General features: G+C 41.9%; 2 protein-coding genes across 11 annotated transcripts in view; both read right to left on the minus strand.

The window, feature by feature from the left end:
- Positions 1–2,921: 2,921 nt before the first annotated feature.
- Positions 2,922–65,739, minus strand: SREBF2 (sterol regulatory element binding transcription factor 2). Its single transcript, XM_089687707.1, has 19 exons — positions 65,550–65,739; positions 50,246–50,608; positions 48,189–48,400; positions 47,410–47,556; positions 41,850–42,071; positions 40,924–41,038; positions 40,167–40,348; positions 39,388–39,580; positions 33,104–33,288; positions 32,315–32,576; positions 32,037–32,206; positions 30,130–30,301; positions 29,638–29,749; positions 29,175–29,287; positions 24,912–25,041; positions 23,562–23,727; positions 16,111–16,281; positions 13,646–13,757; positions 2,922–11,877 (listed from the first exon to the last, which is right to left on the minus strand). Exons 1-19 carry the CDS (start codon positions 65,629–65,631, stop codon positions 11,657–11,659), a joined length of 3,330 nt encoding a protein of 1,109 aa, XP_089543833.1. The 5' UTR covers positions 65,632–65,739; the 3' UTR covers positions 2,922–11,656.
- A 52,928-nt stretch (positions 65,740–118,667) lies between these two features.
- CCDC134 (coiled-coil domain containing 134) overlaps positions 118,668–144,179 on the minus strand; it is a 140,368-nt gene continuing 114,856 nt past the window's right edge. For 9 of the 10 annotated variants that reach the window (XM_089687717.1, XM_089687709.1, XM_089687714.1 and 6 more), the window contains one exon: positions 118,668–120,823. In XM_089687717.1, the coding sequence (XP_089543843.1) occupies positions 120,698–120,823 (126 nt within the window). In that variant the 3' untranslated portion in view covers positions 118,668–120,697. Of the gene's footprint in view, positions 120,824–144,161 lie in introns of all 10 variants that reach the window. The other variant, XR_016314359.1, reaches the window with a different exon arrangement.

Raw genomic sequence — 144,179 nt, forward strand, 5'->3', positions numbered from 1 at the left:
GAGCCGCGGCTTGCCGACCACTGGCCTTGCGGGAGCCTAGCTCCGCGGGCCGGATTAAAAGGTCCGCCGGGCCGTAGTTTGCCCATTGCTGGTATAGATACTGCAATTTACGCCACTTCTTTTCTATGTAGCGCTGCGCTAGTTTAACGGACAATTGTGCAGTCATGCAATACAGTACATAAATGAATTATACTAATAATGGCGGCAATCAGCGACTTATGGCGGGACTGCGGCAGACATTTTGACACTGGGGGGGAACTGACTTGGGGTCACTGACATCCCCAGTGACACCAATAGTGATCAGTGCAAAAAAAAAAAAAACCACTGACACTGTACTAATGGCACTGGGGAGGAAGGAGTTAACTTTTATTAGGTAATTAAAGGGTTAACTGTGTGAAGGGAGTGTTTTACTAGGGGGCGGGGGGGTGTACTTCACAGGAACATGCTGATCCTGAGAGATCAAGTCTTCTCTCAGGTTCAGCGTGCTGTGAACTGACAGATAGCAGAGCTGCAATGTAAACACTGCAGCACTGCTATCTGTCTGTGATTACTTGTAATCGCTGGCACCTGGCGGGAAATGACCCGCCGGAGCCGGTGATGGACACGATCGCTGCCAAGATCGGCGGGAAGGGTAGGGCGGGAGCACGCCCCCTACCTGTTTTGCACAGCAATGTTAAAAGATGGCACTGTGCGTACAGGTGCCGCCCTGCCGCAGTAAAAACACTGTGGCGGGTCGGCAAGCGGTTAATAAACTAACATATTGAGCTATAAATACGTTATTTAGGTAATTGGCTAGTGCTTTGGTTGACATACAATAAATAGGTGATATTATTTAGGGGATTTTTTTTTTTAATAAGTTAAGTCAGTGTTGAACTAGAAAAAGCCTAAGATCTAGAAATTTTAAATATCTGTGCTTGTTTATTGACCATACAGCACTGGACGAGGTCCAATATTGGAATAGTATTAATTTTACAAAATACATGCATTACACAAATTAGAACTGCATTTGTTTAGTGTTTTTGTTTATAAATATATATATATATATATATATTATTTTTTGTAATAAGCAAATAAATTGATTATACACTGTTCAAAAAAAAGTAAAAAAAAAGTAAAAAGATCTCAACGGGGAAAAATATCATGCTGGATATCTATACTGATATGGACTGGGTAATGTGTTAGGAACGTTCGGATGCCCCATTGTTTGATGGAAATGAAAATTATCAACCCACAGAGGACTGAATTCAAAGACACACCATAAATCAAAGTGAAAAAATGATGCAGCAGGCTAGTCCATTTTGTTGAAATTTCATTGCAGCAACTCAAAATGATACTCAGTAGTTTTTATGGCTCCCACAGACTTGTATGCATGCCTGACAAAGTTGTGGCATGCTCCTAATGAGATGACGGATAGTGTCCTGGGATATTTCCTCCCAGTTCTGGACCAGGGCATCACTGAGCTCCTGTACAGTCTGAGTTGCAACCTGGCGGCGTTGGATGCACCGAAACATGATATCCCAGAGTTCTATTGGATATAAATCAGGTAAGCAGGGGGGGGGCATTCAATGGTATCAATTATTTCATCCTCCAGGAACTGCCTGCATATTCTCGCCCAGGGGCAGACTGACAATTCAGGGGGCCCCCGTGTAATAGGGGATAATGGGGCCCCTGTGTCCTTGCCCAAACTCAAAAAAAGCCTTTGAAAAAAGGTACCAGGGGAAACTCATGGGGCCCCCTACTGACCCCGGGCCCTCGGGCAGTGCCCGAGTTTCTAAATGGTCAGTCCACCCCTGTTCTTGCCACTTGAGGCCGGGCATTGTTGTGCACCAGGAGGAACCCAGGACCCACTGCACCAGCGTAGGGTCCAATGATTTCATCCCGATACCTAATGGCAGTCAGGGTGCCATTGTCTAGCCAACAGTGGTCTGTGTCCCTCTCCATGAATACGTCTCCCCAGACCATCACTGACCCACCACTAAAACAGTCATGCTGAATGATGTTACAGGCAGCATAACGTTCTCCACAGCTTCTCCAGACCCTTTCACATTTGTCACGTGCTCAGGGTGAAGCTGCTCTCATCTGTGAAAAGCACAGGGAGCCAGTGGCAGACCTGCCAATTCTGGTGTTCAATGGCAAATGCCAATCAAGCTCTGTGTTGCCAGGCAGTGAGCACAGGGCCCACTAGAGGACATCGGACCCTCAGGCCACCCTCATGAAGTCTGTTTCTGATTGTTTGGTCATAGACATTCACACCAGTGTCCTGCTGGAGGTCATTTTGTAGGGCTCTGGCAATGCTCATCCTGTTCCTCCTTGCACAAAGGAGCAGATAGCGGTCCTGCTGATGGGTTAAGGACCTTCTAAGGCCCCATCCAGCTCTCCTAAAGTAACTGCCTGTTTCCTAGAATCTCCTCTATGTTCTTGAAACTGTGTTGGGAGACAGGTCCAGGTATCGCCTCATGTTACCAGTAGTGACACTGACCCTAGCCAAATGCAAAACTAGTGAAAAACAGTCAGCTAAGAAGAGTAGGGAAAAAAATGTCAGTGGCCTCCACCTGTAAAACCATTCCCATTTGGGTGTTGTCTCATTGTTGCCCATCTAGTGCACCTGTTAATTTCATTAACACCAAAGCAGCTGGAACTGATTAACAACCCCTTCTGCTACTTAACTGAGCAGATCAATATCCCAGAAGTTTAATTAGCTTCATGCATTATGCAAAGTGGTATGAAGAAACAGGTGCATACAGAATGTCAAAATTTATGTTTGCAAAGGTTTTGTTGTTCTCTGGCTATGCATGGGTTAAAGGACACAAGTAATACGTATTTCTGTTCTACAAAACATTTTAAAGTCCAACAGGCACAAAAGAAAAAAACAAAAAGAAAAAAACAAAAAGAAAAAAACAAAAAGAAAAAAACAAACCCAGTTTTTGATAAATGTGTATTTTTTGTACTACTTACAAAACATTGCATTTCACACTGAAAATATTTCATGGCCAGGTCTAACATTGTACTGCTCTTTTCTTGACATCCAGAGATATTTATATAGATACAGTTGTGTTCAAAATAATAGCAGTGTGTTGAAAAAAGTGAATAAAGCTCAAAATCCTTCTAATAGCTTTTATTTCCATACACACAAATGCATTGGGAACACTACACATTCTATTCCAAATCAAAACATGAAGAAAAATATCAAATTTGTGTTGTTCCTCTAAAAAAAAAAAAATGAAGAAAAGTGATTAGACTGTTCAAAAATAATTGCAGTGTTTGTATTCTTTACATACTCAAGCATTCACTATATAAACTGAAAAATGTTTAAAGATTTTGCTTTCCTTTGAATTACTTAATATTTAGTTGTATAAGCACTGTTTCTGAGAACTGCTGTACATCTGTGTTGCATGGAGTCAACCAACTTCTGGCACCTGTGAACAGGTATTCCAGCCCAGGATGATAGGACTACATTCCACAGCTCTTCTCTATTTCTTGGTTTTACCTCAGAAACTGCATTTTTTATGTCACCCCACAGGTTTTCTATTGGATTAAGATCTGGGGATTGGGCTGGCCACTCCATAACGTCAATCTTGTTGGTCTGGAACCAAGATGTTGCACGTTTACTGGTGTGTTTGGGGTCGTTGTCTTGTCGGAACACCCATTTCAAGGGCATTTCCTCTTCAGCACAAGGCAGCATGACCTCTTCAAGTATTCTGATGTATTCAAACTGATCCATGATCCCTGGTATGCAATAAATAGGCCCACACCGTAGTATGAGAAACATCCCCATATCATGATGCTTACACCACCATGCTTCACTGTCTTCACAGTGTACTGTAGTTTGAATTCAGTGTTTGGGGGTCGTCTGACAAACTGTCTCTGGCCACTAGACTCAAAAAGAACAATCTTACTTTCATCAGTCCACAAAATGTTGCACCATTTCTCTTTAGGCCAGTCAATGTGCTCTTTGGCAAATTGTAACCTCTTCAGTACGTCTTTTTTTCAACAGTGGGACTTTGCGGTGGCTTCTTGCAGATAGCTTGGCTTCACATAGGCGTCTTCTAATTGTCACAGTACTCACAGGTAACTTTACACCTTTGATCTTCCTGGAGCTGATTGTTGGCGGAGTCCTTGCCATTTTGGCTATTCTTTTATCCATTCGAATGGTAGTTTTTCGCTTTCTTCCACGTCTTTCAGGTTTTGGTTGCCATTTTAAAGCATTTGCGATCATTTTAGCTGAGCAGCCTATCATTTTCTGCACTTCTTTATATGTTTTCCCCTCTCCAATCAACGTTTTAATCAAGGTATGCTGTTCTTCTGAACAATGTCTGGAACGACCCATTTTCCTCAGAATTTCAGAGAGAAATGCACTGTAACCAGCATGTACAACATTTGCTGCCTTCCTTCCTTAAATAAGGGCAATAATTGCCACCTGTTTTTCAAAGAATGAATGACCTCACTAATAGAACTCCACATTGCTATTATTTTGAACATGCCCCTTTCAATTAGTGATTCAATTACACAGAATCAGCAGCATGCATGTCATGACTGTTGGGTCTGTTGGATTTCTATTACTCTACTACACCTGCTAGTAAATTATTTGCCATGTAGAAATATAATTTCTACCAAAAACAGTGATTGATCAGGTTAGTGATGTCTGACTGCTATTATTTTGAACACAACTGTATATTTACATAAGTAGAAAGTACGCACACGAATAAAGTAAAAACCAGGGGGAAAAAGAAAAAGTCCTTTTAAACAGAGCCTGTACATTTTTTTTGTACCCTTTTATTTACAGATAAAGCATGTAACGCACCAGGGATAAAGCACAGAAACAATATTTATTTGATCAAAATAAATGGAGCAATGTTGAAGTTTAGGTCCAATTTCTTTTTGCAAAAACTTTAGGTAGCTTGTTGTAGAACATACACACGTTTGCAGTTAAGATTTAATGGGTTGATTTACAATAGAAGATGCTCACTTACCAAAGGAATTTCAGTGCATAAGGTGAAGCCGTATTCGCTTTAAAAACCTAATCGCGCAATTGAAAAAAAAAAAAAAATCTATTTTCTTTTTTCCCCTGACACGACTGGGTGAGAACAACTTTTTTTTTTCCTCTAATATACATGTCTCTCTGCCTTCCCGTGGTATCCTGTAAAAGGTGAGGTTCTGAAATCTCATGAGAATAGGACATAATATGTATTTGTTTATTTTTAATTATTTTTTCCCCAGGGGAGAGGAGGAGCTCACTCCTACTAAAAAGTGAGTTGTTTTGTTTCACTTTTTTTTTTTTTTTAAAGGAGATTAAGGCAGCCCATAGATGAGACATTTTTTTCTTTCAACCAGCAGGTTGAATGCAAGAAAATATAACTTGACCAATACAATACACTGATCAGCGCAGCCGGCTATAGCCAGCAGCTCTGACTGAGTGGAGAAAATCCAACTTGATGGGTGTAAAGAAGTCGATTGGTAGGCTGACTTTTGTACAACCTCCCTGCCCATACATGGATTGAAATTCGGCCAGTACCTGCTGAATCGTCTGAATTTCAATCCATGTATGTCTGGCTTAAGAAACAATAACTGCCAACTCCTTTCAAAATGGATAGTTCACCAAGACTCCCCTAACTTGCCTTTAGGACCTGTTCACACCATGCCCGCATCTGAACCATACAGGAATGTGCTGTGTGTTCCTGTGGAATTCACATGCGGTTCTGTGTGGTGTAATTTCAGCCTATTCATTTTGAATGGGCTGAAGTTGCACTGCACAAAAAAGTAGTACATGCATTACTTTTTAAAACGCACTGCAATTGGATAGCATGATACAAATGCACAGCGTTTGGGGTGTTAACTTGTTATGGACACCTGCTGCAGACCATAAATGTGTGTTTTGAATGCGGTCTGAATCACACAGGAACGCACAGCTCTTTCCTGTGCATTTCAGGTGCGGGCATGGTGTGAACCGGCCCTTAATCCTTCCCTGGTTACTCTTCTTACATTTGGACTCCATTTGGTAATTCATAATGTATAACTCGGCAGGTGATCAAGACACCATAATTTGTCTTTGTAATGGTGGGGTAGAGCTGGGAACACTGTAGCAATATAAATATCACCAAATTCTCCCAAATAAAACCGGCATGCCAGCATGTAGTTCATTTTTCCTGCAGCCACACAAACTGAAATAGAAATTTCAAGCTGATATGGCTTTTAACAGACAGAAAGTTTTATTCTACTAAACTAAGAATTAGAAAAAATAAATACATCAAAATATACACATGCTTATACCTATGTGGGAAAATTACTAGAATTATACAGCATGTACGGTCATAATGGCCATACAAATTTAGCAATAAGCCATATTTACAATTAAGCAAATTATTCTTATAGTTCTCTTATTCCTAATAACAAAATGTTGAAGAGAAAAAAAAACAACAACAAAAGCAACAAACTATCAAAACATATTCTGGTGAATTATAGAGGAAGTGCGAAAGAACCAGACATTTTTGTTCAGGAGTATGTAAATTCAAAATAAAGGTGCATTGCATTTAATTATACCAGATAGCAACTATTTTTTGTTCTTTGACACATTTTTTTAAGACTAGAAACTCACACCCATGCCTCTCATAAATGTTTATTTTTTTTTTTAAGAATAAGACTGTCTACCCCAGGACTACTACACTGATCTGCATTGATGGTGAAACTGTATGAACCATGAAGGTAAGTGCAGTGGTAATCGGGGGAAGGAGGGATGGGTCATTCATTTTTTCTTAAAAGGAACTTCGACTTGGACAGTCCAGTTTACTAGTTTGAGGATTCAGTAGTGAAACTGCAAAATGATTCTTGGATCTGGAATTCCAATTCATTACAAACAGTTTAAGCAGTAGTGCAATAGCTGAGCAAGAGCTGCAAACTACAATACAGCAAATTTTTCTGTGTCTTGTTATGGCCATTTTTAAGTTAGTAGCAAATCTGTTACTGCCACTAATGTAATCCTTAAAGCGGAGCTCCACCCAAAAAGGGAAGTTCTGCTTTAAAGACTGGTCCCCCACTCCCTATTAAGGTGTGGCACCTTTTTGGGGAGCAGGAGGGTGAGGGTACCCGAAATTGACAGGTACCTGCTCCAACTTCTGCTGCGATTGCTTAGGCTATCGGACGTGGAAGTTGTCCTCCCCTGTCCCTCCCTATAGTCTTCTGGGACATGTGACAGGTCCCAGAAGACTACAGGACCATTGAGAAAGCGCAGCACTACTTGAGCATGTGCGGTGGGCACCCGGCTGTGAAGCTGCAAGCTGTCACAGCCGGGTGCCCACACTAAAGACACCGGGCACACTGGACGGTTGGTGAAATGGGCTGCGGGGAGGACACTGCGGGATCAAGGGACAGGTGAGTGGCTGGTTTTTAAAGTTCAGCAGCTACAGTTTTTGTAGCTGCTGACCCATTTTTTTTTTTCAGTGTAACTGGAACTCTGCTTTAATTAAACAAGGCTGATTATGTGCACACAAAGATATGCTCAGTGTGTAAATAAGAAAAAAAAAAAAAAGTCCACACAAACTTTAAAAAGCATAATTTTTTTTAACACAATCACTGTGCCAAAAGACAATAGGATTTGCTCTCTAAGGCCTGGTTCACACTAGTTTGGTTTCTTCTGCATCTGCTGTTGTGCTGTGATGCACAACAATGGAAATCACATTATTCTCAATCTCATCAATGCAACCTGGTGCAGTGCAATTATTTGAGAAGGTGCAGGTAATGTACATTTGGTTCACCATAGTGTGTTTCTGGCCCTACAGACTTCAATTGTAGCGTATGAAAAGCACATGAAAAAACACATGTATTTTGGCAGAGTTTTGTGTTTGACAACCAATCTCATCTTACAAAAGAAATGCATCACAAATGTGCAACAAAAACCCACGAAAAATGCTTATGTAACACTAGTGTGAATTTAGCTTGAAGTACACACGCTCATCCCCTCTCTAATGACTTAAGAAAATATTTAGGAGGCAAAACGTTTTATGATGAAACAGTAAACTGAACTATCTAGTCCTACATCGGATACCAAATATATTGCTAATAAATCCCAGACTCCAGCCATTAAGGGCTTATTCTCACCAGGCACACTTGAAATCATATGGATTCAGGCACATTTTCATGCAATTTCAGTGTGCCGTGACACATTTTAGGGCTTCCAATTAATTGGCATAAATGTGACACTAGTTTTAATGAACCCAAGATGAAGCAATACGATCTGTGAGAATGGCTTCTACATGAAATATTGCATTTTCTCATGTGTATTTAGTGGCTAAATGGTTAGCACTCTGCCTGGCAGTACTAGGGTCGTTGGTTCAAATCCCAACCATGGCACCACCTGCCTGGAATTTACATGTTTTCCCTGTGCCCGAATGGGTTTCCTCCCCCACTCCAAAGACATACTGGTAGGTTAATTAGATCCTGTCTAAATTGGCCCTAGTGTGTGTATTCTTAATTAAAAGGTATGCGCTAATAACAAACTTATACAAAGGTGTATATCATCATCAAACCGGTTTCGTCACACCGACGTCATCAAGGGGCGGTACCGGTTGGGCGTGGCCTACTCGATGTGGACATTAGAGAGCCTTGCTGTTCTGTGCTGTATGGCAGAGATCCACGGTGAGCGTTAACTGTATCTCAACCCTTTTTTGCGATTGAAGCTGGTGTCTGTTGGACATCTTGTTTGTGAGTTTCCTTATACCTTTTTTATTAAAGAGATAAATGAAAAAACCGTATTGCACCATTATGTTCTCTTTTTTGTCCCTGAGTGTACTGCATGCTCTCATGGAGGTATGAGAAAGAGTGGAGAAGTTCATCATAAGAGCTTGGGCTGCAAAGTTGTTTGTCTGTGATTATTATTATTATCCAGAAGTGTCTGAAACGTCACCATATCTATTTGGACATTGGGTTCATTGCTCCCAGAGCACAAGCGCTGTTGCTGGTTTATAATCTGACCAGCCATTAGCTCTGGTGAGTTCATTTAATCTCCTTTGGTGGTGGATTTTTCACAATTGGTTCAAGTCACTGAAGATATATATATATTTTTTGGACACTAATTTATGTTTGGACACTATAATTATTTATTTAAAACACTAATGTTTTTTGGATGATGATATACACTTTTGTATAAATTTGTTATTAGCGCATACCTTTTAAATTAGGATTATTGTTGCCAAAATTTATTTTGGGTGGGATATGCTGCTGACAATTTGGTGTTTTTTGTAAGTGGCGCTTTTTTCTTTTTTAATTTGGTATTCCTAGTATGTGTATGTATGAATGTAAGTTAGGGACCTTAGATTGTACGCCCCACCCCTTGAGGGTTAGGGAATGATATGAATGTAATTATACATATATATTTTTTTTTTTTTTGCGTTACGTAAATTGATGGCACTATATAAGTACCTGTAATAAATAAAAAATAAAATAATACATTTGACCTATATTTGAAAACAGAGCAAAATTCATGCCAATGCATCAAGTGAGAACAAGTAGTTGGTGGGGGACAGAGGGGAGGCTGTGTGAGCTCATGAATGGATATCTCCAGAAACAACAGTCCAAAACTGAAATATAATCACAATGTCAGGAAGTTGAAGCCAGTTGAAAATAAATGCTAAACTGTAAGAATCAATGTATAAATTACATAATACCACTAAATCAATAAAGGTATGTTATATTATATATATTAAAACCATTAAATAAAACTGTAAATCTGAAAATAGAAATTAATGCCTGACCCTCTCCAAAAAATGACAAATAAAATCACTGATAAGTTATGGATAAGTTAGGTACAAATAGGCAAAATATATTAGGAAACGTCATGCCAAAAATAAACATTTCTGTATATATTTGTACAAAATGTCAAAACCATTTCTGACTTCTTCAGTTCTAACAGATGCATTTCTTAGACCTAGTAAAAGGCACAAGTCACCATGGTGCAGTGATAATTCTAACCACTAGAAGGGAAATTTACAATAGAAGTTACAAGCTTCAGCTTGCGTGTGCAATGCTCCTGTTCTACTTATAACCTTCATGTAAATGTTCCCAAAAGAGTACAAATGGATAGCTATCTAGGGATGAGTGCATTCATTTTTCATATACTTATTTGGTCACCGATAGGTAAATACTAGGTGTGATATTGTTATCAACCTTTTCTGGGCTATCCGTGTTCTTATTTGCCTAGTAAGTGAGAGTACAGTAGCTATTGGTTGATCTCGCAGCTTTTGCCTATATCTCATACCAAAAGTTCAGAGCATGACAAGGTTCTTAAGCAAGCCATAGAGGTCACAATTTTCTTTCCTTCCACCAAGGGTGGAAGGAAAAAAAAATTGCTGCATTCAGCCATCAACACATCCAGTGTTGATGGGGGAATCACTCCCACAGCGCTATTGTGTTCTGCTGGCATGGAAGGCTCCACAATACAATGATCACTGATAGCAGCTATAGCCACCAGCAGTGATCACATGCAAAAAATCAGACTGTCTGGTTGTACTGAAGTCGATCGATGGATGGACTTCAGTATAACTAGCCTGCCCTGATGAACTGCCCAAAATTCAATCCATCTATGGCTAGCTTTACCACTCTCTTTTGTTACCGGACAATTCATGCCAGAACAATGACCTTACTAAAAAAAATATATTGCTGTGCTAAACTGCCATTAATTCTGCTAATAAGTTGTGTCCCAATCACATTGCTACATCTCAAAGTATATAATAATAATAATAATAATAATGACATATGGGAAGTGGCTGAACTTCCATTTTCTATGAAAGAAAATTGTGTGTACATAAACTTCTGTACAGCATCTTTGTGATTATTCAATAAGGCAAAAATAATGATGTGCAAAGAACAGCCATTCATAACAGCCAATCAGAATTCCTCTTTCACCTGATATGAGCGAATGACCTTGATACATCATGATTGCGCTTTGCACTGCTCTAATAAATAAGCCCACTGGTTTCCTGAGCTATGAAAGTGCCATGCACTCTGCAATGGTATTTTCTCCAAGTGATGATAAAATCCTGGCATAAATGTATGTAATGATAAAACGTACTGGACTGAATGATGAAGTTTTGGTCCAACATGATGCAAAACTCATGTTTTAGACATAAAAAGGTACAGAATGTATGGTAAAAGCATCTATCAGCAAACTTTGGGATACCACATCACTGTCAATGAGTAAAAACAGATTTCTACAAGGAGAAAACTTTTTACAAGGAACAGCTTTGCATTCTCTAGATTTGACAAGAGAGTTTTCTAGGTCATTACAACTACTGTGTCTCTGTTTTGAATGAGACTTTAAAAATTCCCACTGAAATCAATTAAAACAAATAGTCCATGATGCCTTTGAATGTTTAAATACAAAAAAAAATATTAATGTACAGTATATAATCTGGAAGGTATATTCACTGCACAATTATGTCATTCTCGGTACAAAGACCTGCATGACTGAAGTATCTAAAAATACTAAACATCCCTTTTAATTCCAGTCCAGATGATAGGCCCATACTTCAATATCACTGAATTTATTCTCAGCTTCAATTTTGTTTTTAAATCCCCACACATCTGATAAATATCAATAAAAGACTGAGTATATTCCTGAAAGAAGATGAGAAATATGAGGCCAGACTGAGGGTAAACAGTGCGTCTCTCAAGACGCTGCCATAGCGGTGCCCCCACTAAGCTTGACCATCATTTGCTGACAGTCATGATATGAGCGCCTGTCGCCCACTTTTTCCAAAGTCCGTGCTGCTTCAGCCAACATCACTGCTCTCTGTCCTGGGGAGGATAAAAACGATAGGGGCAGGTGCCGACAGGCCAACAAGATGGCAGTTGCTCGTTCTCTCTGTCCTGGTAAAGAGTACATATCCCCTGGTTAAAACAAAAACAGGAAAACATTAGCAAACCTTTAATTTAAAAGAATGTTCATCTTTACTGACACACCCTTTTAAGAAATAACGTGAAATGTCTAGGAAATATATCTCAAGGTGATTGCATCTGTGCCCATAACTAAAAGCAGTGACTCATAGGCTGCTAACAAATAACTTAGTTGACTACCATCAGGATTGACTACCCTCTACTTTTATGTCCTGTGATACATTAAAGGGGAAGTACAGCCAAAGCTCATTTGGCTGTACGTCTCCTGTGGATCACAGGAGTACAGTCCCTTCTGCACTCCTGTGACCTGTTTCCACTCCGTTCTGCACTCCTGTGACCCGTTTTCAGCAAACACTGGGCTAAAGCCTGCTGTCCGCTGACATTACCCAGCTGGTCCAGGCTGGGGAAAGGTCCACCCCAGAGTCTGCAGCGGCACCTGGCTCAGCCTCTCAGCAATCCACTGAGCGCCTGAGCCAGCCACTCTCTCCCCCTCCACAGCCCAGAGCTCCAGTGAGCATAGGGTGAAGGGGGGCAGAGCAAACTGACTGTCATTGTTTTCTGCTTGCAGCGGCTGTGAGAACTAAATCCTACCTACTAAATCTCCTAGATTGTAAGCTCCAAGGAGCAGGGCCCTCCTATCTCTCTTCTATTGAACTGTATTGTTGCTGTATTGTCTTCCTTTATATTGTAAAGCGCTGAGCAAACTGTTGGCGCTATATAAATCCTGAATAATAATAATAATCATCAGTTCATTGAGGGACAGAGTTAAAAGACAACTGGGTTATACTGCTACCTATAGTAGGACCTAGACAAAAAAAACACAACAGTGACCAACCAGTATAACCCCTTCCACTCCAAAATGTAAACATTAGTAATGTCAAAGCTATAGTAAGACATATGGAGGCTGCCACTGCAAAGCTCCTCTGGAAATATTAGGTCTCTGGACATCATGGTGACAAACAGCAGAATTGACAGAAAAATGTTAACAGAGCATGAGCATCGCAGAACAAACTTGTGACTCAAGTCCTGCAAATAAATTCTGCTTGCACTTTGTAAAAATCCAGACGACATGAGGAAGGTGGGACGATAAAATATCATAAGTTATTCCTTATCTATGAACTTTAGGAAAACAATCTCAGTTTCTGCACGGCTGATGAAGTAGCATCAATACAAATGACCCTTCTTGTCAGCACAATCAACAAACAAAAACTGTCAATTCCCTAATGCAGGTAAAAACATGAATAGAGAGCCAGACTGGCTGTTACAAAGAACCAGATCCTTTTCCTTTTGCCTTTATTCACCCGCCTTTTGTATATGCATACTTTCAGCATAGAACGCAAGTTTTGCCGGCAGATCTAGCAGAAGATCCTGCGCATAATACATGCCTAAAGTACTTGCGTCAAGAGAGTACAGTTCTTCTAACGACTTTACACATTTACACGTATTTAGACACGGCCATACATGTTAACATGTGTACACGAGTAAAATCTTCAGATGTGTAAAGCCCCGGATAAACAGCCATGTCCTATGTTTTTGTACAGCAGTGCACAATTTTCTTTTGTAGAGATATTTGTGTGTACAGCCCTATGATTTCTGTAGTGCTACATTTAGATGCGTGGGCAGTACGTCTAAATGCAGCATTTTAGATGCCTGTGATTGAGCCTTTTATACAAAAGGTTTATCTGCATCTTTTATGAACAATATCAGCTGTATTAGCACTCCTGTAAAGCTGCCACTAAAAAATAGTACTGTTCAAACTTACCGGGCTTGCTGATGTTTGGAGGACGTTTCTGCAAGCTGTGTTGCAAAAGCTGATGTGTGCGGGTTGGACTTGCACCAGCCATCAGTCTAACTGTAGCTTCATGTAGGAACAACTAGGATTAAAAAATGTGTAATTGAGTTATTTCATTCTTTAGGCAGAAATCCAACATTTTTTGTAAACCTTTGAAATGCAAAATGAACAAAGCATATCCTCATATAGTGTGTACCTATCTCAATCCAAAGGACCTAGTGGGGCTCCTGGCTGCTCTCTCCTTTCTCTTCAATCTGCATGTGTCACTTCTGGCAGTTTTCCTCAACAGCAGGAAATCCATTGTGACAAATTGCACCCCCCCAATGCAACCTCAATGAGATGATCATGTGCACGTTTTCCAGTGAGGCTGTGTAGAGGGTGGTGTGTCCATTTCCTACACTCAGGTCTCAGACTACACTCAGCTCACTGCTATGAAGTGTGTGATGTCAGAGGGCTAGTCATTTCAGTGGGCTTATGCTGCTGATTGAACAAACGGATCCATCTATGGGCTGCTTTAGTATCAGACAGCCACATCCTACTGAAACAGTGTTGTTTTGACTCCCCTTCTATAGTCATTGAGACTACAGAGATTGTGTCAAAACAACCCTACGGTTACAGTGTTACTAAACCCATGACCTTGCATTCACTATAGCTGGTCTCCCACAATACACAGAATATGGAAATGCAATTATTTTAGTAAATATAAACTGCTAAATACCTTTTCTCATCAGCAGTTAGAGCAGTCTCATGATTTCTATCAGTGTACAGCTAAGCACTGGTTACAGCTTGTAGGAGTTTTTCCATTGTCCTGTAAAAGGATGCAGGACATCTGACCTCTGTCTGGAGAGTGCTGATTGGCCCTGTGCTGATCACATGCACTCTCCCAAGAACAAAAAACCTCTCTAGCAATACACATCAAACTGAGCATGTGCTACTTGCCCCAAGCCTATTAGGAGATATTTAAGAGACAATGGAAGAAGGGGAGGGTCAGAGAAGTCAGGATCAAACATCCTTTTTACACAATGTGGAGGATTAACCCCTTAGGTTCCACAGTGAGCAGAACAAGCATGCTTTACCGCATATACAGACTTATTTTACGGTTGTGGGTTTAGTAACACTTTAATGTTGGGCGAGACTGGGTAGCAATTAGCATTCAATCCCACTTGGTCAAGTCTATAATGTGTAGTTATGCCTGCCTCCCAAGCCCTGCTTTGATGTGGATTTTTAATACAGAAAATGCCTTCCTCCCTCAGCCCTGACTGTTATTCCACCATGCAAGAAGCGCCGGTATATTTTTCTGCATGCTGCAAGACTGGTAAAGGTGAAACAAACATTCTTACAGTGTGATTATTTTTTACCATTTTAACAAAAAATAAAATACCAATAATGCAATTTAGAGTGATTGGGATCCTTTGTGGTATCTTGCATTCAGTCAGGGTGCTTGCATAGGGAATTCAAAGATAGCTCTAGAGCAGCATGGTGATACAATTACGCACCGACGGCAGCCATCTTTGGATTCCCTATGCAAGCACCCTGACTGTGGGTTATACAGTTCATGCCTGGTGGGTCTATGACCCAATTTTAATGTGTGAGTAAGTCTTTGGCATTTGTGTATGGTATAATAAACTTTACTCTATTACACTATGGCTTTTTCTCGGATTCCCGGTTTACGAGCCATTGGGAAAGTGGAGGAATTTTGTAAAGGTGCTTTACCACTGTAATGGTCGATTAACCGTGAGCTGTGTGGAAGCTGATCCTGTGTCCATCCAGAGAGTGAGATTCATCCCACCTGGGACTAACTGGTGATTTGTTATACCTTATGACTCCTTGAAGGTCAAAGATTGGAGGCAAGTGTGCACGCTAGACGGTGACAGATGGTCTGATGTACTTGAGCACGTATTAATTTTCACGGTTGAAGATTGATTCATCACAGTTATACGTTTGGGACTTTGTGCTATATGATTTATGTATATTGTTGATTTATGATCACATGTATTTATATTTGGTTTATATTTGTTTCACTTAAATCACCTATCACTTTTATTTAGTCACATTCTTAATGGCATGTTTTTGGGATACACCTTGGGTGCACCACTGTACACCTATATATTTATTCATATAATTTGTGTATTCACCCATTTAATATCAAGTCCTTTATTAATTTTTTATGTCAATCACATGGAATTAACGCTACACCACCAAATCTACTTATGTTTCATCCACTCTAGTCTTCATTTTTATATCTTTGGCAGCGCACGAGTCCACCCCCCTTTATTTCGTGAAGCAGAAATGTTTGTAGACATGGGCCACAGGAAAGGATGATTTTATATTTATATATATATATATATATATTATACATACACACACACACACACACACAGGGCTGCCCCAGACCTGTACAGTTTATTCATATTCTCCTAAATAATACAACTTACCTTGCATTGAGCAGGTTTAAAGGTAAGAGCAAGCCTACGAAGGCTGCTGAGATCCCTCTGGAATCCTGTGAGCACTGATTTGGAGGCATGAATTGCTTCCCCAGATGCCTGTTTCTGCCATAAAGAGGTTCGCATGGACAGTAAGAGATCACAAACCAGAAGCTGTATTACCTACAAAAAAAAAAAAAAAGAGACAAGACTTCAAGCACACTTCTTTAGATTCACCTCCTTTCAAAGCACAATAAGCATCCGCATGGCTGCTTATAATTTCCACTGCTAGAACATGTGACAACACTGAAGAGTAAGAGACAGAGGCATTGTCATCCCATAATAATAAATGCCTAAACAAGAACTTTATGGCAGTAATACCAGGTATTTTTTAATAAAAGCTGTAGCTTTAAAAATATAAAATATTTTGCAATGACATTAAACACATCAAAGATTATACAAGATTTAAGCGAAGGGGTTCATAGAGTTCCCTCCACCATACTTCACCATTGGGATATAATGTTTTGATGTTCGCAAGCGTCTTCTTTTTGGAGTTACATCACATATTGCGGAGTTTCCTTCACCAACAATTTAACTTTTATTTCATCAGTCCACAAAACATTTTCCCAGTAGCACTGCGGTTTGCCAAGGTGCCCAGGCAAACTATTGACTCCAATTGGCTTTTGCTGAAGTATTTAGTCTGTAGGTTAACTTACTTTTTTCCTCTAGCACCATTAGTGTTTAACCCCTTCACGCCTAAGGGTAAAACAAATCTAAATGCCCAAGCACAATTTTGCGCCATTGACATGTGTTAGTAAAACTGTACATATCACCACAACTACTTTGTTCATCCAGGTAAATTATACTTTGTTTTTTTCAGGATAAATTGGGCTTTCATTTGGTGGTGAATGGTAATGGATATCTCCTGATTTTTCTTTTTTTTATTATTATTATCAAAGGAAAACTGGCACAAAATAACAAAAAAAAAAAAAAAAAAGTTTTTTTTTATTTAGCTGTGTGTTTCTTGTTACTACCATAATCTACCACCAAAGAACAACCCAAAATAAAATCCTCCAGCACTCGACGATCGCAGCGATACCATATATGTGTATGTTATTTGTTGTTTGTACCCATAGTACAGCCCAGAAACAATAGTGCACATTTTGTTTTTGTCTTTTTTTTTACCTAAAACACTGACATTGACACTAACTGATACCAATTTTATTTATTTTATTTTTTTAAAATCCTGACCTTTGACCCTGGCCCGAATCCTAACCCTGGCACTGAACTAGATCAAACCTTGATCTAGGTATTTTTTAATATTTATCTTTTTTTTTTTTCCAAACATTTTTTCCCCCTCTATGCCAGGGGTTAGAGAGATACGATGTATCTATCTCCGAGAGAGAGAGAGAGAGAGAGAGAGAGAGAGAGAGAGAGAGAGAGAGAGAGAGAGAGAGAGAGAGAGAACACAAAGGGGCCGGGCTGTACAGTGACTGATTACTGTGATAGCCAATCAGAGGCTATCACAGGAATCATGTGACCCGGAATCAGGAGTCACGGGTCCTGATCGTTAGAACAGGACCCGGTGCTCTCAGTGACACCACGGTCTTTGTGCTGGGAGTGCGCCGTGCGCAAATATGCGGCCCTACGGAAAAAAAAGCCAAGTTCTGTGAGGCCGCATATTTGTGTAACGTCGGCGTCAAAGGGTTAATGTAGGGGTTCAATAAAGACACGAGAAATAATTGTGTGTTATTAGTTCAAGCACACTGAGTTGGTCAATTATTGTGATGAGGACCAGGATCACATTTTATGGCTAATTACTGCAGAAAGCCAGTTAAAACCAAGGGGCTCATTTTTTTTCTTGCATATACAGTACTGTGCAAAAGTTATAGGCAGGTGTGAAGAAATGCTGTAAGATAAGAATGCATTTTGTAAATTTATAAAAATAAACAAGTAAAATAAATATTTTTGAAAGCGAAGAGAAGAAAAATCTAAATAAAATCAATATTTGGTGCAACTACCCTTTGACCAGCATAAATTCAATTATTCAAACTCTTTTGAAGAAGCATAAAGAAATGGGCAAAACTGAGCACTGTAGATGCAAAGTTTGGTCAAGGAAACTTAATGCAGATGAAAGACATCATGCGTACTTCCCTTTGACATCAGAATATATCCAACAGCACCATCAGCACTGAACTGGCAGAAACCAGTGCTATCCAGGTACACCCATCTACTGTCTGGAGAACTCTGGCCAGAAATGGTCTTCATGGAAGAATTGTGGCCAAAATGCCAAACCTCCAATATGAAAACAAGGCTAAGTGACTCTACGCATGAAAATAGGAACTGGGGTGAAAAAAAAATGGCAACAGGTGCTCTGGACTGGTAAGCCAAAATTTTAAATATTTGGCTGTAGTAAAAGGCAGTTTGTTTGCCGAAGGGATGGCGAGTGGTGCAATAATGAGTGTCTGCAGGCAACAGTGAAGCATGGTGGAGGTTCCTTGCAAGTTTGGGGCTGCATTTTTTTTTTAAATGGAGGTGGAGATTCAGTCAGGAACAATGGTGTCCTCAATGCTGAGATACCTGTATATATCCATCATGTCACGTCCATGCCATCACACTGCCTCTGCCATGTTGTGTGCTGTTACAAGCCTTCTACGCACTTTTTTCTTCCCTTCATTCTGGTACAGATTAATCTTAGTTTCAACCGTCCAAAGAATGCTTTTCTAGAACTGGTCTGGCTTTTTAAGATGTTTTTGGCAAAGTATAATCTGGCTTTTCCATTCTTCCAGCTTATGAAAGGTTTGCACCTTGTGGTGAACCCTCTGTATTTGCTCTCGTGAAGTCTTCTCTTGATTGTAGACTTTGACAATGATACACATACCTCCTGGAGAGTGTCCTTCACCTGTCTGGATGTTGTGAATGGGTTTTTCTTTACCATAGAGAGGATCCTGCAAACATCCACCACTGTTGTCTTCTGTAGATGTCCATGCCTTTTTATGTTGCTGTGCACTAGTGCATTCTTCTTTCCTCAGAATGTACAAAACTGTTGATTTGGCCACTCCGAATGATTTGTTTTGTGTTTGAAGCCTCACAATAGCCCGTTTCACTAGCATGGACAGCTCCTTTGAATTCATGATGTAGGTTCACAGCAATAGATTCCAAATGCAAATACCACACTTAGAATCAACTCCAGACCTTTAACCAGCTTAATTGATGAAGAAATAACGAAGGAGTAGCCCACACCTGGCCATGAAACAGCTTTTGATTCAACTGGCCAGCTACTTTTGGTCCCTTGAAAAAAGGGGGGATTGCTATTCTTAAGAGCTGTAATTCCTAAACCCTCCCTCCAATTTGGATGTACATAACCTCAAATGAAACCCAAGAGTGAGCACTTTCAGCCCATATCGATTATATGACTATAGCTTGAGTATGTTTTGCTGAATACCTGAAAAAAATCTAAAATTGTGCTTGTGTTCAAATATATATGGGCCTAACTGTATACACACACACACTTGAAAAAGTATTCATACCCCTTGAGATTTTCCACATTTTGTCATGTTACAAACAAAACCGTAAATGTATTTTATTGGAATTTTATGTGTTAGAGCAACACAAAGTGGCACATAATTGTGAAGTGGAAGGAAAATGGTTTTCACATTTTTTTACAAATACAGTAAATGTGAAAAGTGTGGTGTGCATTTGTATTCGGCCCCCCTTAGTCAATACTTTGTAGAACCACCTTTTGCTGCAATTACAGCTGGAAATCTTTTTGGGGATGTCTCTACCAGCTTTGCACATCTAGAGAGTGACATTTTTGCCCATTCTTCTTTGCAAAATAGCTCAAGCTCTGTCAGATTGGATGGAGAGCGTCTGAACAGCCATTTTCAAGTCTTGCCACAGATTCTAAATTGGATTTAGGCCTGGACTTTGACTGGGCCATTCTAACACATGAATATGCTTTGATCTGAACCATTCCATTGTAGCTCTGGCTGTATGTTTAGGATCGCTGTCCTGCCAGAAGGTGAACTTCCACCCCAGTCTCACGTCTTTTGCAGACAGGTTTTCTTCTAAGATTGCCCTGTATTTGGCTCCATCATTCTTCCCATCAATGTTGACTAGCATCCCTGTCCTTGCTGAAGAAAAGCATCCCCACATTCCAAGTTTGCTCTGTCTCCCACATGGCTTCTCACAAACTGCAAACAGGACTTCTTATGGCTTTCTTCCAACAATGGCTTTCTTCTTGCCATTCTTTCATAAAGGCCAGATTTGTGGAGTGCACGACTAATTGTTGTCCTGTAGACAGATTCTCCCCCTGAGCAGTGGATCTCTGCAGCTCCTCCAGAGTTACCATGGGCCTATTGGCTGCTTCTCTTGGCCAGCCTGTCAGTTTAGGTGAACAGCTATGTCTTGGTTGCTTTGCAGTTGTCATATTCTTTCCATTTTCACGTGATGGATTGAACAGTGCTACGTGAGACGTTCAAAGTTTGGGATTTTTTTTATAACATAACCTTGCTTTAAATTTCTCCTTAACTGTATCCATGTGGTGTATTCCATCAGGTGTGTACTTGGCCTTCTTCACTAATGTTCTGTAACAAACCTCTGAGGGCTTCACAGAACAGATTTATACTGAGATTAAATTACACACAGGTGGACTAATTAGTTGACTTCTGAAGGCAATTGGCTCCACTAGATTTTAGTTAGGGGTATCAGAGTAAAGGGGGGTGAATACAAATACACGCCACACTTTTTAGATATTTACTTGTAAAAAATTTTAAAACCATTTATCATTTTCCTTTCACTTCCCAATTATGTGCCACTTTGTGTTGGTCTATCACATAAAATCCCCCAAAAATACATTTACTTTTTTGGTTGTAATATGACAAAATGTAGAAAATTTCAAGCTGTATGAATAATTTTTCAAGGCACTGTATATATTTATAAAAATAAACAGGGCTTGATTTTCAGCCAGAACATATCGGAACACCTCCAGCTCTGGTCTTCTTTTCACCGCAGTCACTCCTAAACACAGAAGCCCAGCTTGTGTTCAGAACTGACAGATTACTTCTCCCAATTTTGTGCACAGATCACTCCCTGCCCTACACTCAGCACAGGGACAAGGGAGATGCAGGAGCACATAGTGCAGTGCAGTTATGGGAAAAAAGGCATTGTAGGCGGCACATTCTAAATGACCCTGATCCGTTTCCTGATGCCGATGATCTTACAGCAATCGAGAAACTGGGTGGTTCAAAAAGTAGAAAAAAAAAGTAGAAACAAAAGTAAGACACCTGCTGAACTCTGCACTTTGTGCGTCGCACAGCCCCTAACTCTGCACTCTGTGCGTCGCGCAGCCTCACACTCTGACCATGACCATGCAGGTTGAGGGGGGGGGGGGGGGGGGAGGTTTGAGATTCACACACACACACACACACACACACATATATATATATAAAGCCATATACGTGTATAAATACACACACACACTCAAAGATGTTGGTAACATACATACAAACTTTAACTGAGCAATCAGAATAATGATACTAATTGTTCTGCCTTTCCAGTAGTAAGTGTGAATTTTTAATTTATGACCATATAAACTTCCACAAGATGCAGTTTTGGTTTAAAATCAGAAAACCCACTCAGAAAGGCTAAATTGTTCTTCACAATTATATGTTTCACAGTACAGACTGCATTTTTGCAATAACACAGGCCTTGTACAGAAGACTAGAAGGCGCACACACCTACAATATTGCCTGACAAAGTTCTCACTCAGATTTTAAGAATCAAAACCTCAGAACAAAAATGTATATATTGCAGCTTATTGATTCTTCAGTATGGTGGATACTGCATTACATGTTCTGTTTTTCAGATTTTTTTTTTTTTTGGCCTTTTATTACATCTTGTGATCTTGCCAGTAACACACTGTCTTAGGATAACACTCACTGTACTTTAAAAGCAGCATAGTCATCATAGAACAGAACTACAATAACCTCCCTCTCTCCTCCATAACAGTGGGGAGGAGTTATGTAGTCCTCAGAGACAGTTCAGAACAATAACATGATAAGAGTGCAGCACAGAAAGTGGTCTTGCAGACAAGATTTCTGGAAGAATCAACAGATTGAAAAACTATCATATTTAACAGACCAAGAGGGACCAAAACAAGAGAAGTTAATTGTTAGGCTTTACATATCCTTTAGGTACGTTGATAAAGCTGGGGCCTCCATACTGCACTGAAGAAACATTGCACATAGACAACAGTGAAATGCAATGCAACAACAATGCACTACGGTGACACCAAGGTCAGAAAGAAAAGTCAAAACTGTACCAAACTTCACAAATATGAATTACTCCATATAGGAATATAAAAAAATGAATAAAATATTAGGAAAACTTAAATAATGAACTTAAAGCAGAACTAAACCTTTCTGTCTTTTATAGCCAAGAAAGCTGCCCTCTTGGTCTCTGATCTGCAATTGCCATAGTGCTGCATGTCATCAGTTATGACACCAGCCATTTGATGGTTTGACACTTTGGTTAAAGGATAAGTTCACCTTTTTAAAATAAAATAATTAATGCACATCTTTTTGCAGGTAAAAAGAAATTGTTTTTTTTATTGGAGCCTTTAAAGTGTTACTAAACCCAGGACCCTGTATTCACTATATCTGTTCACCAACAGTACACAGAAATGCAATTATTTTAGTAAATATAAACTGCCAAGTACTTTTTCTCATCAACAGTCTTGTGACCTCTATCAGTGTCCAGCTGGGCACTAGTTAAAGCTTGCAGGAGGAGTTTTCATTCTCCCTTATGAGGCTGCAGGTCCCCTGATGCTTTGTCTGTACAGTGCTGATTGGCCCTGCGCAGATCCCATGCACTCTCCCTAGAAAAAGAAAAAACACTCTAGTAGTACACGCCAAACCGAGCATGTGCAGAGTGTCCCTGAGGCTCTGTTCTATCAGCAGATGAAATGGGAACAGTGAAAGAAGGGGAGGATCAGAGAAGACAGGATCAAACATTCTTTTTACACAATGCAGAGCATTAACCCCTTAAGCTCCACAGTGAGTATAACAAGCATGCTTTACTGCATATAAAGACTGATTTTACTGTTGTGGGTTTAGTAACACTTTAAAGCATTGCACCCGTGATCAGCAGATTGAGAGTGCCATGCAGGATTCCTGCAGACTTGTCAGTGTATCGGTCTGCTCGTACCTCGTACGGGCAGGCAGATATACACTGACAGGAAGAGAGGATGAAGTAACACAGAGCTCAACAGTACCATGGTAGTTCATTGACAAGTACAAGCTAACAGCCACAAAGGCTGTCTTTAGATTGTGGCAGTGGGAGGGGGGGGGGGGGGGCGGATCAGAAGAATCCTGCCACTGCAATTTGCACTGGCCTAATTTGCGTGTGAATGTAGCCTTAATGTTTATTAGTTAATGCAGACAAATACAAGAACAATAATTTACCTTATTCAAATCATTATTGCATGTACCACTCATATTCAGACTATTCCATAAGAACGTACTGGCTTTCTCACATTGAGTGAAAGCATTTTGTGAACTCTCAGTCTTTCCCAATACAGACATTTGCATGGCTCTGCACATGTATACTACAGCTTTTACCAAGGGGTTCCTGAAAAACAAAAGCATGTCACAGAAAAGGGACAGTTTACTCTTTTCAATAGTTTTAAAAATGTTGTACATATATAAAGAGGATCAACTTAGAGTAAATGTTTTTATTAAAGTTCATTCATAATAATGAAAAAAAAAAAAAAAAAAACACGGCACAGGATGATGGAAAACAAAGGGGAGAGAAGCAGACATGAAAAGAACGTAAACATTGTTAAGGAGAGTGTGTGGTGGGAGTGCAACAATGAGGAGGGCAACAGGGACAGAGAAGTGCTACAAGAGCCATGAACATGTAATACTGTGTGGGATGGAACAAGGACTGACACAGAACAGGAGATGATCTTCTGCAAAGGAGAGCAGAGAGGGGAGTGAACACAGGGAGACAGGAGTATACTTAGTGAGGGTGTAAAGACATTTCTGTGCAAGAAGCATCCAGTGCCCTTCTCTTTTGGCATTATACAGGGTATAGGAAGGATAGATCTGTGTATCGAAGAGACCATCTCACTGCTGGCATAAACACTGGGAAGTGAGGTATGTGTGCTAGGGGCAGGATGCAGGGGAAAGACAGCATGTCCTGGAGATGAGCACCCACCACATTGGAGGTAGAATTCTCCATTTGCAAAAATAATACTTCTTGGTGCCAAGCTTATTTGCACCCAAAAGTACCAACCATTACAAAAAAAATAACATCTAGATCAGATACAGAAAATGGGGAATTAAGGTAGAATCCCCAACACCTCTAGAGATACATGTGTTCATAGTCAGCTTCCCTTTGATACTATAAAAAATCCTCCTCTGTCCTAAACATAACCTTCTTGACCCTGAGCCTCTTTTGGCAAATGCACCCAACACAAGAATAAAACCGCAAGACTCTGGAAACAGAACAATGCTGTACTTTCAAAAGAAATGTCAACATTTGCAAATGATTCCTGTGTCTCTATCTCTGAATATACTCTTTTCTTCAAATTTGTAAAGCCAGTTAACCTGTGCTTAAGATTTTTTTCAGCAAATGCTTAGTTTGAATCCGCAGGTTTGACAGGTTTACCTTAATACCTCGGACACATTATTTGAAAGCCTAGATAACAAATACAATGAAGAGTAAAGGAGGTACATTTCTAGGGACAAGTAGCTATAAAGTAACCTTCTACCAGGTAACATATGTTTCTATACTTATAAATAAGGACATACTCAGCATCTAGGAGCTTGGGAAGTCTTTCAGCATCCATATACTGAGATTTCACAGAAGAATCATCACCCTGAAGCCAACCAATCGCCATTGAGGATACTGCATACCACCATCGACAAATAGGATCCGTACCTGTAAGACATTATAAAGGTTTATTTTCAAGATTATTAACCTTAAACCTCATCATGTGTAGTCACACACTAATGTAGCTTATTACAATTAGCACACTAAATTGTTTGTTATGGTTGGAATAAACTAGTGTCTCAGATATGAGATTACGCTAATGTGCTTGAGGACAAACCTGCCTTCTTTAAATTGGATTTTACTGATAGAGCACAAAAGGACTGTGACACAATTGAAACCTGGTCCTTGTGTAAAGCTTTGCAAAAAAAAAAAAACCAGAGTGTATGTATGTATGTATGTATGTATGTATGTATGTATGTATGTTAGATATATACAGTTATGTTCAAAATAATAGCAGTCAGACATCACTAACCTGATCAATCACTGTTTTTGGTAGAAATGATATTTCTACATGGCAAATAATTTACTAGCAGGTGTAGTAGAGTAATAGAAATCCAACAGACCCAACAGTCATGACATGCATGCTGCTGATTCTGTGTAATTGAATCACTAAATGAAAGGAGCATGTTCAAAATAATAGCAGTGTGGGCATGCTGGAGTCATTTCAAATCCACTTCTACATATCACAGAATAGTAAATGATCAATCTAGATCCACGGATTGAATTTCCTAACACAATGCTGTATCGAGGAATACCCGGTTCACCGAAGACGCTTTTATCACACGTAAAGATAGGCTGTAGTGCGATATCATGATATGTTTTACGGGGTTTCTGATCCATGTGTTACCCCACTGTCTGATCTTGCATGTAACATATACTAAGCTATATTACCTTTCCGGCTCGGCTAATACTTAGGGAGGTGATCCATTTTAACTTTCTATTGCCTATATACGCTACTGCCACTCGACCCATTCCCCCCCCATTATTTTTTTTTTTTTTTTTATCCCACCTATCATCTCATCCTACATCTCTTTTTCTTGCTGTTCTTCTTTCTGACCTCTCTCTTTTTTTTACACCTGTTATACCACCTTATCAGTCATTCTTCACCAACCAAATAATGCTTTCACCCTCACACAGATAGGACACACTTCATCTGTATTATACACTTAAACTATAAACATGTGAACCATGACTTTAGCAACATCTAATGCTTTCCAGGCTCTAATCCTCATATCACCTCATCATTAAGCATTGCTGATACTCAAGACGAGATGACATACACCTGCAGTGTTGTACCTACTCTCCTCTAAGTATTCAATGGTTTGAATTGTAAGCTTGATGTATTGTTCTACACTATGTTGTTTTGTATTCCGGTTTACACTAAATCCCGTCTGCGAAACGGAAAGCAATATTTCATGTCTGTGTTCTGACTGTGCTTTATAGCTGTATATGCTCTATATGCTATCTTGTCTATTCTTATATTAATAAAATATTTTTGGAAGAAAAAATAATAGCAGTGTGGAGTTCTATTAGTGAGGTCATTCATTCTTTGAAAAACAGGTGGCAATTATTGCCTTTATTTAAGGAAGGAAGGCAGCAAATGTTGTACATGCTGGTTACAGTGCATTTCTCTCTGAAATTCTGAGGAAAATGGGTCGTTCCAGACATTGTTCAGAAGAACAGCGTACCTTGATTAAAACGTTGATTGGAGAGGGGAAAACATATAAAGAAGTGCAGAAAATGATAGGCTGCTCAGCTAAAATGATCACAAATGCTTTAAAATGGCAACCAAAACCTGAAAGACGTGGAAGAAAGCAAAAAACTACCATTCGAATGGATAGAAGAATAGCCAAAATGGCAAGGACTCAGCCAACAATCAGCTCCAGGAAGATCAAAGAAGGTGTAAAGTTACCTGTGAGTACTGTTACAATTAGAAGACGCCTATGTGAAGCCAAGCTATCTGCAAGAAGCCCCTGCAAAGTCCCACTGTTGAAAAAAAGACATGTGCTGAAGAGGTTACAATTTGCCAAAGAGCACATTGACTGGCCTAAAGAGAAATGGCGCAACATTTTGTGGACTGATGAAAGTAAGATTGTTCTTTTTGGGTTTAGTGGCCGGAGACAGTTTGTCAGACGACCCCCAAACACTGAATTCAAGCCACAGTACACTGTGAAGACAGTGAAGCATGGTTGCGCAAGCATCATGATATGGGGATGTTTCTCATACTATGGTGTTGGGCCTATTTATCACATACCAGGGATCATGGATCAGTTTGAATACATCAGAATACTTGAAGAGGTCATGCTGCCTTATGCTGAAGAGGAAATGCCCTTGAAATGGATGTTCCAACAAGACAACGACCCCAAACACACCAGTAAACGTGCAACATCTTGGTTCCAGACCAACAAGATTGACGTTATGGAGTGGCCAGCCCAATCCCCGGATCTTAATCCAATAGAAAACTTGTGGGGTGACATCAAAAATGCAGTTTCTGAGGCAAAAACCAAGAAATAGAGAAGAACTGTGGAATGTAGTCCAATCATCCTGGGCTGGAATACCTGTTCACAGGTGCCAGAAGTTGGTTGACTCCATGCAACACAGATATACAGCAGTTCTCAGAAACAGTGCTTATACAACTAAATATTCATGAAGTGATTCAAAGGAAAGCAAAATCTTCAAACATTTTTCAGTTTATATAGTGAATGTTTGAGTTTGTAAAGAAGAATACAAACACTGCTATTTTTTTGAACAGTCTAATATTCACTTTCCTTCAAATTTTTTTTTTTAGAGGAACAGAAATTTGATATATTTTTCTTCATGTTTTGATTTGGAATAGAATGTGTAGTGTTCCCAATGCATTTGTGTGTATGGAAATAAAAGCGATTAGAAGGATTTTGAGCTTTATTCACTTTTTTCAACACACTGCTATTATTTTGAACACAACTGTATATATTTATTTTTATTTTTCTGCTAAAATCAGCATCAACAAACCAAGGCATATGGTAAAGAAATAAACATTTGACAGTCATTCGATCAGAGACCAGATGATTTAGGAAGATGGTGATCCCATAGGGTATACTTTATTTTTCAGTTAAACACCTGCATCAAGAGGAAGGGAAGCTTATGTATAAAACAATGCTTTAAACACATTTCTAGTGCTCAAATTGTCAACTGCAATGCTTTACAGTTCTGCAACAGTTTTTAAAAAGGATACAAAATTGTTTTGCATGTACTTAATTTATTAGGCCAAGGACTAAAAATTGCACATTTTTTTCTATTTTAAAATATTTTTCTTTCTAATAAATATGACGCATATTAAGAAACTGCCAGTAGAGGGAACTTTAGGCTTCTTTATACATATTGTCTTATATCTCAAATTTATTTAAGGTTTATTTAAAAAGCACAGTAGCTAAAGTTGAAATTTCCACACATGAATGAGTCAGAGCAGTGCCTACCCCTCCCTCTCAATGCCTCTGTCCTACAAATCTACTTTCACTGTTTGAACTGCTGCTGTAAGTTCTTTTAAGTGCAACTATGGTAATACGTTCTGTTATAGAGGAACATTGTAAACAAAACCATGCTGCACTAAATTACTAGCTTGGGAGGTTTACTGAAAGCCAACCTAATGTTATGGATCAATGTGTGCAACCAAAAACTTCCTGCCCCTGTACACACTTCTCCACTTTTTGGCCATTGCATCCAAACACATTTCTTCACTTATCACCCATGTGCAATTCTCCACTCACCACTACTGTACCTGCGAGCACTTATTGGCCAATGCATCCAGACTTCTTAACTTACCACCCATGTGCAATTCTCTGCTCACCACCACTGTACCTGCAAGCATTTACTGGCCAATACATCCAAAACTTCTTCACTTACCGCCCATATGCAATTCTCAGTTCACAAACACTGTATCTGCAAGCACTTACTGGCCAATGCATCCAGACTTCTTCACTTACTACCCATGTGCAATTCTCTGCTAACCACCACTGTACCTGCAAGCACTTACTGGCCAACTCATCCAAAACCTCTTCACTTACCACCCATGTGCAATTTAAGAATTCATCTTGATCAACAAATAGGCCCATTTTGCTAGTCCTAGTATAATTCTGTTGTTTGCAATCAAATTTCATTTTAACAGATATCATAAATGCCATTGCAATTGACTGTATGAACACTAGATTCTACATCTAAAATGCAACATAGCAGAGTTGGAAAACAACTTTGACATGACTTACTGTGATTAGACAATATACAGGGAGACCCTCCAAGTGGGAGGGAAGTGGTGCTGCTAACAGAATCTGCAAACACATTTAAAACCTTCAAGTACTCTTGAGCTTTAGAAAACTCACTGCAAAAGAAGAGTTTAAGGTATTAGTGATACATGTGGAAAACAAATACAGAAATACATTTTTACTGCAGGCTGCCTATCATAGGCCCTTTACTTTTATCATGTTGAAAAATACAAACATGATTTAGCACTGCACTAAAAGGTCCAAAAAACAAAACAAAAAACAGTGCGGCAACCATGGAAGCGTTTGATTTTATGTAAAAGAGATAGCAATTTATATGAAGTTTTCAATAAAGAGAATAAGAATGTGGGAGAAGTGGATAGCATATTTAAAACCTTGAAACACTTATGTACTTCTGGACTGGGTATGCATATAAACATGCATACCAAAATGACAGAATTGCTCATACCAGCTTTCTTCTTCCGGAGACACTTTGCTGCTCTCTGGCTTTGCCAGTGAATACAATGCTTTCTCCAGCAACGATTCACAAAATGTTCGATGAATTTGAGCAATGGGGTCAGCTGTATTTGAGAAAAGAAAAAAAACTGTTTAGCTCAATCCAACACACATCTTTTCCTACTAATGTTCAATATTAATAGAAAATATGAGGTATGTATAAAGCCAATCCAGGATGAAAACCAGGAAACCTTAATTTGGGTTTGAATATTATATATATAAAAACATTTTTTTTAACAAAGTCGCACAAAGTGCTCTTTACTAATAAGCCAGGTAAACCCAAGTTGCATATTTATATTTTTTTTGCAAACGTTATCAGTTTGTAAGGCAGGTTAAGGTTTCGAATTTTCTATGATCACAATGCTGCTACAAGTGAACCTGAAATGATGTCACGGTTTTATAGCAGGGTATAATACTGTGCTGTATGCGCTCCAGCTTCTCTCACCAGGATTTCTTGAGGAGCTGTAGAGAGACTCCTTTGCAGCACTCTTCACAGTCCAGTTAAAGTGGATAAAGAAGTGTTTCCCCATCGGATGTGTTAGCCATCGCAAAGACTCTGGTAAAGAATCACTCTCTCCAGTAGAGTTATTACTTTGTGCACAACCAAGAAAATATGCCTGAATGAGAAGAGCCATATTAAAGCATGTTAAAAATGAACAGTCATGTTATCTTGACACAAAGCTTCTTTTTTTAAATAGGAGAACACTAAACTGAAACATCAAAACATCTTGGAGTTAGGGTCTGTCCACCCTCACTATCTACAGAAAGCACAGAATGTTGAACACTGTACTGGACCCATACAGCAAATTCTGCAGAATAAAGTTACCCATTTAAATTTACCATTTTGTTGCACAGACTATGCCAATGCAGGGCTGCATTTTTGTAAAATTAAGTTCAATTTGTTTTAAAATCTACTATCAGAGGGTGTCCCCATTCACTGAAAAATGAACCGGTAGAGAAGCGACAAGAAGAAAAAAAAAAAAAAAAAGTGTCCTTGTGCCTCCCCACCCACCCCCAAATTAAAGTGGCACTCTGGTCCTTGTCTGAGCTGGGTTGTGTGAACAGTGCGCTTCTTTTCTTAGGTTCCAATATAGAAGCCATCTCCTTGCAGGATGACTACTTCTCCATTAGGCCCTAAGGAAAAAAAACCCAAGTCATGTGACTTAACACGTCCTGGGAGCCAGGTGATGTCAGTTTGCGGACAAACTGTAAAATTGAACAGAGAACAGGACACGGTACAGGAATGATACAGACCGATTTTATGCACAAGGAATGTCGTCCTTATAAATGTGTATTTTACGGTTTTAATTCTTTTAATAAATGCTTTTATATAGAACTACTATGAATATGTTGTTTGCTTTGCCCTGTGTGTTATCTCTTGAATAAGAGGTGGTGGTAGAGCTGAGGAGAGGACGAAATACCATTTAACCCCGCCGGGGAAAAGTAGTTTATGACATTTGTAATTTAAAAGGTCAATAACAAAGGTGCGAGCACATCCTGGGTGCAGTGTTATCAAGAGGTGAAGAGGAGTAAATTGAAGTGGATGAGCTGATGCTCATCTATGCTCAAAAAGACATGTTCTGAACAAGTTGTTCTTTGTGTGACAATATTAGTACATTTAATTTCCAGCACAGTGGAGTGTATCAGAGAACAAACACTGTATTTTCAGCATGATGGATTGTATCATAGAGAACAGGCATTTTATTTCCAGAAAGGTGGTTTATAGTAATTAAATGTGGCACATTTTAGAATACGTATTTAGGCTCCATGCACACTAGCTTAAAAAAAAACGCCAGTGCTCTTGGAAGGGGAAAAAAAAAAAAAGTTAATTTTGAGAATGTTTTGTACTAGCATTTAGCAGCATTTATTATTTTCTTCTGCCAGAAATACGCTCTCAAAAATGCAAAATAGAAGGGCTTTTTTTTTTCTGCCTCTACTTAAAAAATACCTCTAGAGTCTAGACTACCTAATGTGTATGGACACATAGGATAACAGTTACTTCTACAAGCAAAACGCTAATCTAGAAGAAGCGTATTTTTTAAACCAGTGTGCATGGAGCCTTAAGGTATCTCATTGTAATCAATGTAATTTAGTATTCTATTACTTTGTGTATTATATTAACACTATATTGTGATGAAAAACATAGCTGAACAAATTACAGTTTCTTTCTGTAGTTTGTAGTGTGGCCAGCTACTTTCATTTGAAAGAGGGGAGATTTAGCAGTACAGGGGGTTTAAGATATATTTTTTCTGATTAAATACTGACTGCAACAAAAAAAATGCGTGCTTAATACTGTAGCTAAATCGAACATTTTCAATTTACAATGCAATTTGGAGATTACTAGTCACTTACAGCCAAGAAAGAGAACCTCCCAGAGAAGCTGATCTTCATCTGCACAGCTGTAGTTAGGTGAATTTCTGCAAGTAAACTTGGTGATATTTTGTCACCTGCACACTCAGCTAGGTTCACAGCACACAGAGAAAGGTTGAGACCTGAGCAACGCCAACTTGAGGACAATTTTCCTAAAGGAAAAGTGTAAATAACACAAAAGGTAAAACAAAGAAGAGAGCTCAAGTACACGAGCATGATAAAAAGCCATGAAAAAAGCTATTCAAATGCTGCTGTTTTACCTGTCAAATGCAGCTGGTGCAATTTGTGATAAACAAGGGCAGCATCACGGGCACTGGTTGCAGCTTCATCCTGAAATTCTCCTTTATTACAATGGCCAGGCGTACGTTTCAGTAGCCAGCGTACCAGGCTTATTTTCTGTAGACTACAACGTATAATGTTCCAGGACAGGCTGCATGCAAGGTCAAAGCGGGAAGCTGGGAGAGATCGTCCAAGTACACAAAGGCAAGTCTGCAAATTTAATGCTGCTGCTCCAAAATCTCCCTAATAAATATGAAAAAGCAGGTACACCTAAGATAATATTCAGTACAACGATTACTCAAAATCATCCTTTATCTGTTATGTTTATACATACAACACGCACTTTTCCTGAACAAATATTCTGAGCCACTGAGTGAAATACAATAATCTTGCTGGAGGGCACAGCAGTGCAAAACAGGAGCTATGGGACAAATTTACCACTTTATTTCTATTTTTGCACTACATCTACATGCAGACCAAGCTGTCCAGCAAATATATTAGTGATATTACAGGGGTTGGGATAGGTTGGGTTTTTTTTTTTTCTTCTTTCTGTGTTTGTTAAGAGTGACAATCTCAGATCTTTGGATAGAATTTCATCATTGGCTGCTCAGGATTTCAAGCACAGCTGCTACAAAGCCACAAAAACCTACTGCAAATCCTTTCATAAATGAAAGACAGCCAGATTTGCACAAGAAAATACACCAGATTTTGTTACAAACAACCCCCCAGTATGTAAGCAGAAAAATGCCTTTCAAAGATGCCCAACCTACCCGAGCAAGATCCAAATCAGCTTGTTTTCGGTGTCTCCAGAATTTCACAGAGGAACGAGAATGCAATCTTGTCACTGGCTCTCCATGGATCAACAGTTTCATGAAAACACTGAGAACAATCACTCCATTTACCAACCAAAGAATTAGAGTTGGGATAAGCCAGTCAAGCCAGCTGCCAGAAAGACCTGAAAAGGAAAGAAAATTAGCAAAATTACAGAAACACTACCCTAGTAATTAACAATACGAGTCAATGAGCATTGATGAGTTACATTTCCACTGTTTCATTAGGGATCACTGGAGTTTAAGTGATACCCTTGTCTAGCCAATTTAAAAAGCAACTCCACTTTTGTTGAAAAAAACAATCCTTTCTGGATGAGCAATGTACATTGCAGGGATTTTGACAAACTTTAGTAATTTGTCTGTGACTATGTGCAAAGTGAATGTCATTATAATTATCAATCAGCAGCTGCACTTGCAAGGTTCTAATGAAGAAGTGTCAGGGTCTGCATCCCTTTAGATATGATTTCTTTCTGGGAGTATCTCACCAAAAATTACTTTTATGAAGGGCATGCCCAAAATCTGACGTGTCGCTTAGTGCAGGCTTCTTGGAAAATCAGTGAGCCAATCACAGAGGCAGGAAATTACATTTCGGGATTGGGGGGGGGTCGTTCTGTACACACCCCAAAGACAGCAGCTCATTCTTAAAAGTGTTTGTTACCTCAACATTTCATATTCCTAATATGTGTATGTTGTACCATGTACTTGTGTTAAAAAGTATCCTATCTGTGTATTTCTTCTTTTGTGTGAAATAGCTGGTGATCCTGTCAGTCCCCCACTTTTATTATTTCAAACTGACTACACTAGCCATAGAAGCACATTCCTTAGGAGCATGGACAGGTTTCTCAGTTATAAAAAATAAAGTCTGTCTGTCACGCACACAGCTTAGACTAAAAAACACTACATGATTTGCAGGTGTGAAAGTGACATGTTTCGCAATGAAAGCGAAAGTAAAGTGACAGCACTAAGTATCTGTAATAAATAAATGCAGACACAGACACAGAGACACACACTCACCATGGCCACCCTGTAGCAGTAAAGCTGCTACAGGGTGGACAGCAAGCGGTTAAACTTAATGTGTTGTTTTGCAAGGTAAGGGTTCACATATACTTTAAATTTAGGCCTCCAATGCAGATTTTATATTATATGAATTTATTTTACTGTATACTTGTACATATATGTATTTAGGATCAGCACTTCCTTACCAGAATATATTTGACAGTTTAAAAATACAGATATAGTTTATCATCCTGCAGTATGTTAAACAGTCAGCTGCTGGAAGTTTGAATCACTAACAAGATTTATATCTCTTTAGGACTCCGGGAGAGAGGTTCATATTTTAGCTTGGATCTCTTTGATCTGCTAAGGACATTACAAATGGATATCCACTTGCAGCATGTCCGTATCATCTATCCACTCTGTTGGTTCATTTACTAAAATTACATTGTAAAGACTATAGCAGTAGAATCAAGACTACTCTTCAAAGAAGATTTGTAAGACTCTATATAAAAGCAATGGCCAAGAAAACCTGACCTAATACTGAGCGGAGCCTTTACATTCCGACTCATTCAGTTTTGGAGTCTGGTTGGTTTTGTTTTCCAGGTCAATGATTTGCAATCAATATACAGTTTGATATAATTTGCTCATGAACAAGAACTTTCACCTCCCATTTTAATCCTGCCTATTATGTGTATTCTTATGTGTCCTTGTAGTTTAAAAGTTTAATGAAGTGACTTCATGGCAAGAAGGCAGAGTCAGGAAACTTAAGCAGGAGTTCTACCAGCTAGAGACCACAATTCAACCCATCAGCACTGATCCAAAATAAAACTGCAATCATTAAATATTTGTAAATTTTAAATTGTGCCTTTTTGCAAAATAATGAAAATTGAAGGTGTGCAAAACTGTATATAAAAAGAGACTTAGGCTAAAAGTCTCACGGCTGTATGTTGTGGCAACATGTGTTACTGCAATGAATAAGACTGCACAATGTACAGTGTGGTGCATTGTAGTGCCATTCATTTTGAATGCCATCCCAATGCATCTAGCTAGCACACCTAAATTCATATGCGTTTTAACAAATCACAATATATACATGGGAGCCATCTGTGCTACACACATATATTAATATAGTGCAACTCTACATTTACTCAATGCGGCTAACAGTGATCTCTCGATTCTGGAAGCAGTTCACATACAGGTGAAACTCGAAAAATTAGAATATTGTGCAAAAGTTCATTTATTTCAGTAATGCAACTTAAAAGGTGAAACTAATATATGAGATAGACTCATTACATGCAAAGCAAGATAGTTCAAGCCGTGATTTGTCATAATTGTGATGGTTATGGCTTACAGCTCATGAAAACCCAAAATCCACAAGCTCAGAAAATTAGATTACATGCAATCAATAAAACAAGGATTGTACATAGAACAATATCAGACCTCTGAAAAGTATAAGCATGCATATGTACTCAGTACTTGGTTTGGGCCCCTTTTGCAGCAATTACTGCCTCAATGCGGCGTGGCATGGAAGCTATCAGCCTGTGGCACTGCTGAGGTGTTATGGAAGACCAGGATGCTTCAATAGCGGCCTTCAGCTCTTCTGCATTGTTCGGTCTCATGTCTCTCATCTTTCGCTTGGCAATGCCCCATAGATTCTCTATGGGGTTCAGGTCAGGCGAGTTTGCTGGCCAATCAAACACAGTAATCCCACGGTCATTGAACCAGGTTTTGGTGCTTTTGGCAGTGTGGGCAGGTGCCAAGTCCTGCTGGAAAATGAAGTCAGCATCCCCATAAAGCGAGTCTGCGGAAGGAAGCATGAAGTGCTCCAAAATCTCCTGGTAGACGGCTGCATTGACCCTGGACTTAATGAAGCACAGTGGACCAACACCAGCAGATGACATGGCTCCCCAAATCAACAAAGACTGTGGAAACTTCACACTGGACTTCAAGCATCTTGCAGTGTGTGCCTCTCCATTCTTCCTCCATACTCTGGGTCCTTGGTTTCCAAATGAGATGCAAAAGTTGCTCTCATCAGAAAAGAGGACTTTGGACCACTGAGCAACAGACCAGGTCTGTTTTTCATTAGCCCAGGTAAGACGCTTCTGACGTTGTTTGTTGTTCAGGAGCGGCTTGACAAGAGGACTACGACATTTGAAGCCCATGTCCAGGATCCGTCTGTGTGTGGTGGCTTTTGATGCACTGACTCCAGCATCAGTCCACTCCTTGTGAAAGTCCAACACTTTTGAATGGCCTTTTCCTGACAATCCTCTCCAGGCTGCGGTCATCCCTGCTGCTTGTGCACCTTTTTCTTCCACACAACTTTTTATTAATGTGCTTTGATAAAGAACTTTGGGAACATCCAGCTTCTTTTGCAATTACCTTTTGAGGCTTTCCCTCCTTGTGGAGGGTGTCAATGATGGTTTTCTGCACAATTGTCAGGTCAGCAGTCTTTCTCATGATTGTGATTCCTACTGAACCAGACTGAGAGACCATTTAAAGGATCAGGAACCCTTTGCAAGTGTTATGGCTTAATTAGCTGATTAGAGTGGGACACTTTGAGCCTAGAATATTGCACCTTTTCACGATATTCTAATTTTCTGAGATTGTGGATTTGGTATTTTCATGAGCTGTAAGCCATAATCATCACAATTATTACAAAATACGGCTTGAACTATCTTGCTTTGCATGTAATGAGTCTCATATTAGTTTCACCTTTTAAGTTGCATTACTGAAATAAATGAACTTTTGCACAATATTCTAATTTTTCGAGTTTCACCTGTAGCTGTATACATCACTGGAGATAACGTTTATGGACTTGTAGTTGAGTCAGAACAACCATGTACCCACAGACGTGAGTTTCGAGTTTCACCTGTATCCCACTTTTGCAGATTGGAAGTTGGAGGTGGACCGCAACATAAAGGCTGAAAGATGGGTACACATCGCTAAAGATACTATGGACAGGTTTAGAGATATGTTGGTGGGTTAGATATATTGTTCATATGCACCAACTGATACACGAGTCCCTGATCTTATACAGCAGCCTTTGTCAACGTCTTTGAGACAAAGGAACCCCTAAGATAATGTTCCAATCTCAGGGAACCCCTGCTAAAAATTACTATATCTACAACTCATGATACATTAGTGTAATGATTAGTGGGAAGAATGCTCCTTATGCTTGTCGTTACTGGAAAAAATTACCCCCTTAAAGATAGCTAAAAAGATCAATGGTGTCAGTGGAAACTTATCTGAGAGGCAGAAATTGCTCATTGCTTAAGGAACCCCTAGTAACCCCTGGAGGAACCCAGGTTGAGAAACTCTGTTGTAGAGGAATATTTGTCTTTGCTAGCCTCATAGGCTTTCATATCAAGAAAGAGGATATACTAGACCTCAGGCACTCCCGTATATTGTACCTCTAGGTTTGTTTACTAGATTTGACAATTAATTGGCCGAAGAACATGTAACCTTTTTTTTCTTTTTTGCTTTGTTTTATCATCTGTTTTTACTCTCTGTTATCTTACTTAGATTATGCTGATATCTTCCTGACATTCTAGTATGGCCTTCTATGATCTTAAATTTGGAGGTTATGGGTGAGCTTGTGACCAGTTTGGATTGACCATCTTGTACCTGTATCCGTAGGTTTGCCCAGCCTGAGTACTTTTTTCTATTTCTACAAATGTCTGTATTGTCCAACAACGTCAGATACTTGTTTATACTTTTTTGTAAACTTGTAACCTGTTACTGTATTGTAAAGCACAGTATAGAGATATCACTTTTCCCATTCGGGGCAACGTGACAATGTCTATAAATAAGCCTTCACCAATCCACTGGTACCTTTCCAGTGACCCCTCTCTGCTCCTTCAATCTCAGTCATCATCAACATACACAGAAACCAGCCGGCACTGGGTATGTTGAAAGTCAGGACATCACCCCCTCCTGTCATGCGACAATGCTTGGGCCTAGCGATTGGGCAACAGACCCATGCACTGTAATATGGGAGAAGGCCACATGCTCTCCTAGACTTGAAAGCAGTGGGTATGTTGTGCTGACTAAGCTAAATGCAGGAATGGCTGAGATCACTGTAGAGGTAAGAATCAGGAGAGTGAGGGAGTCTAAATGAGCTAAGTGACAATGTTTCTTTAACATGCAATGATGTACTGCAACATACTGGACATACACTGAGCAGCCATAACTTTATGACCATTGACAGATTAAGTGAAAAACACAGGTATTCTTGTTACAATGGCATATATAAGTCGGTGGCAGTTAGGCAGCAAGTAAACATGTTGTCCCCAAAGTTGAGGTGTTGAAAGGAGAAAAAAAGGGGCATCACAATTTGATGTGTACATGGGCTGCATAGCTGCAGACTAGTCAGGGTGCCCATGCTGACCCATGTCCACAGCCAAAAGTGCCCACAATGGACACGTGAGCATCAGAACTGGACCACCGAGCAAAAGAAGAAGGTGGCTTGATCTGATGTATCATGTTTTTTTTTACATAGGATTTTTATTAATATAAATATTTATTAAATTCTAACTTTTTTTTTTCTTTTACTTAAAAAGGTGACATATCCCCTGGTGACAATGTTATACCAGATGAGAGACAGGTCCTCTTTGGTAAAATATCTAGGGTCTTCATTTCAGCTGCAGAAAAATTGACAACACACTCCCAAATCTCCTTCTTGGCTGCCACTCTACACTGAACTCTGTACTGAGCATGTCAAAGTTTATTCAAAAAAAAGGAGATCAGTAAACATGTGACACATTTACCATATCCTTCAGTACCCTAATGAACTCGGACATGCTCACTGGCAGAAATCATGAAATTTTGGTATGGATATTGAAAATATGGCTGATCATGCCAAAAAGCAGTCTTCTTTAGGGATAGTGATCATATGAAGCCATTTATTATCATATTGTTGTTTGTCTTCTTTTTAAATTACAATAACAGAAATCACCCAAATGGCACTCATGAAAAGTTTACATACCTTGGAATGTACAGACACACAAGATGACACACACGGGTTAAAACAGCAATTAAAGGTTAATTTCCCACATCTGTGGCTTTTTAAATTGCAACTAGTGTCTGTGTTTAAACAGTCAATGAGTTTGTTAGCTCTTATGTGGATGCACTGAGCAGGCTAGATACTGTAGACATTCATTTTAGTTAGTGCCACTAAAAGTGCAACAAGAAGTTTACATAAGGGAATGTAAAAGAGAAAGTTTGCTTACCTGATACTTCAATACCTAGCATGGTTCTACCTGTTCCATGCTGCATGGTCCTATCAGAGAGCTCAGCAGTTTCTGAGTGCAGCAAAGAGGTTAGGGGATTAAATGTCAAGCAAAGGAATGTCATAGTACATAGTAACATCCTTGAGCGATCCATCATACCCAATCCTGTGGGAGAGTCTGGTTCATCTTTAACCTTCAATATAAACAAAATCAATATGGTAAAGAAAGTTTTGAATTATACAGTTATAAGTAACATTGATCCCTAAACCTGAATACTGTGAAATCCTGTGCTGTGGCTCACACGTCTGGTGTTTTTAGAAGGGTCAGAGCTTTTTTTTCTTCCATTATTATGTCAAAGTAAATCAAAGTAACCAACCACTGACAAGACCAAACAGATCAAGTTTGTAGAAAGGTTGGTTACAAAGAGTTACAGGTCATTATTTTCTCATGCTTAAGGAGCACAACTATTATGTCTCCACATCGACAAATGACAGAAAATACAAATGTGGTAAATCTAAACTGCACAGGTTTCTGAAATCTATAAATGCTCATGTTATGCAAAGAACTTTCTGAAACATTAAATGAATAAGCAGTTATCACATGTCATCAACAGCTATACTACCTTGGACAGTGGTTGTGAAAAGGAAACTAAGATTATATATTTGTACAGCACATTTTATTATGTTTGCAAGTAAAGCCACACAAAACATAAGTGATGTATTAAATTGGTCTTTACAAGAAATGTCATTCTAGAGCTTGGCACTGAGTAGAAATCCCACCTTTTCATCATCAAGAAGAGGGCTTCCAGGCTCTGAATCCACAGAGTATGGGGAGAAGACAGCAGGAGAGCCAGAGTCAGATGCTGGTGGAGACATCATTAAAATGTTTTGGTTGAATTCATCCATCTTCATTTCCATGCTGGTGTCAACCAAGCTGCTCAAATCAATCCCTTTCAAATATTCTGGAATAGAAGCATACAATATTTATTGCAACTAACCCATGAAATAGATTTCTAGAAATCAAAGAAAATCAGCATACAGCACATGTACCAAAAGGTATTTTGGCACCTTGAACTTGAGCTTGGCAATGTCATATGTATTATTATTATTATTAGGTATTTTCTTAATCGCATGAAGTTTTATACAATTTTTACCATTCTGTGGGGTTCATTTACTAAAGGAAAATAGACTGTGCACTTTGTAAGTAGTTGCTCCAGAACATAGTAAATGAGCGGAAGCTGTGTTGACTTCCAACATTCACTCATGTGCAAGCAAAAATGCTGTTTAATTTTCCTTGCATGTGATTGGGTATTCTTTGTAAAGTGAAGCTTTACCTCATTTACTAAGCTATAGAGCAACTGCATTTGCCAAGTACACATTCTTATTTGCATTTAATAAATCAGCCTGTGTCTATTCTACACTCCTGTGGGCCAATCTAGCCTTCAGTGTACCCACTCTCTATAAACCCAGAGAGACCACCCCAGCTTCCAATCTGTCACTATAGTCACTGTAATTTCAGTCAAAGCATTTTACTTACTGTTCTTTTGATTGGCCAGCTTAAGTGCCATATTTTCCTGACGAAGTTTCTGGTTTGCTTGCTGAAGGTACTTTATATAATCAATTGCTTTTTTCAAAACCCCTGATTTATGCATCTGAAACACAAACATAGTTCCCAGGTAAAGCCAAAAATTGCAGTGTATATAAAAAGTATTACTAAACTATTCAATAAACAAAATTACAATAATTTTAAAAGAGGTATAGAGGAGAGAAAAACAGAGAGAAGAGAGACAAAGAAGAGAGAGAAGAGAGACAAAGAAAGGGAGAGAGCGCGCGAAGAGAGAGGAGCGAGAAAGGGAGAGCGAGAAAGAGCGAAATATAAAATCATTTTACCCCTGTACAAATCATTAGTAAGACCTCATCTGGAATATGCAGTTCAGTTTTGGACACCAGATCACAAAAAGGATATCAGAGAACTGGAGAAAGTGCAGAGAAGGGCAACCAAAGTAACAGACATTATTATTAACAATGTGCCTTTTCACACAGGCACGTAAATAATAATAAGCACATAAATTTTTGGTCAGTAATTTACACCGACTGCACATAAATACGCGCATATAAGCATAAATAATAATCAGTTTTCTTAAGAATATATTGTGCGTACACATGCGCGAACGCACATATGCATGCAAATATGCACATAAATACACGCAACACAGGCGCCTGAAATTACGTTCACAAAAAGTAGATGCTCAAACATCAGTACCGTGTGAAAGAGGCCGTCCTGCAGACTTCAGCTCTGAAAATAAAGTTGATACTTACATAAAATTATCACAACTAATATCTAGGTATTGCTAGAGAGCTGTGACATGAGAAAGGGACCAATACAGAACCTCTAAGTCTCAATACACATGAGATGTTAGATGGGATGGAGGAAGGAATAGCAATAGTCCATTCATCTCTTACCTTGGCATCTGTTCCCATAACCAAGTCTTTCAGTTCTATGATTTTATCATTGATTGAGGAACGATACCTCTTCTCAATGATATTGTGTGTTGTCCGCCTTTCACCCTCCTTTGGCACTTCTTGCTGTTTGAGAATGCCCGACACATGCTTGATAGGCATCTTTTCTTGTCCCATCATAACTGGCATTGTGGTCAGAATAGTTCCACCTCCTCCTACCAGTGTCTAGAACAGAAGAATTTGTTTTTATAGAAAAATCTGATTTTCAGAAATGCAAGCATGTTATGCAATATGAACATTCTGTTTAAGATAGAACAAATAATTTCCAATCATATTTTGAAGTACAGTGTTTATGTGAAAGTGATGGCTCAGATCAGCTAGAATATACTTGTTTCACATGAAGTATCAAAGTATTTTAGTTGTTTTAGTGCATGCTTCATTACAACATAAGATCACACATTCTTTTATTCATCTTGAAGGTGACAGATTCTTACTAGTATTTCATCTAAAGGTACAATTAAATATTTTCATATTATTCGTTTTTAACTAAACCCAGTCATAAATAAAAATAACATTTATATTAACTGGTTATGACTTGCAGTGGATAAAACTTGTCCCTCAAAAGGACAGCTTCATTTGTTTGAGAAGTTGCCCTACAGAACTCCCAGCCAGGCCCTTCTTGTTGTGTCTCATTCTGCCCTATGGCTGATTATGTACTTCTCTGAATGGCTATGTCCTGCATGAGTACAGAACAGCTATAGGAATGAATCGGGCCACAGAAAGCATACAACCAGGTGCAGGACTGTGGCATCAGCAAACATCACATACAGTATACCATGAGAAATTAGTGCTTGAAGGATGCAGCCACTCACTTAAAATATATGTGAGTCCTTCCCTTATAAAACAAACCAATTTGTTTAAAACATCTGCGTATATACAAAAAAAAAAAAAAAACACAACACAAAACAAAACATCTTTTTTTTCCTTTTTTGATAAGTGATCATGATCTCTTTTCTCAGCTTCATAAGGGTCTTGGAGAGGTGGGGGAGGAGAAATAGCAGGACACCGATCTTCCCAGTGAAAGGCTGCACAGAGGGGGAGTGTCAGTAGACGTTTAATCATTGAAGGACAAACAGACTGTTCTCCCAGCACAGCCAGAAAACAGACTACACTGAGATGGATGTGTTCTCAGTTTGAAATAAGAAAGCCAGGGGATTGGCAGGAACAGCAGGGATTTCACACTAAGGAATCAATGCAAAGAGAACAGGACACTTTTTTCATACCAGTATATAGTACAACAAACACATATCAGGAATATGCAATGCTGGAGTAACATTCTTTAAATCTTTTTAATGTCTTTTCTTGCCCACTTCTTTTAAAACGATGTTATTGGAGTCCCTCAAAGGGGTTTTTCCTCAGTATTTCTGTACCACAAAACTACACGTCTACTCACACAAACTCTTTGCACTAGCATTGAGGGGAGAGAGAGAATTCAAATATAATGGGGCAGACAAGTCAGACACCAATGGAGGGTGGAATGGGGAAATATTGGAAAAGGGATATGCCAGTTGATAAGGAGATTCCCAGATTACAAACAACCATAGGCAATTACAAGAACAAAGTTGTCAAACAAATCTGCTTTCCTTTTATAAACAGAATAAGGAAAAACGTACACATAGGAATGATCGTGGATATTGCATACTTGGACTTTGCTAAAGTGTTTGACAATCACACAGCTAACGTGCAAGTTAATGACTAGGCTTAGAAAATTCAGTATGTAAATGGCTAGGAAATTGGCTTAAAGACTGTATTCAGTGGGTGGTGATTCATGATTCATACTCTGAATGGTCTAAGGTTTTAGTGGTGTACCCCAAGGTTCACTGTTGGGGCCATTACGTTTAACCTATTTAAAAATTCTACAGAGCTTGGAATTAAAAGTACAATTTCAGTCTTTGCAGATGACACCATGCTAACTAGTGAACAACGTCCTTACAGGATGTCTCCGACAAGCCGACCTTCATGCACTGTTTTATTGGGCAAATGAAAATCCAGTTTCCTCTGTATGACACAAGTCTTTCAACCTGTCTGGATGATAACCCTGGGTAATACTTAACCCTTCAGAGACAGCAAAGTTCAGTTTCTTATGGGAAAATCTCTTACGCATACTACTGTTATTTAAGTGTATTTAAATGTATGCAAAAAAAAAACAGTAGTTGAGTCCTTGAAAATAACTGGACCATGGTTTGTGCGCATGTACTGTAAAACATTTGGCAAGAAAGCACACAGCTTCAGGTGTTCCCACTGTTTAGAGAAGCTCTACTTTAATACTAAACCCTAGCTGTATAGCAGCTGTATCAACAAGAACCGACAATAGTTTGACCTTTTGATATATTTGGTCTACAGTTAAAACAAAGCAGAGCTTGGACTGTACAGTGGTCACTACAATTTCTTCTATAATCTAATAATATGACTACCTAAACCAGCCTCTCAACCTTCTTACCTCAGAGGAAGCCTTATCCAGTTCCCGACCGTGCTATAGCCAAAAGACACCCCCAGCGTACCCCCTGGGGCTCACACCGTGCACGATCCTTCGGACACAGTTGATCACATGTCCAAGTAGGGGGCCAATCAGAGCCACCTCTTGTGACAATCACAGCTGATCACATAGGAAATGCCGGTTATTGGCAGGTTATCGACAGGAGAGCCGGTAAGCTGCATTTCTTAGGGGGACTTCTACACTGATCATCAGTGTAGGCAGGTTATGCGCTCTCCTCAATGAACCCCTAGCAACCTCTAGATCAGTGGTCTCCAACCTGCGGCCCTTTCCTTGTTTTTATTTGGCCCTTGTGGCACTTTTTCTCCCAGTGATACAAGACAATATTCCTCCAACTGACACTGAGAATGGCACATAATTCCTGCTACTGACACCAAGGATGGGGCACTATTCCTCTCCCTGACACCAAGGATGGGGCACTATTCCTCACATGGAAAACAACCATGGACACCATTTCTCTAACTGACAGCATTCATGGGGCACTATTCCTCTCACGGATACCAAGAGGGCACTATTTCTTCCACTGACGCAAACAATGGGACACTATTCCTCCCACTGACACCAATGATAAGGCACTATTCCTTCCCCTAATACCAAAGATGTATTGTTTACGCCCAATGATGCCATGACAAATTTCTACTCCCACTGGCCACAGTCTGGTTCCTCCTAAAGTCTGAAGGCCAGTAAACTGGCCCTTTGTTTAAAGCATTTGGATACACCTGTTCTAGAAGAACAAAACTGGGTTCCACAAAACCCCTAGTAAGAAAATCTGATTTAAACAGACCTCTACATGAAATGGCAGTCAGACACAGCAGTTTTCCTTTATGTGCAAAAGCAACAATCTGGCGAGTATTTTTTGGGGGAGTTTACTGCAATATACAGAACTGTAGATATTTTAATGGGGAGGACATCATACTGCCTAATAAAACATAATCTTTCACCCTATTATACCAGATAAGGTGGCACAACATTTTTTACATTATGTTGCGATATATCTTATCAGCATCTCCTTTATCTAAGCTTTATACTTACTTGCATTATTGCACTGGGGTGCAGCAAACAGTAGGGCTGCACAAGGCCATATGCAAGACACCTTGACCTACAACATTATGATAATGTTTCAAGAGAAATCCATCAATCATTAATAACTTTCCACTGCAAGAACTGGCTAACTAGGGCCTTTTCCCCAAATATTTGTACACTGAAGAGCGTCATTATAAGAAAATGTTTTGCTGTTCAGCAAGATCACAAGTAAACATTATGTCAGCCTATGCACTGGGTTCACCTACATTAGTTACATAACCTACATAAGTTGTGTTAATAGTAGGGAAAAAAAAGAAAAAAGTTTGGCAATCTATAGAAATCTATAAGTTATTTTTTTTTTTTTTCTTTCTAGCCTTAAAGGGATGATTCACCTTCACCAAAGAACTGCCTATGTAGGTAAGGGGTGTCTGTGGATAAAAACAAACCATGTGCCTTTGATAAAGTTGAATAATGTTCTTGCTATAGGTGTAGACCATTTATGTACCTTATAAAGCCTGGCTAGAATACTTCCAGGATGTTGCTAAGTGAGGCCTAGTCATTACTGCTCACCCCAACCATCACAGGAGTGAGCTTTTTCTCCGATTCAGAGCCCCTCACATGTTCCATCTCTCCCCTGATACAGTAGCTCTGAGCTCAGCCTCTGAGAGCTCACTCCTGTGATGGAGGAGGTGAGCACTAACATGTAGGCAGTTCTTTGGTGAAGGCGAACTATCCTTTTAACATATCCTTTTGGGGCTTGTCTATTGATCTTGTGTTACTAACAATTGTTCCTTTTGGTTTTGATGATCTGCCTCTGCAGTAGTTTTATATTATGACCTGTAATAACTAAATATCCTCAGTTATTAGCAAAGCAATATTATAAAATGCATAGATGTTACAATAACTATACATTATTAAAAAAACTGACTGTGTACATTTTTGAGAAATAGCAAAAACTATGGCAGCCCAAAACTACACAAGGCTTTGGTGTTGATAGTTGGAAACCAATGATTTAACCACTTGCCCTCCTGAGGATTTACCCCCCTTCCTGACCAGGAGTTATGGAGCTGCGTTATTTTAACTGGCAATTGCGTGGTCATGCAACGCTGCACCCAAATTAAATTTATGTCCTTTTTTTCCCACGAATTAAGCTCTCTTTTGGTGGTATTTGATTGCCTGTGCAGTTTTAATTTTATTTGCACTATAAAAAAAAAAAAAAAATACAGAGAAGAAAAAAAAGGGACCAACAATTTTGAGGAAAAAAAAAAACCAACAATATTTTTAAATTTTTGCTATTAAACACTTGCCTACTGGGCACTTCTACCCCCTTCCTGCCCAGGTCAATTTTCAGCTTTCAGCGCTATCGTACCTTGAATGACATTTGCTCGGTCATGCAAAATTGTACCCATATGACATTTTTATCATTTTTTTTTCACACAAATATAGCTTTCTTTGGGTGCTATTTAATCGCCGCTGGGCTTTTATTTTTTGCGCTTTAGATGAAAAAAAAAAAAAAAAGAGCAAAATAATTTGAAAAAAAAAAAAAAACTGTTTGTTTCTATTATAAAATGTTGCAAACAGGTAATTTTTCTCCTTCACTGATGTGTGTTGATGATGAGGCTGCACGGATAGGCAGCAGTAATAGGCAGCACTAATGAGCTGGCACTGATAGGCGACACTGATGGGTGGCCCTGATGATCCGTGCTGATCCCTGCTGATCCCTTCGCTGACAATTGCCAGTTCTCGGCAGTACTTTCCGCATGCTGTGACAGTGTGAGCCGCAAGTGCAGCCGATAACCGGCAACTGTATTTACCTGGTGATCTGCTGTGTCCGTAGGACACAGCCATCACCAGTGGCACTGGGTACCGCTCCAGCACTTCCTCACAAAGCCAAAACTTGCCAACCCTATCCAGCCTCATGCACATTACTACTGGCTAGTAAGGTAACCCACATATATTTTTACACATGTTGATGTATACACTTACAGGTACTTGGAGAGCAGTGGTTTGTAGAGGAGTAGCAAGTGTTGTGATTGCAGGATTCTGAACAGTAGTCATCATCGGACTACCATCTGCCTTCAGAGCAGTCAGCACCAGAGATTCTGTTTTTATAATCTGAGGTTGTACCAAAACCTAGAGATGGAAGATAAAAAAAATACTGATTAAAAATGTTCAGATATTAGGAGACAATGCAGCACAAAAAGGCAGAGCAACAATCACATAAAGTTAGTGAAGGGATTATAATTTTTTTTAATTTTTACTGTATTATAGAATTTTATCTGTACCAGCAAGCCATTTTTCTACACGAAGTATGACAGACAAAATGTATGACTTTTCTTTGGTTTATACAGCTAAAGATTTTTTTTTTTTTTTTAACTTCTCTTGCCTTCTACAGTAGCGATTTATACAGTCTGGAAAAATACTACTAGGATATATGCAGTTAAAACAAAAATCTTTTATTTGAATTTGGCTAACCATACTCACAGAAACCTATACTTTTAGGTAAAAATCAATCCTCAGAAGCTTGCATTAGCATTGCAAGGTGATGCTTTTGCATTAAATGACACTGCGATAATTAGCTAGCTTTGTCCACAATTCAAAGGAAAAAAAAACTGTCATCTCTCAGAATCCTATAGCTATTTCATGTCAAAAACAGGGGTGATAGGTGATGGAGGTAAATTGAGCATTCAGATCAAGGAGATTGTTAAATAGCTATTCCCAAACTGTAATGGCAAAAAGAGTAAAAAACAAAACAAAAAACTTACAGGAACTTGCTGAACCTGCGGTGTCACTGTCTGTACTGTAGCTGGGGTCAGTGTCTGGATAGTGCTCTGATGGGCTGGGCTCAGGGCTTGGATTGTTCCATTAGCAGTGTGGGTTAGTACACGCTGGGCTTGAACCGTCTGGACCTGCTGCTGGATAGCAACAGGCTGAACTTGCTGAGTTGTCATAAGGCTCGGAAGCTGTGGTTGCAGCACTGTAAATAGATATACACAAAGATGAACAAAGATTAATCACACTTTTTTTGAAAAATGTTATTCTTCCAGAGCACACAGTAGGAAATGAGGAGTAAGGTATTCTGTTCCTGGTTGAAGCTAGCTGGGCCGGGGGGGGGGGGGTGATGTCCAGTGGTGAATGTTACTGGCATGTCACATTAATGCCACTCCACTTCCAGTAGCCAGCCAAGCAAGTTTCAGAGGTGCATCCAAATCAGCATCTCTGGCATGCTCACAACCCCAGAAATGGATTGATTACTTAGCCATGAGGCCCTGTTCCCGTTTCGCGACTTGGGATCGCAGGCAAAATCACAATGAACCCCAAAATTGCGTAGCAATCGCAGCACAATGTGTTGTGCGTGTTTGGGTGCCATTATCCTTTAATGGCATCTCAACCACGATGCATTTCTGATTGTCACAGATGCAAATCGCATAAAGTTTGTCTCCCAAAAAGCAGCAGAAGCTTCTTTCTGGGTGACAAATGCACATAGGGCAGCCCATTCAAGTGAATGGGCTGCTCTACGTAACACACAAAATTGCATGAAAATTGCAATGTCCAAATCCCTGGTCAACCGCCTGAATTTCAATCCATGTATGGCAGCATTAAGGGAGAAGTCCATGACCTCAGGGCAATAGCAAAAAACTGAGGTCTTACAGACTGGGGTAGGTGTATAGTGGTATGCACAAAGGACGTGTCCAAAAGAATTGCCAGTGTCCAATTGCCTGAAAATAGCAACCTATAATAGGGATGCACCAAAATTTCGGCCACCGAAACATACCGGACAAAAATAGTCCTATCATCATTTTGCCGATAGGAAACATTTAACTGATACAGGAGACTGTGTACTGCAGATGTGAGGTGGCGGCTGAGAAAGGTAGGAGAGGAGGAGTGTATACAGTGACTGTCACTATATGTCAGTGCCGGTTTTTAAATGTAATTACAGCTTTATTTTTCTTCACTATAGCTCACAGAATTAGCTGTCACTTTACCCCCAGCTAAAAGAAACAAAGCTTCCTTTTAGTTTATTTCCCTGAGTTAAAAGAAACAAAAAAAGTTTCCTTTTAGTTTATTTCCCGAGATAAAAGAAAAAGTTTCCTTTAGCTCTGGGAAAAGTGACAGCCAATTCTGTGAGCTGTAGTGAAGAAAAAAAAAAAAAAAAGCCAGCAATTGCATTTAAAAACCGGCACTGACATATAGTGACATCCAGTGAGGGAGCTTCTCTGTATACACTGCTCCCTTACTGTATACACTGCTCCCCTCCTTGCACACACTGCCCCCACCCCCTCCAAAGAAGACCTGTCACTCATATGCTATCACATATGGTCCCCTATGTGATAGCAATAAAATAAGTTAAAAAAAATAAATAAAAAGATACATGAAAAGTAGAAAGAAAAAAAAAAAAAAATTGGAGCCTCCCCACGCCCACATACGCAGACATTTCGGTTCGGTTTTCAGCCACATGCATTCTGAATTTTCGGTATCGGTTTTGGCACCAGAATTTTCATTTTGGTGCACCACTAACCTATAAATATCCAACCTCTGTCCTGTACTGTATGACTAAGATAACAAAACTAATGCAGGTACCTCATCAAAGTACTGGTTAGCTGCTATATATCACATTTTTGTTTCTGGTTTTGGATAAACTTTATTTATCTATTTAATTTTCTTTCCTTTAATTCATACCTATATCCCCACTTTAAGATTCCACTATGGGTTGACACCAGTACAAGTGCACACAAGTCAAGAATGACAAAGTACATGACAGATTACCAACAAAATGAATGCATGATTTTAAACAAACAAAAAAAATATTAAAGATTCTAACCCTGAAAGCTTGTGGTTGCAGCATTCTGGTAGATGAGTGGCTGCTGTATTATTCGAGTCTGGGGAGCGGTGCTAAATGTCGGTGCCAACATAACAGTTTGCTGCTGCAATTGAGGCGCAGACTGGACTACTGGTCTTGGTTGAAGGAGAGGAGTGGTCCTCTGGGGAACAGCTTGAACATGAGCCTTTATAGACACTACTGGAAGCTGTGGTGCTGAAGTCTGAAAGTTCTGTGGCTGGATCTGGTTATAAGTCTTGGGCAAAGTGCTATCCATCCCAGTACTTCCTTGGTAGCTGGAACATAGCTGATCTTCAAATAGGTCAGGGAATTCTCCAACTTGGTTACTAACAAACTGAAGCATTTCTGGAATAAAGGAGAAAGAAAAAAAAACACTGTATTAAACAGATAGAAGCCGTATACATTACTTTAAAACATTTGACGATACTTTATTTTAAATATTTGACCATTATCATCAGGCCAAAATAATGGAAATAAACTATAGGACTAGGCTAAGGACTAGAAAGCTACAACAGACTACATCTTGTTCTTGGGTTTAGCTATGCTTTCTGTTTATTTTCCTCTTGGAAAACAATAAAACATTTTTTAAAACAGGCTCATAGTGTTCAGGAATATACAAAAACGACTAGCATAAACCATGTAAACAACAGAAATTTTCCAATAACGAAAGCCACAGAGGTGCCAAAACCTGAGGTTAATGTAGCGGAACCCCTAAGGCTGGAAATGTTGCCATCTCAGGGCAGGTGCACTCAAAGGTGCTAACCACCTACGAGAGTGCGATCTCCCGGAAGAAGAAACTGGAAAGAAACAGAAGGAAGTAGAAAGAGGAAAAAACGGGCTAGAGAGAGAAGGAAGGCAAGGAGAAGGGAGAAGGAAACAGAACTTCCTGGACTGGTGGAAAACGAGGAGATCCACGGTTCCCAGACCTTGGGAAATGGAATGTGAATCTTTCAAAATACTGGACATTTGCTCATTCAGCATCAGAGCAGCCATACATGCCTTCACACCTTGAAAGGCAATAGGACGGGGTTAATATGGTGCTCAGCTACAGACCTATTCAAAATATACGTGGAACCACCCTTCACAACACTTCCTGCAACTCTCATATGGTTTTCACTTATTTACTTGCATTCCAGAAATCATCCATAGGTGTCACTTCTATTGGCTTTTTGAACTTGTGTGTTCAAACAAGCAACCAGTCTAAGGCTACGTTCACACTAGCCTTGTTAGCAAGCGGCAGACAGGCGTTTGGGAAGCGTTTTTACCGTTTCCCAAACGCCTGGGAAAATTCTGCACATTGCAGCACATAGTACTGTTTAAACAGGAGTGTCAGCGTCGCGGCAAAACGGATGCCTCTGGTCGAGTCAGGAGGAGTTGAAGCCTCCAATTCAAGTCTATGGTGCCGCTCCGTAAACGCCCGGCCGGCGTTTGCAGTGCGGTTGCGACGGTAACACCATTCAAACTTCATTATAGGCATTTGCGGGGCATTTTTAACACTTGGCAAACGCCTAGCAACCGCCGCTAACCCGCGCATGCGGTGTTTGCGGAGCGTCTGCGGAGGCGCTATAGGGGCATTTGGCAAGAGTTGGAAAAACAGTCAAGTGTGAACGAGCCCTAAGGTGATTACACACATCCCCCTAGAACTGCCTGAAATTAATGCTGGATTTCTGATCTACTCTAAAAACCTCATTACTTCTTTAGATATAGGAGTTCTCACAGCTGCTCGGAGCTAAAAGCAGTGACAATCAGCCCCCCCCCCACAACGCTCACTAGAACACTGGGCTGTGGAGAGGGAGGAATCGCCGAGAGGCTGAGCCAGGTGCCGCTCCACACTCCAGGATGGATCCTGACTTTGAAGTGTACACACCCTTTTATTATTACAATAAGTGAATAAAGTCTCCATGGCAGCAATGTTCCATTCATACATAGGTTTTTATTCTTGGCGACCATGTGTAATTCTAAGGAGACACTGAACTAGAAAAATCCTGAACCAGAAAGTGTGCACACCTGAAGAAGAGATACTGAGTGTTGCTTCATGTTCTGATGTGTACAATGTGTAGATACACTATATTGTCAAACGTTCTGGGACCACCCTGAATACAGGTGTAATATTTTAAAAAAGGTGAACTTATCCTTTAGGTCTCATTCACACCACGCACGCAAGAAAACTGATGGAAATTGACGCGCAGACTTCACTTGCAGAGACATAAGTTTTCATGTGTGCTTCATGAGTTTTATACACAATGCACATTCTTGCGCAGAAAAAATTTGCACATGATACTAGTGTTGAGGTGTGAACAGGGCATATACAGAACAACTGATTTTGTTGTGCTCTTGCAGAACACGTGCAGAAAAACTGATGTCTCTGCTCCATGCTGTGAACAAGCCCTTAATTAGTCACTTTCCCTGATGACATGTGTATTGATTAATATTTAACATCAGTTTGAATGTGATTGGTTCATTCTGAACACAGCCACATTCCTAAAAAAAAAAAAAAAGGGACAAATTGGTACCCTCAAAGGGTCCATGGAAAGCCTTATAGTGTATAGTAAAATATTATAGTTTATTACAAATCATGTAAAGACATCATAAAATTGACAATAAATATCTTAGGTGAAGTGATGAAATGGAGGAAGACATACACTATATTGCCAAAAGTATTGGGACACCTGCCTTTACATGCACATGAACGTCAAATGACATCCCAATCTTAGTCCGTAGGGTTCAAGATTGAGTTAGCCTACCCTTTGCAGCTTTAACAGCTTCAACTCTTCTAGGAAGGCTGTCCACAAGATTTAGGAGAGTGTCTATGGGAATGTTTGACCATTCTTCCAGAAGCGCATTTGTGAGATCAGGTACTGATGTCGGACGAGAAGGTCTCCGCTTCAATTCATCCCAAAGGTGTTCTATTGGGTTGAGATTAGGGCTCTGTACAGGCCAGTCAAGTTCCTCCACCCCAAACTCGCTCATCCATGTCTTTATGGACCTTACTTTGTGCACTGGTGCAGTCATGTTGGAACAGGAAGGGGCCATCCCCAAACTGTTCCCACAAAGTTGGGAGCATGAAATTGTCCAAAATGTCTTGGTATGCCGACGCCTTAAGAGTTCCCTTCACTGGAACTAAGGGGCCAAGCCCAACCCCGGAAAAACAATCCCACACCATAATCCCCCCTCCACCAAACTTTACACTTGGCACAGTGCAGTCACACAAGTACCGTTCTCCTGGCAACAGCCAAACTCAGACATGTCCATCGGATTGCCAGACAGAGAAGCATGATTTGTCACTCCAGAGAACCAGTGGCGGCGTGCTTTATACCACTGCATCCAACGTTTTGCATTGCACTTGGCGATGTAAGGCTTGGATGCAGCTGCTCCGCCATGGAAATCCATTCTGTGAAGCTCTCTATGCACTGTTGTGCTAATCTGAAGGCCACATGAAGTTTGGAGGTCTTTAGCTATTGATCTGCAGACAGTTGGCGACTTCTGCACACCGTGCACTTCAGCATGCACTGCCCATGCTTTGTCATTTTACGCGGCCTACCACTTCGAGGCTGAGTTGCTGTTGTACCCACTTGCTTCCACTTTGTTATAATACCACTAACAGTTGACCGTGGAATATTTAGTAGCAAGGAAATTTCATAGATGGACTTATTGCACAACCTATCATGGTACCACACTTCAATTCAATGAGCTCCTGAGAGTGATCCATTCTTTCACAAATGTTTGTAGAAGCAGTCTGCATGCCTAGGTGCTTGATTTTATACACCTGTGGCCATGGAGGTGATTGGAACCCCTGAATCCAATGATTTGGAGGGGTGCCCCAATACTTTTGTCAATATAGTGTATGTATTATATTGTTATCTTTAAGTGGTTCTAAAGGCTTTTTTTTTTTTTTACCTTCATGCATTCTATTCATGAAGGTAAAAAATCTTCAGTGTGCAGCTCAGTCTGCAGGCCCCCTCCCCCAATTTTTACCTGAGCCCCATCTCGATCCATCAATGTGCACAAGAGCAGCATCTCTCCCTCATTGGCTCTCACTGCTGTCAATCACAGCCAGTAAGGGAGGTTCAGGGCCGCGCCGCGCTGTGTGTGTCTTATAGACACACAGAGGCAGCTCAGGAGCGAGCATGCAGGAATGCAGGGGGAGCACTCAACAGGGAGGAGGGGTCAGGAGCGCCAGCAGGGAAGATCAGGGCTGCTTTGTGCAAAATCACAGCACAGAGAAGGCAAGTATGACATGTTTGTTATTTAATAATAATAATTTAAAAAAAACATCTCAACCTTTAGTATCACTTTAAGTAATGACAAAGCTGTTGACTAATAAACAGGTCGATAGCAGAAATGTAAAAATTGCTCTGGTCCATAGGGGGTGATGAGGAGTGAGAGACAAAGTGGTTAAGCTTCAGTTTTAGGACACGCAGGAAGTTTTAAAAATGCTCCTCCTCTTTGCGGCAGCATTTTGGCAGAAGAAAACGCCTGATGCTTGCAAAAGTGTCTAACGCGTTTTTACTGGCGTCAAGCGTTGCTTGGGCAATAATTTCATTGGCCAGGATAATAATTTATTCTGGCCATTGAAATGAAATGATCAAGTGCTAAACGCGCCTAGCGGTTACACGCATCAAACATTTTTTTCCTGCTAAAATGCTGCTGCTCTTGGACGCCCTGGCCCTGTTTTTTTTTTTCCCTGCCTGTAAACGCCCTTGCCACTGAAAGCTTCTAAATGTCTATTTGTGCATGAACACACAGGATAATGTGAGGCCTTAACTGCAATCCCCCACTTCACAGGCACGAAGCTGAATACCAGCTCACACAGAACAACTAGAGTGCTGCTTATCTCAACCACATCAATCCTACTGGAAGGCTGTGCTTTTTGCTTTACACAGATTCTATACATTTTTAAAAAATGCCTGCAGTTCTTGCTGAGAGATGTACAGAATTCATTTTTAGGATTCCTTTACACTGACCAGATATGTAAAACACACAAAGTTTGTTAAGGTTTACACTTATGTATGTAAATGTCTTATAAACTACCCATTCATTCCATTACTCTATCCAAAAAGAAAAAAAAGCTTCTGTCTAAAGTTCTGCTTTAAGATATATACTTAAAATTTCTTTAGGAAACAAAAGTGAGTTTATGACTCCGGGGCCATAGTCAATGATTTTTTTTTTACAATATTGAATTCCCATTGGGACAGAGTACATGTAGTCATTCATCTCATCACCCTAAATGCCCTGTAACACTAACTATGATGGTGGAGGAGGAGCCCCCCCCCATTCCATTATCACAGCTAGCAAGTAGACAGCTGCATTTGGCTGGATTCACACTATAGCGGTGCAGGAAATTGCATGTGATGCGGACAAGAATTTCACCGCATTCCTGTTCAAATCACAGGCGATTCTTAGCAGTGCGATTTGAGTCCATAAATTTTTTATGGGTTCGATTCTCACCGCACCCTAATGAAAAATGTGCAGGAACCTTTTGACACACCAAACTTCTTGCAATTGCACTGCACTGTGTTTTGCAATCTGTTCTAGGGTGTCATTAGATCCAACATCGACACTGGTGGCAGATTGCATGAACACAGTGCAATTTCAATGCGGTGCAGGAAACACTCAGGATTCACTACGTTTCCCGCACTGCATATATGTGAATTAGGTCTTATTTTGTGGTGCCAGTCTCCAGCTACCATAACTTGTCCAGAGGCAAGCACTGGCAAGAGGAATGCAGAGTGGGGGGGGAGATGGACCTTCCTCACTTCCTTCTATATTTTCTATGCAGGTCCCTGTTTGACATAACAGCTAGCATTAAAGGGCACTTAAGGAGATAGGACAAAGTACTACATGTATTCTGTCCCACTGGGAACTTCAGAATGTAGAAAAGTACTGAAGATTTTCTATAGGACCAAATTCCATGATTCTCCAGCAGCAATACATGATTACTAATGCAGTCTCTAATTTAGAGGCGCTCAACCTTTTGAAGAGCGAGGGCCACTTAAGTGATTTGGTAACTGGTCACAGGCCACAAAGAAACAAAATGGTTTAAAATTTCAAATTGTTTATTTTGAATAGCATAATGAACACTTTCCTCCTGCAGCCGCTGAATGCCAGTGGTAGGGAGAGCAGGAGAGGAGAAGCAGGCTTTCAGCAGTTGCAGGAGGAAAATGGAGTGGATTGGTTCTTGTATATGCTGCCCCCACCACGCCTCCTGTCCTGCACACCCAGAAAGCACACCCAGGGCAGCCATCAGAAATTCTGGTACCCCTTACACAGCTTTGAGCCTGGGTCCCCTTCCCCCCCCCCTTCAATCCCATGTCCTCCTCCTCCATCATCTCCTCCTCCAGTCCTATCTCCTCCTCCTCCAGTCCCATCTCCTCCATCCCATGTCCTCCTCCAGTCCCATCTCCTCCATCCCATGTCCTCCCACAGTCCCATCTGCTCCACCCCAGGAAAATACAGGTGAATGATAAATGCTGCCCCTCCTGTCCAGGTGTGACAGGGAGGTCACATGGGATCCCTGATGCTACATCCACAGTCCAGTCTTAATAATGTGTCCTGGTTTCAGACGGACTGAAACCCGGATACATGATTGAAAACCTGGACGGTCTAGGTGAATCCAGACAGGTGGAAACCCTAGTGTCAACCCATATACTGTTAGCAGCCAGTGTGGCCCCCAGGAAATGCATAGAACAGCAGCAAAGTGTTGGGCCACAACACACAATACAGTAGAGCAGCAGAATGTGGTCCCTCAGAATACAATGTGGAGAAGCAGCAGAGTATGGCCCCCAGGGGCCCAAAACACAAAATAGAAGTGCAGCACAGTGTGGTTCCTGGGGCTCAGCATACTCTCTAAAAAGTGGCAGTGGAATGTGGCCCCCCTACACAATATAGAAGAGCAGATTTGGCCCCTGGGTGCCCTATAAGCTGCCTAAGCCATAGGCAGGGCCACACTGCGAGTTGGAGAACAGGGGAGGGAGGGGCGTACATCTGTGTGTGAGTGATGGGCGGAACCACCCACATAGTGAGTCTGCCAGGGAATGGCAGAGCTTACAACTGAATGGGAGTGCGAGGGCAGGTAATAAACCCTATTCTGGTTGGGGCCTCCCGGGAGGCCCAGGCCCCCTAAATGTGTATGGGCTGTCCCCCCCTTATGGCGGCCCTGAGCACACCAAACCCTCAAGATATATTAGATGTCTATGGCTCAGTGCAACGACACTGTGCTGCACCTGGGGATCAGTGTGAAAGTAGCCTAACAACCCTTTTTGCTAATATGTCCATTACAAAACTGTGATATTTAGTAAACTGACCTTTTTCTCTTCCAGCTTGTGCTGGCATCGCTCTCCAGGCTGCAAGAAAGGTCCCAGATCAACTGCACTTTGTATCACTCCACCTGAGATTGGAGCCGGCGCTACAGAGAAAGCATTGCTTATGTGGCTCCTGCTTCCTCCATCCTGGTGCTTGCTCCATGCACTCTGATGCTCTGGGATGGCAGATCAGCAACTGCGATCTGGGCTTGCCAACCTGCCACCCCAGAGCATGAGGTCACAGGCCACATCAGAGGGCTCCATGGGTTGAGCACCCCTGCTCTAATCCATGGCTAGATAAGTACATTACAGCACTATGCAAGTCATATACAACATATACAACGGTTATACAGCCAGGTTCCTGGGACTTTTGTTCAGCTGCATTGCTTTCTGCTGAATTAGCCTGCTAGAATGCATGATGAACCTGTTTTGCTGCAATGAATCTACAGGGACTCGGCATATCGGTCTGCTAAGACTTGTAATACATCTGCTGACTCACTCAATGAATGGTTAAGTAGCACAAATTAACATGACTGCTTTATAGTCAGCTACCTGGGACCTGTAGTACACCTATCTTCCCACATTGCCTGGTCTTAAATTAGCTGACTGGAAAGCATGGTACATTCATGTGGCTTTATTTTTGCCTGTTGCAATCAACTTGCTGGCACGGAGTATATCGGCTTGTTGAGACTTGGGATACATCTGCAGATTCATACTCTTGGTGCTGCAACAATCTGCATTTTTGTTTTTCTAAAGGTTAAACATTTTTGTTTTTATCTTAATGCAGTACCTGCATTAAAGTAAAAAAAAAAAGTCCCACAAGTTGTATTATCGTGCCCCCCCCCCCACCTCTCCTTTATACTTACCCGAGTCCTCGATCCAGCACTGTGCGTGTCTACAGTGGCGCTGATCTCCCTCTCTCCTCACAGGCTCAGAGACAGCAGAGGGAACCACTGGCTTTTGCTGTCAACAATCAAATCCTGTGAGGAGGGAGCAGGAGGTAGGGCAAAGCTGTGCGTCAATGGACACACACAGCCCAGCTGGGAAGCAACCCTTAATAACTTCTTTCACTTTGCTTCACACAGTTGTGCAGCTGACACAGAGCATTTATTATCAGCCATTTGTTTTTAATAAGAGTTGTTCTCTGTTGTTTCAACATATGTTTTTTTTTTTGCATGTGAAGGCTCTCTTAGCCTCTGGAATGCAAAATGTGTCTTCATACAATTCGTGGCCTTTTTTTTCAAAGTATACACTATAATCAACCTATATCATTGCAGGTACTTATATACGTTCCAATAGCGGTCATCTGAAATTATTCCTTTGTCCCATCCAAAATCTTGCAATGTGTTACTAAATTGAATCAGTGGCTAGACCTGTGCTAAATGACTGATTTTACACTTTATAGAAATATAATAATTTAACATTTCAATCAGATGTGGAGATATGTCATTTCCTCCTTGTGTGATTGGCTCACTGAGTTTCCCAGAAGTCTGCACTAAGACACAATTTAGATTTTAGGCATGCTCTGCAACAAAAATGTAGTACTACCAAAAGGGTTAATCAATTCTGAAAGTGATGCAGACAATTCCTCATTAGAATGCTGCAAGTGCATCAGCTGATTATAAATGAAAAAGTCACTTATGTTCAGATTCACTCTCCAGACAGCAAAACAGCTTTTTTCAAAGCAGAAATAGATAGGAATCCGCAACAAAGTTTTTTAAAATCCCTGTAATGTACATTTATTATCTAGAGGGGATTGATTTTTTTCTCAACAAAAGTGAAGTTACTTTTTAAGTATCTTTCAGTAAAATTGTAATATATTAACAGATAAAAGTTACAAGAGTGCCGACTATGCCCACCCTTTCCGCCCCCTCCTCCATTCATAGAAGCTGTACTATAGCTTCCATCAATGAAAAGAGGTCTATGAATGGAGGATGAGCTGATGAATTACAGATCCACCGCCTCCATTCATAAAACACTCCTCACAGAGTGTGGATTCACACATGGGTGGGGTGAACTGATATATAGTGCAGCTTCTATGAATGGAGGAGGGGGTGGAGAGGGTGGGCATAGTCAGCCCTCTAGATGAGTGCCCGCGACAGGTCAGAGCAATCATGTTAACCCCTGAAGCACTGTAAAATTACAGCAAGGAGGGTATGGAAGTTGGCAGAGGACTTCAGATATCAACTAGGAGATTAGTCAGCAGTGCAAGGGACTCTTCTCATTTATTGAAAAGACTGTCCCTTATGCTGATTTAAAAAAAAAAAAAAAACTAAGCTCAGGCTTTAAACTGGCAATCCACCCAAAATGGATAATCGAGTTATGTCTGTCTTTTATAATGGCCACAAACAGACAAAATTAACTTGCCTGAGAAAACTAAAAAGGTATCACCTGTAAACATGTGACCATGGTTTGCTTAGATATTCCCTCAATCTATAAATTTGTTGGTAAATTGGTGATCTTACTAAAGAAAAAAATTACAATAAAAAGGCACCTTTAGAAATGTTTAATCATGGCAATCTACAAACAGAGAATTACTGCAGACTTTTTATTCTTTGCACACATTTTATTCTTTTGCATTCTTTGGGGTGGGGTACGACTTAAAGTGGAACTTCCTTTTGGGGGAATAATGTAACATGACTTATTTCCAGCATGTAGAGTTGCATGCTGATGTGACTTTTAGTGAAAGGGGGAAGGGTCCACTTTAAATTATTATTATAAATATTAAATTTGGCACGTGGTGACGCAATATCCGGCGTGGATGCCATCTTGCTACTCTAAAACGAACCCATGCAAACTACACCCATAGCATGAGGTTGAAATGCTTTTTTTCTGCTGATACCAAGCGAGTGGGCAACTTAGATGTCACTATTATGATCCACATGGGAGTTGGCTATATTATGGGCACGTGCACCTAAAGGAAACCTGAAGGTGATCTGAGATGGTAAACGCATGTTATTGAAGTGGCCTTTACTACTGCTTGGAAGGATACCACAAAGGGGAAACTGTTCGTGGAGGATCCAGTTGAGATCCCAAAAGCGGTTTGGCCCACTGGGTCATGGTAAGGAGGTAGTTCAGCCATTGTTTAGATTTATCACCAGTGGCTGTAATGCACATCCACAGCACCACCTGCATGTTTTAGAAAAATTAGTGGAACACTTGGCTTATATGCACATAATTTTGGACTTTTATATTCAATATTTTTTGGTTTTTCACTTATAAGTATATTTCACTATACTATTTTTAGACATTATTTTGGGATTTATTCAGTGGGGAGGAGGTTGTGATTTCTAGGTATTGTGCATTTTTTGGAGTTTGTTTTTTGTCACTGAGAACTATTCACTTTATATAGGAGGAATATCCCCCAGTGCAGGGATTCACTTGTATGTGGCACTTGTTTTGTTTGCTTTTTAGGCTGTGTTCAGCCACTGATCCCAATTAGGGATTTGGGTATTAGTTAGCACTTTGTGTGTGTGTTTACCACATTGGGTCCAATTAGGACCAAGTTTTTTTTTTTTATTATTTTCACAAGTTTTCAGGTCACTTTAAGATCCCAGAGGGGATCAGGTAACTACATATTTATGTATCACCATTTATATTTTTCTATTTATCATTTTTTATTATTCATTATATATATATATATATATATATATATATATATATGCGCGCTACACCATTTTTTTAAATATATGTTTAGCACCATTCACTTATAGGTATTAAGTTGAGGGTGTTAGCAGCCATTTTTTACTTATTTTCCACTCCATAGCGCAGGAGGTTTATATTAATATCTTTAAATTATTGAAGCTGCTAAATCCGCATTACAGATCGCCAACTAGCATTTCTGAGAGTTGGTCCTGTTCACGGTACCATGGTATCGCCATAATTTATCCAGTTCAGGCTTTAAATGTGCTTCTAGCAGACAGTGACCCATCAAACCACATCTTACTCTGGAACATTGCTGAATAATAAACAAACAGCAGCTATGACGATGCAATGCAACATCTCTGTTTATGTACAATATGAACACAATTAATGAACCATATATTTTTCAGTATCTGCAAACAGATATTTTTTGTACATGGATTCGTCAACTGATTTACCATTTTAGAAACACACTGCAACAAAAACACTGCTAAAATGTTTGCAAACCTATTTTTTTTTATTGAAAACTCAATTCTTTCTAAGTGAATACAATAAAGGAAGAGTCTGCTAATCTCAACCTGTTTTAATTATATTTCATGTTTATTAATTGTCTGTACCGTTTACTCTGCACCACAAGCACTCCGATCCACTTAGGCAAGGATGGACACTCGGCCAACCAGCCTCCTGGGTTACACGGCACAAATTCCAAGAGGCTTCAGAGTGCTCTCCTCATAGTTTGCCAGTGCATGTATGTACAATGATGCTTCAGCAGCCATATTTGATTTGGGAATCAACTGCCAATGATCACACATACAGCTCCAAGATAGTCTGCTGGCATACACACATGTGCAGTGATGCCTCAGGTGCCATCTTTGATTTGGGAGCAAGCTCCCACTTCCAAAACACTGGTGCTCAAATCTAAGATGGCGGTGTGGAAGAATAAAAAGGCAAGAAGTCTCTGGATTATAGGAAGACAGTGCTGGACTCCATGGGCTGGTAAGGTGTTTTTGCTGTTGTGGAGGCCGACGTTAACAAAACAAAAAAAAAAAAAAAAAAAAAAAAAAAACACAATTTAATTGCCCCAGTTATATATATGAGAAAAAGGGACCATAGATTTTAAGTAGGGATGCACTGCTGTATCTGCTACTGAAACTTATCAGCCGAAAATAGGGCTTTGCCGGTGGAAACCGGAAAAAAAAAAAAAAGTGCTGATAATGGCATGCTGCACCCCACAGACTTCAATGCAAAATCATGTCCTAATGACTTCAAAGCATAAACGCCCTCTAGTGACTTAAATACAAAACAGCGTCCCATAGACTTCAAAGCAAAAACGCCAGCCACATTCATAATTAAAAAAAAAAAAAAAAATTAAAAACGGTCCATTTCAGTTTTCGGCCAATATATTAAATGATGTGGAAATTGCTGGTGCCATATAAATAACAATCACCACATATAAAGTCCAGTGAAAACCTTTCTCCATTATACTCTAAAATCACTGATGATCTATTCCCCTTCCCGGCCAGTAAACTTCCTCATGTGACAACAAACTTTAACTGTACCCACCTTAGTGAGTCACCTTCCTGGCTTATGAATGATGCTACTGATGTCTTTTCTGCTCCTAGAAATAGTTTCCATGCAACCCTCTAAATAATATTTAAAAGTCCCCAATCGCCTAAAGCTTACAATTTCACATAAACACCCCACACAAATGCATGATTTCTTACAAACTGGAAAACTTAGAAAGAAAAAGTGGGAATTTTACCAATGTCACACGCTAATCACATTCCAGGAACATGTTACATCATCATCATCTTCACACACGGAGCTCTGGAGCGCCACCCAGCCTGCAATCTTCACTCCCCATTCACACTCAGTGTTTTGCAAGTCAAAGAAAACAAATCAAATCCCATATTCCAACATCGTCCCTGTGAGTGGTCGGGCATCTGTAGTCTGAAAAGGTGCATGAGCTGCAGTGGAAGCAGAATGGGGCATTTTTGGTAACAGTGACCACAATAGGAACGCTTGGTGTTCAGGTGCTCCCCTAATAAAAGCCTATGAGCTCCATTCTGCCCCATAGAAGCTCCTATATGACACTTCATCCCTAAAAATGCTCAAAAAAGCCTCCAAATGAGGGCTTAGGAGAGAAGATATAATCACACATGGCATCACTGCTACATGCTGAGATATTGTCAATGACAGCACAGCTTACTCCAGATCCATAGAAGTGTGTATAAATAAAAGCTCAATATCAGACAACATCTCGACTCTCCATCTACGGATTGTACATGTATACATAAAACGGCATCATCAGCTTCAGGACAGCAGGCTCCCACCTTGTGGGGTCCATACACATGCAGATCTGGTGTCCCAATCTCTATGGGCAGTACGTTTATATACTTGCTGATCATTTACATGCAGCCAAGAAAACACCAGAGTTCTTTTCAGATCTACACACACACACACCAATCTGATTGTACAATCTCCCTTAGATCTACCAACAACTATGTAGTGCAAGGGCCACCTGACTGGAGACGGATCGATTAGAATACAGTTTAGGTAGGTCCTCAGTTTTAGAACATCTAAAGCTATACTAGTACAGAGATTGTATGATCAGATTATAATGTGTATGGTGACCCCCTATTGCCGGTTCACATCTATGCACTGCATTATAGGCACTTTTTACCAGTTTGTTTTATTTATATTTTGTTTTATTAAAGAATATATAAACCCAACATTTCATATTCCTGATATGTGCCTGCTGTTCCATGTACCTCCTTTGTGTGAAATCCCTGGTGTTCAGTCCCTCCGCTTTCCTATTAAAAACTGACCACACTAGGCATGAGTGCACAGCATGGTCAGTTCTCTAGATGTAGTGGGAACTCAGCCTGCTCTCTTCCAATGATTTGTCCTGACACACCCCCTTCTGCACAGCCATTCACTGGGAAGATCAGTGTGCTGCAGTTTCTCCTCATCCACCTCTCTGAACTCCTGCTGCAGCTGAGAACAGAGGGATGTGATCACTTAAAAAAATGGGAAAAAGGTATTTCTAATATTTTTTGTTATATCTATACACAACTGTTTTGCCTTTCATCTCTAATCCCAAATGGGTTGATTCAGAAGGTGAGGGTTCCATATACTTCCAGGGAAAGAGTTACATCCATACAAGCAGTATTGACCCAGTATTGGTTCAGACAGAATGCAGGGGAAGAAATGTAAAATGTAGGAAGTAGAAGAGACGCTTGTATGACATAGAAATGCAGAGCATTGCAAATAAATAGTTATCAAAAAAATTATTAGAATCAAAAAGAAAAGAGAAAAAATACCAAAATGAAAGAAGAAAATATTCAGTGCACATTGCAGAATAGTTCACACAATAAATGACTGAAAAGAATGATGTCCTCTGCTTGGTTTATGAACTAGAAGTTATGGTAGGTGGGGGGTAGTCATGTTCAAGGGACCATTATCACCATAGTGGTTGTGAACAAAGCACATCCCTTTATAGTGTGTACTCACTGTGTGGGTCTAACTTCAGAGCACTAAGTGTCATTTCTGTATGCCTCCTCTGCTATGTGCAAAAATCACTTCTGACAAGTTTTCCTGACACCAAGAAAAAATGGTGACGGGAGAGATCTCCAGCACACAGCCTGTGATTGACAGCCTCAGCTCTGTTCCTGTGTTCTGTATGGAGGGGGGGGGGTTCCCTTCCCTCCAACCAGCTCTCGGAGCTCTCCAGTGTGTAATGTCAGTTCCCCACTCTCTGAAAGCTGAGACAAGCTTTATAAATGCAGCACTTTGAGCAGATGTAAAGAAGAGAACACTGCAGTACAGGTACAACCTATGTCGGAGGATCTATTTTATCTCCATGAGGCCAGTCACTTCACTGGGTACATGGGAGGGTTTACATCCACTTTAAGTTATGTGATCGGTACATCAGCGGCATCATGGCCGCCCTACCACACGCCCCCACCCCACGTTTTCGGTGTGTCACCATTGAACTCTATGAAACACACATTTCATGAAGTGCATTACAGATGCAGCAAGCTGCTCTATCACACACACAGCTGTGATCGGGTCCTGTGCTCACCATACACGACACAATCTGATTGCACAACCTCATTCAGATCTCCCATCAAGTATGTAGTAGAGGAGCCGGTGTGATCGGACAGTGTAGGGAGCTCCTCATGTCCCATGGTTGATCGTACAATCAGATATTCACGTGTATGGGGAGCCTGACACTGGAACTTCCCCGGACTGGACAGACTCCAGGCGGTCTCTTCCAATGACTGTGTGGAGGGGACAGTGCAGTCTGTGCAGTCCTCCCCCATTCCTCACCCTCCGCTCACCATCGATGTCTCCCAGGGTCAGCTCATCCCCCAGCTCCGTTAGGGTCTCCATGTTCTCCATGCTCAGCTCGCCTGTTTCCATACGGGAGCTGGAAGGCCGGCAGAACACACGCCCCCCTCTGGGAGCCGCTCCTTCCTCCCGGTTCCTGTCACACTCTCCGACTCAGCGACCTGTCACTAACCAACCAGGCGCCATGTTCCCCCAGCACCGCCCAAAACCAGCCATGACGTCATGGAGTTGCGAGCCAAGCCTCGCTCTGGATTCTAGGAGCTCAGCGAATCGCAGCATCGAAAATGGGATTTTAGGGGTTTCCCACTCCCTCCGCTCTGAACACGCCCATGTGCATGAGGGAAGCCCCGCCCATACTCTTGTAATAGCGCGTGCTGGTTGTTTTGTTGTCAATGAGACCAGGTCCCGTCGTCCAATGGCAGCGCTTGGCATGCTGTGGTGTGATACGACGTCAGAGATCAGGGGATATGAATTTGCATACGAGACTGCCTCTGCATAGGAAAGCCCAGCTCCGCCCACAGCACACGGCGGGCTGACAGCTGGAGTTAACCTGTTGTGGGCGAGCTGTGCGGGTCTCTGCCCTGAGCTGTACGACCACCATCCCATCATCACCTATCATTAGTCGATCGGCTATCACAATATTTCATGCTGAAGTTCACCTTGTTCTTTGCCGACGCCTATGTACTAATCAATACCAGCGCCCGCTGCTGTGTGTATAGGACAGAACAAGGACGGCTCAGGGCCACTTGGGGGGGGGGGGGGGGGGTCAGTCCACAGGATCTACCCTCAGCTACAGACCGCCATGTAATAAAGGATCCTAATTGGCTCCATAAGCTTCGGGGTCATTAGACGTGCAGAACAGAAACATTCATTGCACAGCGCTGAGCGAACTGTTGGCGCTTTATAAATACTGTATAATAATAATAATTGCGTTTCGGATTGATTCATTAAGTTCATTTTTTTTATTAATTTCAGGTACTTATATAGGGCCATCAATTTCTGCAGCACTTTACATATAGATTACATCAGTCCCTAACCCTCAAGGGGTGTACAATTTAAGGTCCCTAACTCACATTCATGTATACACAACCTACCAGCATGTCTTTGGAGTGTGGAAGGAAACCGGAGTACCTGGAGGAAACCCACGCAGGCACAGGGAGAACATGCAATCTCCACCGAGGTGGTGCTGTGGTTGGGATTCGAACCACCGACCCTAGTACTGCCAGGCTAACCATTTAGCCACTGAGTTTCCAATATATCTGTATAAATATCAGGTTGTTGCATTTGTAACTACATTCGTTTAGTGTTGTTTTATTTGTTTTCAACCGGATTAGAATTTTTCCTAATAGATTCAAAGTATTCAAATCGAGAATATCAAATTGATCCAAATTCATTGTGAAGAATAGCTGATTCTATTCTATTTGAATTTTGGAAGACAGACGGTCTTTCTCTTCTATTTTTTTTCTATTCTGTTTTATTCTCTATTCCATTTTTATCTTCTTTTCTAGTCCATTCTTTTATTTTCTATTCTTTTATTCTTTTTCAAATTTCAGAAGACCCCCATACTTAAAAAAAAAAGTCCTCACTGGAGCCCACCAATCTTAGCAACCTAACACCCATCTTCTTACTCCCTTTTGCCTCCAAACTCCTTGAACGTCTAGTCTACAACCGGCTGAGCTGCCACCTCATTGAGATTAACCTTCTCAATCCCCTTCAGTCTGGATTTCACCCACAGCACTCCACGGAAACTGCTCTCCTAAAACTCACAAACAACTTACTAACCACTAAATCGAATGGTCACTATTTTGTACTCTTGCTCTTGGGCCTCTCCGCTGCCTTTGACACAGTTGACCACACCTTCCTCCTCAAAAAAACTCTATTTACTTAGTCTCTGTGACTGTACTCTCCATGGGTTCAAATCTTACCCATCTCACCGCACCTTCAGTGTCACTTACAACTCTACTTCTTCCTCTCCTACTCCTCTTATTGTTGGGGTCCCCCAGTGTTCTGTCCTTGGACCTCTCCTATTCTCAATCTACACTTCTTCATTGGGTCAGCTGATAACTGACGGTTATATTCTTTCTTTTCTGTTCTATTCTTTTCTATTCTGTTTTTTTCTATTCTTTTCAAATTTCAGAAGATAGCTATATTTGAATTTTATTCTATTCAAATTCTAATTTTGAGAGATGGCTATATTAGATTTTATTCTATTTTTTTGTTCTATTCTTTTTTTATTCCTTTATTTTCTATTCTTTTTGAATTTCGGAAGACAGCTATATTCGAACACTAATAATCTCAGTCACTGAAGAAATTTAGCAATAGTCAGCAATGTGTTTACAGTGTGAATTTGTTCTCGAATTGTCGCTTTAGCGGTCCTGTGCCGTGAACCACCAGGACCCTTCCTTATCTTCCTTATCCATTTCTCCCTTTTTTTTTTTTTTTCTTCTCATCCTTTTGTATTGTGCTGGTTATGGACCCTTGCAATACTACATAGCTGCCAGACTTTTTCGGGCTCAGAAAATTGCTGAATCAGTATTTTACTTTCTATAGTTAAACAACATTTTGTATGCCGTTTTCATGTTCAACTTATAGTTTGTGTTGATGAAACATTGTCTCTCTTATGCTAATCATAATTGTAAATTGCTTTACATCTCTAAGGCTGGCCATACACTATACAATTTTCTGTCCAATTTCTGCCCAATTTTCTCTAGATTTACCTTCAACTATGTAGTACAAAGGCCTGCCTAATTGGATACAATTGAAAGGGTTGTTTAGGTTTAACCTCATATTATATGTGTTTTGGAAAATCTAAAGCCAAATTCTCAAAAAAATTGTATAATGCATGGCCAGCCTACCTTTTATATGATGGAGCCATTTGTTTTGTTTACTTCTATTAATCAGTGCATTTCTCCATTTCTTGCTTTTATTTGAGGAACCACACATTCATTTGACTTGTATTTCTCCCATGCAGGCCATAGATGGTACGAAATTTGTCACTTTTTTAGTTCGATAAACAAAATATCGGTCGGTCTTAGATCCGACGTAACCACCAATGATTACAAAACTCGGTAGATTAAGCCGTGACAATCCTAACCTCTAACAGGAAATTATGTCATTTTGTGACCTTTGTATGCAATGTAAACTTCTTATTTTATATTTTAAAAAAGATAGTTTTTTTTAAATTTTCTATTTTGCATACAAAATATTAAAATGCGATTTTGGCTACTGCCAAAATGCATTAATAAAGCAGTGTTGCTGTAAAACTATATGACTGTTAATATTTTTTAGACATAAGCTATAATGCATAAAGTTTAATCAATGTTGATAATGGACATATATTCGTTCTTTTGTAGGGTACTTTATGAACAGTGCAATAACCATAGCGGATACATGTTCTGTACATGAAACACAAAGCTATTAACACAGGAGAACATGCAATAATGTTTTTGTTTACATTCTAGAACTTTTGACAGGTTGTCCCGGAAACGAAATTTCGTACGCAAAAGACTTCTTTTCTTTCCAGGTCACTACACATGCGCATTACATTTTGGTCAAAACGATCGTACGGTTTGACCACCAATGCGCTGATAAATCGGTCGTTTTAAGAAAATTTCCCAACGTGAACGATAATCCAAACGAGGAAAAAATACGAAAAACGGGCGATGAACTAAGCCATACACGGTACGGAAATCGGACGATTTTTCCGTCGGGCGAAAAATCGGCCAGTTTTTTACCCCTCTATGGCCTGCATAACTCTGGACTTGTTTGTATGTTAGAATGCTAGTGTCAATAAACATCATTGTAAAAGAATTTGTTTTCGAGTTTCATTTTCAAATTAGTTTCAAATTTGATTTGATCCCAAATAATTATTTCAGAAGAAATTTTGTTTTATTTTGAATTCGTTGTAATTTGTTACTACTGTATTGTAATTTGGAAATTCACATACATCTGAATCTCCGAATAAGGACAATTTCAATTTGGAACGAAACAAACCACACATGTCTAGTGCTGATAGGTTGTGCTATAACAGAAACCTTCCATCTATAGGCTAAACATTGAGATAAAAGAAAGTTGCTGAGGGAATGGAGGCCATCTGTCTGCTACAGGCAGGAGGAAGTACTTCTTGCTGCACTCAGTGATCAGTCCCTCAGACTGTACAGTGTAACACAAGGCACCTGATCTGTGTGAGGTGTGCACACAAAGCCGAGAAGAGAAGAAGGTCACTCCACAGGTATGATTGTGATGCTCAGACATTGACAGATGTTGCTCCCTGACAACCCCATATCCTGTAGAAGTGTCATTTGTAGTAGTAAGAATACTTCTAAATATGAGTCTCACACAACTGGAGGTTTCTGGGATCAGCAAACAGCCCAAGTAGAAGCTGCTGAATGGGACATCCCTCTGGAAATAGGAGTTGGAGGAACTAGATTACAGGCCTCAGTTCCTTCCGGGGCTATGGACAAGTAACCCCTAGAAATAGTCTGGGAATATGGGAGACCTGTGGTAGCGGGACTGTCTCCAGAGCAGTTTTTAAAAGGCAAACTCGATCCAAAGTGAAGCCATGCCTTGTACACTTCCAAACCATAGCCGGCTATGCTGATCAGGGTCACAGGCAGCCTAGGGGGACCTGGTCACTTTATGCAGCCAGTGGAACCCACTGGAGCCTGGGTTCATCAAAGCTGAAATTCGAAGGCAGCAAAGCAGGACACTTCTTTCCTCAACAGCCAAAACGTGGGAAAGGAGCATGGAGCCCACACAATACTCCTAATTGCAGAAGACTTCAGCATTGAGTTGGCTCAGGCTTAACCACCACTTCAGGAAAATGGCGGGAAGCTGAAAAAAATAGAGCCCTGCTGATTAAAGTGGAACTAAACTCATCAATTTAACGGTTTCAAGACAAAGTTTCTGTTAGGGATCCGGGTATGACCAGAAATGTGTGGACTGACACAGGGAAGTAGTAGGCTTCAGGAACACAGGCATAGTCAGGCTGGAGAGGTGGAATGGTCAGGCAGGCCGTAAGGTACTGTCAGGTGCCGCCTGGCAGTGTCTCTAGCAGCCCACAGCACGGTTTTCCTCAGGGCGCGGGGTCTAAGTCCCAGCCTGCTATTCACCAGGGCCCCTGATGGTGGGGATGGACTTGGTGCAGACTGGAACCAGGTCGCGACCCCTGAGTGCGTCCGGCTGTGGTAGAGTACTGGCAGGGGAATGCAGGAACGGAGTCTGATGGGAAGAGGCAGGCAGCCTTACTAAAGGTGATCCGTGCGGGATGGATGGATCGTCGGGTGAAGTAAGCGTAGTCAGACAGGCTGGCTCGGTATCGTGCTGGCAGCGTGGTACAGGAGGAGGAGCAAGCAGAGAATGGTCGGGGTCACAAGCCAGGTTCAGCAGGTAGCGGGCAGCGCGGTACCAAGGGTCAGGCAGAAGGATGGTCAGGCAAGCCAGGGGTTTAACAAGAGACGGTCAGCAGAGGTCAGGATCAAAGCAGGGTCAGCAACGAGGCAGGAACACAGGATACCAGGTACAGGGGCTCATGGGAAACATACACCAAGGCCCTGATCACAGGCCTGGTCATTCCTTAAATACACCTCCTGCAATCAGCCCCAGGTGCTGGCTGACTACAGGAGTGAACTTCTGGCTGCTGAGAGCACCCGCTGGTCAGCCCTGGTACTGCAGCCCACACGACAGGTGAGTCCCACCACCAGTGCTGAGTCCATTCCTGACAGTTACATTACCGGCATGCCAGGAATGTTATCCATCACAGTTGCTTGTGTTCTCAACCAAACTGTCAAACCATCAAATGGTTGGTGTCATAACTGATCACATGTGCAGCATCATGGCAGGTGCAGATAAAACAAACCCTGCTTAGCTTCCGAGATCTGACAAGATTGGGTGCATTCAGGGTGATGTGGCCATGGGTGGCTAAGTGTGCTTAGACCAAAGAGATATTGTAACCCCTCAGTATAGCAATTCAACCCCTCAGTATAGCAATTCAACCAATAGTGAACATGTGACTTCTGGGTCCGGGAATAGCTAAGTGAAAGCGAGGCTTGAAGTGCACTATTGGTTGAATTGCTATACGGAGGGGTTACAATATCTCTCAGTGCCCGAGTTTCCAAATGGTCAGTCCACCCCTAATATATATATAGAGCGCCTGCCAATTCTATCTTTATTTCTATGTAGTAGATGAAACAGAGGCCAAGATGGCAGCTTCCTTGCCTGTAAAAGACAGAAGGGTTTAGTTCCACTTTAAGCCTGGCTGGTCTTGCTATTAATACTAAAATCATAGCCTACCAATTCGTAGGCCCCATGCACATTGGATGTTTTTGCAGCTACATCTAGGAGCATCAGGCATTTTCGTTCCTGCCTCCTCCTTCTCTGCATACTAGCCTAGGTGGCCATGCACACAGAGACCTTTAACCTGGTTTTGTAGCAGGTACTTTTAGAGGCAAAACCCCCCCACCACCACCACTGTCAGTGAGTCCAGGAGCAGCAGAGTTTGGGAAGAAAAAACACTTGTAAACAAGCCTCAATGCCTCTAAACATGGGTTAATGCTAGGCGCATTTAGCACTTGGGGGTTAATGAATTTCACTGGCCAGAATAACAGTTTATTCTGGCCATTGAAATGAATTAACACCCAAGCGCTTGCCAGCTGTTAGTGTACCTAAAAGCGTTACACACTTTTACAAGCGTAAGGAGTTTTTTTTTTTCTGCCAAATCACTGCTACCAGGAGGATGGCTTTTCTTTAGGCTTTTTTCTTCTATTTTCACTTGGTGATCCAGCCAGTAAGTCTAATGTTTTTCACAAGCACAAGCTCTCCAGCAGAATGTATCAGTTTACATGGATGAGACAAACCATTTAAAAATGGCAGGGGTGATTAAATGATCAGCTTTTATTTGTTCATGTAAACCTTTTATTGCAAAAGGAAAAAAAATGTAATGGTATATAGAAATTATAAAGTGTACCTTTATATCCCCAGGGTCGGATTAGGGGTTTTCACTCCCCTACTATTTTCCCATTTTACCCCCTTTTTTCTTTTTTCCCCCCACTCCTCAGTTGTATAGTATTTTATTTCAGTATTCATTGTGTTATCTTATATGTTATGTTTATCATAACACTACAATACGTAATTTAATTTCATTGTTAATACTGTGAATTTATTTTTCTTACTCATTTATTCATATGTTATTGTTCTTATTGAACATGCTTATATGCAGTATGTCTTCCTTGCATTGTAACATTTTATAAGCTTTAAATAAAAATGTTTAAAAAAATAAAAATGAACTGTGAGCTGGAGTTTGGCTTCAACTTGCTATTGCAGTCAAATCTGCTAATACATTAGCAGATTTGAATGATAATGCAGCTGTGGTTCTGTGCACCATCTAGAGTGGGTGCACTCTAATATAGAGGGGGGGGGGATGTTACTGATATTGTTTTGTTTGCCAGTGTCCCAACCACCTGTAGGCAGCAATATACTCTGATTGTCTAAGGCAGGGGTCTCCAAACTATTCAAGTAAAGGGCCAGTTTACTGTCCTTCAGACTTTAGGGGTGCTGGATTGGGACCAGTGGGGGTAGAAAATGGTCCAGGACCAGTATTAGTTAGAATAAACATGGCCTCAGGCTTGGTGTTCAGGTGTAGTGCCCCATCATTGGTATCAGTAGGGGGAATAGTTCCCCATTGCTGGTGTCAGTGGGAGGAATAGTGCCTCATATTATTGGGAAGAATAGTGCTCCAACGGTGTCATGGAAATTTTGTATTGTTGGTCGAACTTTAAATGTGTCATATATTCGTGTTATTCATATGTCTCTCGTGTGGCTTAATTAAAGCTCTGAAGGCTGCAATTGGGCCATGCGCATGTACAATGTATGTATTACAGTACTCAGCTCGGTAATGGATGAGATGGCAGATCTGCGCTTATAGACCGGCGTGTATACCACCACGGCATTCGATGCGAATGCCGCTGGCAGTAGACCGCGGGCCTGTATCCACATATCAGCAGCATAGTACCACATGGACTTCATAACGCAAGGCGCCAAGCGGTACGAACTCCGCGTGTAGGCTTATGCATATCTTACAACCCATTACTGACCTGAACTGTATCTTGGATGGATGTGTTTTAATAAAGATCGTATCGGGCCCATCCAGGTACAGACTGATGTTTAGCTTAGGGAATGCTTGTACAAAGAATTTACATACCAATAGGAGCTAGTAGGACAGGAAGTTTTCTGACCTCAGAAGGCTCATGGGGGGGAAGGGGAGAAAGTTTGCTGACCTCAGAAGGCTCATGGGGGAGGACCAGTGATAGATAATAGGAAAGGCTATGCTCCAATCAGAATGTATATCCCGTGTATAGGCACTCCCCATTGCATTGTTCGGTGGGAGGGGATTGACTTTATTCATGTGGGGGGCGTGTCTGCTTGTAATAAAACCGGGGGCTGAGTCTGAAACCGGCCCTTATGCGAATTGCAACACCAGCCTTAGAGTGTCGTGTGATTATTCTAGGGTAACGGAGCTCCACCCCCCACATTTCAACAGAGCTAACCCATTTGGATGGGCAGGAATCGTGTAGTTTAGCTGCAGTCGTGGTAAGCGAGATTCGCACAGCTTTATGGGGGATTTCTGCGCATCCAACTGCGAGTACTCACGGTAAGGAGAAATTCGTTAAAGCGAATTTCCAAGACAACGGTCAGATAAAAGCTAGGAAAAGGCCACATCTGGCTCTCAGGCCGCAGTTTGGACACCCCTGATCTAAGGTAATCGAATACTCCTTGTGTGTGTTCCTTAATGAAAAATAAAGAAACATTTAAATAAATGTAGGGTGCTATTGTTTTGCTCTTTTCTTCTATTCTCATAGATAATCAGCGGCCATTTTGTATGCTTAGGACAAGTGTGCCTTTAAGGAGCAGAACACATAATAGGTGTATTGTCAGTTTGACTATTTAACTTAAACTGTAGCTTGTTTTTATCTATCCCTGTGCCAACAGTTAGGCCTTGTTCTCACCGTTCATGCAGAAAAACTGATGGAAACTGACATGCAGATCTTACTTGCACTGACATCAGTTTTCATTCACACTTCAATGAGTTTTATACATATTGCAGATTCCGGTGCAGGGGAAAGAAAAAAAAAAAAAAAAAAATCGGCAGATGATACTAGTGTTGTGGTATGAACGGAGCACATAGAGAACAATTGATTATGACTGCATGTTCCACGCCACAGCAGTATATTTACTGTGATGGGTCAGCAACTAGTTAAAGTGAAACTAAAGGCAATATACACTATATTGCCAAGAGTATTCGGATGCCTGAACTTTAATGGCACCCCACTCTTAGTCATAGAGTTCAATGAGTTGGCCCACCCTTTGCGGCTATAACAGCTTCAACTCGTCTGCGAAGGCTGTCCACAAGGTTTAGGAGTGTGTCTATGGGAATGTTTATCCACTCTTCCAGAAGCACATTTGTGAGGTCAGCCACTGATATTGGACAATGTCAGACTATGTCTGGCTCACAATCTCCATCTAAGGCTTGGATGCAGCTGCTCGGCCATGGAAACCCACTCCATGAAGCTCTCTATGCACTGTTGTGCTAATCTGAAGACCACATGAAGTTTGGAGGTCTTTAGCTATTGAATCTGCACAGTTGACAATTTCTGCGCACTGTGCACTTCAGCATGCACTGACCCTGCTCAGTCATTTTACGTGGCCTACCACTTGGTGGCTGAGTTGCTGTCATTCCCAGTTGCTTCCACTTTGGCATAATACCATGAACAGTTGACTATGTAATATTTAGTAGCAAGGACATTTCATGGATGGACTTATTGCACAGGTGGCAACCTATCACATTACCATGCTTGAATCCACTGAGCTCCTGAGAGCAACGCATTCTTTCACAAATGTTTGTAGAAGCAGTCTGCATGCCTAGGTGCTTGATTTTATACACCTGTGGCCATGGAGGTGATTGAAACACCTGAATACAATGATTTGGAGGGGTGTCCCAATAATTTTGGCAATATAGTGTAACTACCTCCTCACTAATGGTCTGAGGCCCTTGCCAATGCTGGCATCTTATCCCTGGCTGCTGGTCTTCAGGCATCTTTATTGCCAGGACGTAAATCCTGCACATGCGCAGGAGTCAGTCATTCCAGCACACGGGCCATACCGGCGATGTAAGCCGAGTTGTGCATGCGCAGACCATTGCAAGCAGCAGGTAGGTGTATTCTTATCACAGAAAAGACATTGCATGTATTTTCTTTCATAATAGCCAGTCTGTTACAAAATGACATCATAATAGCCAGTCTGTTACAAAATGACATCAGTTCCAATTTAATATTTCCCTCAGCAATATCCATTAACTACATGCCAACCGCAGATAGCGGAATGACGGCTACACTGCGGCCGGCCAGTTCTGGGAGGGCGTCATATGATGTCCTCCCAGAACGCGCTCTCCTGGGGCGTGCACCCGACGATCTCCGTGATCTGTGTCTTACGGACACAGCTGATCATGTGATGTGGTAAAAGGCCAATCACAGTGGCCTTTTACCATGTGATCAGCCGCGTCCAATGACACGCTGATCTCCGGGAAATGCAATTGCTGGTTCTTGGCTGCACTTTCCTCACGCTGTCAGAGCGTGAGGAAAGTACTGCCGAGAACAGTCAGTTGTCAGAGCAGGGATTGGCACCGATCATCAGGGCACAGATAATCGGTGCCCAGCAGTGCACCCACCAGTGCCACCCACCTGTGCCCACCAGTGCCACCCACTGCCCATCAGTGCAGCCCAGCAGTGCTGCCAGTCAGTACCCAGCAGTGCCGCCAGTCAGTGCCGCCTATCCGTGCCACCTCATTAGTGCCGCCTAAGTGCTGCCTATCAGTGCCCTTCAGTGCTGCCTATCAGTGCCCATCAGTGAAGGAGAAAAATTACCTGTTTGCAAAATTTTATAATAGAAACAAAGAAACTTTGTTTTTCAAATTTTTTGCACTTTTTTTGTTTATAGTGCAAAAAGTAAAGTGTCCAGCGGCGATTAAATGCCACCAAAAGAAAGCTCTATTTGTGAGAAAAAAAATGCAAAAAAATTTCATATGGGTACAATCTTTCATGACCGCGCAATTGTCAAAGTGCGACAGCACTGAAAGCTGAAAATTGGCCTGGTAAAGAAGGAGGTATAAGTGCCTGGTAGGCAAGTGGTTATACACATTTCAAAGAAAGAACAAAAAATGTAAAACGAGCCAAGTCATTTAACTATCAGCATCCAGTCCAAAGATTAGGTTTTCTTAATTGGCCTGTTTAGGAACCTAGGTAAGGCCTGGTTCACACCTATGCAGGTTGCAGTTGACGCATCTTCCCAGTGCGTTTTTCCACGTGTTTTGGATTTTTGGGAGGTGTATTTTGCCTTGCAGGAGAAACCAGCAAAAACACAACAGCAACGCATCAAAGATGCAAACACTGCACTTTTGATGTGTTTCCGCTGCACTTTCATTGAAGTCTGTGGAACCAAAAATGCATCCTGCTGCGGGAAAAAAATCTCCGACCCCTTTCAAAAAACACACTGGTGGAAAACCCAGAGATGTGAATGTGACCCATAGGAAACAATGTTAAATGGACTTTAGAGCATTTCTGCAAAACTGAAAAATGCAGTGTGAACCATCGGAAAGGAAAAACCACAGGCTACACAGGTCAGCAGGACTGCAAGTTCGGCACCAGAGATCTAAACACCTAGGGCACATGTAGTATTCCCTGCTCCTCTTCTTCCTTTGCATCTCCGTGGTTGTAATTACAAATGTAATTTGTCAGAACAGCTGCGCATCACAGAAGAGATTACAACTGCTCCTGTGTAAATTGACACTCACAGAACAGTGTCTGCAGCAGGGGCGGACTGACCATTTGGAAACTCGGGTACTGCCAGTAGGGGGCCCCATGAGATGCCCCTGGTACCTTTTTCATAGGCTTTTTTGAGTTTGGGCAAGGACACGGGGGACCCATGATCCCCTATTGCCTGGGGCCCCATGAGTTGTCAGTCCGCCCCTGGTCTGCAGTTTCAATAACAATTACACTGTAGCAATATTATTGTTGCTACTTTGAAATTACTTTGGGTTATTCATAGCAAATAAAAAAGGGTGGATTAGACCTATAGTCCCAGCATACACTTTAACCAGTTTGGCTACAGAGCAATTTTTTCTATTTTTTGCATACATGTGTAGCACACCCTTGGGTGATGCTTGGCTAGATATATAGGTTCAGCTCCCACCTGAATCTGGTGACACCTCCAATTATACCCAGAACACTTCGACACTGAGAATATTTTTTGTGGGTTTTATTTAAGAAGACAAACCCTGAAAAAGAACTAGCTGATTTAACACAGGTAATGTACATAAAACACAGATACCACTTTGCATAACACAGTTAGTAACAAATCACTCTTCACTCGCCAAAGACTCCAAAAACTGACTAGTATCACATGAGAGTGACATTGACACATGAAACAATAACTGTTAATGAGGTTTAGCAGCTTATTGACATTTGTTATAGCAGTACTATCTAGAGCAGAAATATCCTACTTAACCACTGGCCAGTGGGATGAAACTTAAAGTCTCTCAACGTTGGGGCCCTTTAATCAATGGAAGAGTGCTCACTCTCTGGGAGAGTATTTGTAATCCAGGGGTAGCAGGATAGCACAGTCTCCTTTAAGCAGAATCTTCCAGTGAATCTTCCAGTGCAATAGAAAAAACAACACTTCAACAAAATCTTTACCATACAGGTGAAATCCTGATATACTGACACTTGCTCAGTATATTCAGAGCAGCAAGCTTACGTGGGGACTTGGAACTAAACACACTCTTCGGCCACAGCACAAGTCTTGAAGAGACAAACCAGTAATATACAGAGACAGAGTTCTCTCATCAATCAGCAACAGAAATAGCTAATTCTGAGCAGCTTGGGCTTTCCAAGATCTGTGTCACTCTGGTCATGAGAAAGCCTGCTCTCTAATTCTCATTCTCCAGAGATGAACAGCAAATGCAGCAATATCAAAATCCCCTTTCATCACAGAGTACTCACGGTTTCTGGATTGTCCTCTAGATAGCATTAGACAGCAGTAGAAATCCTCTCTTTCAGCAGCTCTAGACTTTGAGAGACACATGCACTTGAGTGGCTGTAATCCTGAGTGTCAGGCAAGACGATCCTTGGTTTGCACACTGTCCTCCTGCAACAATTCCTCTGCTACACACTCCCAGCCCAGTTTATGGGTTCCAGCAGCACAGACAGTGAGACTCTGTGACTTTACACCAGGAGCCCTTGCTCCATGCAGTCCCCTGAAAATGTCTCCTTCTCCACATGTGCTTCTTCCTTTTTCCTCTCTCCTTTCCTCCACAGCCAATCTTAAGTCCAGCTGCAACAGTGCTGCTATGGGTGGATCCTTCTCAGCTGTAGCAACAACCAATCAGAGCACAGTCCTGCTTTCCCTGTCTGTCACTCACAAAGCGGGAAAAGAAAAAAAAGCTTTGCAACTGCTGTTTAAGATTTAAAGCAACCAGAACATCTCTACACATGTAAAAAAAATTACTTAAACCCCGAGAACATTATATAATTTATGAAAGCCCTGTAGAATAAAAAGGTGATAGGTACAAATTTTAATGTCCCGATATTTGCGCAATTGTTTATTAAATGCAAATGTTCAGGAAAAAATATAATAAAATGAATTTTAGGGCAAAAACACACAGAATACCCATTTTTGGTAAAACTATAAAGATGAGGTTGCATTGGATACCAAACATTTCATGTCTTAAAATTGCATGCGCCTGCGATATCACTACACTACTACCGCTGTGGTGCGAGCACGGTTTACATACGCGTGCACACCCTGGACTTGCATTTGTGCAGGTGTGCATGGTAACAGGGGTTACGGCAATTTTTTTTTACTTTTAATATATTTTATCATTTTAATTTTTAAAACTTTTTTTTGTATTTATTTTTACTTGATTGCTATCACAAGGGATTAATAACCCCCTATGTGATAGCATTGGGCAGGTGATAGGTACTCTATATGGAGAAATTAGGGGTCTAATAGACCCCAATGTCTCCCCTGCCCTTCACTTCACCTGACCAAGCACAGATCGCCTTAGTTAGATGTGGCCCCTGGCTGTACTGGCCAGGAAATGGTGTATCTGAAACCAGAAGTGACTTCTGGTTTCACTGTGTGCATGTGAGATTGAGGCATTGATTTGCCTCGGTCTCGCAGCACTTTCCCTCCCCTAGTCCGTGGTTGTGTTCCTGGGTATTGGTAAGAGCGAGAGATCCCAGGAACCAGGGAGAGGGTTCACCGCGCTGCCGACTCTGTGAAAGTAATCGGCAGCTATGGAGGTTCTGCATTACTTGCAGCTTGCTGAGCAAAAAACACACAAGCCATTAGGCGTCTGCAGCTGCAGCCATCATCTTGTGATTAAAGGTTCACTCTCTGGATGTACGCAATACATCCAAAGAGCTGAACTGGTTAACCGCTTGCCGCCCTGCCACTGTGTATATACGTGTGCAGGGCGGCAGAGGAGCGCAAAACCACGTTTAAAAACGGGTTCCGCGCTCCCGACACTTTCGTCGGCAGGGTGCGCGCGCGCTCGCTCCCGCCGACCCGCGGGTGACACGATTTGATCCAGAAGGGATCAATCATTAGATTTCAGCCAGTGATTTCTGGCTGAAATCACATGATCGGTCCCTGTCCTATCCTGTCCTGTGTTGACATACACACAGGGCAGGATATGATGTCATTCTTCTCTGCCTGGACACATTCCGTTCCAGACAGAGAAGAAGACATCCAAACAGTGAGTACACAAGCACTACACTACAGTTAGAACACTCTAGGACACATTTAACCCTCTGATCGCCCCCCCCCCAGTTAACCCTTCACTGCCCTGTCACCAGTGTCATTGATTACAGTGAAGCGATTTTTACTGATCAGTGTCGCTGGCGACTTCCGATAGAGTTAGCGCCCCTCCCAGATAGCGCCAGTTTGCCCGCTAGTGCACCAGAAATCCCATTTAACCCCTTGATCGCCCCCCTCCCCGTCCCCAGTTCACCCCTTCACTGCCCTGTCACCAGTGTCATTGATTACAGTGAACCGATTTTTACTGATCACTGTATCAGTGTCGCTGGCGACTTCCGATAGTGTTAGCGCCCCTCCCAGATAGCGCCAGTTTGCCCGCTAGTGCACCAGAAATCCCATTTAACCCCTTGATCGCCCCCCTCCCCCCCCCCAGTTCACCCCTTCACTGCCCTGTCACCAGTGTCATTGATTACAGTGAACCGATTTTTACTGATCACTGTATCAGTGTCGCTGGCGACTTCCGATAGTGTTAGCGCCCCTCCCAGATAGCGCCAGATTGCCCGCCAGTACACCAGTAATCCCGTTTAACCCCTTGATCGCCCCCCCCCCTCCAGTTAAACCCTTCACTGCCCTGTCACCCAGTGTCACTGATCAGTGAACCAATTTTTACTGATCACTGTATCAGTGTCGCTGGCAACTTCCGATAGAGTTAGCGCCCCTCCCAGATAGCGCCAGTTTGCCCGGCAGTACACCAGTAATCCCGTTTAACCCCTTGATTGCCCTCCCCCCCCGGTTAACCCCTTCACTGCCCTGTCACCAGTGTCACTGATCAGTGAACCAATTTTTACTGATCACTGTATCAGTGTCGCTGGCGACTTCCGATAGTGTTAGCGCCCCTCCCAGATAGCGCCAGTTTGCCCGCTAGTGCACCAGAAATCCCATTTAACCCCTTGATCGCCCCCCTCCCCCCCCCAGTTCACCCCTTCACTGCCCTGTCACCAGTGTCATTGATTACAGTGAACAGATTTTTACTGATCACTGTATTAGTGTCACTGGTGACTTCCGATAGTGTTAGCGCCCCTCCTAGATAGCGCCAGTTTGCCCGCTAATGCACGGGATTTTTTTTACCAAAACATGTAGTAGAATACATTTTGGTTAAATTTATGACTAACTTTGAGTTTACGATATATTTTTTATAGCTGAAAGTAGAAAATATTGTTTTTTTTCAAAATTTTTGTGGTTTGTTTGTTTATAGCGCAAAAAATAAAAAGCGCACAGGTGATCAAATACCACCAAAAGAAAGCTCTATTTGTGTGAAAAAAAGGACGTAATTTTCGTTTGGGTGCAGCATTGCATGACTGCGCAATTATCATTTGAGTTAGTGCAGCGCTGTATAGCAAAAAAAGGCATAAATTACAGTATCTATACCATAGTTTGTAGACGCTATAACTTTCACACAAAGCAATCAATATACACTTATTGGGATTTTTTTTACCAAAAACATGTAGCAGAATACATTTTGGCTTAAATTTATGACTAACTTTGAGTTTACAATATATTTTTTATAGCTGAAAGTAAAAAATATTGTTTTTTTTCAAAATTTTCGTGTTTTTTTGTTTATAGCGCAAAAAATAAAAAGCGCACAGGTGATCAAATACCACCAAAAGAAAGCTCTATTTGTGTGAAAAAAAGGACGTAAATTTTGTTTGGGTACAGCATTGCATGACCGCGCAATTATCATTTGAATTAGTGCAGCGCCAAACAGCAAAAAAAGGCCTGGTCATTAAGGGGGGTAAATCCTCTGGGGCTCAAGTGGTTAAAGTGGTTGGGAAAAGTCTAAAAGTGTTTTGTTTTTTTTGTTTTTTTAACTTCAAGCATTCTCTGCATTAAAGGTAAAAAGCTCCCCACTAACTGTCCCCCCATCCTTGAACTCCCACCTGACTCCTCTCACTGAACAAACACTGTCCTGGCAGAAGCACCACTCTACTCTCTTCCTGGTCCCACAGGAGACACTTACAGTAGCAGGAACCTATGGCCTATGGCTCCTACTGCTGTCAAACTCCTGTGAGGAGGGAGCATGCCCGCACGGGTGCCCACACAGCTTACTAAAGGGCCACTCAAAGGAAGGTGGTGTAGATATCTCCGGTGGGGGATGTCCAGAGGAGTAGGTAAGGGATTACACAGAGCAGGTACATATAACATCTTTTTTATTTGAATTAAAAAAAATAGTCTTTAGTATCACTTTAATGACACCAGTATCACTTTTAGAACACCAGTATTGTAATGGTAATACAAACAACACAAACAATAGATATTTTTGACAACCCAATATAAACTTACATGAAAAATCTCCTTTAGATGTTGTGATTGCTGGCCATCTCTAACAACTTCTTGGATTCCCTGCATGCTTTCCGGATTATGCTCTGCTCAATCCTACATTTCTAGGGACTACATATTCCATGGTTCCTTGCTTCCTGCAAGCAGTGATTCCTGCACTGACTTCGCCTCCTGAAATTTCTCCTCTCAGCACCTCTGTAGTTCAGAAGGCGGGCTCTGTGAGATGTGTGACACAGCAGTGCATTCTCACATAGTGAATAGGTGTCACAGAAATCGTGGAAAAAATGTGTGCGATTTATCATAAAGTAAGCTTTCAAACTTCAAGATCATACAGATAGAGTAGGCTCAAAATAATTGATACTCAGTACATATGCAGATTAAAGTGATTGTTGTAAACCTGCACATTGTAAAACAAACCATTCGGTTTAAAATAGAAACTGAAAGGCAAAACATTTTGTATATATACAGTGCCTTGAAAAAGTATTACTACCCCTTGAAATTTTGCACATTTTGTCATGTTCCAATAAAGTACATTTACGTTTTTGGTTGTGATTCTATGTGATAGATCAACACAAAGTGGCACATAATTGGGAAGTAGAAGGAAAATGATAAATGGGGGGGGGGAGGAACAGCAACACACTGATCTTCCTAGCGCATGACTTTGCACGGGGGGGGAGGGCTGTAAGCACAAGTCTGATCATTGGAGGAGTGCACACTGATTTCTCAGCATAGCTAGAGAACTGACCACACTGTGCTCTCATGCTAAGTTTTTAATAGGAAAACAGAGGGACTGGCAGGAACACCAGGGATTTCACACAAATGAAACAATAGAAAGAGAACAGGATAATTTTTTATACAAGTACATGGTACAGCAGGCACATACAGTAGAAGGTATATGAAATGCTGAATTTACAAATTATTTAATGTTTTAAACTTCAATATAAAACAGGAAAAATTATAGTATATAAAAAAAAAGGTGGTTTGTTTGGGGGGGAGGGGGGGTCTCAAAGCTTTTCTGTACAAGGGCCACATTGTGTATTTTACAAATATTTGTAGGCTAAACAACTGTTTTATAAATGAGAGAATAAAGCTTACATGAATGAATAAGTACAGTTCCGATAATAACATTCGAGGTTCCCCCTTTCACATTAGCATTCCCCCTTCACACCAGAAGCCTCCATTTCAGATCAGCAACCCCTTCACATCAGAATATGAGCCCTGGTTCACACTGATGTGGTGCGGAATTTGAAGCGTTTTCTGTGCGGATTCAACACCGTATCAGAATCGCACCCCATTCATGCAAACCGGTGTGTATGTTAACAACACCCTGAAAGTGGTCCGAAAAACGCTGTGCGATGTGCAGAATAGGATCACATAGGTGTGAATACCCATGCGATCTGATTCTAGTGCGGACCCAAAAAAGGGTCCTGCACCTTTTTGGTGTGGTGCGAGTAGTGCCATACAAAATGTCTGGCCCCAATCACACTGCACACAAATCGATTTGCATGCGATTTGCACGCGATTTGCACAGGAATGTGGTGCGGTTCCTGTGCGAATCACATGCGATATACCGCACCGCACATATGTGAACCCAGGCTTATACTCTTCACCACACCATGAATGGCACAGGGTGCGAGACAGAGTAGGTCCTTTTCTGAATGCTGGGGTGGCTCTGGACCATCATGTGTTTTCATGCAGCACCGTAGCAACGAATGACGCTGCATTGCCTGACCACTCAACATTGCTATGGTATTAATGGCCAGCCTGCATGCACCATGAAAATGCATGACACAAATAGAAAAGCAGCTGTGGATGGGTAAAATCTTAGGCAGCACACCATAGTTTGAACACCCCAATCTACATGAACATTGGTGGTTTTAAAACTAAATACACCTCAAACATATATTTTTTACTTTTAGTACAGGACACAGGCTCTTTTTAACTCTTAACTATCGTAATATGCAGCCACCTTCAGGTGAGTGGACACTGGCAAATAAACTTGGGAGACAGTATATATAAGTCCTCCCATACCCAGCAATCCTCAGTTTCCTCATGAAATCACCAGGACACAGGGGAGGGTGTCCTGTAATTTACTCCAATAAAAGGATTTTATAGGCAAGTCAAAAAGCCTTATTTCTTAACCATACAGTACAGGACACAGACCACCTTCCCCTAAAGTGTTTGTAAACCTCAGACAAGAAAAATTAACAAAGCACATTCTTCTATAGTGTGTACTAGGCCTGAGTGTGGTTCCACTCTGATCTCTCTTCTTTCTGCATGAGCCGATACAACTCCAAACCACCGCAACAGTCTCCTGCGTGACAGCCCCCCACCCCCCAGCATGCAGCAGGTAACTAGCAGCATCGGCTGTGTTCATTTCCCTATAATTCTGTGTAGAGGGTGGTGTCCATTCCCTCCAGCTTTCAGATTATAGGGAGCTCTGTGCTCCAGCTCATCAGTGTGTGTGATGTCAGATCCTCACCCCTTGCTTTTTTCTGCTGAGAAAAATCCTTTAATCTGTGTGTTTTAAAGGTCTCTACAGTTTAAATGACTGCAGATAAACAGGTAAAATTTATGTAGGAGGATTGGTTTAATCTCTTTGTATAACCCTTCACTGGGTACGTGAGGTTTTAGAACCTCTTTAAGTTTACAAGATGGTCGGAACCTAAGTAATACAAATGAAGGGTAGGCAAAGCCAACAATGGCAACAGACCCACAATTAAAGGGGCCCAGGTCCCAAGGTCGAATAGTGGCTTGAAGCACCTTACAGATGAAGCAGCAATAAGCAGAGACCTGACTGTCCACCTCGTAGAACTTCACAAACGTTAACTGAGGACATGGCAGTGACTTTTGCAAATCTGAGAAACCGACTCCTGGTGCTAAAAACTTCAAGAGAAAGTGAATGATCAAGTCGAGTGAGCCTTAATAGGAAAGGGGGAAACTCTTTCTTTCAAAGCATAAGGTTTAGAGATAACCTGAGTGAGGTGACACCGCTCGGAACCAGCCCCGGGAGTCAGGCATGTTGAGTATATGAAGTGGCCTGAGCACTGCACTAGCCATGCCCTCTGATGCATTTCACCCTGCCCATTGGGGGGCATGGTCACAAAGCCCCCCAATGGGTGGGGCGAAACACATCAGAGGGTGTGGCTAGTGTGGTGCTGAGGCCACTTCATATACTCAACATGCCTGACTCCTGAGGCTGGTTCCAAGCAGCATCCTCTCCCCCTCACCTCACTCAAGATACTGGAAGGGATGCAGGACACTGCTTCCTTCATTCCTTTGCCAGTGGGATGACTCTTCTCTTTGAATCTGGCTTCACAGGGGGGCCACCAAGCTTTACACAGGGTCTTTAGAGAGAACCTGACTAATCCATGAGAAAAAGTGGAAACAGACCTGGGACAGTAGAGATGAATATCTTTAGAATGCTTAAAGCAAGACAGAGAGAGACAGAAGAACAATGTCCCAATTAAGGTGTCCGTTTATGACACAGAGAATAGCTGCGATTCAACAGATCTCAGCTATTCTCTGGTCATTCACAGTTTATGACACTCAGGAGATCATGTCAGCCCTTCTCTGGAGATCTGTGTTCTCCCTCCAGATTCTCCAGCCCAGAGCTGGAGAATCAGAGGGACCGAAAACTAAGCAGAGATAATTTAACTCTGCTTAGTAAAGAGATTATAGTAAAATGAGCCGTTTTCCAGAGTTTGTAGACCGTTCTCCAGCGTTTGGAGACCGTTCTCCCTTCGTTCGGAGAACTGCTTCATAAACTGCATTCACAGGAGAACTGTGTTCTCCGAGAATGCCAGAGAACTGAGCAGCGATCTATTACCGCTGGTTCATAAACGGACACCTAAGTTAGAAGAAAGAAACAGCCTTGGGAATAAAGAACCATCTTGTCCTTCGGAAGAAAAAAAGAATGGCTCTTTAGAAGAGAAGTCTCATAATAGACATAATAGCCAAGAGAAAGGTCACCTCAGCCACAGAAATAAATTAAATGGGTTTAAAGAGTGGCTGCTGAACAGCAAACAAGACCAGATTAAGATTTGTTGGGGACACAATAGAGCAAACTTAGCAACATGCTGTATGTGAGCTACCCCTGAACAAAAGGTCTCTGAAAGAATGGCTCAGGCCAAAACGTCAACACAGAGGGTACTTAAAGCAGAATTCCAGGTGAATTAAAAAAAAAAAAAGTCAACAGCTAAAAAAACTGTAGCTGCTGACTTTTAAAATACAGACACTTACCTGTCCTTCGATCCAGCGGTGTCCTCACCACGGCTGTTTTCACCAGCCATCCTCTCTCCCCGGCACCAGCATCTTCAGTGTGGGCACCCGGCTATGACAACTTGCGGCTTCACAGCCGAGTGCGCATGCGCAAGTAGTGCTGCACTTTGTGAATGGTCCCATAGTCGCCTGGGACCTGTCACGTGTCCCAGAAGATTACGAGGATGGAGGAGGGAGGACAACTTCCACCTCCGATCGCCTTAGGCGACTGCAGTGGAAGTGGGAATAGGTACCTGTCAAATTTGGGTACCTGCTCCCCAAAGGTGCCAATCCTTAACGGGGAGCGGGGGAAATGGTCTTAAAGCAGAGCTCCACCCAAAAGGGGAAGTTCTGCTTTAAGGCTAAGTGCAGATCCAGACCAGATTGGAGAAAGGCCAAGATACGTCCCACAGAGTAACGCCTAGGGTAGAACTTCCATCCATCGCATTATCTGAAGTAAGCTTTCCAAGAGCAGTGAACTTACAAGGGGTTGATTTGTTGGTCTTCAGAAGCATAGGGATAGTAGCCTCAGAGACAACCCGGTCCCTCAGGACCTGGCTTTCATTAGCCAAAATGGGGACATGCAAATACATGGATGCCAAGAGCTTCCCTTGTTGTAGCAATGCAATGACAGACCAGGCCAATTCCATCCAAAGCCACTGGACCTGCAGGAAGGTGTTAAGAACCTTAAAATGCAATATGGTGCGAACGTCCTGGTTTGGTTTCAAAACTGTAAGAAACTGCAATAAAAACCCCTAAAAACTGTTCCCTTGAGGAAACTGGAACAATAAATTCTCAAACAGAAAAGTTGTTCCAAAGCAGCGCAAAGATCCTGCAATCTCAGTGGAGCACGAAGATTTGATGGTATAAAGTGGGGAGGATTCAGGAACTGAAATTCCAGCCTGTACCCCCAGACCTGAAGATCTGAAATGCACTGAGTCCATTTGGTTGAGCACGCCAACAGACATCCCGCCACTAGCAGATGTGTGAGCGCCACCTCATTGTAAAGGTGTGCTTGGCATTATAATTGGCTGGCTTAGGCATCCAGGACTTGAGAAGCAGAGGTCCGTTAGGAAAGAAAGGAGCTCTTCTGAAATCTTGGAGCTGCTTAATTTGCCACAGGCACCTTCATTTTCCTCTAGGTAAGATCATGCTCCTCCAACCCATGACACAGACTGTTGGCACTTTTGCCTCTTGTGCACCACTGTCTCAAGCAGCACAGAAACCTTTCCCATAGGCTCTGACATAGAAGCCAAAAAATCCCCTCTTGTTAAAAATAAGAAATGTGGAGTACCCAAGGGGTAGAGACTCAGAGGAGGGGAGACTAGGGCCCAAAATACCTGAAGTAGAGGTACCAAAGGAACCCTGATTTATAATATTATGGCTCAATTTTGTGTGCTGACCTGCACACCTGTCATATTTTCCTTTTGTCTGCAGTTCGCCATATAGGTGAGGGGATCTCTTGAGGGGTACCCATAACCTGTGCTGCAGAGCACAAGATGCGCAGCAGTTTTGGGTCGCATGATATGTGATACAATTACCACAGCAAGGGGAAAAAAAGTGTTGCATGACACGTCAGAGGATGTGACACAATTACCATAGCAAGGGGGAAAAGTGTTGCATGGCACAGCATAGCCAAGACACATCATTTAAAGAGTTGCAGCAGCCCAGCAGCACACTGCTGCCAGACTAAATATCCATGCTGTCCACCCCTTTGTGCCTTGAGGCAGGGGCCCAAAGTCTAGGTACTACCATTGTCGCAGTCAGAGGTCAGGCTCAGAGACCAGTAGCTATGGCAGTATACCAACCAAAAGGATAGGTATACAAGCACGTCACCCTGGCAGATGATGCAAGCTCACCTGAGGTGCGGGGTCTAAGCACTAATTTGTATTCACCAGAGCTGCTGATGGTTGAGATGGGTTTTGCTGCATGTTAGTACCAGGTCACAGTTCTCATGATCGCACCACCAGGTGGTGAGTAACTCAGGATTCAGCAACAGATATGGCAGGTAGGGATCAAGCAGAAGCATAGTCAGTAAACAAGCCAAGAGCTCCTGATGGTGGGGATGGGTTTTGCTGCCTGTTAGTACCAGGTCACAGTTCCCATGATCGCCTCACTACGAGGTGAGCAAGCCAGGATCCAGTAACAGATATGGCAGTGTCACAGTGTGAGGTCAGGTTCAGAGACCAGTAGCTATAGCAGCAGACCAACCAACAGGATAGGTAAACAAGCAGGTCACCCTGGGAGATGACGCAGGCTCACCTGAGGTGCGGGGTCTAAGCACTAACTGGTATTCACCAGAGCTCCTGATGGTGGAGATGGATTTTGCTGCGTGTTAGTACCAGATCGCAGTTCTCAGGATCACCCCATCAGGAAGTGAGCAAGCCAGGATCCAGTAATTGATATGGCAGGTAGGGATCTATCAGAAGCGTAGTCAGTAAACAAGCCAAGGGTCGGAAACAAGCGGTAGCAGGTTGGGATGAGGCAAAATCATAGTCAAGGAACAAGCTAAAGGTCGGTAGCAAAGATATGGACGGCAGCAGGAGAGACAAAGCAAGATACTGGCTGGAGAAGGCACAATAATCTGGCAAACAGGAAGTGCAGAGACATGGCTTAAATCAGGAAGTTCATGGGAGGAGCAAGGAGTTCAAGGTTTATCAGAAAACAAGGCACAAGGCAGGATTGTCCAATAGATCAGGCAGAGTGTTGTCCAGCATCCCAGGTAGCTCAGTGAGAAGAGTTACTGCCTGACACAATAGAGGTTCCAGGTTCAAGTCCAGGCCCTGACAGACAGGTAGGGATCAATCAGAAGCGTAGTCAGTAAACAAGCCAAGGGTCAGTAACAAGTGGTTGCTGGTTAGGATGAGGCAGAAGCATAGTTGGGGAACAAGCCAAAAGTTGGTAGCAAAAAGGTATGGACAGCAGCAGGAGAGACAAGAGTGAGATATTGGCTGGAGAAGGCACAATAATCCGGCAAACAAGAAGTTCAAGGGAGGAGCAAAGAATTCAAGGTTCAGCAGAAAACAAGGCAGGATTGTCCAGTGGATCAGGCAGAGTGCTGTCCAGCATCTCAGGTAGCTCAGTGAGACACAGTAGAGGTACTGGGTTCAAGTCTAGGCCCCAGCAGTACTCCCCTCCTCCCAGGATGTCCCCTGGATGTCTTAGGGCTAGGTTTGCAAGGAAACCCCTGGTGGAATTCTCTTGCTAATCTAGGGGCATGAATATTCTCATCATGCTCCCAAGAATTTTCTTCTGGCCCATATCCTTCCCATTGAACCAGATATTGTAATTTGTTCCTAAAGATCTTGGAATCAAGAATTTTTTCTACCAAAAAATTCTTCTTCACCCTGTACCTCAATGGGTGGAGAACGTGGAAGAATTCTTCCAGAGAAGGGATTTTCATGAAACTGAGTAGTGATATGTGAAAAACAGGCTGAATCTTTATACTGTCAGGAAGTTTTAAAAGAAAAGGTAACAGGGTTGATTTGAGCAGAAATCTGAAAAAGGATTCACAAATTTTTGACCCAACTTAATAGATGGAACATGAACCTTCAAATTATTAGTTGATAACCAAACTTTGTCACCCACATGAAAGGTAGGAAGTGATCTCCGGTATCTGTTAGCAGCCTTTTTGTAACATTCCTGAGCTTCCCTCAAAGTCTCAATCAATTTCTCCTGAATCTCCTGCAATTTAATTAGTCTATTGGTAACAGCAGGATTTGGAGTTGTGATAGGGAGATCAGGAATGAAAACTGGATGATAACCGGTGTTTAAGTAAAAGGGACTTTGAGAAGTGGAAATAGGTTTAGAATTGTTATATGCAAACTCTGCTGTAGGTAGACAGTCCACCCAGTCATCCTGAACATAAGTAACAAAACATCGAAGATACTGCTCCAGAGTTTGATTGGTTCTCTCGGTCTGACCATTAGAATGGGGATGAAAGGCAGAGGGCAGATTGATTGTAACACCTAATGCTGAGCAAAAGCTTTTCCAGAATTTCAAAGTAAATTGCACACCTTTATCCGACACATCATCATTGATTCCATGCAGTTTAAAGACTTCTCAAACCATCAGTTCCACAGTTTGTTCAGCAGTGGGCACTCCCTTAACTGGAATAAAATGGGCCATCTTTGTGAGATGGTCGACAACTACCAAGATGGTGGTCATTCCTTTTGAGGGAAGTAAATCAACCACACAGTCCATAGAAATTGACCCCCATGGTCTTAATGGAACAGGGAGTGGCTGAAGCAACCCCAAAAGGAGAAGCTCATGGAGTCCTATTGTGTGCACAGGTCAGGCACGAGGTCACATAGTGTTTGAAGAACTTTTTTCACGTTCCTTTCGGTGGCCTGATTACAAGAAAGAGGTCAGTCTTAGAAATCCCCAAATACCCAGCAAGTTTGGAATCATGAACCAATCTGAGGGCTTCAACCCGAGCAGATTCAGGTATGTAGAGATGATGCCCTTGAATCCAAAAGCCATTCTTATAAGCCAGGTTAATGTTTTTAGGTGGATAATTGAGAAGTGGGTCATTATCATATTCCTCTTTGAGAAGATTCAAGAATGCTTTAGAATTTGTGCCCGTAGAAAGTTATTTTCTTTTAATAGCAGCGTCCATGTTTGGGCCAGATTATTCTGTCACAGTCAGAGGTCAGGCTCAGAGACCAGTAGCTATAGCAGCAGACCAACCAACAGGATAGGTATACAAGCAGGTTACTCAGGCAGATGACGTAGGCGCACCTGAGGTGCGGCGTCTAAGCACTAATCCGTATTCACCAGAGCTGCTGATGATGGAGATGGGTAGAGACAGCAGCAGGAGAGACACTTCAAGAGGCAGATATTGGCTGGAGAAGGAACAATAATCTGGCAGACAGGAAGTGCAGAGACATGGCATAAAACACAAAGAGGAGCAAAGCGTTCAAGGTTCAGCAGTCGGCTAGCTGACGCATTTCGGGGATGAGTCCCTCCTCAGAGCTGTTGACTGACCTGGTTGTAGGTCATGCTATAAATACAGTTGTGACCAAAATTATTCAACCCCCAATGCTGTAAAGGGGTTTAGGGACTATAGTGTACATTTGGAATTGTATTCAGAATCAAATCCTACAAGGACGTTGTAACTACCCAAATGCAACTAAAATGACATCAATTGTTTATGTAATACAGTAGTAAATGGTTCTTATGTGGTTTCTTCATTGCCACAATTATTCAACCCCTTAAAGACTACCACTCTGAAGAACAGAGGTTCATACAGGTGCTTTCCATCAGGTATTGAAAACACCTGTGGATGTCACCGAGCAGCAATCAAGCATAATAAGCACCAATTAGGCAGCTTTAAAATGACTGTGATACTCAGCTCCTTCTAGACATTTACTGGTGTGGTTACAAACATGGTGAAGGCAAGAGAATGGTCCAGGAAGACAAGAGAAGAGGTGATTTCTCTTCACAGGAAGGGCAATGGCTATAAGAAGATTGCAAAGATGTTAAACATACCAAGAGACACCTTAGGAAGCATCATTCGCAAATTCAAGGCAAAGGGCACTGTTGAAACGCTACCTGGTCGTGGCAGAAAGAAGATGCTGACTTCGACTGCTGTGCGCTACCTGAAGCGTAGAGTGGAGAGAAGTCCCCGTGTGACTGCTGAGGAACTGAGAAAAGATTTGTCAGATGTGGGTACAGAAGTTTCAGCCCAGACAATAAGACGCACACTGCGTAATGAAGGCCTCCGTGCCAGAACTCCCAGGCGTACCCCCTTGCTGTCTCCAAAGAATAAGAAGAGTCGACTGCAGTATGCCAAAAGCCATGTGGACAAACCACAAAAGTTGTGGGATAGTGTTCTGTGGACTGATGAAACAAAATTAGAACTGTTTGGGCCCATGGATCAACGCTATGTTTGGAGGAGGAAGAACAAGGCCTATGATGAAAAGAACACCTTGCCTACTGTGAAGCATGGTGGAGGGTCAATCATGCTTTGGGGCTGTTTTGCTTCTGCAGGTACAGGGAAGCTTCAGCGTGTGCAAGGTACCATGAATTCTCTTCAGTACCAGGAGATATTGGATGGAAACGTGATGCAGTCCGTCACACACCTGAGGCTTGGGAGACGTTGGACCTTTCAACAGGACAATGATCCCAAGCATACCTCCAAGTCCACTAGAGCATGGTTGCAGAGGAAAGGCTGGAACATTTTGGAGTGGCCATCGCAGTCACCAGACTTAAATCCGATTGAGAACCTCTGGTGGGACTTAAAGAAAGCAGTTGCAGTGCGCAAGCCTAAGAATGTGACTGAACTGGAGGCCTTTGCCCATGAAGAATAGGCGAAGATACCCGTAGATCGCTGCAAGACACTTGTGTCAAGCTATGCTTCACGTTTAAAAGCTGTTATAACTGTAAAAGGATGCTGTACTAAGTACTAAGATTGAATGTCACTTGGGGGTTGAATAAAACTGATAATGCTGTGAGCACAGAAAAGACATTTGTGGTTATTTCATTATAACTGTTATGTTATATTTGTCTGACCTACAAGTGCCTCTTTAATGTAAATGTAAGCAAGATGACTGAATGATCAAAAGCAATGTCAAACTGGCCAAAACACTCAATTTCAGTGGGGGTTGAATAATTTTGGTCACAACTGTAGCTATGGCTGAGGCCATGGAGAGCTTAGCTCCTCCCCTTGAGCTTGTTAAGGAGGGGGGGGGGGAAACACGAGAGTGAAAAATACACAAGAATGACAATTGAATTGCTGATGTGAACAAAATTAAAATGAAAGAACACATTTCCGTCATTGTTGCAACCAATAAGATGAACACACCACAACTTAATAAAATGATAAAAAGTATTAAAAACATTATATTGCGTAATCCCATGTGGGAAATAGCATATGGAAATATCTGAAAATTTCTGAAATATATACGGACTGCATATAAAATCAAAACAAGCAACTAAGGACGTATAAAAACACTGCATCCCCCTAAAAAAAGTTATAGGAATACCTTTAGAATAAAATGAGGATGAGAAAGTGAAAAGATGTTTTGGATAACTATTGAAGTCAAAGTGGATGAAATATACCTGAATAATATATAAAGACCAATACAGGGCTCACGGGAAGTGACACGAACAATGGAATGATAAAAAATGTATAAAATATGAAAATGGTATAAATACAAATGTAATATGGGGATTGTGTTGGTTGGTACATAAACACATCAACTAGCCAACCACACTGACAGTCGGACACCCCGCAATAGCTATGCCCATCTCTACCGTTCTACTAAGCTTTACATGTATGCTATGTTTGTGAGTATTTTTTCATCCCCTTTTTTACTTTATTAAACCTTGGATAATGCACTAGGGTTGTGCGCCTCCTATTTGCTCTTTAATCAAGACCATGGAAAGTCTCTAAGCCCCTTTCACATGGGTGTAATCCAGTCACTTTTTTTTTTTTAAAGAAAAAACGTATTCAGTTTACCTCAGTTTGCACATCTGTTTTTAGTTCAGTTTACATCACATTATATCAGTTAAATTTACAGTCTACATCCGTTTATTTCTTAGCTGTTTCAGAGACCAATCAGAGGTGACAAAAGTATAAACAAAACCGGTTGCCTATAAAAATACATAAACAGAACAGATGTATACAGATAGCATCCGTTTATATCCAACTAAATGGAAAAGGACATAGCCTTGTCCTGTTTAAAAAAACAGACTTGAAAGAACATGGATGTAGGCTGATGTAAACGGATAATCATCCATTTACATCCACCCACCCATAGACATACTGTATAGTGCATTCAGAATGTATTCAGACCCCCCCTTCACTTTTTCAATTTTGTTATGTTGTAGCCTGATACTAGAGTTGTTTAAATTAATTTTTTTTCTCATTAATCTACACTCAGTACCCTATAATGACAAAGTGAAAACAGAATTTTAGAAATGTCTCAATTTATTAAAAATATAAAAACCCTGAAATATTCAGACCCTTTGCAACAACACTTGAAATTTAATATTAGGTGCCTCCCATTTCTCTTGATTAGGGGTCTCCAAACTATGGCACTCCAGCTGTTGAAGTACTACAAGTCTCAAGAATATCACATTGAGGGCTAATTTCTATGATATTCCTCAATACTGTGAAAGCCAGGTGGATGGAGGGCCATTATGCTCTGCCCTTTTTCAAGATGTGTTCAACCATTGGAAATTTACCTAGATCATAAGAGGTATGTTGTCAGAAATGTTTAGTCCCCTGATAAGTTGGTTTAGTCTAAATGGCCTCATATATATCCACCAATTCTATATATTTTCCTTTTTAAGGGACTGCCTCTTATTCAACGGCGATACAGACTTGTACGTCAACGATTATTACCAGTAGGATATTTCCAAATATAAACAAGTGGGCCTGACCATTGACTGTAATCTTTTAGGTACAGTTGATGGTGTTGCTATATTGGATAGTTTAACTCATATGTCTATATGGCATGCTCATATGTTCAGGCGTACCTCGGTTTACGAATTTAATTCCTTCTGCTTTGTGTGCTTAGGGTCATGAGCTATTCCAAGCCTTCTCCACACTTTTTTTCTTCCCGTCATTCTGGTACAGATTAATGTTAGTTTCATCTGTCCAAAGAATGCTTTTCCAGAACCGGTCTGGCATTTTAGATGTTTTTTGGCAAAGTATAATCTGGCTTTTCTATTCTTCAGGCTTATAAATGGTTTGCACCCCGTGGTGAACCCTCTGTATTTGCTCTAGTGAAGTATTCTCTTGATTGTAGACTTTGACAATGATACGCCCACTCCTGGAGAGTATCCTTCACTTGTCTGGATGTTTTCAATGGGGTTTTCTTTACCATAGAGAGGATCTTGCAAACATCCACCACTGTTGTCTTCCGTGGACGTCCATACCTTTTTATGTTGCTGAGCTCACCAGTGTGTTCCTCTTTCCTCAGAATGTACCAAACTGTTGATTTGACCACTCCTAATGTTGCTGCTATATCTCTGATGGATTGGTTTAGTTTTTGAAGCCTTGCAATGGCCTGTATCACTTGCATGGACAGCTCCTTTGAACGCATGATGTAGGTTCAGAGCAATAAATTCCAAGTGCAAATACCCCACTTAGAATCAACTCCAGACCTTTTACCTACTTAATTGATGAAGAAATAATGGAGTAGCACGCACCTGGCCATGAAATAGCTTTTGATTCAATTGTCCAATTATTTTTTGTTCCTTGAAAAAGAGGGGATGGCTACTCGTAAGAGCTGTAATTCCTAAACCCTCCCTCCAATTTGGATGTATATATGTCAAGGTCCTACCTTTTCCCAGAGGTTAATGTTTCTCCATGTGCTGGCATCCATGTTGGATTTCTGCAGAGCATGGTGGGAATCTTTTATGCCTTCTGGTCTCTGAGGTCCATCCCCCAGAGGGGTGTGGCTGATTACATATAAGCCTGTGGTCCGCACATGCCCTTTGCACTTGTGTCTTTGTCTTGCTACAGCTCTGTGTATACTCTCGTGACTCTTCTGGTATCTGACTCGGCTTGTGACTAGACCATTCTCTGTGTTTTCCTTCGATCTGACCTTCCGTTGCTGAACCCGGCCCGTGACCTGCGATTCTGTCTACTGTTCTGTACCGTTTTGTCCCGTTGTTGTTGACCCGGCTTGCCTGACTACGCTATTGTCATTCTTACCAGTTACACGCCATTGGCGGCGGCCATTACCGCAGCCGGGGTGTCTCGGGGGCCGCAACCTGGTTCCTGGCTGCGTCAAGTCCATCCCCACCATCAGGGGCCCTGGTGAAGGGCAGCCTGGGACTTAGACTCCGCGCCCTGAGGGACTTCGGTCTGTTGGTGGTGGTTGTCGTCAGTCAGTGCGTTACCCTGCCACTAGGCCTACCTGTCTGTTCCACAGCCCTGCCCTGACATTACACAAGTGCCATGAATCCTGACGGTGCAGGTACGCCTTCGCTTCCAATGTTGGTCGCCAGACTGGATCAACAGGATCTCCTGTTGGATCAGTTCGCTCAGGCGTTGCAAACTCTGCTTGCACGCACCGCGCACCTTACTCCTGGTGCTATTAGGCCAGTTGTCACTCCAGTGGTCGCTCCCGCTGCTGTTACGCTTGTTGCGCCTACCGCCGCGGCTGCTGCGGCACCCGCGGCGCCCAGAGGTATGACTGGTTCAGCCCCTCTTCCACAGCGCTTTGGGGGTGAGCTGAGTCAGTGTCGTGGGTTCCTCAACCAGGTGGGGATTTACTTCGAATTAATACCCCACGCTTTTCCGACTGAGAGGTCAAAGGTGGGTTTCCTAACATCGCTACTCTCAGAAAAGGCCTTGGCCTGGGCAAATCCCTTATGGGAGAGGAATGACCCGGTGATTCACGAGTTTTCCGGTTTTGTCGATGCCTTCCGTAGGGTATTCGATGTACCGGCTCGCTCCGCCTCAGCTGCCAAGCTGCTCATGTCTATGCATCAGGGTTCACGGACCGTTGCCAAGGACGCCATAGAGTTTCGTACCCTGGCGGCAGAGGTGGGTTGGAACAATGAGGCTCTGGTGGCTGTGTTTTCTCAGGGTCTTTCTGATGCATTGAAGGACGAGATTGCAGCCAAGGAATTGCCTGTGGAGCTGGAAGCACTAATTTCCTTCCTGATCCTGATTGATACCAGGCTCAGGGAGAGGCCTTCACTCAAGGAACGCCTGCGGGGGCCTTCCAATCGACTGGCACCTGTGTTTTCTGTCCCACCCGTTCCTCCCTCTCCTCCTGGTGATAGATTGTCTGGTGGTGAGCCCATGCAGCTGGGGTTTGGTCGCCTTTCCGAGGGAGAGCGGGCCGCTCGGCGTCGGGAGGGTCGCTGCCTGTACTGTGGCCTTGGTGGGCACTTTCGGCAGTCCTGTCCGGTCCGTCCGGGAAACGCTCGCACCTGAGATCCTGTCGGGGACAGATCTTGGGTGGAGTCTCCTCGTCCCCGGCGTTCCGCAAAGATAAACCACTGATCACCGTTGTCCTCTCTTGGGCTGAGGGCTCGGTGACGGCCCAGGCGTTGGTAGATTCTGGGGCCGGCGGGTTGTTTATGGACAGCTCGTTTGCTGCCCAGCACTCCATTCCCCTGCAGGCTCGAGTTACCCCATTGGTTCTCGAGGCGATAGATGGCAGGCCCCTGCAACCACCGCAGGTTACCCACGAGACCATGCCAGTTGAAGTAGCTATTGGGGCTGTTCACAGGGAGTTGGCCTGTTTCCAGGTAATTTCTTCTCCGCACTATTTGGTGGTTTTGGGGTATCCCTGGCTCCAGACGCACAATCTAACCTTTAATTGGCAAACGGCCGAGATTCTCTCGTGGTCTCCACAGTGTGGGGCCGGGTGCATCTGTGGGCCGGTTAAGGTGTTGTGTGCCTCCTCGGACTCTGCGTTGCCCACCGATTATGGGGAGTACCAGACGTGTTTGATAAGGTACGCGCTGGTGCCTTACCTGCTCATCGTCCTTACGACTGCGCCATATCCTTGCAACCCGGTGCCACTCCTCTGCATGGCAGGGTGTATCCTCTCTCGGTTGAGGAGAATAAGGCCATGGAGGAGTACATTGCAGATGCGCTTTCCCGGGGGCACATTCGTAAGTCTACTTCCCCAGCAGGAGCGGGCTTTTTCTTTGTAAAGAAGAAGGGTGGTGAATTGAGGCCTTGCATCGATTATAGGGGTCTCAATCGAATCACCACTAAGAATGCCTACCCAATTCCCTTGATTACTGAGTTGTTCAACCGCCTTAAGGGGGCAACAGTCTTTACCAAACTTGACCTTAGGGCGGCGTACAACCTCGTACGGATCAAACGGGGATGAGTGGAAGAGCGCGTTTAACACCAGAACCGGTCACTACGAATACCTGGTGATGCCCTTCGGGTTGTGTAACGAGCCCGCGGTTTTTCAGGAATTCATAAATGATGTCCTTCGTGACTTGTTGCAGCAGTGCGTGGTAGTTTACTTGGATGACATCCTGGTTTACTCTGCCTCCATGGAGTCCCATATCCAGGATGTCAAGCAGGTGCTGCAACGATTACGTGAGAACTAACTTTTTTGTAAACTTGAGAAGTGCGAATTCCATCGATCCCAAGTTGCCTTTTTGGGCTACATCATTTCTGCGGAGGGATTCTCCATGGACCCTCAGAAGGTTGCGGCGGTTCTGCAGTGGCCTCGTCCCATTGGTCTTCGGCCCATTCAGCGCTTTTTGGGTTTCGCCAACTACTATCGGAAGTTCATCAGGAACTTCTCCATGCTGGCAAAGCCTCTCTCAGACCTAACCAAGAAGGGCAGTATTCCTCACGAGTGGCCATCCAAGGCCATCGTAGCTTTCGAGGCTCTGAAATCCGCCTTTGCTTCGGCTCCAATACTGTCTCATCCCAATCCTGGATTGCCCTTCGTCCTTGAGGTTGATGCATCCGAGACGGGAGTAGGCGCTCTCCTGTCTCAACGTCGGTCGCCCGATGGACCCCTACTTCCCTGTGGGTTCTACTCCAGGAAGCTTTCCTCTGCAGAGTGCAACTACCAGATTGGAGATAGGGAGTTGTTGGCAATCATTCTGGCTCTCAAGGAATGGAGGCACCTGCTCGAGGGCTCCGCGGTTCCGGTCCTCATTCTTACCGATCATAAGAACCTGACTTATCTTTCGGAGGCCAAGAGATTGACACCCCGCCAGGCCAGATGGGCTCTGTTCTTGTCACGCTTCAACTATGTGGTTTCATATTTGCCTGGTTCCAAGAATGTCAGGGCTGATGTGTTATCACGGCAATACTCTGAGTTGTCCAGGGAGGACTCTGAGCCAATCTCATTTATACCTCCAGATCAGATCCTGGCTGCCATTCGCACCAGTCTGACCTCTCCTCTTGGGGAGCAGATTTTGGCGGCTCAAACTGATGCTCCTCCCGGGAGGCCGGAGGGTAGACGTTTCGTACCCGAGGGATTGCGCACCCGCCTGCTGCGTACCTACCATAACTCTAAAACTGCCGGGCATCCGGGGAAGAACCAGCTGTGCTGGGTCGTCTCTCATTTATTCTGGTGGCCAACCCTCCGTGCCGACATTGCCTCTTATGTAGCGGCATGTTCGATCTGTGCCCAGAATAAGTCTCCATGGCATCTCTCCCAAGGCAGGAGATCGGCCCAATCGTCCTGATGGTCCGAGATATAACACCGAAGGAATTGTTCTAAGGCCTGATTGGAACGCTCCGCAGCCCCATTGGACTGCGGGTGGTAGGCTGAAGAAAAGGAGAGACTAATACCCAACTGGAAGCAGAAGGAGCGCCAGAATCTGGACATGAACTGGCTCCCGCGGTCCGAGACAATCACCTTAGGCAACCCATGCAAGCGAAAAATCTCCCTGGAAAAGACCGTGGCCAGTTCTTGCGCTGTTGGTAATTTCCTGAGTGGAATGCAATGGCACATCTTGGAAAACCGATCGACGACCATGAGGATGACCGTATGACCCCGAGACACCAGGAGGTCTACAATAAAGTCCATACCTAGGTGTGACCAAGGACGCTCCCCATTGGGAATAGGTTGCAGAGTTTGCCAGGAATTTGGCTGTCAACTCCTCCTCCGGGATGTCTCCCTTCATGGCCAACTATGGGTTCCAACCCGCAATATTACCTGAGAGGTTCTCACCACAGGACATTCCGGCTGTGGAGAACCATCTTGCTGCCCTGCGTTCTTCATGGGGGCAGATCCAGAGGGCCTTGAGAGACTCAGCCCAGCGCCAGAAGTTCCAGGCTGATCGAAAACGGTTGCCCGCTCCTTCATACCAGGTCGGCGATCGGGTGTGGTTGTCTACTCGCAACCTCAATCTTCGGGTGCCCACACCCAAACTAGCTCCCCGTTTTGTTGGGCCTTTTCGCATTCTCCGCAAGGTGAATCCGGTGGCCTATGCCCTTGCCCTTCCTCCTGGGATGCGGATCTCCAATATCTTTCATGTATCCCTATTGGAACCTCTGATCTGCAATCGCTTCACTACCTCTCTGCCTCAGCCCCGTCCCATCCGGGTTGACGGTCATGAGGAGTATGAGGTGAGCCGGATCCTGGACTCTCGATTGGTGCGCGGTCAATTGCAGTTCCTGGTTCATTGGCGCGGTTATGGTCCCGAGGAGCGTTCCTGGGTTCCTTCCGCGGATGTCCATGCTCCTGCCCTCCTCCGCGCTTTTCATGCCCGCTTTCCTCAGAAGCCTTTTGTTGAGCTGCAGAGGGGGAGGGGCCCTTGAGGAGGAGGTACTGTCAAGGTCCTACCTTTTCCCAGAGGTTATGTTTCTCTATGTGCTGGCATCCATGTTGGATTTCTGCAGAACATGGTGGGAATCTTTTATGCCTTCTGGTCTCTGAGGTCCATCCCCCAGAGGGGTGTGGCTGATTACATATAAGCCTGTGGTCCGCACATGCCCTTTGCACTTGTGTCTTTGTCTTGCTACAGCTCTGTGTATACTCTCGTGACTCTTCTGGTATCTGACTTAGCTTGTGACTAGACCACTCTCTGTGTTTTCCTTCGATCTGACCTTCCGTTGCTGAATCCGGCCCGTGACCTGTGATTCTCTGTCTACTGTTCTGTACCGTTTTGTCCCGTTGTTGTCGACCCAGCCTGCCTGCCTACGCTATTGTCATTCTTACCAGTTACACGCCATTGGCGGCGGCCATTACCGCAGCCGGGGTGTCTCGGGGGCCGTGACCTGGTTCCTGGCTGCATCACGTCCATCCCCACCATCAGGGGCCCTGGTGAAGGGCAGCCTGGGACTTAGACTCCGCGCCCTGAGGGACTTCGGTCTGTTGGTGGTGGTTGTCGTCAGTCAGTGTGTTACCCTGCCACTAGGCCTACCTGTCCATTCCACAGCCCTGCCCTGACAATATACCCTCAAATTAAACCTGAGAGTGTGCACTTTCAGCCCAAGCAATATAATAAACAGGCAGCGCTACAGGCATAGACAAACTCTATGCCAAATCCTCTGTACATAGCACAATTGCCGCTGGATTGGTAATAAATGTATCAGAGTGATAATGTAACCATTCATCACAAAGACGAAGGCACACAGGCGTAATGCGTAAGGGTGTATTGTGGAGTGAGTGACATTCAAGTACCGGCTACTGCTCTATTGCCAGCAGAACCACACGGATCACAGTGACAGGATACTACCAGGAGAAAAGAGGGGAGAGAGCACAGTGACCCCACTCACGGAGCTTCCACCAGCTGCAGAAATTATAAGGAGTAACATCTTGATACTGTTATCTGGAATACACCTGGCATATGTACTTGTGAGGGTTGCTTTTTAATCTATTTTAATACGTGTACACACTATGTTAGCTTCTCTCTCCATATAACTGGTGTATCGCCTTTTATCAACAATTTGGAGGACGTACAGTTGAAGTATATCCCCATAACCCAGGGAAAATAGGGTTAACAGCATGATCAGATCGAAGTTCCATAGGTCTAACCAACATGTGAGAAACTGAAGTTGAAGGTTCCTCACTAGTGGTGATTCCAGTTTACCGTTTGCTTTGAATACTTGGACAGAAGGAAACTTTCTTTATTGAGACTTTCACTTGAATGTTTTATATCTTTCTGATGAATGGTTTACATTATCACTATGATACATTTACTACCAATCCAGTGGGAATTCTGATATGTACAGAGGATTTGGCATAGAGTTTTTGTTGACTTTTATTATTCATTGTCTGTAGCGCTGTCCTGTTTATTATATTGCTTTTTAGACATTTTTTAATGTTGTTCTGGTGTTATGAATAAAAGTTGTACTTTTATACAAAAAAATGTGTGGGTTCCCTTTCAATGCCAGTACAGTCCTATATTTTGTGCTTTCTTGATATACATCAGTTATTTATGGATGTGGCAAAAGGTGGTTTAAATCAGTTTCTGTACTACAAGTACCATCATGCCTCTGGGAGTCTTGCCTGTGGCTGTCAGAGTCTTGCAAGGCATCATGGGACTTGCAGTTCTTCAACACCTGGAGGGCCATAGTTTGGAGACCCCTGCTCTTAATCATTGCTGAGAGGTTCCTACACCTTGATTTGAGTCCACCTGTAGTAACTTCAAATGACTGGACACAATATGGGTATACACCTCTCTATAAAAAGGCCTTACAGCTGACAATGCATACTGTATCAGAACAAAAGCCATGTGGTCAAAAGGAACTGCCTGCAGCTCAGAAACAGGATTATTGCAAGGCATAGATCTGGGGAAGGCTACAAGAAAATTTCTGCTGTACTGAAGGTTCCTAAGATCAAAGTGGCCTCCAAAATTTCAAATGGAAGAAGTTTAGCACAACCAAGACTCTTCCAAGAGATGGTCACCGGGCCAAACTGAGCAATAGTAAGAAAGGTGACCAAGAACCCAGTGGTCACGGACTGTGCTTCAGAGAGCCTGTGTGGAGATGGAACAAAGTTCTGTAAGGACAATCATTACTGCAGCTGTCAGGGATCGCCGTGGCGCTGGTCCCGGCCCAGGCGCAGTGCACCGCCCTGTGCAGGGCACTAGGTCCAGGCCAGCCGCGGCGTACGAACTCGCGCATGGCACCAATGACAGCGCAGGGCGCGATATTTAAACGGCCCTGAACTGTCATTGAGTGCCGTCTGGTCTTTTCTGAATCCCTGTTACCTGTATCCTGATTGTTGCTGACCCAGATTGTCCTTGACCACGCTGTATTCTCCTGCTCTGACCCTTGGCTTGCCTGACCTCTCTCCTGGATGCCCCCTATTGGATCTGATCTTCTGTTGCTGACCTGGCGTGTGACCCGACTATTCTCTGCCCACTGCTTTGTACCGCACCGTCCCCACGGCTACCGACCCGGCTTGTCTGACCTCGCACCTGCTCAGCCATCCATCCCATCGGGGTCACCCGACCTCCTCATATCAGGCTCTTCCCTGTGGGAGCCCCTGGCGAACACCCCTACCACTGGTGGGTGTACTCAGTAGTCACGACCTGGTCTCGGAGCGCTCCAAGTCCATCCCCACCATCAGAGGCCCTGGTGAACAAGTGCTCTGGTGCTTAGATTCCGTGCTCTGGGGGCACCTGACCAGTGGAGTGCTAGTGGTACCACCAGGCGGTCCGTTACAGCAGCCCTCCACTGATCTGGGCGTTATGGCAGGCTGGATAGATGGAAGCCTCTCCAAACCACATGAAAGCCCACTTGGAGTTTGCAAAAGCTTTCTTGCAAACTTGTGCTCCCCCTACACAACCACACTCACCACAATTATTTGACCCCTGATAAGCAGGTCAAAAACCACCCAGGGTGAAGCTCTCCTCTCCTTAGATTCCCAGTACCACACAGGTAGAATCTCCTCCGATCCAGTAATACTTTCCCAGTATTGAATGAAATCCATCTCTACTCCTCCACATGGAGCACGAAATATTATATTTAAAAGAGGAAAAATCCCATAGTGTCAAACCATTTATTAAATAATATAAAACCAATGCATTGTACTTATAGTTATTTAGAGACAATGGCACTTTAGTAGACTAATAATATCCAGAATGCTCCTGCTCTGTGCAATGGCTTTGCAAGGCCTTCAGAGCCACATTAGGTCATCCACCACTGCAGGTGTCAGACACCTTCAAAAGGTGGTGATCTAAAGTGGCTCTAAAGGCTGAAGGCCTTGCAAAGCCACTGCACAGAGCAGAAGAGTTCCAGAAACTCTTAGTCTCTTATTTCAGATGTAAATTGTGAGGCATATGTGGAGGATGGATATGGAAATATTTTTACCTCGGGGAGGTACCATCCTTACAACATACAGGCAATGTGAATTGGGACTCTAAATGTATCTGCAGAGGTAGAACACAAACAATGTCAATATATAAAAAACATTTTTTATTACATTATACATATATCACAAAAAGTCATCATAAAAACCTTAATCCTAAATCTATATATAGTTTGCCACCAATAAAAATATGTGAGCGTTATGTCACTTTCGATTAACCAAATGTCTGTTCCTGAGATCCTATTCCTATGTGGCTGACGAGTTTCATGGGAAACCCGCTTCCCCAGGGCCTTGGATCTCGCTATACACTGACAAACAAAATATGTACAATTGTAATTATTACATGATTTTAATAACACTACAAGTGATAACCACCAATTTCATAACATAGAATATGTTGATGTAATTATCTGTAATTAATAAATACCCACCCTGGATTGCGGAGTAGAATCAGGGAAAACCCAAGGAAAGGAGAGAAAAAACAAAAAACAAAAACCCATCAATATATTTAGTTCACAAAAGTTTTTCTTAACCTCAAAAACTTCCCCATTGACTAGGGACAAGTTTTACATTAAACAATTGAATGAAGTGATCAATATAATCAAAACATTTGTTACCTTATATTCACATGAGACAATATGCCAGACAACCATGCCTCCTGGGCCCATGGGGAGGTATCTAATTGTAGAGCACCACACTGTTGGCAACAATTTCAACAGAAACTAATGTACACTTCACCACATGTATCGCAGCCACCTTCAAAGTCAAAAGTCTTTCGACTTTACAAAGATCAAGAAAGCCCTGAATAGATCATTTTTGGCTACATACATCCGGTAAATTGTTGAATCTAAGACTTAGCCAGTTATTGCCCAGAACCAGAAGGGCTAAACAATATCCTCATCTGGAAGTCTAAAAGTTAAAAAAAAAGATCTACGGTAACTATAAATCTAAAGATGACCCAAGACTGATAATGTTGACATAACATAAACAGACACAAACAGTATAATCAAGGCTCACCTATAATCCATTTACTATATCACCAATCCACACAAAACACATGATAAAAATGGTGACAGAGAGAAGCTCCCATTGGTGGTAAACTATATATAGATTTAAGATTAAGGTTGTTATGGTGATTTTATGTGATCTATGTATAATGTAATAAAAAACATTTTTTTTATATATGGACATGGTTTGTTGGTGTTATACCTCTGGAGGTACATTTAGAGCCCCAATTTACATTGCCTTAGACTCATTTAGTCTCTTATTTCATCCACTGTGTGGAACCCTTTATTACATTTCTAAAATTCTGTATTTGTGGTGTCATTGTGGGCTGCTGAGTGTAGATTCATGAGAGAAAAAAAAAAATTAACTAAAACAACTGTAACATAACAAAATTAAAAAAAGTGAAGGGGGTCTGAATAGTTTCTGAATGCACTGTAGATTGTGGTTCAGACTGGATCTGTCTGAGAAAGTGACAGACAAATCTAGACTGAACGCCCATGTAAAAGGGGCCTTAGTGTTGGGCAACACAGCAAACAACGCCAATAGGCCCAAAAAGGAATCCAGTTCTCAATTTTCCCTATAAGGTCTGCCAGAGAGGTAAAAAATTCCTCTCTAGTTAAAAAGGAGAAGTGAGTTTTGCCCTATAAGGGGAAACTTAGAGATATCCAATGTACCAGAAGCAGAGTTTTCAGAGTAATCCTGATAACCTCCTCATGGCCCTGTGTACAGTGTGTGCAGGACTGCCCCCTTGTTCAATTCCCCTTTTGCCTGACATCCGCAATGAGGGTCATGGAATTCCCCAAAAGGGTACAGCTGGAGCTGCAGTGTGTCTTGTCTTTGGCAGAACATGTGCTCAAAATGGGGCTCGGAGCTTGAGAAGAGACTGTGCACAGAACAGCCATTGCATGTCCTGAATGTGTCACAATCAATGAGACAGCTGCTGTTGATCCAGTCTTCATTTCTCATTCATGGATTACTATTTCCTCTCCTTTTACTGTTGTAAGAGGAAGGGGAGAGATCAACAATGTAAACAGTAGGGTTTACATATTTGATCACTGATTTGCCACACATGGTATAGACCTGCTCGGAAAATTCTCTACATGGTGTCTGTGATCTGAGCCATCTAATGACCATTCAGCTCACAGCCATTAGTGGGCACAGCAGCTGCCCATGGGTGATTTCTCCAGCAGCATAGAAAAAAACGTGGCTTTGGGGAAGTAACAATCCACCACTCCTATGTTCATAAACAGACATAGGTAGTGAAGGGGTTAAAATCACACATTAAAAACAATTTATTAAATGACTTCCTGAAAATTATAGTTGCCTGTGTTATCCTGACCCACTGTCTTCAATACTTTCTGAATCACTGCCCTAGAAGAACTATGCCCATTGGCAAAGCCAAAGAAAGCGAGACGTCTTTATGCGCATACAGGTCATTATCTCAAAGTATGAAGTCAAGTCAACATGACAGTAAGACAATGGACATTTCAGGAGGTCATCAACGGCAGCATCCATAATGAGGTATCCAAGTACGTGCAACGTTGCCAATGCAAGCTGTTTTAAATAAAAGGTATCTATATTTTTCATAGCAGAAATTCAAACAAAAAACATTTGTGCAAAACATTTAATAGTCTTTTCATGAACTGAAAAATACAACCATTTCATACATAAGTCTGGCTCAGATATCTGTACATGTCAAAAGTTTATAGTTTAATAATAACAAATTATGGATATGTGGGAATGGATTTGTGGATATGTCAGGAATGATTTCAGACCTGATATCAGCCCGATAATGTGTTTCTGGCCAATAATAAAGTGAATCTTAGTAGAGGAAAGCTGACACCTTACACAGAGGTGTCAGAAAAACAGTTACCTGTTTAACTGGAAAAAAAAACAAAAAAACCCAAAAAAACTTTAAATGCAAATTTAACAGGAACCTGCTTAAGATATATGCCATTGGCTTGCTTATGGTAGTTGCCATTGATAACTTGTTTTGAAGGTGCAAGCATGTCCTTCATTTCCTAGTTAATGAATGACTGACCCACAACAAGCATGTTCATGTCAGGTAGGATACTTCAATTGTTGCATGCTTCTTCTGATACAGCAATGCCCCAAGTAGTGAAGCAAATACTAGGATAAGATCCCCGACACTTATACCTTTGGAAATAACTCAATGACAGCTCGCACACTTTTAAGCTGATAGACTTCTGTTAAATTTGCATATAGTACTTTGTTACAGTTATTTATATAGCGCTGGCAATTTACACAGTGCTTTACATATATATTGTACATTCACATCAGTCTCTGCCCTCAAGGGCACCAATATACATTAGTAAACCCTTAAAAACATCCATCATTGTATATGTTTTATCTTCATAGGGGACCAAAGTACATATAGCATTCTGTCCATTCAAATCAATCCCTTCGTTTCTTAATAGCATGGTTAGACAGGTTGTCAGTTTCAGCAACTAGGAAGGAGAAGCAGAGCTGTGTATCTATCATGACTGATTTACACATCTACAACCCAGCCAATGAATGACACAACATGCATTGCTGTGGGAGCTGTCAGCTTTATGAATGAGCACTCAGCGATATCAGACTGTGTTATACGTGGCATCAGTCTGACAATGCTGATTGCTCATTCATAAATAAAGCAAGCTCACGCATCGCTGCAGAGGTCTGATCAATTAGCCAGGCTGAATGTGTACATGTAGCTCTGATAGATACAGAGAGCTGCAGCACCTAGTGATCTGTCACTGGTATGAATGAACGAGCAGCCTTTCTTCTTCATTCATTATAGCAAAAGATCATTCAGAGCTGCAGCCTTGTGTAAAGTATCTGCAGCTGTTTGAATACATATAGGCAGATACATTACACTGACCCAAAGCACTGGATGATCAGCTTAGAGAGGTGGGCAGCTGTGTGCTGGCTGGACCTCCCCCCACAGGAATACACAATCTGGGGTTCAAAAGGATTTGGAGCTACAGCCAGCATATAGAGGGATGACGGGGCCTCCAAGCAGAATGGGACTAAGTGCTATATGCATTTGGTCACCTGGGGAGTTAAGTATATATATTTAAAAATTAATGTTAGTTCTTAAAGAGAAGGAATAAAAAAATCAAGGCAAGTGCGGAGAGAGGCTACCCAGTTTACAGAGTAGCAGATAGTGGTAAAAAGTGCATTTTGCCACATCTTAATCCAACACATGGAACTAATCTGTGTTGTGGTACAAAATGTTGAAAAAAAAAGTGCAGGTGTGGTAAATCTGCATTTTGAGTGGACAACCCATTCAAAATAAAAGGACTGCTTCACAGCAACATACTAATGCACTGCAACAGTCTAAATCCACCCTAAATAATTAATGAGAATTCCATTTAAAATTAATAGCCATGTTTTAGGTGAATGGCGATTTAGGAAAAACTGTAGTTTACGCTTGCACCTGAAATTTTGTTGTAACATTCTCCACACTGATCACCTCTTCACACTGCTTGGCTGTTCACAGATGTAGAGGCACTAGAGGCAAATACAACTTTACAAATAACATCAGCTAGCTGGTTTTCGCCCAATACTAGATCACTAGTTTGTTGGATTAAAGAAGAATTTTCCATATGACAAATGTAGAATTTAAAGTAGCAATAGTAATAGATGCACCAATCTGGGGCCTGCTTTTTATTACTTTAGCTGCTTTAAAGTGAGCCTTTCTGTAACAAAATGTTGTAAACTGCAATTTTTGCTCTTGCATAAAATAACCCCAGTATGTGAAACATGTGACAGATATTTTTATGCTTAAGTGTACTGCAAATTAAGATAGGGTAACCATAATTAAAGTGTTACTAAACCCAGGACCCTGCATTCACTACAACTGGTCTTCCACAGTACGCAGAACATGGAAATGCAATAATTTTAGTAAATATAAACTGCTAAATACCTTTTCTCAGCAGCAGTATATAGCAGTCTTGTGACTTCTATCAGTGTCCAGCTGAGCACTGGTTAAAACTTGGAGGAGGAGTTTTCATCCTGCTCTGACTGTCCTATGAGGCTGCATAACCTCTGATCTTCTGTCTGGACAGTGCGGATTGGCTCTGTGCTGATCACATGCACCCTCCCAAAGAAAACAAAATGCTCTAGCAATACACACTAAACTGAGCATGTGCAGAGTGACTCCTAGAGCTCTGTACTATAAGCAGATAGATTGGACACAATATGAAAAAGGGAGGATCAGAGAAGACAGGATCAAGCAGCCATTTTAAACATTTCAGAGGATTAACCCCTTCGTTTCCACAGTGAATTTAACAAGCATGCTTTACTGCATATACAGACTGATTTTACTGTTGTGGGTTTAGTAATACTTTAAGCCATCATTCAACTGGAAAACAGATGCATGATAAATGCTACATGTACTTCCTCCTGATGACATATTATTTTACATCGATATTGTCCCCATATGCTGCTCATTTAATGAGGGGATGATCTAATACAAAGGAATACTTACCTTATTTGCATGGAATGGACAGTGAGTCCTGCATGAATCTGGTAAGAAGGAAGGAAGAACCGTGGGCTAAGGTATTCCTCTGTATTAGATCATCCCCTAGTAAAAGGAACATTACATTCTCCATCAGCTAGGAAGGAAATGAAGAGGCATGTAAGGAAACTGTTTTATCCTCAGAGTCCTGCTTTAAGGCTCCTGCAATTGCAGGAGGAAATCAGAATGTTGGCATTGCTAACCGCCTTCTGAAGTTATTGGCTCACAAGTGATGTCAGAACTCCTGATCTGCATGACTATTTAAAGTCCTTTACCCAAAGACTACAAGATAGAAACTGATTGTTTGCCATGTACAGCTGCTTCAGAATCTATCTGCTTCAGTTTTGATAAATTCCCCTCTATGAATGTGTGGGTGTTTTAGTTATTTAGAGAGATAATGTACATTTTAGGCTTTGATCTTTTAAATAAAATGAGTTTTGCACTGTCAAGATAAGTATTACATTGAAATGCAAACTATTCACACAGGATGAATCACTTCATCAATACTAGTATAAAAAAATAAATATGAAAAAGCACAACCAGCTTTCATTGTCACTCTGGGAAAGACAATAGGGAACTGATTACAAATTCCACAGCATTCAAGTAAACCAAGAACAAAAAACAGTACAATTAAAATTAGGCTGGCCATAGACAGATTGAAATTTGTCTGGTTCAGTAAGCACCAGCAGAATTTCAGTTCATGTGGCTGTCCCTGGTGGGCTGAAGTCGATCATTTGAGTGACTTTTGTTGAAAGGGACAGGCTGTCTATCAGCAGCTGCGAGTGCTGCTGTCAGAAACAAGTTGTCCTAGCCGGGAAGGATTTCCTTCAGCTACCTCACTTGTGTGGATGGAAATGTTTTTTTTTTCCTCCCCAGCAGCCAGTCTATGGCCAGCTTAAGTGTATTTTAAACCATTCTCTAGATTTAATGAAAAGAACATATTGAATTAATCAGTGAGTTTTCTTAAAAAAAAAAAAAATGCCAGGCTTTATAAGGAATTCAAGTATATACAGTCAGGTCCATAAATATTGGGACATCGACACAATTCTAACAATTGTGGCTCTATACACCACCACACTGGATTTGAAATGAAACAAACAAGATGTGCTTTAACTGCAGACTGTCAGCTTTAATTTGAGAGTATTTACATCCAAATCAGGTGAACGGTGTAGGAATTACAACAGTTTGCATATGTGCCTCCCACTTGTTAAGGGACCAAAAGTAATGGGACAATTGGCTTCTCAGCTGTTCCATGGCCAGGGGTGTGTTATTCCCTCATTATCCCAATTACAATGAGCAGATAAAAGGTCCAAAGTTAATTTCAAGTGTGCTATTTGCATTTGGAATCTGTTGCTGTCAACTCTCAAGATGAGATCCAAAGAGCTGTCACTATCAGTGAAGCAAGCCATCATTAGGCTGAAAAAACAAAACAAACCCATCAGAGAGATAGCAAAAACATTAGGCGTGGCCAAAACAACTGTTTGGAACATGCTTAAAAAGAAGGAACGCACCGGTGAGCTCAGCAACACCAAAAGACCCGGAAGACCACGGAAAACAACGGTGGTGGATGACCGAAGAATTCTTTCCCTGGTGAAGAAAACACCCTTCACAACAGTTGGCCAGATCAAGAACACTCTCCAGGAGGTAGGTGCATGTGTGTCAAAGTCAACAATCAAGAGAAGACTTCACCAGAGTGAATACAGGAGGGTTCACCACAAGATGTAAACCATTGTTGAGCCTCAAAAACAGGAAGGCCAGATTAGAGCATACCACCTCATCAGTGAAGCATGGTGGTGGTAGTGTCATGGCGTGGGCATGTATGGCTGCCAATGGAACTGGTTCTCTTGTATTTATTGATGTGACTGCTGACAAAAGCAGCAGGATGAATTCTGAAGTGTTTCGGGCAATATTAACTGCTCATATTCAGCCAAATGCTTCAGAACTCATTGGACGCCGCTTCACAGTGCAGATGGACAATGACCCAAAGCATACTGCAAATGCAACCAAAGAGTTTAAGGGAAAGAAGTGGCATGTTATGCAATGGCCAAGTCAATCACCTGACCTGAATCCGATTGAGCATACAATTCACATGCTGAAGACAAAACTGAAGGGAAAATGCCCCAAGAACAAGCAGGAACTGAAGACAGTTGCAGTAGAGGCCTGGCAGAGCATCACCAGGGATGAAACCCAGCGTCTGGTGATGTCTATGCGTTCCAGACTTCAGGCTGTAATTGACTGCAAAGGATTTGCAACCAAAGTATTAAAAAGTGAAAGTTTGATTTATGATTATTATTCTGTCCCATTACTTTTGGTCCCTTAACAAGTGGGAGGCACATATGCAAACTGTTGTAATTCCTACACCGTTCACCTGATTTGGATGTAAATACCCTCAAATTAAAGCTGACAGTCTGCAGTTAAAGCACATCTTGTTCATTTCATTTCAAATCCATTGTGGTGGTGTATAGAGCCAAAAATGTTAGAATTGTGTCTATGTCCCAATATTTATGGACCGGACTATGTACAGGTGAAACTCAAAAAAATCTGAATATTGTGCAAAAGTTCATTTGTTTCAGTAATGCAACTTAAAAGGTGAAACTAATATATGAGATAGATTTATTACATGCAAAGCAAGATAGTTCAAGACGTGATTTGTCATAATTGTGAGGATTATGGCTTACAGCTCATGAAAACCCCAAATCCACAATCTCAAAAAATTAGAATATTACATGCAATCAATAAAACAAGGATTGTACATAGAACAATATCGGACCTCTGAAAAGTATAAGCATGCATATGTACTCAGTACTTGGTTTGGGCCCCTTTTGCAGCAATTACTGCCTCAATGGGGCGTGGCATGGAAGCCATCAACCTGTGGCACTGCTGAGGTGTTATGGAAGACCAGGATGCTTCAATAGCGGCCTTCAGCTCTTCTGCATTGTTCGGTCTCATGTCTCATCTTTCTCTTGGCAATGCCCCATAGATTCTCTATGGGGTTCAGGTCAGGCGCGTTTGCTGGCCAATCAAGCACAGTAATCCCACGGTCGTTGAACCAGGTTTTGGTGCTTTTGGCAGTGTGGGCAGGTGCCAAGTCCTGCTGGAAAATGAAGTCAGCATCCCCATAAAGCTCGTCTGCGGAAGGAAACATGAAGTGCTCCAAAATCTCCTGGTAGATGGCTGCGTTGACCCTGGACTTAATGAAGCACAGTGGACCAACACCAGCAGATGACATGGCTCCCCAAATCAACACAGACTGTGGAAACTTCACACTGGACTTCAAGCATCTTGCAGTGTGTGCCTCTCCAGTCTTCCTCTATACTCTGGGTCCTTGGGTTTCCAAATGAGATGCAAACGTTGCTCCCATCAGAAAAGAGGACTTTGGACCACTGAGCAACAGACCAGGTCTGTTTTTCTTTAGCTCAGGTAAGACACGTCTGACATTGTTGTTCAGGAGCGGCTTGACAAGAGACATACGACATTTGAAGCCCATATCCAGGATCCATCTGTGTGGTGGCTCTTGATGCACTGACTCCAGCCTCAGTCCACTTCTTAGGAAAAGGCCATTCAAAAGTGTTGGACTTTCATGACAATCCTCTCCAGGCTGCGGTCATCCCTGCTGCTTGTGCACTGTTTTCTTCCACACTTTTCCCTTCAACATAACTTTCTATTAATGTGCTTTGATACAGCACTTTGGGAACATCCAACTTCTTTTGCAATTACCTTTTGAGGCTTTCCCTCCTTATGGAGGGTGTCAATGATGGTTTTCTGCACAACTGTCAGGCCAGCAGTCTTTCCCATGATTGTGATTCCTACTGAACCAGACTGAGAGACCATTTAAAGGCTCAGGAACCCTTTTCAGGTGTTATGGCTTAATTAGCTGATTAGAGTGGGACACTTTGAACCTAGAATATTGCACCTTTTCACAATATTCTAATTTTCTGAGATTTTTGGATTTGGGGTTTTCATGAGCTGTAAGTCATAATCATCACAATTATGACAAATCACGGCTTGAACTATCTTGCTTTGCATGTAATGAATCTCATATATTAGTTTCACCTTTTAAGCTAGATTACTGAAATAAATGAACTTTTGCACAATATTCTAATTTTTCGAGTTTCACCTGTATGTAGAAAAATTTCAAGCTGTAGCTTGCAGTCACTATTTAAAGGGTTTGTTCACCTTTATAATAACATTTGCAGTGCAGTCTGTGGCTCCTTCACAGTAGTTTACAAATTAAGTGCAGTGTAGAGCAGTCTCTCTCAACCAGGGTACCCAGGCACCATGGGGTGCCTTGAGGTTTCTTCAGGGGTGCCTTAGCAAAATGTCTAAAATAAATTGCCCAAAACTTGTATACAAGCCAGCGGGTGGAACAAGCCTGCCTAATAGTTACACAAAGCCACAGGTTTTCATTGTGCACCATTACCGCCTTCTAGCCTCGCCAGCTTGACAACCAATGACATCAATCAATAAGGAGGATGTTGGTTGCCTGCACAGCATCCTAGGTTGACCCTCCCCCACCCCTCTCTGTTGGTGCTGGGGGTCATGTTAGCTCAGTGATGGAGAACAACTGAGGGAGAACAGAAACATTGGAATACTAGTCAGTACCAGTGTGCAAAAGTGTATTTTGCTTTGAAAGAATAAATCACCTCTAATGTTGGGTGTCCTACATGTGTGGATGTTGCTGCATAATATAAAACCATTTGAATAGTTTTTCCCATTTTAGAATGGGGTGCCTTTTTCAAAATTATGGACAGTCTTGAAGCACCCCATTTTAGAATGGGGTGCCTTGGGACCGTCCATAATTTTAAGGGGTGCCTTGACTGAAAAAAGGTGGAGAAACACTGGTGTAGAGAAATTGACCTTTAAAGTTACATACCTGAAGGCCAACTGCTGTTTCCACAATGCCTGGCCACAAAAGTCATTCTGAGGGATTGGTGCCATTCTAAATACAGTCATGGTCAAAAATATTGGCACCCCTGCATTTCTGTCAGATAATGCACCACTTGTAATTACAAATGTTTTGGCATTCTCATGTTTATTTCTTTTGTTTGTATTGATATGACACAAAAAAGTGGAGAAACAAAAAGCCAAATCTGACACATTCCATGCAAAACCCAAAAAATGGACTGGACAAAATTATTGGTACCCTCAAAGTTGTAAGAAATAAATTGCATTCCAAGTTTGTGATGCTCCTGTAATTTGTAATTAAACTCGCCTGTATCAAGTAACAGATCTTAATGTTCCTGTTTGCACTGTGCCCAACATCGCCATGACACTGTAGCCAATCTCCCTGGACGTGGACAAAAAAGAAAAAAGTCATCAAGGATTGCAATGAACGATTGTTCGAATTATGGATAAAGAACCTCGATCAACTTCCAGACCAATTTAACCTTACCTTCAGGCACAGGGTACAACTGTGTCAGCTCGCACTATATGTCGCCATCTGAACGAAAAGAGATGCTATGGTAGGAGATCCAGGTGAACCCCACTGCTGACACATAAAAAAAGCCAGATTGGAGTTTGCCAAAACTTACCTGAGGAACACCAAATCCTTTTGGGAGAACGTGCTGTGGACAAAGCAAAATTACAGCTTTTTGGTAAAGCCCATCATTTTACAGTTTCAGAAAAAGAAATGAGGCCTTTAAAGAAAAGAATACAGTCCCTACAGTCAAACATGGTGAAGGTTCACTGATGTTTTGAAGTTGCCTTGCTGCCTCAGCAACTGGATGTCTTGACCTTGTGCATGGAATTATAAAATATTAAGACTACCAAAAAATTCTGAGGTTCAATGTAGGGTCCAATGTCAGAAAGTTGGGTCTCCATCATAGGTTATGGGTCTTACAGCAGGACAATGACCCAAAGCACACATCAAAAAGCACCCAGAAATGGTTTCAGACAAAGCGCTGGAGAGTACTGAACTGGGCAGCAAGGAGTTCAGATCTAAATCCCATAGAGCAGCTGTGTAGAGATCTCAAATCAGCAGTTGGGAAAAGGAACCCTTCCAATCTGAGAGACCTGAAGCAGTTGGCGAAAGAAGAGTAGTCCAAAATTCCAGTAGAGAAGTGTAAGAAACTCATTGATGGTTACAGGAAGCAATTGATTTTAGTTATTTTTTCCAAGGGGTGTGCTAAGAAATATTGAATTGAGGGTGCCAATAATTTTGTCCAGTCCATTTTTTGGGTTTTGCATGGAATATGTATTGGTACGACACAAAAAAGTGGAGAAAGAAAAAGCCAAATCTGACAAAAGAAATAAACATGAGAATGCAGAAACATTTGTAGTTGCAACAATTTTCTGGGCGAGTGGTGCATTATCTGACAGAGATGCAGGGTTGCCAATATTTTTGGCCATGACTGTATAAGCTAGAAGAAAATGGCAGGTTGGGCGTGCCCCTATTGTGGAGTTGCTACATTGTTGGTCCACAAATCTGCACATGAACAATACACTCTCCTTCTGCGTCACAGCAGCGCTGAGCTCAGTAGTGCTCTGTGGGGAGAAGGCACTGCTTATCCCTCAAAACACTACTATTGGCCAGGCTTTGTGGAAGCTAAAGCTGGCCTACAGGTAAGTAATTTAAAAAGGTCATATCTCTATACTGCGCCATTATTTTCAAACTACTGGGGGTCACTTGACTGCACTGCAAATTTTATTATAAAGGTGAACTAACCCTTTAAAGGCTAAAAAGACTATTTTCAGTGAACACATTTTTAATTAATGAATTGTTTACCGTAAAAGTATTTAACCCCTTCAGATGTTAGGATTTGTTTTAACCTAGTCATGAACACAATTTTGCAAATTTCACGAGTTTGTAAAACTGTATATATCTTTGCAACTACTTTGTATACCCAGTTTTTTTTGTACCCAAGACAAATCTGGCTTTCCTTTGGTGGTAAATGGTAACCAGATAACTATTTTTTTTTATTATCAAAGGAAGCTGGCCCCAAATAATAACTTTTTTTAACCAATTGCCTACCAGGCACTTATATCCCCTTCCTGCCCAGGCCAATTTTCAGCTTTCAGAGCTGTCGCACTTTCAATGGAAATTGTGTGGTCATGCAACACTGCACCCATATGAAATTCTTTTGGTGGTATTTAAAATCGACCACTGGGCGGTTTATTTTTTGCACTAAAAAAAAGTTTTTCTTGGTCTCTATTAAAAAATTTTGCAAACAGGCAATTTTTCTTCTTCAACGATGTGCACTGATAAGGGGCACTGCTGGGCACAGGTGGGTGGCACTGCTGGGCCCTGATAATCCGTGCCGATCTGTTCACTGGCAATCGCTGGTTCTCAGCAGTATTTTCCACGTTGTGACAGCATGAGGAAAGTGCAGCCGATATCGGCAACTGTATCTACCTGGTGATAGGCTGTGTCATTGGACACAGCTAATCATGTGGTAAAAGGCCGCTGTGATTGGCCTTTTATCACATCACGTGTTCAGCTGAATCCATAGGACATAGCGATCATGGAGATCGCCGGGTGCGCGCCCTGGGAGAACGGCATATGACACCCTCCCAGAACTGGACAATTACGCTGTAGCCTTCATTCAGCTATAGCGCAGTTGGCAAATGGTTAATTTAGCTGTAGTTTCCCTGCTATTACAATAATTTATCACCAAAGAACAACTCAAAAAATTCTACTCTTGATGATTGCAGCGATACCACATTTCTGTAAATGTTAAAATGCAAAGTATTTCAAAAGTGGGATTTAAGTTGGAGGAATCACATAGCAGCTTTATGAATACACCCTCTGCTGACGTAATTTAAGGTGCAATGCAGATATTTCATAAATGTCTTTATATTTATCTGTATGTGTTGTATTGTTCAGCTGCCCAAAAAACTACTATGTAAATATCCATAAACATGGAGGTGATTTCCAGAGAAACGTTTAAAACAAAAGCAGCAGTTTAAACAATGAGTGTAATTTCTGCATACAGCTTTTATCAGTAAAAAGGGTATATACTTCTTTGCTTACAGATCTAGAAAAAAAAAAAAAAAAGAAAGAAAGAAATGTATTCCTTACATATATTGTTAAACTTATATTGATCATGATATTTTAAGTCTAAACATATATGATCAAGTTTATTAGGCAACCTGCACCTGTTTTCCCAGTTCTGCTTCCATGCCATGGTTCACTTGATGAGGTCATGCTTACCTGTCTACCACATTTCTATGTATTTTCCATTAAACACCAGTGGTTGAACCACCCTTCTACAACCAAATCTAAAATATACGTTTTTGATGATCTTACCCACTACTCAGTTAAGAGAGTAGAAAAAATACACAGCCACCACCGTTGATATTATCCAACACCGTCTACCAGAGCAGTCAGCTGTATGGACAAGTCTTAGGAAATCACTGAGTTGTTCATTCAGCTCAATAGCAAGAACATGGATACATATAGCAGTTTTTCCCATATAAATAGTACACAGAACAATTCACTGACATCATAGAATAAAAAAAGTACATTTAACACCGTACCTACACCATTTAATTATATAAATTGGCAAGATTAAAAAGAACTGCATTTGTCAATCACAAAAGTTTGAAACAGGGTGCCACATGCTGAAGCAAGAATCAAAATCCTTTCCAGAACAGCTTTTAATTACAAGGTTTCAGCAAGCTTTAATGCAGATCCCTATTTCTGTTCTACATATATTGACATTGACTTGTTCACAATTTAAAAAAAGTTAGGGTTAAGTGGGTGATCTGTCTTTCATATATTAACATAAGTCTCACAGATGTAAAAAGAGGCATTGTTTATCTGCAGACCAATCCTGCAGCAAGCCTAGAGATACTGCTAGAGCTGCCTGCAGTTTAAATTAAACCCATGTATTTCAAACTAAGCATTTGATGGAAAAATCATAAGTTTACCTTCAGTGAAAACCGCAGAATGATCAGTTGATACAGAGGTGCATTAGAATGTCACCATTGGCTCTTTAATGTACACGTGAACACACAGAGTTTAAGAATCAGCAGGGGTTGGACTGTGCTCTATTTGTCACCCTCTCTGCCACATTCCAAGCTCTCCATTACATGTATTTTCCGCTGCTCACTGTAACTCGCTGGATAGACTGATGAATTGTAATATGAGTGGTTTTCACTGAAGATTATAATTAATGTTTCATTATCCCACCATCTTTGGCAGGTAGAACAGTCCACACATATGTATTTGTAACATTCAGGCCAAAAGATTAATGGATATCTAAACTCAAAAATGTAATATATTGCTGTGTACCAGTCCTTACATAGGGTGGCTGCATTAGTTTTCATTTTTTTCAAACTAAGAACATTTTTAACAAGTATAAAAATACCCGCTGATCTTGCCAGAAATGCACTGTCCTGGTCACTTCCTAGATCTGAAAGCACAAATTATTCTTCTTGTTTACCTTCCAAGCGGTCTTCTGTAATCCACTAATGCCCCTCTGCCCATTTAATGCTGATGAATAGAGGAAAAACCTGGTTGTACTCCAAATCAGCACAGCAACTGGCTGACAACCATGGATCCCTCCAGAGAAAACTTTATGTAAACTACTAACCTCCCTATCCCTCATGTAAAGGAGAGGAACAAAGTCAAGCCTGTTTAAAATTCAGTCTGGGTGGCAACCATAGCTGCCTCCGTAGATACAGTGGAAAAGTGAGCACAACCACCCAGGAACAAGAAGCTGGTTATTTGCAGGATTACAACTTTCAAGTAGAGAAAAAAAAAAAAAAAAAAACAACATATGCAGTCACTATATCTAAGGACTGGCTAATTGTAAAATATTACGATGCTTGTTTAGGAGATGTATGCACAGCTAGGGAGCCTTACAGACAAATGAATGTCCGCAAATGGCCAGATCAAGTAATCAATCTCCAAGGTCTTTAGCCACCTTATGGAAAAGCATTTCAGCAATCATAAACATGCATGAATGCCAAAAGTTTTCTTTATTTCCCTTATAATTAGCAAAAATATACTAACATGCTGTGACAGGTCAGCTGTTGCTTCCTTTTCCACACTGGAAAATGAATGACTTCTGTATGAAATACTAAATATAAAGAAAAAAAAAAAACAAACAAAAATCGCTGCTGTACACCTGCAAAGTAAACAATCCCAAGAACGAGCAGATCTCACTCCCCATCATTCTCAGTGTAAAATCTGTTGGACCTTGTTACTCAAATTATAATCAGCTGGGGACACTTGTTCAGGTCTGACACCACTTGGTTATGATTCTACCTATGAAAAAAAAAACAAAACAAAAAAAAAACGCCCCACACATACTGGTTTTGTTACCTGTTGTGGATGAAATAAAACTAGTTCATTGCCTACCTCTACATAAATAAATGCTTTACAATAATATACTTTGAAATTTCGTTTCTGTGACATTCAGGATTCAGTGCTGTAACAGATCAGAATTCTTAATCTTTGCATTTTCCAGGGAACTGATTTGGCACATGTGCTTCCAACCCTGTATGACTCTGACCAACCAAATGCCCACTTTATAAGCCTCATTCAGTGTTATAACTCTGATCGAGATCGAGTTATCCGAGGACCCTTCCTTATTTCCTTCCTTTTCTCCTCTTTTCGCCTTCTCTTCTCCTCTTCTCTTAAAGCTTTCTGAAAAGCATCTGCATTGGATAAAAACTGTAAAAAAGAAACAAAATTCACAATTATAAATACACAATGCAGAATATTTTATGTAGTAGATTGAATATAGCAGGAGTGGTCAGCTTTTTATTTCTTGTAGCAGTCAGGTTAGGTCACTCTGAATACCAAAAAAAAGCACATGGTACCTAAAGAGAAACTTCACTTGTCTATCAAAAAATAAAGTCAGCAACTACTTCCAGCAGTAGCTGCTGACTTTTAAAAATATATATTTACCAATCCGTGAATTTCAAAGCAGTCTTCCCTACACCTGAAGTCTTCAAAGCAATTTGTTTTTCAAAGTCACCATTGGTCACGTAGCCCCCTCTCCCCCTATTCCCATTGAAGAGCCGATCACAGGTGAGTGCGCATGCGCGGCCGGCGGGACGGACATGTCCCATTGAGGCTCCGTCTCCCCGTCGGGTGACAGCGCCACTAAGCAGCGGGTCCCAGTCCGCAATATACCCTAGGGCAGGGGTCTGCAACCTTTAAGACATAAAGAGCCACTTGGACCCGTTTCCGAGAGGGAAAAAAAGACTGGGAGCCACAAAACCATTGCAACATTTAAAACAAATCCGACACTGCTTACTGGGCCCTTAAACCCCCTTCATGACCAGAGCGCTTTTCGCAATATATGCAAAGGGTTAACCAGGGCCACAGTGTATCGTCATAATCACAATCATAGCCTTAGGTCAGTGGTGGGCAACCTTTTTTTTCAACTGAGCCAAATCTCGCCAAAACCATGATTGAAATTTATTTTGAGAGAAACATTTTTAAAACTGAAAATACATCCCCTATATAGTAATTCATCCCCCATAGTAATTCATCCCCCATATAGTAATTCATCCCCCATATAGCAATTCATCCCCCCTATAGTAATTCATCCCCCATAGTAATTCATCCCCCATATAGTAATTCATCCCCCATATAGTAATTCATCCCCCATATAGTAATACATCCCCCATATAGTAATACATCCCCCATATAGTAATTCATCCCCCCTATAGTATTTCATCCCCCCTATAGTATTTCATCCCCCCTATAGTAATTCATCCCCCCTATAGTAATACATCCCCCATATAGTAATTCATCCCCCATAGTAATTCATCCCCCATAGTAATTCATCCCCCCTATAGTAATTCATTCCCCCTGTGTCAATTCACTTACCTTTGCTCCGCGCGTTCCTCTAGCTGTGTTCCCGCGCCGTTCTGGTCTTCAGGGCGGACTGTGAGAGGAGAGGAGTTCGTCACGCTGCCCCGCCTACATCCTGACAGCCAATGTTTGGAGGAGGGAGGGGAGCGGGCGCCCGGCACATAGAAGAGCTGCATTAAAAGAGCCGCGGCTTGCCGACCCTATTGCCTGTCACCTGGTGGGCCGTGTGCCCCGGAGCCGCAGGAAAGGTGAAAAAGAGCCGCATGTGGCTCCGGAGCCGCGGGTTGCCGACACCCGCCCTAGGGGAATCCGATCCTCGAAGCAACCCTTCCAGGGTCCGATCCGCCCTGGTTTGCGACGGATCCCCTGCAGCAGGTCGGAGAAATCAGACAGGGGACTCGTGTCCCTGCGGTGAGCTCCTCATAGGCCCGCCCACCGCAGCCTACACTGTGCCTTGGCTGAGGAGACAGAGAAAAGGGGGGCTGAGAACTTCATAACAGCCCCCCCCCCCGACTGACAAGCAGCAGAATGGTTAAGGGGGCACCCCGGCACCAGGTCCCCCCTTCTACCAAATCAATCAAAGAGGCCCTGGCAAAGGCCTCCACAAATATGGCCATCACCCCAGCATGTGGAAGCAAGAAGGTGACAGGAACATATGCAGCCCTGCAGGATCTGCAGCCCAGCCATCCCTGCACGTCTGAGGGTGAGTCTGACACTGAAACTGGTGTCCCTGCACAAGCCCTGACGCCTGACCTTACACCCCCTGACCTGTTGACACGCTTTGAAGCAAACCTTAGACCGCATCACTGCCAAGCTATCTAGGGAAATCCGTGAACTAGGACAACGCACAGCGGACCTAGAACAGAGGGTAGATGGTCTTGATGCCTTGCTTCAGACACATATGGATGACCTTGACCTCCTGCATGACGAAAACGCAACACTATTGACTCGACTGGAGGACTTTGAAAACCGGGCACGGCGCTCAAACCTACGTATCCGTGGCTTCCAGAAATGATCGTCGATGTCCAATCAACGGTAACAGCTCTGTTCCAAGAGCTTGCCCCAGCTATCCAAATCGAAAGATTAGAATTGGATAGAGTACACAGGGCGTTAGCACTACGACGCACGGACGGTCCACCACGTGACATTATAGCCAAGCTCCACTTTTTCTGCACCAAGGAGCAACTCCTACAAGCTGCCCGTAACGCAGAATCTCTACAGTTCCAGGGTCATACCTACCAATTATTCCAGGATCTGAGCCCCACAACAATCACCAAGCGCAGGGCTATGAAACCTCACCTACAAGTACTTCAACAACACGCTATACCATATAGGTGGAGCTTCCCCTTTGCAGTGCGATTCCGATACCAGTCCCGAGACTACACCTGCAAGACTCCAGAAGACCTACTAGACACCCTGCGGATCTTACAACTGCACCCCCCAGCGACGCCTTCAGAAAGCACCAAACGGAGGTCCACATCCTGCTCACCGCGGAAGTCCTTCCCCGCGCGTGCTACTGAACTCAACCTCCACAAACGAGGCCGTTTTTCATCTCCGGGTCTATCTTCACAAGATACCATGGACTGAACTATGTCCCACGTTTATCCTTCTTTTTCCCACATTATTTTGGCCACACACCAAACAGAGTACTCTTTCGACTGTCATTACGGTCATTGTGGTTAATACCGTTGATAGCCTTTCTCCCTCTACCTGTTAAATTTTGGCTGCCCCGTTACCTGGGGACTGTTCAGCTTCCCCCCCCCCCCCCGGGCCCCACTATAGTTTAGTTTATGTTTGGGAGCCTAGGCTTTGACGGCATACGATGCCACACCCCTTCCCCCATGATGTCTCACTAATACTGCTAATGCTGTCTGAGTTTGGGATACCGTGATTTTCTTGAATGTGTTTTCTTTATACACCTGTTTTTTCTACCGGGACCTCGCCATCATTCATCAATCAAGTTGCTGTCATCCTCACGGACTGTGTACCTGCACACTCCAACCTAGCCCGTGTTATTGGTTATTTAATAACGCTTGGGCTACTATTGTTCCCTAGCTCACCCTGATTCAGGGTGTCCCTGGGAACCCACCTTTTAGGCCTTAAATGGCCTCTTACACCCCTTCTTTCCTGTTACCTCTCTCATACTGTACCCCTTCTCCCTCCAACATGACTTCATGACTCTGCACAACACACTCCGCAGCATTCTCCTCTCCCACAGTAACCGCCAGGCTCCACCCCGGGAGGTAGTGACATGCTATCCTAACCACTATGCTCTTTCCCCATGGGCTCGTTAAATATCCTCACCCTGAATGTGCAGGGCCTCAATATTCCACAGGAACGTAATAAGGCTTTCCGAACCTTTGCTACGCTTAAAGCTCACGTGGTTTGTCTACAGGAAACACACTTCACTCCCAACTCCACTCCTAAGTTTTTTGGCCCTCAATATCCTCAGGTCTACACAGCCTCTACCACCACCAAACGCAGGGGGGTACTGATAGCCTTTCATCGCACAACACCTTTCACGCTATGCACCGAAATCAAAGACCCGGAGGGTCGTTACCTCCTGTTAGTAGGGCAACTCCTGGACGTCACCATTGTTGCATACTATGCCCCAAACCAAGACCCTTTACCATTCCTTTCCCACATACTCTCGGTTATAGGCCACCATAAGCGCGGAACTTTAATTGTTAGTGGAGACTCTAATAGTGTAATATATCCCTTTCTCGATAAATCCCCTCAACCATCTCCTGTCCCTGCCCCTAAACAAACTTTCCAAGCCATACTACACCGTTACTCTTTGATAGATACATGGCGAGAACTCAACCCGGCTAAACGCCAATACACCTTTTATTCTCACCCCCATCAGTCATTCTCCAGGATAGATCATATTTTCATTACCACCGCCTCTACCCCCCAGCTTCTGACTTCTGAAATAATTCCAATACCTTGGTCTGACCATTGCGCCGTATTCACGTCTATAACCTCGTTAGCCTCATCCCCCGCTGAACCCTCTTGAATTATTAACGATAACCTGCTTGCAAACCCAACTCACTGTCTAGAAATCGAAGCAGCCCTTAAAGACTACTTTTCTCTTAACCAATCGCCTGATATTTCTCCTCTCCTGTTATGGGAAGCGCACAAACCGGTTTTTCAAGGGTTTTGCATTAGCAAAGCATCCTTCTTAAATAAAAGCAAAAGGCAACAACGTCTCTCACTGGAGCAAACCTACGATCGTTCCCATCAAGCCTTCCAGGCGGCTCCTACGCCTGCCAATCGTGAGATCCTGGAGCGATCTAGATTGGCTCTAGATCTCTTTCTCACGGATCAAGCAGAACTCTCGCTCCGTAGATCTAGACACAAATATTACACTAAGGCGAATAAACCCAATACATTCCTGGCCCTCTCACTTCGCAGGCTTGACCAGCTCACTAGACCTATCCGGATACGCACCTCTTCTGGCAACCTCACTAGTAACCCAGAACACATTCTACAGACCTTCCATAGACACTTGTCACAGCTTTATTCCTCTTCTACACCTTTTGACCCCGCACAAGCAGATACCCTTCTAACTCCCATTTCCTTCCCGAAACTTTCAGAGTGCCAGTTAGTGGCACTTGAGCGACCCATCTCCCCAGCCGAAACCTTAGATGCTATTAAAAATCTAAAACTACGTAAGCGCCCAGGACCAGATGGTTTCTCAGCCACTTATTACAAAAAATTTGCTCATCTCCTTACACCTATCCTCACTAATGCTTTTAACGCTCTACTGTCTGGCCAAACTTTTAACCATGATACAGTGCAAGCGAACATTTCAATGATCCCAAAGCCGAATTCTGACGATACGCAGTGGTCCAATTATAGGTCAATCTCTCTCCTCAACATTGACATTAAACTGTTAGCCAAAATCCTCTCTTCACGTCTTAACCTGTGTATTGGCTCTCTAATTCATAACGACCAAGTGGGCTTTATCCCAACTAGGCAAGCAGGAGATAACATCAGGCGTGCATCTCTTTTGGCTAATTTAGCCAGGTCTCGCAATATTCCCGCCTGTTTCCTGTCCCTAGATATCCGGAAAGCATTCGATACAGTCTCATGGCCATACCTCAGCTATATATTGCATCGTTGGGGTTTTGGCGCACATATTTTAACCTGGATTTTCTCGCTGTATCGAGAGCCCTCGGCCAGAATTAGGTATCTGGGGCACAGGTCGGCTCAGTTCCCGATCTCCAGAGGCACGAGACAAGGCTGCCCTCTGTCCCCTTTGCTTTTTGCCCTGGCTATAGAGCCTCTGGCCCTCTTAATCAGAGCTAACTCGGATGTCAGGAGACTCAAAATAGGAGGCACACATCATAAGTTATGTCTCTTTGCGGATGACGTCTTGCTCTTTCTCACATCTCCATTGACTTCCTCTCCTTCCCTACTTCGGCTTCTCGAGGCATTTGGCTCGCTCTCTGGTCTAATAATAAACCCCAATAAATCAACAGCACGCAACATCTCTCTCCCCCCTTTAGAGTTGACGCACCTAAAGCAGATTCTACCATTCCCTTGGTCACAATGTCATATTCCTTTCTTGGGTATTAAACTGACCCCTACGTTATCAGACCTTTACGCAGCTAACTATCTTCCGATGCTAAACCATCTTTCTGCCCTTTTGACCAAATGGTCTTCCTTACCCCTCGCATGGCTAGGCAGAATAGCAGTTATCAAGATGTCAATCCTCCCAAAAATTCTATATCTATTTAGAGTCCTCCCAGTCCCAGTCCCCCCTCACTACCTCTGCACACTGCAGCGTCGCATTTTTTCCTATGTATGGGGCAATACTCGTCCTCGTATACCTCGCTCCACCCTATACCGTCCTAAGCTCAATGGTGGTCTAGGCTTACCCGACATCAGCAAATACTATCAAGCAGCGCATTTAGCCCAATTACCTAAATACCATGCAACCTTTGAAATCCCTCAATGGGTTGCACTTGAATCGATAGAATGTGACCCCTTATCTACAGCTAACTTACTCTGGTTGAGGCCTATAGACCGCTGTTCTATAACCAACCCCATCACTTCTCACTTTTTACCCTTATGGGATAAACTGAAAACCCGGTATCTCCTCCAATCACTACATAATCCTCTGCTCTCGTTTCTACGAAACCCAGCTTTTCCCCCGGCCTGGCAGACACCCCTTTTATTCAAAGCCTGGTCCTCTGCTAATTTGCTCCGCACGCATCATTTCCTGCAGAGGAATAAGTTTAAATCCTTTGCCTCGCTACGGGAAACACATAGCCTCCCAGCTTCCGAGATATTCAGATACTTACAGCTACAACACGTTTACGCCCCCTACGCTACAACAACCAATCGGCCAGATGCTATGTCTCTCTTTGAACGAGCGTGTTACAAAGAACCTCATAGACGTGGGCTTATCTCTTGCTTATATTCACTCTTCACTACTTCGATTACCACGTCCCCCCCTCTGTATACCCATAAGTGGGAAGTGGATTTAGGTAAGAAACTCGACCCACCTGATTGGGATCACATTTGGGCTAACACAAAATCATCCTCGCAGAACACTGTAGCATTGGAAACGAATTATAAAGTTTTAACCCGCTGGTACTTGGTCCCAGCGAGAATCGCAAAATTTACCCCTAATTACTCGCCCAACTGTTTTAGAGGCTGTACAGACTCAGGAACACACTACCATATGTGGTTGGAATGCCCAGTGGCCCGAGTCTTTTGGGATGAAATTTTCACCATGATATCTACACTTAACACTATCACTCTACGACCCGACCCAACAACAGCCCTACTCAATCAGTGCCCCCCTGGCGTTTCCAACTCGCAATTCAAGCTCCTTATGCAAGTTACGACGGCAGCCAAGCAGGTTATAGCAAAATCCTGGAAATCCCCCACCCTAAGTGTTGCTGCCGTCAAAACCAGAATAACGCAAGCCATGATACATGCAAAGGTGGAAGCCACAATTCTAGACACGATTCCTAAATTTTTGCACATATGGAGCCCCTGGGTAGAGTGCTTCCTCCCGCCTAACTTTGATGAATCACTCCTTCTCCCTTGATTTATATACTGTGCGCCAAGGATACTGTCAATAGTCCTTCGTAGACAACACGTAGGGTCTGCTGTAAACTTGTTGAATGCTCATGGAGTCATCGTTGTTGTTCCTCTTCCCCTTCCCTCCCTTCCACCTCTGTCTGACCCCCCTCCAAACTTCCCCCTATTTCTTTATTGCACTTGGGAGACGCTACTCTGATTGGCTGGGACAATAATGTCATCTATTGTCGACTCTTCTGTACCTGTTTTCGCCAGAAATGTATAGACATTCGTAATGTGATCCTCATTCATTTTTTCAATGTCCTACTGCCTCTTCAATGTCCAATGTATATCAACAAAGTCTCCTTGTTTGTGTCGTTACGGTTTTCTTTCGCTTTGTTAACAAAAATGTTTGAACAAGAAGAGCCGATCACAGACTGCTGAGAGAGACTGTCCCGAGACCTCCTGGAATGTGTGACATATGTCTCAGGAAGATGTGGGCAGGGTGGGCGGGTAAAGGGCTCCATCATCCTCACCTAGGCAAGGAATAAGGAAGTGGGAACAAGAACCTTCAGGAACAGACACTTGCTACCCCACTGTATTACAGGAAGGGGGGAGGACTGTAACAATGCTACATTTTATCAATGTGTAAAAGTGTGCTTTAAGCCCAAAAACAGAATGTTTGGGTAGGAGGTGGTGAAGTGAGGCAAGGTTATAAAGTAACAGCTATACATTCTACAATAAAACAGCATAAAATTAACAGCTATGCTGGATCTGCCACATTACATTAACAGAATGTTTTCCATTCACAGGCAAGTTCAGCCTTGACAATGATTCAGGGTTTAAAATATTCTTTGAGGAAATGCATGAAATGGTGCTATAGTGTCATTCACGCTTTTCAGCTGAGGAATACCTGGCCTGACCTTACCTTCACTCAGTGTCTCACTTTGTCTAAAACTAGCCTATGTCCTGATTCTGGCATCTGCGCGGTTGCTCTGTCACCATTGTCTTTGCCGCTCCACACTCTGGCCATCTCTTAACTCTCACCCTATTTGAAGATTCAAAATTTGTCTGAGCTATACTCTCAACCATGGCATCATTTTTGCCATCTTTCACCAATCTGATCTTTGTTCACTCTATCTCACCTCCATAGTTTCCTCACTTAAAGTGGGTACACACGGGCTGAAAATGGTCCGTTCAGCAGGAACCGTCCAACTTTTGTACCGTGTGTACAGCTCCCTCTTCAACAGAAGCCAGTCTCATAACTTGCTTCTATCAAACGAGCATGCTGAAAAACCAGCATCCAATAAGCGCTGGTAGCCAATAGTTGCCAAGACTGATCTGTGTGTTTTGGTGTGGTGTGGTGTGGTGTGGTGTGGTGTGGTGTGTGTGTGTGTGTGTGGGGGGGGGGGGGGGCAGTCCCCTATGAGAAAACAATAGCTCGGCAGGAGAGATCGCTGCACTAACATCACTTCGTTAGTACGGCAATCTCTCAGGTATTTTTTAGTTCAGCCTGCTGAGTTAAACGAAAGGAAAAAAACTCCAAGTGTTAATCCAGCAGACTAATGACATAGTACACAGTCTCTGATTGTCTATAATATAAAACTAATGGTGCTGTATATATACTTTTATTCACAAATAATAGCCAGGAGTGTTAACACATGTATATATGCTGCATATACATGGGCAGATAAATACATATAAAGAATATGAAAAGTTTCCTATGCACTTTCAATGTACCCCCCCCCCAGAAAAAAAAACAAAAAAACAACACCCAACCAAAAAACTATTGTTTCAAATCAGGTCAAAAACAGAGGCACCTCTGCAATGTATGGTCCCTAAATTAAAATTAGGTTCCCAACTACAAGATATTGCACAAACTAAGACCAGGCTAATTTGAAGGTGGCTGTTTCCCCTTTAAAAGTTATAGAAACACACCATAAGACCAGGCATCACTTAAGGCAGCTACTGACTTAAATGTGTCTCTGCACTAAATCCAAAAAAGCAACCATAGCAGCCACTATGATCAGTTAAAACTAGGGAAAAAAGTGAAATGTGCACATGGGCACAGCAATATACAAAACAATTAAAAAAAACAAAAACAAAAAAAAACCTCAAACTGTTTCAACTACTCCGTTGTGCTGGTGTGTTTTTCCGAGTAAGTTTTGTATTTTTAGATTGTCCTGCTCATATGCACTTTTCTGCTTTGTTGTTAAGTTTCGGGGCCCATTTATATTTTGTGCGGGGCTAACATGCGTGCGCTAAATGCGTGTTCCATTTAAATGAATGGGTTGCCAACATACTCTAACATAGTGAAAATTAAATTAGCTTTTTTTTTTCTAAAGCAATGTAATAATCTGCATTGCAGCACATTGCAACACATGTTCCCTGCCTTAGAGTGTCAAGGGGATCATTCAAAATGAACAGCATCTCAATGCAGTAAAGCAGGTTAAGTGCATTACCACATTGTTGAAGTCTAAAATAGCCCTCAAACTGAGTGGCTGCCATTTTTACTGGCCAACTTGAAAAAGTGTGCAGGGGAAGTTTTATACATGCAGTTCTATTCAAAAGTTTTAGTAAAGCGAGGATGTTTGAAAAAGATAATTCAATTCATAGTTTTAATTTACCAGTTAAAAACCTACAAAGAGCATAAGCAGGAAAAAAAAAATCAAATTATTTTATGTGTCCACCCTTTGCCTTTAAAGCAGCATCGGTTCTAGGTACACTTGCACACAGTTACTTCAAGTAACTCTAAAAGTTCCAGGAACATACAGGAGAACCAAGAATAGTTCTGTGGATTTAGGCTATTTCAATTGCTGTCTGATGGTGTAGTCTCAGGCTCAATGGTGAGACTGAGATTAGGGCTCTGCAGAGGCCACACTATTTCTCCCAGGACTCCTTTTGTTCTTTATAACTTTGACTGTATGATTTGGGTCACTGTCCTGCTGCAGAATGACTTTGGGACCGATTGCATTTCTCCCTGATGGTACTGTATGATAGAGGAGCATCTGCCTATACTTTTCAGCACTCAAGAGGCCAAATCCATGTGCAGAAATTAAGCCCAAAACCAAGAAGGAACCTCAAACATGCTTCACAGTTAACTGCAGACACCTGCAGACTCACCCACCTGGCAGAAAAAAACTGCCTCATGCTACAGGTAAATATTAAAAATGTGTACTCATCATTCCAGAACACTCATTTTTCTGCACACCAGTTGTGTTTTTGTGAATAGGCAAGCCACTTGGCTTTCACATTGGAGGTATTGCTCTTTAAAATCGCAAGTCTTCCTTGAACACTTCTGCCCAAACTTTTCTAGACAATAGATGGGTAAACCAGGGCCCCAGTGGTTTTTGTCAAGTGCAAGCTGATGGTGCCACTGGACATCTTATGATTGTAAAGGGAAGCCAGCATAATGTGTCTCATCTACTGCTTTAAGCTTCTATGGCCAAACACTGTACTTTTGTCCGTTAATGTTGCCTGTTTCTCAGTGCTTCTGTAAGAGCTTGGAAGACCCATCTGAAAATGCATGTCCTTTGAAATTTCTGCCTGCGAGAGACCTTATTGACACAGTAAGGCCACCCTGTGTCTTGTTAAAAGTTTTCAGTTTTGCCATAGTATAAGATTTTATTACACTGAAACATCCTGAGCGATTTCAACTTGTAATTAGGGCATGGCTTTTCCTAACTCGGTTTCCTACACAACAGATTCTGTTTAATGATTGCATTTTAACCCGTTTACAACTGCCTAATACATACGTTTGGAGACAAACAAGTGGGTTTTAACACCCACATGCGGCACATATGCATCGCAGGACGACCAATATTTATGTGCTCAGAGTGTGCCCCCAGCACAACAACAGCTCTCCGTCCAAACTGATGAATGGCAGCCAGCAGAACCAGCTTCCGATCATGGGACCACTGTGACAGTGGTTACATGACTGCTGATCCTTCCCACCCAGTTCAGAAGAATGGTTTAAAAGGACACAGTTGTGGGCAGGAAGTGGGTAAACTACATTTTATTGTGGTAATCATTAGCACCTTTGGTTTAATCATACACTGGACTATGTGCAAAATCCTTAACTGTGTGCAGGTATACAAGGCAAGGGTGTGCATGCCAAATGATTTGATTTTTTTTCTTCCCTATTGATGGGTGTAAATAAAGACTAATAACTTTTTAGCAACCTCACTTTACAGCATTTTGTTCTCCAGTCTCAAACTTTTGCACAGTACTGTATATTATATATGAGTACTATTGATGGACGAGACAGCGGTCTTCACAAAAATGTTGAAAACTTTGGGGAAACACTTCCACCTGGCAGTACTAGGGTCGTTGGTTCGAATCCCAACCACGGCACCTCCTGCCTGGAGTTTGCATGTTCTTCCTGTGCCTGCGAGGGTTTCCTCCGGGTACTCCCGTTTCCTCCCACCCTCCAAAGACATGCTGGTAGGTTAATTGGATCCTGTCTAAATTGGCCATAGTATGTGTATGAATGTAAGTTAGGGACCTTAGATTGTACGCCCCGTGAGGGTCAGGGACTGATGTGAATGTACGACATAAATGTAAAGCGCTGCGTAAATTAACGGCGCTATAAGTACCTGAAATAAATAAAAATAAACAAAAAGTCTCGCTTGCTGGAGGCCGACTGAGGGAGATCGACTAAAACTGGAAGACACAGAATCTTGTGCAGCTGTACATGGTAGCCAATCAGTTTTAACTTCAGCTTGTTCACTTAAGCTTTGACAAATAAACCTAGAAGCTGATTGGTTTCTATGCAGAGCTGCACTAGATTCTGTGTGCACCAGTTTTAGTACATCTCCCCCACTGTGTGGAGGTACATTTGTATGTCAGAACTATTGATTGGGGGGGAGGGGGGGGGGATCTTGACACAAAGCCAATTCTCTTGATAGAAAGGGAAGATATATGCATAGAGCCAAGCAGGCTAGTATTTATTTAGGTATGTTACAGTGGGGATCGAAAGTTTGGGTACCCCAGCTAAAAATTTGTATTAATGTGCATAAAGAAGCCAAGGAAAGATGGAAAAATCTCCAAAAGGCATCAAATTACAGATTAGACATTCTTATAATATGGCAACAAAAGTTAGATTTTATTTCCATCATTTACACTTTCAAAATAACAGAAAACAAAAAAATGGCGTCTGCAAGAGTTTGGGCACCCTGCAGAATTTATAGCATGCACTGCCCTCTTTGCAAAGCTGAGACCTGCCAGTGTCATGGATTGTTCTCAATCATCGTCTGGGAAGACCAGGTTATGTCAATCTCAAAGGTTTTAAATGCCCAGACTCATCTGACCTTGCCCCAACAATCAGCACCATGGGTTCTTCTAAGCAGTTGTCTAGAAAACTGAAACTGAAAATAGTTGACGCTCACAAAGCTGGAGAAGGCTATAAGAAGATAGCAAAGTGTTTTCAGATGTCAATATCCTCTGTTCGGAATGTAATTAAGAAATGACAGTCATCAGGAACAGTGAAAGTTAAAGCAAGATCTGGAAGACCAAGAAAAATATCAGACAGAACAGCTCGCAGGATTGTGAGAAAAACAATTCAAAACCCACGTTTGACTGCACGATCCCTCCAGAAAGAACTGGAGTTGTGGTACACTATTCCACTATAAAGAGATACTTGTACAAATATGGTCTTCATGGAAGAGTCATCAGAAGAAAACCTCTTCTACGTCCTCACCACAAAAATCATCGTTTGAACTTTGCAAATGAACATATAGACAAGCCTGATGCATTTTGGAAACAAGTTCTGTGGACCGATGAGGTTAAAATTGAACTTTTTGGCCGGAATGAGCAAAGGTACATTTGGAGAAGAAGGGGCACAGAATTTAATGAAAAGAACCTCTGTCCAACTGTTAAGCATGGGGTTGGATCAATCATGCTTTGGGGTTGTGTCGCAGCCAGTGGCACAGGGAACATCTCACGAGTAGAAGGAAAAATGGATTCAATAAAATGTCAGCAAATTTTGGATGGTAACTTGATGCCATCTGTGAAAAAGCTGAAGTTAAAGAGAGGATGGCTTCTACAAATGGATAATGATCCTAAACACACCTCGAAATCTACGGGGGATTACATCAAGAGGTGTAAACTGAAGGTTTTGCCATGGCCTTCACAATCTCCTGACCTCAACATAATTGAAAATCTATGGATAGACCTTAAAAGAGCAGTGCGTGACAGACAGCCCAGAAATCTCAAAGAACTGGAAGACTTTTGTAAGGAAGAATGGGCAAAGATACCTCAAACAAGAATTGAAAGACTCTTGGCTGGCTACAAAAAGCGTTTACAAGCTGTGATACCTACCAAAGGGGGCAGTACAAGATATTAACTCTGCAGGGTGCCCAAACTTTTGCAGATGCCATTTTTTTGTTTTCTGTTATTTTGAAAGTGTAAATGATGGAAATAAAATCTAACTTTTGTTGACATATTATAAGAATGTCTAATCTGTAATTTGATGCCTTTTGGAGATTTTTCCATCTTTCCTTGGCTTCTTTATGCACATTAATACAAATTTTTAGCTGGGGTGCCCAAACTTTCGATCCCCACTGTATGTTTTATAGCAGTGGACAAGCGGTCTACATTATGCAATACTAAAAGTGCTTTTCTGATGCTGGAAGTGCAATAAAGCTTGTATTAGTTAAAAACAAAATCAACTATGTAGACTATCCCAAGAGACAGTGGAAACAAGACTGCTGTAATTACAAAACAAAAAGACCTACAGATACAGTTTTATATACCATCCCCAGTGTTACTAGACCTGAAACTCTTCAGTTTGTACACCTTTATAGCATGTCTGCTTATCTGCATACAATTCTCCCTGCTAAGCCACTCTTATCATCTGATTTTATCTTTTAGTTCCTTATCTAAACTGCTATACACGGCCAAGCATTGTATCTGTTGTACATTTGTATATTGTAAAATTTGCTTGATTTGCTTGTACGGATATCTGCATATTTATGTAGACAACATTTCTTAAACAGAAAATGTATATTTTTCTTGTTACATTTTTTAAACAGCCCATTTATGAATAATTTTTTTTCTTCAGCCAGTGAGTTGAACAAAAAATCGATTCCATACTCCACAGATATCAACTTCTATACAACCACCCTGCCCATACATTTATTGAAATGTGTCCAGTCCCTGCTGAACCAGCTGAATTTTGATCCATGTATGGCCAGCTTTAGATGTCTCACAAAAATATATCATAAATCTTCAAATTCTATCATAATCCACAAAAACTCTAGGCGTTACATGGTAACTAATTTCATGCTACTGAGGAATCCATAGAGCAATTCCAGACAAGGTGTTCAAGTAATCAGATGGATCATGTAATATGTTCCTAATGGTGAACTTACCCTTTAACAAATAAAGAAAGTAACTCAACAAAAATTACATAGATTTATGATTTTTAGCAAACGTGTTTTGTATAATCCACTGTAGCCAAATTTCCTGAACCATCCAACAAACTCAGAAGGGCAGTAGAAATGTACTTCCAGAAACCTGTGCTGTTTAAAGTGCGCCGAAACCTAAAACAAAGCATTCACTACATTGAATTTTGCTAGTCATTAGATGTGGTAGCTGAATTCGTTTTCTTTTTTCAGGCATTTGTTTCCCTTTACAAATAAAATATTGGATGTGTCGCGCTCCTCAAAGGATGTTTAGTGATGTGTAATATATATATAAATAGATAAATCTAAATAAATATTACATAAATATTAATTCATGGTGGTATGATTTAAATTAAATTTAAAAACTCCCAGTGCTATAATTAATTGAATAATTAACTAAAAAATATTTAATAATGTGAAAGAAATAATGTGTTTAAATTATATAAACATTTAAGGGGGAAGCCACGTGACCCTGTGGCGCAACGCGTAGGAGAGGGGCTCTGACGTCACGACGCGACTATCAGCGGAACGGCGAGTACTGTCTTTGTGCGAGGGCACACATTTAAAAAAACACTCTGTATTATTCTGTGGAATGTGAGTGTGCATTTTTCTGGAGACGCATTAAAACCTTTTATAAAGGATAAAGCACCATGTGGGAATCTTTCTTTTTCATGGCCTAAATCGGAGGAGTACAGGGGAGGAAGAGGAGATAGGAGATAGACCTCGGACAACACGAGGGGAGATATCTATATCCATCCATCCAGCCCTCACAACCCAGAAGGAACTGGGAGGCCATCTAGTGGAAGGAAAGTAATACCACAATCTACCTCAACAGCAATATACTTTCCATATATCTACAGATTGGGACAATTATATGTTATTTAAGCTAAAGATAAGAAGTATATAGTTTGAATCACCACTTTAGGTTGCATAAGTGAAGTGATCATAATATATTATTTGCACAGTTTTTTATCAGTATTTATTTTTCCATATCAATTTGGTTATTGCACTTTGTTATATATACATTTTTTATATACAATTGCTTTGGGCAATATTTGCATTTTTGCACGCACACATTTTTTTGCACATATACATCACTGTGCATGGAGGTTCCTTTGCTCATTTTTACATCATGTTTATATAATTTAAACACATTATTTCTTTCACATTATTAAATATTTTTTAGTTAATTATAAATTCAATTAATTATAGCAATGGGAGTTTTTAAATTTAATTTAAATCATACCACCATGAATTAATATTTATGTAATATTTATTTATTTATATATATTACACATCACTAAACATCCTTTGAGGAGCGCGACACATCCAATATTTTATTTGTTTATTTTCACACAGCATTTTGAGTATGTGTTTTATGTGTTGATGCACCATCACATTTGAAGGAGTTAATTACTTATAAGCATTTCTGTGCCACCATAGTAGCTCACAAGTACACACTCTTATAAGATTTGTTTCCCTTTAATTGCACCTGGCTATTCCACCAACAAAGTTCACATGCTGTACTGTATATACCAAGGAGCAGCAGTGACAGCCTTGTCCTCCATTTTAATATGCACTCCAAACATCTCATGCTATCTTCAGTCCTAAAATAACAAAATAAATGCAGCTATCAAATCTAAGGATTTGCAGACTAATATCCCAATTTTTTTGTTCTTAGGTTTAAATATATTATAAATGCCTCCCACTCTTCTTTCTAGATCACCAATCACATTCAAACTACCAAGGCAGTTTTGAATCTGATTGGAGGCAATGAGAAACTTTTCTTTTTCTTTTTTAAAATGTGGGTAGCTGTATGTGATGGGCACCAGTGCACTTGCAGTGGAGTTCCAGAACTGGAAGCAAGAGTGTTCCAAGGTTACCAGATTACTACAATAGGGAGTGGAGTGAACTGATGCACCTCTAAACAAATCACTTGCTTGCAGGACATCAATTTCAAGATGTTGCAATTAGTTGGCTTTCAACAAAATGTTGCCTTGCTAGAGATTAAACTCTCTGCCCTTAGCCATCATGTAAGCCCAAGTGTTACTTATTTGAATTACTGTAACCTGTGGGTGGCTCACTGACAATAGGTCAAAGAACAGAGGAAATAACCTGAAATACAAACCACTGTAAAATGATCATGTGAAGAAAGTGAGGAAAGAATGATAAAAGTACTTTATATACGCAAAATAGGAGCGTAAAAAGACGTTACAGCTACGACTGTACTTTATCTATACATCCCCATTCGTTATAAACTCATGAGGTATAGGAGGCGTCAACTGTAGCCCGATAGCTCCAAAGAGCTGGACATAAAATTCAGTGCGACAGAAGATAGTCAGAAAGCAGATGGTCAGCGGCTACGCAACAGATGTGAGACTGAGGATACTGAGACTGGGGACACATTAGATGTGAGCTAGAGATCACCAACATTACAGATTCTTTACAAATGAATGCTCCTGAAACCAACTTCAGGGATCTGTAGAGGGCTGAGCAGCAAGTACCAAAAGGACCTCTGGCTACTTTAAAAAAAAAATATTTAAAGTGGAGTGTATTGGAACCCCTGTCATATTTTCACTGCCATCTAGGGCTCCTTTAGAGAGATTTCCCTTCATTAACCATCATGGTAACCATTTCCATACCAGGGACTTTTACCCCCTTCCTGCCCAGGCCATTTTTCAGGTCTCAGCGCTCTCACACTTTGAATGACAATTGCGCGGTCATACAACATTGTACCCAAACTAAAATTTTATCATTTTCTTCACACAACTAGAGCTTTCTTTTGGTGGTATTTAATCACCACTGGGGTTTTTATTTTTTGCTAAACAAAAAAAGACCGAAAATTTTGAAACAAACCCCAAAAAAACAACACATTTTTCTTTGTTTCTGTTATAAAAGTTTGCAAATAAATAATTGTTCTTCATAAATTTAGGCTGAGATGTATTCTGCTACATGTCTTTGGTGAAAATAACCCAAATTAGGATGTATTTTTTAGTTTGTAGGAAAGTTAGAGTTCACAAACTATGGTACAGATCTGAAAATTGATCAATCCTAAAGTACTGACAGCCAATCTAATTTCTTGAGGTCCAAGAATGTCAGAACAGTACAGATATCCCCCAAATGACCCCTTTTTGCAAAGTAGACAGTCCGACATACTTCATAAGAGGAATGGCGAGTTTTTTTAAGTTGTATTTTTTCTGTCAGAATTTTTCAGAAAATGAAAATATTAAAAAGAATTTCACTTTTTTTTTTTCACATACGGTCACCAGTGCAGTACAGCGTCATCATATAACTGGAATGGCAGTGATCAGGGACACTGACTGGTGACAGCATGAAAAAAAAAAAAGTTAATTTTTTTTATTATTTTTAATTAAATTTTTTTTTCATATGTCACTATGACAAAAGTAGTACAATGTTACCATAGTAACATTGTACTACTTTGGGGAAGTGATCAGTATTTTTTTTTTTTTTAATTTTATTTTTTTACACAATGTGCTTATAGCAAAGAATTACTTTGCTATAAGCAAGCATTTACCTGAATGACATTGATTCATTCAGGGCTTTTTTTTTGTGCTTAGCTGTGATTTGGCCACGGCTAAATCACATGACACAGCTGGGCTGTGATTGGCCCAGCTTGTGCATGTGATCGCTGTGACCATTCACAGCTAGGCACACTAGTATACAATGGATGGCATGAATGAAGCCATCCATTGTATACAACTGTCATGTGACCGCTGTGATCGGTCACAGCAGGTCACTTGGTACCGGCAAGGGGGACGGTACTCAGATCTGTCATCGGCCGTGTCCGCGGTGACAGATCGTGCCGCTGCGCGGCTCTGCAGGCGCCATCCGGCCATAGGCCGGGAGGGAAATGGTTAAGGATAAGTTCACCTTTTTAACATGTTACAACCACATTTTCCTCAATCCCCCATTGTGACAGCAGGTGGGGGATCCTCTACCCGCATCCACAGTCAGAATTTGAAAACAGAGATCTGTGAACGAATAACTTAGAAGTACCCCCTGCTATTGCAGCAGATGGCACATGGTTCCCAATGAACAGTGAGGGTGCTGGTGAGCACTCTTAAAGTTTGTTGATTATTCCTGGACTTCGATAACTGCCTGACTGTATGTGAGGTACAGACAGACAGCTGACTGACAGTCTGCAGGATCCTAGCACTGCACCCACGATTCGCTGATCACAGGGGCAATGCTTTATAGGCTGAAGTGTAAAAAAAAAAGATAAAATTCACATTTTTTTTAGCTGCAGAATCATGTGAATGTTTCAATTTATTTTTTTCTACAAAAAGTGAACTTATCCTTTAAAGTGACATTCCAGTCAAATTCTAAACAAGCCAGAACACACTCCTACCCCCATTCTATGACTATTCTAGCTACCCTGTAAAAGAAAAGATGCCTAACCTTGCCTATTATGAAGCCGCTTTGGTCCAGTCACATGATCGGGTCCCAGCTGCAGCTTCGGTGTAGAGGAGAGGCAGTGACAACTGCAGAGCCTGGGCGATGACATCACCCATAGGCTTACTATGGGGCATCTATTATCAGCTGTCCATCCTCTACACTGAAGCCGCCGCTGGGACCAGATCATGGAACTGAGTCTTTGGAATAAATAAGTATAGACATTTTTTCTTTTACAGGGTAGATAAAATAGTCTTAGAATGGGGTGAGATTAGGTTAAGGCCCAGTTAAGTAGGGATTTCCTCTTACGTTTGGTTTTGGTTATAGGCCAGGAAGTGAAGGGAAATCTACCCAATGAGACACAGACGGCAAAAAAAGAAAAAAAAAATTGACAAGAATTATAACCCTCCCTTACACTATCCAAAAAAAAAAAAAATAGTTTTGCTTTAGTTCTACGTTAAGAGGTGTATGTTACCATAAATGTTTTTTCTATGTGTGTGTTCATATATGTACCTTTTATAAATCATAGTCTCTATCCTTTTCATGTATTTATTCCTTCTGAAGTACCTGGTTGAACCTGACAGTCACCATATTTTTCCCCTCCATGCCCTCAACAACGCAATTTGTGACAAAACACGTAGGGAAGAGCTTACGCTTGTGACGCCATCACGCTATTTACTCCAAGGAATTACCACACATTGGCTCCCGGGACTGGTATTTTTTTTAGATTTACAAGCACTTTTATATTCTGTTGGTGAGTGAGTGGGCATATTACCTTTTATAATAAACATGCATTTACAGTTTTACTCTGTGTGAGGTTCCTTGCTTCTCTTAATGTCATGAACGGTTACCTTCTATTGTTGGATGTGGAATCTTATTGAGTATGAGGAGAGCTGTGGAGGTGGTTTGAAACTTGGTATTTACCCTTGATGACCATATATGGATATGTGGTGGAGATAAGAAATCCAATAGAGACGCTTTACTCTCACACCTTTCTGACTCTCTTGCTTTTACTAAAAAAGAATACACATGTTCTTGTAAGAGTCTTCTATATTTTTGCTGGTGGTGCACTCTGGTATCTGGAGACGTGTGGACACACAGGGAGTTCTTTATTAAGCCGCACAGTATCACTAGGACTATTACATTGAGTTTCCTATGTTTAGATTTGGACATCACTGAAAGTCTTCAATTTATTCTTGCTTTTTCTGTTATATGCTTTATTATTTAATTTTTGTCACTTTGTTTAGCGGGGCAATTTATATACATAACATTTTTTCCTTGTTTTAAGCTGACCACACAAAGCACAGAAGCTGATCTGTATTAGAGTGCTCAGTTTTCATGTTTTGGCTGGCCATTCAGAGATACAAGACACTGTGAGAAAGATCATTTCTGAAACTAAGCTACCATACATTAAAAGGTTTAGAATCTGTGCTAACCAGCATTTTAAGCTGGTATTTTACATAATTATAACCATAATCTCCTAATGTCACTGGTTTCAAATGATCAACAAAGTTTCCCCAAAAAAAATGAACCATCACGAAGAGGAGAGAAAAAAAAAATGTATAGTTAATCTAAGGTGTTCACTCAATAAGTTTGGTCCAGCCAAGAAATCCTGATATAAGGCTTGTTGGCCCACTTTTAGTTAGGAATGAAAGTAAGGCCCCATGCACACCTGACACTTGTAAAAGTGCCTAACACTTTTACAAGCATTTAGGCGCCTTTGCAGGCATCAAGCTTTTGGGCGTAAATTCTTTTCATTCTTTCATTCATAATTTCAGAAAAAATTAACGCTCAAGCACTAAACACTCCTAGCATTTAGGCATGTTTACAGGCGTTTAAGCACATCACAAGTTTATTTAGCCAAAACACCGCTGCTCTAAGACGCCTTGGCAATGGGTTTTTATTCTGCCACCACTCTCCTGCCACAAAAAGCCTGTATGTGCATGGACACATAGGATAACATACAGGGAAGTTTAGAGACAGTAAAAAAAAAAGAAAAGAAGAAAGTCTCACACCCCTAGTAGTAGCGTCAAAAATGCCCAGTGTGCATGAGGCCTTCACTTCAGAACACCAAAAGAAAAACAACCTTAAAATAGTATTAAATCCAAAACAAAAAATGTATTATTTTGCAGCCCACCAATCCTTAGATGTGGATTGCTATCTACTTGTTCAGCAGTTCACGGCCAGTTCTTGTGACACAACGGCGGATTGTACTGTACACAGGTTCAGAGCCGGTTTGGATGCGTTATTCAAGGCTATTTTGTTTTTGCTGAGATGGAGGGGGGTGGGGGGGAAAGCGAACTGTGCTAAAACCTGATCCTGAACTGCAATACTGTTCCCAACTGATGACATGTGATTTAGAAGCGGTTCCCATTGAAGTCAACAGCCTGTAATCCACACCTGAACCGGACCACACTGCTCAGAAATCATACAGGATTCTTTTCTGTCAGTGCACTGGACGCATGTGAACAGGCACCATAGGAAGCAATGTTATTTCACATGTCATGTGCATTAGATGGGGTTCAAACCGCATCCAATCTGCATATATGTGAACTGGCACTCAGAGTGCCTCCATTCTGGATGAAGGAGAAAAGGAGAAGAGGAACCTTTGAACAGAAGCATTGTCAGCCTGGGAGAGGAGATGATTAACCGCCTCCCGCCCGCCATATAAGGAAATGACGGCGCAAGGCGGTTCTCTCGTTCTGGGAGGACATCATATGACGTCCTCCCACTCTAACCGCGCGTGCCGAAGATGTCGGCTCGGTCATGTGATCAGCTGTGTCCAATCACAGCTGATCACATGTAAATAGGAAAATGCCCTGATGATCAGTGTAGCCCCAGCAGTGCCACCTGTCAGTGTCCAACAATGCCAGCTGTCAGTGCTCATCAATGCCAGCTGCTAGTGCCCATCAGTGCCTCATCAATGCCACATATCAGTGCCTACCAGTGCACATCAATGCCACATATCAGTGCCCATCTGAGCCGCCTTTCAGAGTCACCAATCAGTGCCAGTCAGTGCCGCCTATCAGTGCCAGTCAGTGTCACCTATCAGTGCCAGTCAGTGCCACCTATCAGTGCCACCTATCAGTGCCATATATGAGTGCTGCCTTTCAGTGCCCATCAATGATGCCTGTCAATGCCCATCAGTGCCACCTACCAGTGCCTCATCAGTGCAGCCTCATTAGCACACATCAGTGAAGGAGAAAAATCACTTATTTACAAAATGTTATAACAAAAACTTAGAAAAAAACGTTTTTTTTTTTTGTTTTTTTTTTAATATTCAGTTGTTTTTGGAATGTTTAGCAAAAAATAAAAAACCCAGAGGTGATTAAATACCACCAAAAGAAAGCTCTGTCTCAAAAAAATGATAAAAATGTCATGTGGGTACAGTGTTGCATGACCGCGCAATTGTCAAAGTGCGACAGTGGGCAGGAAGGGGGTATAAGTGCTCAGTAGACAAGTGATTAAAGCAGAGCTCTAGTCGTTTTTGTAAAAATTAAAAAAGTCAGCAGCTACAAAAACTTTGGCTGCAAATTTTTAATAAACATACACTTACCTGTCCTCCGATCCATCAGTGTGCTCACCTATGGGGGCGCCGGGAGAACACTTGTAAATTGCCATTTTTTACTGCTGTGTAAATGAAGTCTTATTGCATTTTGACTATGATAGATTACATAAACAAGTACAGGCCACATTGAATTTATTCTTGGTGAAACACTGCCACCAAATGGTTTATTGAATTGTTTAAAAGCGAAGGTCCAGTCAAAAATTTAAAAAGAAAAAAAACAAAAAAAACAAAAAAACAGACACTTGATCCAGCGGTGTCCTCACTGCAGCCCCTTTCACCAGCCATCCTCGCTCCCTGGCATCTTAACTGTGGGCACCTGGCGGTGACAGCTTGTGACCTCAAAGCCAGGTGCCCACTGCGCATTCACGAGCCGTACTGTGCATTGTGATTATCATCGCAGTCTTCAGGGACATTTGCCATTTCCCAGAAGACTATGGGGACGGTGACAGAGAACGTCCACTCAGATCGCCTAGGTGATCTGAGTGGAAGTGGGAGTGGGTACCTATCAAATCCAGGTACCTGCTCACCGCAAAAAAAAAGAAAAAAAAAAAAAAAAAAAAAAAGAAGGATTGTCAAAAGTGGAAGAGGGGGAAGGAAGCCTTAAAGCGGAACTTCCAGTCACGGATGGAGTTCTGTTCTAGCAGATTTAGAGACACGAACAGATTGAAGCCAAACTAAAGCTAACACAAACATTTGCAGCAATAGTTTTTATATTATTGGGGTAAAGGTTTTACATGAATAAATAAAATCTGATCTTTGTACGCACCCCTGTCAGTGGTAAATG

Source organism: Staurois parvus, unplaced genomic scaffold, assembly GCF_062004578.1.
Source record: "Staurois parvus isolate SC_StPar_1 unplaced genomic scaffold, SC_StPar_1.0 ptg000436l, whole genome shotgun sequence".
NCBI classification, from domain to species: Eukaryota; Metazoa; Chordata; class Amphibia; order Anura; family Ranidae; genus Staurois; species Staurois parvus.

Excerpts from the sequence above, each read along its gene's own strand:
- SREBF2 (XM_089687707.1), bottom strand. The coding sequence starts at position 65,631 with ATGGAAACAGGCGAGCTGAGCATGGAGAACATGGAGACCCTAACGGAG. Across the intron at positions 41,039-41,849 it reads TTATGGGAACAGATGCCAAG|ATGCATAAATCAGGGGTTTT; the intron begins GTAAGAGATGAA and ends TTTGTGTTTCAG. Across the intron at positions 16,282-23,561 it reads GCAATAATGATTTGAATAAG|GTAATACAGCTTCTGGTTTG; the intron begins GTAAATTATTGT and ends TTTTTTTTGTAG.